Source organism: Peromyscus eremicus, chromosome 22 (genome assembly GCF_949786415.1).
Source record: "Peromyscus eremicus chromosome 22, PerEre_H2_v1, whole genome shotgun sequence".
In the NCBI taxonomy this organism is placed as follows: domain Eukaryota; kingdom Metazoa; phylum Chordata; class Mammalia; order Rodentia; family Cricetidae; genus Peromyscus; species Peromyscus eremicus.
The window spans coordinates 24497009-24632853 of record NC_081437.1 but is presented as its reverse complement, the minus strand read 5'-3'; the positions used below and the strand labels follow the sequence as shown (position 1 = coordinate 24632853).

Sequence of the window (135845 nt, the reverse complement as noted above, 5' to 3'; positions counted from 1 at the left end):
AGCTGATCTTTGAATTCGAGGCCAGCCCGGTCTACAGGACAGCCAGGGCTACACAGAAGAAACCCTGTCTCAAAACAACAGCAAAAAAAGAAGTTAAGAGCACTTGCTGCTCTTTCAGAGATCCTGAGTTTGGTTCCTACCACCCATTGTCAAGTAGTTCACATCCACCTGGAACCCCAGCTCCACAGGACCTGATGTTCTCTTGTGGCCTCCCCAAGCACCTGTTACACATAGCATACATTCACATAGACACACACTCAAACAGCTAAATAAAAGTAAGGGACGTTTTATTCTTGTATAATATTAAAAGGACCAGTCTTAATATTATACTTCCCAGGGGCTCAGAAGAGAAAACTACGTACAGTGATAACTATTTTTCAGGAAATGAATCTAAGTACATCAAGCTCTTTGTCCATCCACTTTATTCCTCTGGGATGAAATCCTACCTACACTGCTTCAGTTCTGTACTCAAGCCTAGTTCCTTTCGGTTTAATTCTCTCTATATTTGTCTGCTGTCCCCGCTAAGTTCTATCTTAATTCTCTCATCTTAGTTCTTCCCCATCTAGGTTCTCATCCATCCAGTTCTTTCCCATCTTAGCTCCTCTCCCATCTCCTCCTTTTTCATCTTGTTCTTCCTCATCTTGCTCTTCCTCACCTGGCTCTTCTTCATCTTCCCTCTTGTCCCTCTAGTACTCTCTTCTAGCCCTTCAATCTAGTTCTTCCTACCTAGTCCATTCTTCTCCGGTTCTTACCCATTCAGTTCTTCCATTCTCTTTTTTTTTTCTCTCTCTTTCCTCCTCTCAGTCTCTTTATTCTCTCAGTTCTCTCTAAGTCTCTCAGGCATCCAGCTATAAACCCAAGCAATATCAATCCTCTCCACTGAGCAAGGTCACCAGGCTTGAATTCTTATGGGTTCATAAAGGCAGGTAAGAATTTTCCTTAGGCAGTGACTACCAGGCTTTCTTTTACAACCCAAAAGGGGAGTGGTAAAGGAGGAGGTCAATAGAGAGCTAACGATTGGTTAGTATATCAAGAAAGGAATTTATGTGCTCAATCTACATTCCCAGAAGTGGTTAGGTAAGAAATTAGGGGTCTATTAGTAAGGCTGTAAGGAAGGAGGGTCTCACCCTAAATTGCACAAGAAATAAAGCTATCCTCCTGACCTAGGAGACAGGTGTTGTTTCATTTGGCCTTGGATGCTTGATAGATATTTTAGATAAATACACTGTTAGGAGTTCTTGGAAGCACACATAGCATTACAAGAAAATCACTGTAGGAACCAGCTAATATGTATACAAAAGCTAGAATATCACCAAGACTTCTTAAGCCATGGCTTGACCTTTGGAGAAGTCCTAGACTTTTCCAAATAGTAGCTTTTGTGATAGTAGCTGAATTCCATTATGTTTTCCTATGACTTGCAATATTTTATTATTTTTTTCTTTTTGAGACAGGGTTTCTCTGTGAAGCCCTGGCTGTCCTGGAACTCATTCTGTAGACCAGGGTGGCCTCAAACTCACAGAAATTAGCCTGCTTCTGCCTCCTGAATGCTGGGATTAAAGGTGTGTGCCACTATGCCTGGCTCGATAAAGGACATTTTAATCATACACACACACACACACACACACACACACACACACACACACACATTGCTTTTTTTTTCAAGACAGGGTTTCTCCACGTAGTTTTGGTGCCAGTCCTGGAACTCACTCTGCAGACCAGGCTGGCCTCAAACTCACAGAGATCCACCTGGCTCTGTCTCCTGAGTGCTGGGATTAAAGACGTGTGCCACCACCGCCAGCAGTAATAAATATTTTTAAAAGACCAGTAAGATAACTCAGCTGCTGAAGGCACCTGTCTCGCAAGCCTGATGACCTGAATTCAACCCCTAGAACTTAGGGAAGACGAAGGAGAGAACCAGCTTCACAGACTTGCTTTTGACCTCCACACACACACTGCGATGCACACTCCTTTGCATACACAACAACCAATAATTATTAAGAATTTGATAAAGGAGACATCTTCTTGTGGTGATATAAAATGATGCAAACTGTTTTGTAGTTCCTACAAAAAAAATTATAAATAAACTGGCATGGCAGTGTACCTCTGAAAGCCCTGGGAGCGAGACAGGAAGATCCCTGAAGCTTATGGGCCAGCCAGCCTGCCGAATCAATGGGCTGCGGATGCAGTGAGAGACTTCATCTCAAAAAAATAAAATGAGATAAAGGTGGTGAGCAATTGAGGAAAGCTACTGAGTGTCAAACTCTGGACAAACACACATGCACAGACACCCTCCTACACACACACACACATGCATGCATACACACATACAAATTAAAGTTATCATAGGACCCAATAATTCCATTCTTGAATATATACTCAAAAACTTGTACAGAAAATTGTATTAAATATGTATGCTCTGTATATATTATGATTATATTATATATAATATAGTATGTATTTGTAACAGGTACATAGTAGCTAAAAGGTAGAAACCACATGAATTGTCATCTACTGCTGAGTGGATAAATAACATATGATATATCCATGCAATAGACAATAAAAGGACATGAACTGCATAGACACAGCACAGGTGAGCATGTAAAACATGCTGCTAACTGGAAGCAGACCTACACAAAGGCCTATACACATTTTAGCAGTTTCTTGATACAGGGTCTCATGTAGCCCCGTCTGGTCTTGAGTTCTATATGCAGGCAAGGGTGACTCTGGATTCCCGATCATCCTGCATTCACCTCCAGGTGTGGAGATGACAGATACGCATCACCATGCCCAGCATCACCATACCCAGCATCACCATACCCAGCCATATGGTTTTGATTCGAAGTACCCAGAACAGGCTAAACCATTCAGAAAGTCAACAAATGTGTGGTTGGAGGGCTTGCGAGTGTCGCTGGGAAAGAGTGACTGCTAACGGGTATTGAGTTTCTTTTGGGAGTGATGGAACATCTCTAACACAGACATTCCTAACGTAGACACTGACTGTGTCAAGCTGGGCAGAGTGTCACTCAACTCTAATGCCAGTGACTTGAGAAGCAGATGCGGGAGGAGAGAGGGTTTAAACCTAGGCTGGCACAGAGAGAACCCTCATCTCAAAGAAAAGCATGGAGTCCCAGCACCTGGGAGGTAGAGGCAGGAGGATCCAGGAGTTCAAGGTCATCCTTGGCTACATAGTGAGTCTGTGTCCAGCCTGAGATATATGAGATCCTATCTCTAAATAAATAAATAAATAAATAAATAAATAAATAAATAAATAAAAATAAAGTAATAATAATAATGATAAGCAAAACAAAGCGAACGGGCACAGATGTGTCAATGCTGTGTGTTCTAGTTGTCTGTCACTGCCTCCCAAACCACTCAAACTTGGTGGTACAAGCCAATAACCAATTGTTTCTGGAGATCGGGGGTTTGGCCAGAACACAGCCGACGCTGTGTGTCTTAGTCTCCAGAATCACAGAGCTCTGCCATGAATACCGTGTTTGAACGGCAGGGAATGATTTGAAATGTGTGAAGATTGGAATAAACTTGCACTTTTGTTAATGTCTAGGCTGGGTGATTGGAAGGTCTGATTTACCTAGGTCTCTTGTTCATTCTCTTATATACTCTGGACATCTGAGGTATCTTCATGGCATGATGGCCTCAGGTAACTGTATAGAACAGTGGTTCTCAATCTTCCTAATGTCGCGACTTTTTAATACAGTTCCTCATGTTGTGCTGACCCCCAACCATACAATTATTTTCTTTTTTTTCTTTTTTTTTTTTGGTTTGGTTTTTCAAGACAGGGTTTCTCTGTGTAGCTTTGTGCCTTTCCTGGATCTCAGTAGACCAGGCTGGCCTCGAACTCACAGAGATCCGCCTGGCTCTGCCTCCCAAGTGCTGGGATTAAAGGCGTGCGCCACCACCGCCCGGCCATAAAATTATTTTCATTGCATCTTCACCACTGTAGTTTTGCTACTGTTAAGAATCATAATGTAAATATCTGTGTTTTCCTATGGTTTTAGGTGACCCCTGTGAAAGGGTCATTCGAATCCCCGAGGGGTGGAGACCCCACAGGTTGAGAACCACTAGTATAGAGGCTCCAGCTTTCCAAGAACAATGTTTCAGAAAGGTTGTAGACATTTGCATGGAAAACTGGCCTGGCCACTGAGGTCACCCAGCATCTCCTCTGTCATGAAACAGTCATCAAATTTCTGTATTTGTTACCTTTTCATCATGGGGACAAAAATATTCGATAGAAGCAACTTAAGGAAAGAAAGATTGACTTTGGCTCACAGTTTCTGAGGATTTCAGGTCACCCTGGCAGGGTTGCCCTGGCAACAGAAACAGGTTATCTTTTTTTAGTAGGAGCATAGGGATGCTGGTCACATCATGGCAGCCAACCAGGAAACAGAGAGCTCAAGCTGACACTAGCAGCAGATATAACCTACAAGAGCCACCTCCGGTGACCCATTTCTGATAATGACACCCCACTTCCCACAAGTTCTACAACCTCTACTCATCAGCTGGGAACCACGTATTTCAAACATAGCCTATGGGGAACATTCTACATTCCAACCACGATGCTCTCTACTCCCAGCCCCCATTAGCTCATGGGTATCTCATACTGGGAAATGCTTTCAGTCCAACCTCAAAAGTCCCCCTAGTCCTCACAGTCCAAACGCTTTTCTGAAGCCTTAAAATCTTCTCTGAGACTCATGGCGGTCTTTTAACTGTGGGGCCCTATAAAATTAAAAAAAAATTTTTGAAGTTCATACTACTGGTATACGGTGGCATAAACCTTCCTACTCTAAGAGGAATTGGGATATAGATTGACAGTCAGCAGTGAGACTCTCAAGTCTTCTAACACCATGTCCAGATGTCCATGGTGGCATCATCTAGGCTCCCACGGGCTGAGTACACTGTCCTGACCCCGACCCCGCCCCCTTGCTCCCCCCCCCCCCGCTCCCCCCTCCTCCCGATGCAGCCTGTAGGCCATCTGGCCTCTCTGATGGGAACCTGTAGCTTTCCTCAGTAGAATGACCCACATACCTAGTATCTTCAGTATCTTGGGGGTTCTCATGAACCTTAGGTTTCACCTTCACGGACTGGCCTCACTACAGACACTTCCACCCTGTTGTACACAGCCTGACCTCATAGCCTCGTCTCCACAACCTTAGCACAAGCCTTCCCGCTACCCTTGCATTTCGCATGTCTGCAAAAGCAGCACCCAACTAAACGATGCCATGTTCTGCCGTCAGCCTTCCGTAACGGCTTCTGGGGGTGACTGGTCCCCAAGGCAGCTTAGTGGCTTGCCCCTTTGGCCTTGGGGATACTCTGGCCCTTTGACAATCAAAGAGAGAAAGCAATTCCGTCAAGGGGCCTTGCCTTCAGCTGGACCCCAGAAGGAAGTTGCTGGGGCGGGGCCGGGGGTGGGGGGCGGAGGCGGGGACGGAGGGGGGCGCGCATCACATCTCCAGCTTCTACCCTTCTTTCGGAAAGCTTGGGGCTGTCAGAGGGGAAGTGGTTTGCTAAAAGGCAGATTTCTCTGATGGAGCTGGAGGGGAGCAGGACTGGAGAGGGCCTCCGCTCTCAGGAAAGCACCTGCCCTGAGCCTCAGCGGGCAGGAGAGCCATTTACCATTGTGTCCGTGACCTTCAGCTCACTGTGCTCCTGGAGAAGTGGATGGGAACAAAGGCCCTGGAGCCCGGTGACTCAAGGCCTCGTGGATGATTTAGACACTAATGACAGCCACCACAGGGTAATGGATGCAAAGGGATTGGGGGCTGGAGGGGAAATGGGGGAGGCCAAGGTCGGGGGCACTTCCACAAGTTCTCAGAGGGTCTGGGAGCCTTGTCTACAACCAGCCTCCCATGCGGCCCACTCAGGACCCAGCTGGGCCATCTGAAAGGATTAACTTCAGGCACCAAGACACACATGTACCCTCCATAGTCAGAGAAGAGACAAGGGCACACAGGTGTAGCCCTACTCCTGAGCCTACCTGGAGCATGTGTCCACAGGGGTCAGCCAGGGGCATCCATATGCAGCACGTACCTCAAGGACACATCAAGGAGAAGGGGCTGCCCATGTGAGCCCCCAAAGGCTCTTCCTCCAACTGATGGAATTTGGCACCTTCAGGTCATAGGAAATCCTGTGATGGCAGGTGAAGATGTTCACACTACATATGTTGTTATCCAAAACAGATGGAAAATAGCTGCATATACCATCACCCCACACTTACCATTTAAAAGGACATACACAAGAGTATCAGGAACTTTGGAAAACATGCGTCTCGTGTGAATAATGCCCATTCAGGGACTGCATGATGCTCTTGTGTTTTCCTTTGTCTCTATTTTCCAAATTTTCTAAAATAAACATATGGTGCTTTTTTTTAAAAAAAATGCCTTTATTAATAATAAAAATGTGAGGGCTGAGGCCACAGCTCATTCTCCCACGGTGGAAGAATGCTTGTCCAGCTCACACAGCTCCAGGTTTGATTCCCAACCCATAAGATGAAATTAACTTAGAAATACATGTCAGACAAGGATGGTTCAGGGCCATAATCTCTGCATTTGGAAGGCTGAGGCAGGAAGCAAGGGGATCCCAAGTTCAAAGCCATCCCATGCTACATCGTAAGACCCTGTCTCAAAAAACAGTTAATATAGTGCCTGCCTCGTGTCTTAGTTACTTCCCCACTGCTGTGATAAAACATGCTAACAAAATCAACTTAAGGAGCTGACAGGATGGCTCAGTAGTCGAAGACAATTGCCACAAAGCCTGATGACCTGAGTTCAATCCCTAAGACCCACATGGTGGGAGGAGAGAACTGACTTCCATATACACTCCTGCACACACACACACACACACACACACACACACACACACACACTCACGCACTCACGCACACACGCACGCACACGCACACGCACACACACCAAATACATACATACATATACATAAATGTAAAAAAAAAAAAAAAACAACTAAAGCAGCTTAAGGAAGAAAGGTCTATTGTGGCTCCAAGTTCAAGAGAAGACAGCAGGACCTTGAACTAACCAGCCACCTGCATCTGCAGTCAGGAAGCTGAGAGCAATAAATGCACGCTGTTGCTCAGCTCCCTTCCTCCACTTGATACAGTCCGGTATCCCGTCCAGCAAATGGTGCAACCTAGAGTCCACCACCTACAGGTCTTTCCACCTCAGTTAATGACACCAAGATAATCCCCACAGGTACGCTGTGGTGGCTTGCATACATATGGTCTCCATAGGCTCATATATTTCAACACTTGGTCCCAAGTTGGTGGAACTGTTTGGGAAGGATTAGGAGGTGTGGCTTTGTTGCAGGAGGTGTGTCATGGGGTTTTGAGGTTTCCAAAGCCCACAGTATTCCAGTTGAGTCTCTCTCTGCCTCATATTTGTGGACCAGATGCAAATTCTTATCCACTGCCGCAGCGCCATGCCTGCCTGTGGCGATGATCCCCACCGTGATGGTCATGGACACTGTCATCCTCTGGAACCATGAGCCCAGTCAAATGCTTTCTTTTATAAGTTCCCTTGATTGTGGTGTTTTGTACGGCAATAGGAAAGGAAGTAGGGCACGTGCCCGGAGGCCGAACTCCCAGGTGACTCTAGATTTCTCAAGTTGATGGTAAACACCAGCCATGCTACCTAGCCAGCACACATCCTTGGGCTTCTTCCCAGCACCATGTAAACAGAGTACAGGGGTGGGGTGGGGCATACCCACAATCCTAGCACCCGGGAAGTAGTTGTGTAAAGAGTTCATAGCCAGCACGGGCTGTGTCAGAGCACTGACTCACGAACAAAGAGAGCCTGCTAGACGGCTGAGTGGGTAAAGCACATACAAGCCTGATGACCTGAATTTGATTCCCGGAACCCACACAAACAGCCAAATGTGGGAGGGTGAGAGAGAGAGAGAGAGAGAGAGAGAGAGAGAGAGAGAGAGAGAGACAGAGACAGAGAGAGAGAGACAGAGAGAGAGAGACAGAGAGAGAGAGACAGAGACACAGAGAGACAGAGAGAGAGACAGAGACAGAGAGAGATAGAGAGAGAGAGACAGAGAGAGAGAGAGACAGAGACACAGAGAGACAGAGACACAGAGAGACAGAGAGAGAGACAGAGACAGAGAGAGATAGAGAGACAGAGAGACAGAGAGAGAGAGACAGAGAGAGAGACAGAGAGAGAGAGAGAGAGACAGAGAGAGAGAGAGAGAGCTCAGCAGTTAAGAGCACTTACTGCTCTGGCAGAGGCCCCGGGGTTACTTCCCAGCACCCACACAATGGCTACCAATCATCTATGACTCCAGTTCCAGAGGATCTAATGCCCTTTTCTGGCCACCCGAGGTTCTACATCCAGCTCATGCACATTCACACATGCAGGCAAAACCCCCAAACATATAAAATAAATCTTTAAAACATATTCTTAAGGGGCTGGAGAGATGGCTCAGTGGTTAAGAGCACTGGCTGCTCTTCCAGAGGTCCTGAATTCAATTCCCAGCAACCATATGGTGGCTCACAACCATCTATAATGAGATCTGATGCCCTCTTCTGGCATGCAGGCATATATGTAGGCAGAACACTATATACAATAAATAAATAAATCTTTAAAAAAATATTCTTAAGATGGGTGTGGTGCGTACGACAGACTTCTGGGGAGATGCAACACACACATCTACTCATCCCAGAAAGGGAGCCCACAACAGACCTAAGTAATGCCTGCAAAGTCCAACACAGTGACAAGGTGGATACTAACAGGAGTATATGGGTCAGGGATGACTCAAAAGAGCAGCCACATCACCAAAAAGCCCACCTTGGGTGACAATTTTGTTTTGTTTTATTTTTATTTTTTTAAAGACAGGGTTTCTTGGTGTAGCCCTGGCTGTCCCGCAATTTACTCTGTAGACCAGGCTGGCCTTGAACTCAGAGATCCGCCTGAGTGCTGGGATTGAAGGTGTGTGCCACCACACTTGGCTTGGGTGACAGCTCTTGAAACACGATGCTCTGCACAGCTTACGGGCAGCTCAGCAGTGAGAGATTCTCTTCTCTGCAACCCAGCTGCTCAGACTCCTCCCCAGCAGCTGTTTGCTCCTGCTTTAAAGCCGGAGAGGGGCCTTCAAGAGTCTTCCAAGTCTATTTTCTCAGACACGTGACCTTTCTTATACCTCCTCAGTCTTATGGGTCTCCAACTCCCTCCTGAAGGAGCAGTTCTGGTTCAGAGGATGCGGCTATCCAGTATGGTGGCACACCTCTAGAACCCCAGCACTCCTCCGGGGCTATGGGAGGCAGAGATGGGAAGACTGCCAGGAAGCTGGTGAGATGCTTAGCAGAAACGAGGGAGGCATTGCTTTAATGAGGTGATGAGTGGACCCAATCCCCGGAAGTTGAGAGTGCATGTGTGCACATGTATGGACCAATTATGTAGTGATAGGAGAATCAGGAGTTCAAGGTCATCCTCAGATACCTAGGCAATCCAGGTTATGAGAGACTGTTTCAAAACAACAAACCAGGCGGTGGTGGCGCACACCTTTAATCCCAGCACTCAGGAGGCAGAGCCAGGTGGATCTCTGTGAGTTCGAGGCCAGCCTGGGCTACAGAGCGAGTTCCAGGAAAGGCGCCAAAGCTACACAGAGAAACCCTGTCTCGAAAAACCAAACCAAACCAAACAAAAAACAAAACGACAACAACCGAAGACACGAGGGAAACTAAGTCAGCATCTAGGAAATCATTTCCCATCACTAAGATGTGCAGAGTGCTAAATATGCCATGTCTCTTAGTTGTCTTCCCAACTAATGGTTAAGACCTTATTGCTGAAGACATCAGAGGCAGGACTTAGAGAAAGCATGTTGGAACTGACCTGGAAATTTTCTTCTCGGGAACTGGCTCTCATAGTGCTTTGCAGGCTGCTGGGGGAGAAAAGCCATCAGTATGGTGGACTGCTTACCGCTCTAGAGGCGGTGGGACCTGGGAGAACGGAGCTGATAAATGAGTCAGACCAAAGTCTCACGCAGTAACCAACTTTATTCAGAGCACCATACAATTTATACTCTGTGGGCTAAGCAGAGTCACATGAGTAAAGTGTCCAACCACAAGGGTAAGCCTCACATACTAAAAACATGCTTTCCCATAGAGGCATACAAACAAATAACAATGGCCAGTTGTAATGAATAATCTGAAGTAAACTCATTCCTATCTGCTATACTTGGGAGGGGCAGGAAAGCATAATCCAACAATTCCGTGTTTTGAAGAAACTGAGGTGACAAGACTCTTGTTTCCTTGGAGTTTTCTCACAAGCATTTAGAATCTCCCTTATGTTGAAATTCCTGGCCACTCCCCTAGCTGCATGACCGCACATGCGCAGTTCAGTAGCCAAGCACAATTTGTGCACAGCGCGATCACCCAATCTATGCGCATGTGTGGCGTAGCTCCGTAAACCCATATGCGCATGTGCAGGGGAATCCATAAGACGCGGGACACAGATTCCTCCCCCCTACTTCTCCTCCTCCTCGCTTCTCTCTCTGCACGTGTGGTCCACAGGCCTGGTCACTCTCTCTTCTGTCCCTCTCTTCTCCTAATAGAGCTCTGATAGTGGGTTTTGTCGTGCCTCATGGCCTTTCTCGCACGGTAACAACGCTTAATGAATAACACAGCGCCGCCGCATTGAAACCAGCACCTTACACAACTCCGTTTTTGGACGGTGTTCTGACAGTGGACCCTGAATGCAACTGAACTGCTAGGCAACATGTGGCCACTGGTGAACCAGCGGCATGACTGTTGTGGAGGTAACCCATCAATTTCTGATTGAATCTGAGGCCTGCTCCACAGGAGGTAATTCGTGCCTGGTACTGTAGCTCTTCTAAAGCCACGGCTGGTGAGGTCCCAGGGGAGGATCTGATACTACTGTTTAGCTAAGTGAACATGTTGTCAAAATGCCTTCTAAATATTTGTTTCTCTCTATGAAATAGTGTGCACTCAGCCTTGGCCAGAAGAAGCCTCTTTTTGAAGTGGACAGTGGTTAACAAAGAGATTCATAACGCATCCAAGAGCGGAGAATAAGGGATCGTAAGCGCTCAGCTCTACGTGGGACATCTGTATTAACTGCCCTAAGGCTCAGGGGACATCGCAGAAGGAGTGGAAAGTAAACAAGAGCTGGAGAGTGGGGAGGAATGTTGTGAACACTGTCTTTGGAAAGGGCATGCCCATTGCACTCGTGAACGCCCAGTGGCTGTGGTTGCCTGCACTAGATCACGCCTGTCAACGTTCTAGCGTGGGTGGGGGAGGAGCTCCCAAGGCCCCACCCTTAGCAAAGGAGTTATTTACACTTGATGGCTGTTGGGGGAGGGAGGCTGTTTGTTTTTGACGGTGTAGGCTTGCCAGGTTATGGTGGATTGGACTTGATGGATCATTAAAAGAAAAGAAAAAAAAAAAGGCTGGAGAGATGCTCAGTGGTTAAGAGTATTTGCTGTTCTTGCACAGGACCCAAGTTCAGGTCCCAGCTTACTTAGAATCATTCTTTTTTGTTTGTTTGTTTGTTTATTATACATACAGTGCTCTGCCCGCATGTATCCCTGCAGGCCAGAAGAGGGCACCAGATCTCATTATAGATGGTTGTGAGCCACTATGTGGTTGCTGAGAATTGAACTCAGGACCTCTGAGTCAGCCAGTGCTCTTAACCTCTGAGCTCTCTCTCCAGCCCCACTTACAATCATTCTTAACTCTAGTTCTAAGGAATCTGATTCCCTCTTTTGGCCTCTGTAGGTAGCAAATGTGTGCACACACACACTCACACTCATATGCATACATACAGACAAAGCACTCATACCCATAAAATTAAAATAATCTTAAAAAAAAAAAAATAAAGCCAGGCAGTGGTAGTGCACACCTTTAATCCCAGCACTTGGGAGGCAGACACAGATGGATCTCAATGAGTTCGAGACTAGCCTGGTCTACAAAGAGAGTTTCGGTACAACCAGGACTGTTACATAGAGAAACTCTGACTCGAAAAACCAAAAATAAATGAATAAATAAATAAATTAATTAATTAATTGATTTAAAAAAATAAAATAAAAAGTTGCTGTAGTATGGTGTCTTTTTACAGTAATAAATCCTCATGGTGTCTGAGGTATCCACTAGAGAAGACTGCTTGGACATGGGTCTAAGCCAACAGAAAGTCTTTATTAGCCAGCCAGCCACTACTCTGGGCATTTAGGATCTCAGTGTAGCCCCGAGCCTTTCCCAGGGTGAGCTTTTAAACACACAGAACCATATTCTGTGTTGAAACACTTCAGTTAACAAGAGCAGTTAGCCAAAAGCAGAACTACAGAAGCCAAAAAGCAGAGTTAGTACATTTAGAGACTCCCAGAACTATGTATGGACTTCTATAGATTAGGTCTTTGTTTTCATTTTGGCAAATGGTACCATCTATGTGCTGAGTTTTATGGCCTGAATAGCACTCCCATCATGGAGCCAATTGGGCTAAGGTCTGGGGGTGCCTACTAAGGCTCTGTTAAAATCACCATAAATTTGAGGTCAAATTGGTCTATATCAGTGGTTCTCAACTTTCCTAATGTGGTGACCCTTTAATACAGTTCCTCATGTTGTGGGGACCCCCAACCATAAGAATATTTTGTTGCTACTTCATAACTGTAATTTTGCTACTTTTGTGAATTCTCATGTAAATATCTGATATGGAGGATATCTGATATGTGATTCCCAAAGGGATCTTGACCCAAAGGTTGAGAATACTGGTCTACATAGTGAATTCCAAGCCAGCTAGAGTTAAACAAGATAAACAAAATCCACAGAAAGCTGGGTGTGGAGATACATGCCTTTGATCTTGGCACTCAGAGTGGAGACGGGAAGGTCAGGGGTTCAAGGCCAACCTTAGCTACATAGTGAAGTCTCAAACACAAAGAGTCAGGGGCTGAGACAACAGCTCAGTCAGTAAAGTGCTTGTCACATGGGCATGAGGACCTAAGTTCAGTCCCTAGTACCCAGGTAAAAAGCTGGGTACAGTGGTACATGCCACATCCCAACACTGGGGAGGCAGAAACAGGAGGAAATCTGTATTAGTCATGGTTCTCTACTGTAACAGAAGTTATAGAATGAATCTCTCTATATAGAAAGGGGTTTATTAGAATGATTTGCAGGCTATGGTCCAGCTAATCCACCAATGGCTGCCTATGAATGGAAGGTCCAAGAATCTAGTAATTGTTCAGTCCATGAGGCTGGAAGTCTCAGCTGGTCTTCAGTATATGCTGGAATGTACAAGAATTAGGTTCTAATGCCAGTGAAGGAATGGACTTGCTAGCAAGTCGAGAACAAGCAGGGTAAGAGCAAAACTTCCTTCTTCCACATCCTTACATAGGCTTTCCAGCAGAAGGCATGGCCCAGATTTAGAGGCAGGTCTTCCCACCTCAGAAGATCTGGGTAAAAGGTGTGTCTTCCCACCTCAAAGGTCCAAATTAGAAGTGGATCTTCTCACCTCAAATTTAGCAAAAATCCCTCACAGGTGTACCCCAGTTTGGGGTTTATTTAATTCCAGATGTAGTCAAGTTGACAACCAAAAATATCCATCCCAATCCCTTGGACCACTGCCCAGCAGTATAGCCTAATTGTCAAGCTCCAGGTCCCATGTGTCAGACAAGGAGCAGGTGTCAGGTGCTGGGAATGTTCTGGAAACAACAGGCTTTGCCTCTAGAAGCTTCTGTTTCAATGAGTGAATAAGACAGACAAGAAAATAAATAACGAAATAAATGCACAGTTGCAATGTCTGATAAGTACCATGGGAGAAAAAAAAAGAAAACTCCCAAGAATCTCTAACATGGTGTAATACTGGAAAATTATCAGGATTATGATAATAATAATAAACATTTCAGGGAATGAAACAGGCAATTAGGTGCTCTGGGAAGAGCAAAAGCTGTGTGGAAAGAAATATAATCAGTGTGGGAATTTGTCTTTGCTGTGAACAGTATTTACATAGTCATAATGATTTAACTAAATGTAAAATGTCAGTTTGGAGGTAACAGATTACCCATTACCTAATTGAAGAGTTCTAGAAAAGTCAGTAGAGGGGTAAAACGCATCAAATAAATTTTTAAAAATTGCAAACGAAGTGTTGTGATGCATGCCTATAGTCCCAGCACTGGGGAGGCAGAGGCAGAGCAATGGTACACCAGTCTGTGCCGCTTAGCAGTTAGTGAGCCCCTAACTCAAAATAAAACAAAATAACAACAGAAAACAAAAGTTTGCAACAGTAGCACGTTATTTAGAGAAACTGAGCTAGAGACTAGGAGATACCATGAGAAATGATTCCCTCCAATAAAGAACACTGAGGTGGGGGGCAGGGGTGGAGGTGGGGGGTGGAGGGCAAGGCAGGGAATAGTGAAACTTGCTTTTCACTCGTTGTTTCTGCGTGTGTACTGCTACTTTGTTGCCAGGCCCTATCCCAGGCACTAGAAACTCAGAAGTAAATGTAACAGCCCCAAACAACCAACTCTGAAATCCAGTGTCGTAGAGTGGTAAATACCATGTACAAAAGCAGGCGAGCAGAGCCGGCACAGAGCCGAGAGACCAGATTGGTGGAGAAAGATGCGTTCCACTAAACCCAACAACTTGAGTTCAACCCCAGAACTCACTTTGGGGAAGGGGAGAGCTGATGCCTGCAAGTTGTCCTCTGTCTCAACGCACATGCCATGGCACATGTTCCCTCACTGCATGCATGCATGCATGCATGCACACATACACATACACACATACATAAATGTAATTGTTTGAAAAAGAAAGATAGGATGGGGAAATTTTTTTCAGTTTTTTTTTAATTTTTATTTATTTATTTTTTATGCATATGAGTGCTCTATCTGCATGTATGCCTTTATGCCAGAAGAAGGCATCAGATCCCATTATAGATGGTTGTAAGCCACCATGTAGTTGCTGGGAATTGAACTGAGGACTTCTAGAAGAGCATCCAGTGCTCTTAACCACTGAGCCATCTCTCCAGCCCCCAGGGTTTTTTTTGTTTTTGTTTTTTAAGATTTGTTTATTTTACATGTATGGATGTTTTGCCTGCTTGTATGTCTATGCACCTGGTGCCCTCTGAGATCAGAAGAGGGTGTCGGATCCCCTGGGACTGGAGATACAGATGGTTGTCAGCTACCATGTGAGTGCTGGGGACTGGACCTGTCCTCTTGTGAGAGCAGCAAGTACTTTACCACTGCAGTCCATGCTAGCCTTGCACACCGTAAGTAACCAAACATAGCCTTGAACCTCTGACTTTCCTGTCTTCATCTCCCAAGTGCTAGGATTACATGGCTGCCCCACAATGATGGGTTTACACTGTGCTGGGTATGAACCCAGGGTCCACCATGATGAGTTTACACTGTGCTGGGCACGAACCCTTGGTCTACCATGATGGGTTTACACTGTTGTGGTGGTATTGTGTTCCCCAAAATATTGTGCATGCTAATAAACTTATCTGGGGTCAGAGAACAGAACAGCCACAATATTAAACACAGAGGGTAGGCAGTGGTAGCACACACCTTTAATCCTATCATTCCAGAGGCAGAAATCCATGTGTTCAAGGATACAGCCAAGCATGGTGACTCACGCCTTTAATCCCAGAAAGCGAGCCTTTAATCCCAGGGAGTGATGGAAGAAAGCAGAAAGGTATATAAGGCGTGAGGACCAGAAACTAGAAGCATTTGGCTGGTTAAGCTTTCAGGCTTCTAGCAGCAGTTCAGCTGAGATTCATTCTGGATAAGGACTCAGAGGCTTCCAGTCAGAGGAAACAGGACCAGCTGAGGAACTGGCGAGGTGAGATAGCTGTGGCTTGTTCTGCTTTTCTGATCTTCCAGCATTCACCCTAATAACTGGTCTCAGGTTTGATTTTATTAATAAGACCTTCTAAGATTCCTGCTACACACACTGTGCTGGGCATGAACCCTTGATCTACCATGATGGGTTTTTTTGTTTTGTTTTGTTTTGTTTTGGTTTTGGTTTTTCAAGACAGGGTTTGTCTGTAGCTTTGGAGCCTGTCCTGTTCTAGCTCTGTAGACCAGACTGGCCTCGAACTCACAGAGATCCACCTGCCTCTGCCTCCTGAGTGCTGGGATTACAGGCATGTGCCACCACTGCCCGGACCATGACGGGTTTACACTGTGCTGGGTATGAACCCAGGGTCCATCCACCATGACGGGTTTACACTGTGCTGGGCATAAACCCTTGGTCCACCAGGATGGGTTTACATTGTGCTGGGTATGAACACAGGGTCCACCAGGATGGGTTTACATTGTGCTGGGTATGAACACAGGGTCCACCAGGATGGGTTTACATTGTGCTGGGTATGAACACAGGATTTGGGGCATGCTAAACACCCTAGCAACTAAGCTACGCCCCAGCCCCTTCATCCTTTTTCATATCTGAAGAAAACTCCATTGCACGGCATATTTTATTTATGTATCTGAGCTGTTCTTCATTTAGCTGTTACGAGGAGCGCTGCTCTGAGCGTTCATGCTGAGTTTTCGTGTAAATGTTAATTGGTTCTCTGGGGTTTATGCCCAGAAGTGCAATAGCTCATGTGATAACTCTAAGCTTTACTTTTTCCCCTCTGAAGATTTTTAAACATTTAAAATTTTATTCTTAATTATTGTGTGCATGAAGTGTCAAGGCCCTTAGAAACCAGAAGGAGTCATCAGATACTCAGGAGCAGGAATTAGAGGCATTTGGGAGCCTCCTGGCCTGAGAACTGAACGCAGGTCCTAAGTGTGCTGCTCGACCTGACCTGTGGAACCCTCTCTTCAACTTCCTCACCTCCTTCTCTTTTTTGGAGACACATTCTTACTCTGTAGCCCTGCCTGACCTCGAACTCACAGAGATCAACCTGCCTCTGCCTCCCAAAAGTTAGGACTAGAGGTGTATGCAACTGTGCCTGATGCTGATTGGTGATGGTGTTCTCCTTCTCTAGATTTTATTGAAGGTAGGCCGGCAGTGGTGGCGCACACCTTTAATCCCAGCACTCGGGAGGCAGAGGCAGGCGGATCTCTGAGTTTGAGGCCAGCCTGGACTACAGGACAGCCAGGGCTACACAGAGAAACTCTGTCTTGAAAAATAAAACAAAACAAAATTATAGTAGCTAATACTCGCATGTACACACACACACACACACACACACACACACACACGTGCAAATTTCCCTTAAAGCCGGGCAGTGGTGTTGCACGCCTTCAATCCCAGCACAGAGTTCTAGGAGAGCCAGGACTGTTACACAGAGAAACCCTGTGTGGGGGTGGGGTGGGGGTGGGTGGGTGGGTGGGGGGGAATTCCCTTAAAGCCTATTGCTCAGTGTTGGAGAGATGACTCAGTGGTTAAGGGCACTTACTGCTCTTGCACAGGACCTGGGTTTGGTTCCCAGCACTTGTATCAGGTGGCTCACACAACCATCTGTGTAACTCCAGTTCCAGAGGATCCAACACCCTCTGGCCTCCCCAGTCACCTGCACGTACATGGTGCATACAAACTCATCCAGGCACACACATACACATAAACAAGCCTTCTGTTCTTTGTTGTGATCCCGGTGCATAAATCTACACGCAATGCTGTGGGCTGCATCCTGGAGCAGGAAGCACTGGACCACACAGTGCATGGACACTTAGGATCTTGACAGGCATTCTGACTTCACATCCGCATCGCACACCAGCCTGGGTCTCAGCCAGCATCTATTTCTGATCTGGGTGGTGAGTGAGAGGGTCGAGGAGCTGCCAAGCACTGAGAAGCCAGAGCTGCCTCAGGTCTGGGCAAGCAAGGCAGAGTATGGGTTGGGAGTGTGGCATTGCCAAGCTGGCGTGCTGGCTGGCATGGCCTGTGGCCAGAGGCATATCTGCGCTGCAACCCAGGGACACCATCGGGACGGTGGGAACAGAGTGGGTACAGGAGGCTAGAGACAGAACACAGCAGCCAGAGTCAGGAGCATGAGCTGAGCAAGCCCTCGTTCTAGAATCCACGGAGTTGCCGCCATGTGGCCTGGGATGAGTCACATCACTGCCTACCTTCAGATCTGGAATTCAGCATCCTGTGGGCATTTCTGGCTTCGAACTCCACGGTTCCTGGCAGAAAACAGGATTCTCTGTGAATCCCAACCTCCCTGATCCAGATGGCTTTTCCTGTGGAGGTTTTTGTTTCTAATGGAGGGGGGGTCTCCTTCATGCTCCGGAAGGGTCTGGGAGGTCCTGATTTCAACAGGTTTGAAACAAAACAGCTCAATTCAACCATGCAAGCACTTCCTGAGTATCCTGAGTACAAAGCCACCTTCCTCTTTCACATGGATAATTGCAGGAGATTCCTGGTCAGGCTTCCAACCTCTGTGAGCAGATTCTCCATACAGTAATTCACTGAGCAAAAAGACCAAGAAGCACCATCCCCAGTGGCCCACAGGGACCCCTGGAGTCTTACACCTCTGCAGGTTCTGTACCCTCACCCCTGAATACACAATCCACAGAACACTCAGCGGCCACATGGCCTTAGCATAGTCTGGCCTAACTCCTCCAGTGTTATCACTGTTGTTTTGTGGGGCTTTTGTTTTGTTTTGCTTTGCTTTTAATTTTATGTGCATTAGTGTTTTGTCATGGATGTCCGGTCCCCTGGAACTGAAGTTACAGACCGTTGTGAGCTGCCATATGGGTGCTGGGAATTGAACCCGGGTCCTTTGGAAGAACAGTCAGTGCTCTTAACCGCTGAGCCATCTCTCCAGCCCCCTTGTTGTCTTGTTTTAATGAGCTCTGCATTTTATTTCAGAGTTCTGGGGATCTAGCCCAGGCTTTGTGCATGCTAGCCAAGCGCTCTACTCTGTGGTCATAACTGTAGCCTTCCCCTTAGTCTTGCTTGGGTAACTTCCTTGAAGTCTCTGTTCAAAGTTAACCTCATCAGAGATTTCCCTGACCTTTGTATAAAATAGCACTCCCCGGGGCTGGGGAGACAGTTCAGAGAAGGGCTTGCCATGCAAGTGTGAGTTTAGAGACCACGTAAAAGCTGTACGTGGCAGATAGTGGGTGCCTGTGTCCCCTCATTCTGGTGAGACAGAGACAAGTTGATTCCTGGAGGTTACTGGTCAGGCAACCTAGCCAAATTGCTGGGTTCCAGTTTCAGTGAGAGACCCTATCTCCATCAATCAAGTGGAGAATGATGGAGAGAGACTCCTGGCTTCTGGACTCTGGCCTCCCCATGTATGTTCATACATGTCTGGGGGCAAGCACACAAACACACATACACACACACACACACACACACACACACACACACACACGCACACACAAAGGCACTAAGAATAGAACTCCCAGCCTTTGTCTCTCAGGCCCCTTGTCCTAATTTATTTTCTTCACAGTACTTATCACAGCCCTCATTGTATGTTTATTTATCTTTCATCCATTCATCCATACACACGCACAAGCACGCACATACACCAAACTGTGAGCTTCACGGCAGCAAGGACTGTTCAGATCCTGTATTCAAGGCCTGCTGGGGACATACTCCTCTGCATCAGTCTGGAGGTTAGCAGAGCCTAATGCGTGCCCTAGAGAGAAGATATGGCTTTCCTACCGAAGGTCTCCTGTAAAGTCTTTAAATAGGGCTTAGTGCTCAGGGGAGGTATGTAGCCCAGTGTCGGGCTGTGATCCTCACACAAGAAGCAGAAAGGCCAGGAGCTGTGGTTTGAGTGAGGAGAAACAGGTTGATTCTTATCTCCTTTGAAGGTCCCAGGAAGGTGGTTCCACAGGGCTTCAAAGCTCTGTTTAGAGCTTGATCAGGTGATCGCAATCCCCCCACAGTAGAACAACCCTGCCCCCTGGTGGTCATATAGGGCAGCGCCTCCTTGGGACTCGGGCCAAAAGGAAGGAGGCATGGATTCTCTTCTGCTTAACCTAGCTTCCATATGGACATTTTAGAGGACATAACATATGGGACTTGGAAAAAAAAATTACATTAACTAGGTGTTGGAATGAACGCCTGTAACTCCAACACTAGGGAGGCTGTGGCAGGATGATCAGGAGTTCAAGACCAGCTTGCCCAGGCTACATAGTGAGTTCAAGGCTAGCTTGCCTAGGCTACATAGCAATTTCAAGGCCCTGTCTTAAAAGAGAGAGAACAATAGTTATAGTGATCTCATATCTAGGTGTGATGTGCACAAAGCCCAGAACTCGAGGCAGAAGCAGGTCTGCAGCAGGCTTAATGCCAGCCTGTTTTATATATGAGTTCCAGGTCATACAAGGCTATATAGCAAGACCCCATCTCACAATATGATAGGGCCATTATGGAGCACACCTTTAATCCCAGCACTTGGGAGGCAGAGGCAGGTGGGTCTCTGTGAATTTGAGGATAGCCTGGTCTACATAGTGAGTTCCAGAATAGCCAGAGCTGCATAATAGAAAAACCCTGTCTTAAAAAAACTAACAAACAAAACAAAACAAAACATAAGGGCTGGAGAGATGGTTTAGCGGTTAAGAGTGCTTGCTGCTCTTTCAGAGGACCCGAGTTCAGTTCCAAGCACCCCAATGGGATGGCATGTGCCTATAACTCCAGCTCCTGGGGACTGAACATCTTCTCCTGGCCTCCTGCACACACACATACACACACACACAAACAACAACCACACATACACAAATTAAAAACAATTACACACATACAAAAAAAAATCAAATCATCTTTTGAAGATTTGTTTACTTGAGGACAAGCACTCTCGAGCATGAATGTGCCCCCACGCTTGTGTGGTCAGAGAACATGAACTTCCACAGTCTCAGGTCTCCCCCTCCCATCTCAGTGTAGGAGCTGGGATAACAGGCTCCAGGCACCACATCAACACATTTTCACATGGGTTTCAGGGACAGAGAGGAAACTTGGACGTATCAGGCTCATGAGGACATGTTGATCCTCTGAGCCATCTCCATTTGTCCTTTGGTGGAGACTGGAGGTTCTATTTATTTAGTGGATTTTTTGGTGGTTTTTGTTGTTGTTGTTTTATGAGACAGGGTTTCTCTGTGTAACAGTTCTGGGTATCCTGAACTCACTTTGTAGACCAGGCTGCCCTCGAACTCACAGAGATCCTATCTATCTCTGCCTCCCAAGTGCTGGGATTAAAGGTATGCGCCACTACACTTGGCCCTGTTTAGATCATTGTTATAATACTCATGCTCCTGGAGTTTCCACCGAATTTTGTTACCAGGTCCTCTGCTCCATGAAGTATATACAGAGCACCTACCACCTTGCAGGCACCGGCTAGGAGCAGAATGGATAAAACTTAATATGCAGCTCCTTTCTGCCCTGGTTGTAATCACCCTGGGCTTTTCTGCCCTGAAATCTTTATTCCATGTCATAAACTATATTATCACATACTTGGCAGGAAAATCATTGCTTAATGGCCACAGGCAGCCACTGAGCGAATGCCCTCAGCCATTTGTCTAGTAAACAGCCTCCATAAGTGGCTGTTTCTTCAGATCAGAATGAGGCCGAATGATGAGTGTTTAGTCTCTGCAGGAGAGAGCTCAAGACGCTCATTACTGCCTCCATAGCCTCCGCCCCATGCCCGAGAGTTCCAACGGCAAAGTCACAGCACCCAATACCAGAGTCCTCTCAACAACAGCCACCTGCCCCACACCTGAGGGTTCCAGCAACCAAGTCACAGCACCAGAGTCCTCTCAACACAGACACCTGCCAGGGCCCTTGCTAGGAACAGAGCAGTAACCGGCATGAAGGTATTCGGAGCCTGACTTAACCAAGGATCCACGTCCCTGGCAGAAGCTGCTGGGGCAATCTCAGCAACTCAGGAGGCAGAGGCAGGAAGATCAAGAGTTCAAGGCTAGCCTCAGTACATAGCTTGGGCTACCTGACACCTGAACAATTTTTTTTCTTTTTCTTTGTTTTCTTTTCTTCTTCTTCTTCTTCTTCTTCTTCTTCTTCTTCTTCTTCTTCTTCTTCTTCTTTTTTTTAGAAAGATCCCTGTAATAACCAGTTAGGAAGCACACTGGATGAAAACAGCTGATTCATAATGCCAACACAAAGAAGAGCTATTTAGAAATGCAATAACAAGAATCCTATCAATCCTCTCTAAATGAAAGATGTGAGCTTGAGGACCATGACGAGCTTGAATGAACGGAAAGACACACTTTGTATCGAACAAAACTGTGCTGTGCCCAATTCGGTAGGGCAAGTGTGTGATCCTAGTATTTTGGAGGTAGGTGGAGGATTGGAGTTCACGGTCATCTTTGGCCACATAGAATACTGGAGGCCAGCCGGGGCTACACGAGATTCTATCTTAAATAAAGGGCATGGGGGGCTGGAGAGATGGCTCAGAGGTTAAGAGCACTGCTTGCTCTTCCAAAGGTCCTGAGTTCAATTCCCAGCAACCACATGGTGGCTCACAACCATCTGTAATGAGATCTGGTGCCCTCTTCTGGCCTGCAGATATATATGCAGGCAGAACACTGTATACATACTAAATAAATAAATCTTTAAAAAAAATAATAAAGGGCATGGTGGTGTATGCATTTAATCCCAGAGCTTGGGAGACAGAGGCAGGTGGATCTCTTTGGGCTAGCTGGAGGTCAGCCTGGTCTACACAGTGAGGACACTGTTAAAGGAGAATGGTGTGTGTGAGAAGATGTAATTTCCCTAAATTAACCTATATTTTTGCCAGATATGTATTGTTGTGGATACTACTTTAACTGGGCAAAGCTGTGTTACAGTTGTTTATGCTGTGGACTATTACTTTAACTGGGCAAAGCTGTGTTACATTTGTTTATGCTGCATTTGTTTAAGGACTTAAGGCTGTGTGTTTAATTATGTAAAGATGTGTTGCATCTGTTTCACCTTGCCTGCCTAAGGCACCCGATTGGTCTAATAAAAAGCCGAAAGGCCGATAGCTAGGCAGAGAAAGGACAGGAGGGGCTGATGGGCAGAGAGAATAAATTAGGAGAGACCAAGACAGAGAGAGACACCCCTAGGGCAAGAAGCCAGGCAGCTGCCAGCCAGACACGAGAAGTCATGGACGTAAGACGTGCCGGAGGAAAGAAAAGAAAACGCTGAGGCAAAAGGTAAATAAAGAGAAACAGGTTAAGCCGGGCGGTGGTGGCGCACGCCTTTAATCCCAGCACTTGGGAGGCAGAGCCAGGCGGATCTCTGTGAGTTCGAGGCCAGCCTGGTCTACAGTGTGAGTTCCAGGAAAGGCACCAAAACTACACAGAGAAACTCTGTCTCAAAAAACCAAAAAACAAAAAAAAAAAGAAAGAAAGAAAGAAACAGGTCAATGTAAGTTAAAAGAGCTAGCCAGAAATGAGCCCAAGCTAGGCCAAGCATTCATAAGTAATAATAAGTTTCTGTGTCGTGATTTGGGAGCTGGTTGGTGTCTTCCCATTTCCCACCCCAGGACTCACTCTCTCTCTGCAGAGCACATGCCAATGTGATTATTTTGTGTTTTATGTTGTTCTCCCGTGAGGCTAAGAAAACACCACTAAGAGTCATCTGGAAAATAAATGACAGGAGACAATAAACCTCCTAACAGGTCATCTTTACTAAGTATAGTGTAAAGCTGGGGTAAATGAGGCGACTTGGCCCAAGCTCCTAAGTAGGCAGAAAACTCCGTAAGACACACCGGACCAGAAAGGGACCCGCTGTATGCGGACGTTTCAAATACTCTCAAAATGGTCTAGTCAGTAAATAGCGCAGGAGAAAGGTAGCCATTCAGAGAGCAATTAAATAGAGATCCAAACCTTTTCCTTTACATCAGAATTGATTGCAGGTGGGTTCAAAACGGAACCTTCAAAATGGAACCATAGAGCTTATGGTGTGTATGTGGGGGTGAGATATACATGTATTAATCTGAGTTTTTAAAACGTAAAGCTCCCTTGTGGCAAAAATACGGCTAGACAATACATAAATGGGGGGGGGGGAGGAATATTTGCACCGGGACTCGAGACAATATACTAATATCCTTAACGAAGAAGAAGGATTAGAAATCCATGAAGCGCCCTGAGTGACCCCAGTAGAGAGGCTGAGTGAAAAGAGATCAATGCAGGATAGACGTGTGGAAAGCCCACCTCAACTCTTGACTGTTAAAATACAAATTAAGACGAGAGGCAAGTGCCGAATGATTAGCAAAGACACCGGGAAGTGCTCTTGAGGGCAAGAGTATTTGTGGAAATGGAAATTGCGGGAGCCTTTAAGGGCGGTGATTTTAACAAAAGCCATCAACAGTTTAACTGCACATGCCGGTCAAGCCGCCGCGGGCCGGTCCACTTCCAAGGATTGATGGCTCTGCAGCATTTTCTCGACCAGGGGAAAAAAAGCTAGGAAGGAGGGCGGCTAGGACAGAGGGTGACAGCCTGCATTGTGGGTGATTTGGAAAAACTCTGGCACCTGCTTGCAAGAGAACAAGGCGCTGAGAGCTGGGTTGGTCTTGCTAAAGCTACATACACATACATTAGTGTTAACTATCCATGTACATGCAATGGTTACACAGAGATGAACGTCTGTGTATCTTTGTGCTTGAAAAATATTGGATGGGGATAATAAAGTGAGTTGGCTCCAGGCAGTAGGCTAGAGCCTGGAGGTGAATGAGAAAATACTGCTACTGTACTTTCACCTAATATGCTATGGGGATTTCATATATATATATATATATATATATATATATATATATATATATATATATATATATATATATTAACTTTAATTTGGGTGTGTGGTGTTTGTGAGTATATACCCATGAAGGCTAAAAGAAGGCATTGCGTCCCCGAGAACTGGAGTTACATGTGGTTATAAGATGCTCAACTCTGGTATTGGGATCTGAACTCAGGTCCCCTGAAAGCACACTTGGGTGCTCTTAACCACGGAGCTCTCTGCAGCTCCCTTGAACCTTTTTTAAAATAAAGATTTTTTTTTTATTTTATGCATATGAGTATTTTGCCTGCATGCATGTGTTAGAAATAAGTTTAAGATCAAAGAGAAAGAGACCACCACTTCAACAGAAGTGTCTGAACAAGGCAAAAGTTTACTCCCGATCCAGAGGGTGTGTGCTCAAGCCAGGAGTGGCAGTGGGGAGCCTTAAATTCCAGCATCGGGAGGCAGAGGCAGGTAGATCTCTGAGTTGGAGGCCAGCCTGGTCTACGTAATGAATTCCAGGACAGCCAGGACGAACTACATAGTGAGACTGTGTCTCAAAAAAAAAACAAAAACAAAAACCAGCACAAACAAAGGTGGTGTGCTCTGAAGAGTGATCTCAGAGCCAGGAGCGGCGGCTGGCTTTTATTCTGACCCAGGTGACTGTCTTTTCCCCAATGGCTGCCGTCTGCCCTCACAGTCTTATGGACTGGCTAATCCTGAAAGAATGGCGGCCCAGGAAAGGAAGGAGGACAGGGGACGGGGCCACTGCTCAGGCCATCAAATTCCTGGAATGCTGTGGCCCTTACTGCAAACAAAGGTTTGGCTGGAGGTGGAGGGGGGTAAAACATTTGCATAAAAGTCTCCAAAGGTGGGGGAGATAAAAAGGTTTGATTTCCTGTCCTGAACACAAGTTTTATAGTATTTGATAGAAGACTCATATTTAATATTTCTTTTATATGTAAGCGCACTGCGTATATGCCTGGCACCCCCAAGGAGGCTCAAAGAGGGAGTCAGGTCCCCTGGATGTTTGGGAGCTGTCCTGTCCCTCGCCTTCTAAAAATAAAACAAAACACATTTCTTTATTGATCCAGATGGGATCGTGTGTGCCTTTAATGGCCAGACTGTTCTACACAGCTCCAGTGAGACCTTGTCTTTAAAAAAAAAAATTAGTGTGTATCTATGGAGGGTATACCTGTGCCATGGCAGGCATGGGGAAGGCAGAGGACAATTACAGGAGTCGGTTTTCTCCCACTCTGTGAGTTCCGGGGGTTGAACTTGGGCTGTCAACCTTGGTGGCAAGCACCTTTACCAGCTGAGCCATCTTGCCGGCCCGCTCTGCGTTAGCAGAGTGTTGTGGCTGCTGCTATGGGCGTTTAAAGAGCTCTCAGAAGCCAGGCAGAGTGGCACACATCATCTCGACCCTTGGGAGATGGAGGTAGGTGAGACGAGAGTCCAGCCCAGGGGAGCTGGAGAGATGTCTCCTTGGCAGTTAAGAGGGTGTTCTGCATCATCCCAAGGGCCAGAGTTTAGATCCCCGCAGCCACCTAACAAGCCAACACACCCTATAGTCCTAGTTTTGAGGATTGCTGGGTTTTGCTGGGGGGGGGGGAAGAGAGCCCCTGCCTCAAAGAAATAGGTGAAAAGTGATAGAAGAGAACACCTGATACTTTCTTCTGGCCTTCGAGTTCACACACACACACACACACACACACACACGCACAAATAAATAAATAAACAGATAAACTTTTTTTGTTTTGTTTTTTTTCCGAGACAAGATTTCTCTGTGTAGTTTTGCACCTTTCCTGGAACTTGCTTTGGAGACCAGGCTGGCCTTGAACTCATAGAGATCCACCTGCCTCTGCCTCCTGAGTGCTGGGATCAAAGGCTTGCGCCACCACTGCCCAGCCAGATAAACCTTTTTTTAAAAAGCAAATTCAGTCGGGCAGTGGTGATGCATGCCTTTAATCCCAGTACCCCAGAAGGCAGAATCAGTCAGGTCTCTGAGTTAGAGGCCAGCCTGGTCTACAGAGCAAGTTCCGGGTCAGTCAGAGCTACACAGAGAAAACCCTGTCTCAAAAAAAAAAACAAAAACAAAAACAGAGCAAATTCAGTTGGGGCTTGGTGGTGAATTTCTTTAATCCAGCACTCAGGAGGCAGAGGCACACAGATCTGAGTTCGAGGCCAGCCTGGTCTACAAAGTGAGTTCCAGGACAGCCAGGGCTATACAGAGAAACAAACCCTGTCCTTGGGAAAAAAAAAAAAAAAAAAAAAAAAAAAAACAGAACAAAACAAGAATCAGGCTGGAGAGGTGACAGCTGAACAGGAAACTGTGCTTGTTCCCAAATCTGAGGACCTGAGTTTGATCTCCAGGACCCACATAACGGAAAGAGAACTGACTCCTGCAAGTTTCCTCTGCCCACCACCCACGTATCACGGCACTTGAGTTCATTCTGGAGCACGTGTACACACACACACACACACACACACACACACACACACACAAATAAGTACACAAATGCAATAAAGTAATAAAAACTAAGAACAGAACCTCCGGGCTGGAATGCGGTTCCTTGGGTAGACCTAACATTCACGAAGGCCTGGTTTCTTTGGGCACATAAACAGAGTGGTGGTTCAGGCCTACAAGCCCGCTCTCAGGAGGCAGAGGCTGGAGAATCAGGAGTTCAAGGTCACTCTCAGGTTATTTTGGATTAGATAACAATTTGGAGATACTGTCTCGCTAAGCAAAAACAAAAGTAAACTATGAAACAAAACGTAAGCATTAAATTAATAAAATAGTAGCTAAAATAATTTTTTTTTTCAAGACAGGGTTTCTCCGGGTAGCCTTGGCTGTCCTTGAGGTCTTAATTTTTAAAATAAAAATTGAAAATTTTTAGTGACTAAAATGAAAATGTAAAAACTAACTGAAACCCGAGTGAAACAGGAGGCGATTTCTCTCCGCTGGTCCTGGGTCAGGGTCCTCCTGTCTTCGGTCCATCCCTGTCCCTGCCCCCCAGACTTGCAGCGCTCACCCTGGACCAGCCGCAGAGGCCTCCGATGCCATGGAGGCTGCAGACACTCCAGTGCCAGCCATCACCAGCAGGAAGCCCGGCCTGTGCCCTGGGCCTGCAGGGACACAGAGCACCGCCCTGTTCTGCAGGTCCCTTCCCGTCCCTGCTACGTGGTGGCTTTGCAGAGGAGCCAGAGGCGATAGAAATCTTCACCTGGTGTGTCCCGGGAGGCCCCGAGGAAGGTGAAGCCGTGACAGCCCCTCCAGCTGCTTCGGGCTCCTGGCTGCCTGTCATTCTGCCACTCAGATCCCAGGCGTGACACTGTGTGGGTAGGAGCAGGTGGGGGCTTCCATCTTCTTCCCTGCAGAAGTGAGTGCTAAGAGGCGGGCAGGGAACGTTTGGTGGCTGCGAGGAAAGCCAGCCTGTGCGTGCGTGCGGGAAAGGTGGGGGCACTCTGACATCAGGTGAAAAATGCGGAATCCGAAACACAAAAAGGCCCTAAGCGGATGCCCAGCAACCCCACTTCGGGCATTTTACCCTAACTCAAGCGCTCTTAGGAACACATGTAGTGTGCGCATGCGCACTCAGAGGCTAGAAACCTAGAAGCAAGAGTTAATTGTGAGCTGTTACAGAGCTGTAGAAGGACCAGCCATGGCTGGTCTAACCTGGTGAATGCTCTAAGTGGTAGTGGAGTCGACCAGGGCTCCTGCGGAGAGCTGCAGTCCCCTCCCTCCCTTCCTCTTTTTTTTTTTTTTTTTTTTTTTTTTTTGGTTATTTCCGAGACAGAGTTTCTCTGTGTAGCTTTGGAGCCTGTTCTGGAGCTCACTCTGTAGACCAGGCTGGCCTCGAACTCGCAGAGATCCGTCTGGCTCTGCCTCCTGAGTGCTGGGATTAAAGGTGTGCGCCATCACTGCCCGGCTCCTCCCTTCCTCTTTTAAAATTTAAAGTGTGTAGGAGTGTGTGCGCGTGCCTCTGTGTGCACACTGAGCCATCTCCTAGCCTTGCTTTTTCTCTTAATGGAAAAAAGATATTTATGGGTTAGGGCTTGGGGGTTTTTGTTTTGTCTCTTGGGGGAATTTTTGTGGCAAGGTCTCATGTCACCCAGCGTGGCCTCAAACTAGATATGTAACCAAGACTGGGCTTGAACTACCAATCTTCATGTCTCCACCTCCTCCATGACTCTCCCAAGTATCCACAACGGAGACATTTGCCTAAAAGCTCCCGCAACCAAGATACAGGCAGTAGCCTTAGCCCATCCCCTGCAGACATCTCCAATCTCCAAGCATGGGTCAGCGTGATTCTACATTTATCATGGTGGAATTGTCTGTCTTTCTTTTTCTTTTCTTTTTTTTTTTTTTTTTTTTTTTTTACATTTACTTATCATGTGTTTGTGTGCACATGGACACATGGATGCACAACATGTGGATGTCAGAGGACAACCAGCAGGACTCAGTTCTCCCTTTCTACCATGTGGCTTCTGGCAATTGAACCCTGGTCACCAGGATTGGCAGCAAATGCCTTTACCCACGGAGCCATTTCACAGGCCCTAAGGAATCGTCTCTCCCCCACCCCCTCTGGAGCTGAGGATCGAACCCAGGGCCTTGTGCTTGCTAGGCAAGCGCTCTACCACTGAGCTAAATCCCCAACCCCAGGAATCGTCTTTTAATGAACGTAGTTGTATGTAGAGGGAGATGGTGGGCCTGAGAGATTTGAAAAGCCTCCTCTTCCATGTCTCAATGTTTTGTTTTGTTTTTCCTGTGGGGGTTAGGGTGGAGTTTTGTTTATTGTTGTTGGTGTTTTTTTTTTTTTTGTGTGTGGGTCTTTGAAATGGCATAATGTAGCCCAGGCTACAGCTCACCAGAGAGCCTAGGTTGGATGGCCCCCAGTGTGGCATTTCCTAGGGGACCAAGCCAGCCCCTCTTGGAAGAAAAACCCAGCTACCACTGGAAAAGGCAGGTGTCTGAATTTCAAGAGACACACACACCTTTGTCACAGCTCACTGGACCAGGGTGACCCTGCGGTTGGCTCTGAGCAGCCAGAGGCCAGAGGTCACAGGAACCTGGTGAGGAGCCAGAGGCGAGCAAGCCAGTGTGGAACTGACAGGTGCTATGAGTCGGACCTGGGGCTGGGAAGTCAGGGGGGGAAAAACGAGCTAGTGAAAGGAAGTGGTGGGACACAGCCCAGAAGGGCCGAGAGCTGCGTTCTAGAACCTTCTTCCTGGCTGCCTGCCCTGGTTCCTGCAGCTGGGCTCCAGGCCATTCTATGGATAGTCTAAATCCCTATAATGTGGGGATGACACAGGGAAGTCATCAGGGAAGGTGTGAAGCAAGCCCTCAAAATGACGGAGGCCTACCTGCCTTCTTGTATGGCTGGGGTTCCTTCCTGGCTGCCCAGGGCTGAGTTCAAGCGCTGGGAGAAACAACAGCTCAATGCTAATACCAGAAGGTGGTGCCCATTTTTCAGAACTCAACACAACCCGCGTGGGGGGATGGGGAGCATGGTGGTTATTCATTGTGCCCATTTCACAGATAGTGAAACCTAGCCAGGCTTTGAACTGGTCTGATTTCTTCTGCATAGATTCACTGAATTCCCACCCACACCTGGGTCTCTGCTCCTCCGAGTCTGGTCCCCACACTCGGCCTGAGCCAATCTGCAGAGCAGTGAGGGCAATGTTGAGTTGGCACCGGGGTGCAGTCCCGGGCAGCCAACCACTAGAGTTCTGTAGACCTGCAGCCTTGGCCTTCTGCCATCCGCACGGTCACATGGCCTGGGCAGGGTGGCACCGTCTCACCAAGAAGTCGCTAAGGGTCTCGGGCCCTATGACCCTCGGTGGCTGCTAACTGCACCCAATTGCAGCCCCAGAGTCTGGGTCTCAGGGTGACCTTGGCTGCCCAGAGTGAGGATGTGCGCCGGGTGGGCATACAGGACCCTTCGTGAAGGGAAGGGGTAGCCCTGTGACCCGGAAGTCTGGGTAGGCTGTCTGGGGGGGAGGGGGGAACGGGGAAACCCGTGGAAGGTGGCACACACATGCGCAAGGATGGCCCTCTGAGACCCTGCCGCAGTAAGTCAAATATCATAGTCAAAGGCAAAATGTCACGTTATGGTGAGTTGTTTTGGTTTTCGAGACAGGGTTTCTCTGTGTAGTTTTTGCTGCCTGTCCTGGATCTCGCTCGGGTAGCCCAGGCTGTCCTTGAACTCACAGAGATCCACCTGCCTCTGCCTCCCGACTCCTGGGATTAAAGGCGTGCGCCATTGCTGCCCGGATCGGTGATTAATTTTTGAAGCCCTGCCCCTGATGGAGTGGTACCCTGGGCAAGTTTACCTGCGGAAGCATCTTGTTAACTCCACATCTAGCTTTTTTTTTTTTTTTAATGCGGGTTCTGAGGATCAAACTTGGGTTGTCTGGCAACCTGCTAACCAGTGTTTCTCAACCTGTGGGCAGCGACCCCTTTGGGCCCTTTCACGGGGGGTTGCATTTCAGTTATTTACTTCATACTTCATAACAGTAGCAGAATTGCAATCATGAAGTAACAACAAGAATAATTTCATGGTCGGGGGTCCCAACATGAAGAACTGTATTAAAGGGTCACTAATTAGGACTCAGGTTAGGGTCCCAGCACTCCTGGTGGCTCCCTCACTGCCACCTGTAATTTTAGTTCTAGAGGATTTAATGCCCTCTTCTGACCTCTCTCCAGGCACTTGCATGCACATGGTGAGCATAAACTCATGGAGGCACCCAACATACTAATTAATTAGTCACTTGATAAATTAAATCTTTTAAAAAGTGGGGAGACCAGGGAGATGGCTCAGTGGTTAAGAGCACTTGCTGCTCTTCCAGAGGACCAGAGTTCAATTCCCACCCACATGGCGGCTCACAACTGCCTGTAACTCCAGCTCCGGGGAATCTGATGCCTCTTCTGGCCTCCCAGGGCATCTGCACGCACATAGCATCCACATGAATAGAAATAAATACATCTCTTTGTTTAAATGTTATTCTGGCTACTATCCCACAGATGTCTCCACCTTCAACTTCCCAAGGTGACTTTCCTTCCAACCCTGTGGCCCCTGTCACAGAGTCCCAGTCAAGAGGGGGGTGCCAGGCCACCGAGAGGAAGGGTTTACCCGTTCACTATGCCCTGAAGCCAAGGCAAAATGGATCCTTGAAGGTGATGCCTGGTGACTTGTGCTCCCCTGCAACCCCCATTTTCTTACATCACTGCGGGCCTGCATCTAACACCCCCCCCCCGAGATTACACCAGAGGCCACACCAGCTCTGCTGTATGCATTCGCCCTCTCTCCTGGCCAGCTGTGGTCGCCCCTCGTGCCACTTCTTCTGTTCTGGAGACCCACCACCAGTCCCCTTAGCAGAAGCTGAAATTCAGCCTAGGTAGCAGAGTGTATGCACCACACCCCACCTACACCACCTAGGTATGGGGGTATCACTTAACTCTGTGGCTTGTTTCACAAATATATAGCTTGATTCTGTCAGCCCTGGCTCTGTGCCTCCATCCCTGTTCCTCTAAACCCTGAATTATCAAGGGACACCAGGACCTTCACCAATAGGTTTTGGGTTTTTTTTTTTTGTTGTTTTTGTGTGTGTGGTTTTTCGAGACAGGGTTTCTCTGTGTAGCTTTGGTGCCTGTCCTGGATCTCTCTCTGTAGACCAGGCTGGCCCCGAACTCACAGAGATCCACCTGGCTCTACCTCCCGAGTGCTGGGATTAAAGGCATGCACCATCATCCGGCTTTTTTTTGGGGGGTGGGAGGTGGGTTGGTTTTGTGTGTGTGTGTGTGTGTGTGTGCATGTGTTTCTTTTTCTTTGTTTTTTTTGAGACAGGGTTTCTCTGTGCAGCCCTGGCTGTCCTGGAACTCTGTAGACCAGGCTGGCCTCAAATTCACAGAGATCCTGTTGACCGGTTCTTACTAACCAAATGGCGGGCAGTACCTTTCCTTGAGTGAGCTCTCCTAATCCTGGCTAGGATGGCCATTAGACATTTAAGCATGGCTTTCAGAACCAAGGATGTCTCCACCTATCTCTCCCCCACCTCCCCTTGTCTTCCCCTCTCTCCTGAGCCTTGGAGTCAGTCTTGGAGACTGAGGCTGCACTGTCGATGCCTGGATTCAACCAGGAAAGAGGACTTGTAACACGTCCCGCCCTTCTTCTCCTTAGTGTGTAGCCTCACAAGAATTATAATAGTCTTGGGCTGGGGAGATGGCTCGGTGGGTAAGCCTGCTTGCTGTGTAAGTGTAAGGACCTCAATTCAACCCCAAGAACCTATGTAGAAAGCCAGGTGTGGTTGCACATCTGCAATCCCAGCGCTAGGAATGGGTACACTAGGGGGTAGTGGGTAGAGGCAGGTCGAGGCTTTTATCACACCCAACGTTGGGCTGGTGACTTCTAGTCATGTGTTTGCGCATGTGCAAACACAAACACACACGCACACACTTCCCTACTGGGATTCACATGTGTGCTACAGATTTCCTGTGGCTTGTCTTCTCTCTACAGCTCTGGGGCAGCATTGGAGGACCTTTGGGAAGTGAGTTCCATATGAAGGGAGTCTAAACTCTGTTCTGCACTGTCTGTCAGGACAGCACGAGGTCCCCGATCCTGGACCCAGCCTGTAGAACAGCGAGCTAAATTAGCATCTTCCTTGCTCACTAAGGGCCCAGTCTGTTTCTTGCCCGACAGAATCTCAGAGCTGAAACCCACAGCCTGTCTGCTGACCTCTTGGAAGGAATCAGGCACCAACCAAAATGTCCACTGTCACTTTCTCCAATTGGTCTCATTTCTGGGAATCTATTTCAAGGGGGGAAAAAAATAATACAAAAAGGGGGAAGCCAAAACATAAAGATGTTTATTGAAGCTCTATTTATAGCGAAAATAAAATATATATAAACAAACATTCAACAAGAAAATGCCATGCAGCCATTTGAAAGTAAGATTCCACATCAACATTGAAAAACATCAAGAAAAAAGTATAGTAAAAGTCAAATATACATTTACAACCTTGTCAAAGAAAAAAAAACAAAAAAAACAAAAACAAAAACCAAGCAAGAAAAAGTGCCCATGAGAAACCCTGTTCAGCAGGGCTTTTCCCATCTGCTCAAGTGCCCCCACACAATGTTTTTGCCATTCTAACCTCCCCAAAGCCTGGTGGAAGAAACGGCCTGAACAACCCTTAGGAGCGACGCCTGGGTCAAGCCTGCTGGGGACTCCTGGAGATACACGTAGGACACAGACCTTGCATTCACACTGCCCCTCTTGACAGGTATGGCAGGGATGCTGGGCGACTCCGCAGACCGCGAAGGCCCTGCCAGGTAGCCTGTAAGCAACCCAGCAATAGCTCTATTTATCGGTCACTTGTCCCGGCCCCTGGGTCACCTGTCAAGTGTTTGCAAATATCTCCTTTAAACCCCAGGTTCTTCCAGGATTCCCCCAGCCCCAGGCCCAGCTGTCCACCTCCCAGGCTGCTTCCCTTCGGACCCTGGAGTAGGTAAGGTACATCTCCACTGGGTCCTCCCACTGCTACTTAACCAGGATGCTGGTCTATTTCCTGCTCTGGTCTCAAGACATCTGTTGTTTCCGGAAGTCAAGCTGCCTTTCTGGACAACCTCATCTCAGTCTAACTCTAAACTCCCCGTCCTTGGGTCCCCAGCTCCTAGTGACCACCCACACGGGCGGGCAATACTTTAGAAATCCACTCCCCGCCTGCAACCCCCCCCCCCCCCCCCCCGCGTTATCTGCACCCACTTGGGTACTTCAGCCCTCTGGAGGACTGTGAGCTGTCACATCAGGGGAAAAGGAGACGCAGGACAAAAGGACATTATGACGGTGCTTTTTTTTTTTTTTCCGTTTTTCTTTTTGCACAAAAACAGTCCATTTATTCAAGTGTTCTCCAGCACAAGTACATTAGAAAGGAGCTTTATTATATTCTTCTGGGCACCAAAAAAAAAAAAAGAAAAAGAAAAAAAAAATGTGATGAAAGCGGACCTGACAGACTTTCTACATCTGCTGTACGCATTGACCTTTTTTAATTATTTCATCAACAGCTATGTCACAAGCATCACGTACACAGAGATACAACGGGACGCCGGGCAGTGCAGCAGGCTGTGTGCGGCCCCCCCCGCGCCGCTCCTGGCTGTCCCAGAACCAGACTGTGAAATGTACATTATTATTGTCAATAAATAGAGAAGCAACCCTAACAAAAAAAATACAGTGGTAGAAAGGAGGATGCTGGGACCAGAAAAAAAAAAAAAACAAAAAAAAAAAACAACAATTAAAAAATAGGAAAAGAGAGAGAGGAAGAGGAACCGAAAAGAGGGCCGAGGGAGGAAAGATTCTGGAAGGTCCTGCATGTAGCTGCGTGGAATGTGGAGTAAAAGTGCTCTGCCACCGGGGTCAAAGCGAAGTCGCCTGTAACAGTAAACGTTATTACCAAATCAGCTACGGAGTTTATTTTGCAGTATGAATACATGATTTCCCACAAGTAAGCACCCGCTACTTCGATGCCTCAGCTAAAACACGTGAAATCGCTCACTTAAGTTTTCAAGTACAAAGTTAAAATGCCTTTTTTTAATAATAATATATCAGAGTAAAATAATAGTCTCTTTTAAACTCCACTACAAGAAAACAAAACAAAACATCATTGTCCAGACAGCAGACTTAATTTAACAATATATATTTTTAATAAAATGTGTTTAGCACCTTGTGGAGTCACCTCTCCCTCCCCTCTGCATATTCTGAAGAATTTCAGCTTTTTTGTTGTTGTTTCTAGAGAATTCTAGGGCTGGGCAATCAAATTAGTCTGTAAAATGGGACTAGGCGAGACTTTAGACCACTGCTCATGTCCTCAGGTTCAGGTGCTGGGCAGGGTTTAGGGGGACCACTCTATGAGCCCACAGATAGAGCGTACCCCAATAGGGGAGCCAGTTACTGGAGTTTCTGGGGTCCCCTAGAGAAGCTGCCAAGTCCCCACCAGCTAAGGGCCTTCCATATTTCTCCCTTTGGGCCTGCTTCTTGGTCTCAGTGCCAAAACTCCAGTGCCTGGGGCTGGAGACTTGCCTCCCACCTTAGCTGGGTCTTGGAAGCCTGCGAACAAGATCCTCACTCCCCAAAGATCTCCGCTTTCTTACCAGACACATGCACGAGCTCACAATGACCCCTCCCCTCAACCCTTTCCTTAGGGGTCCCCCGACCCAGCACTGCTGCTCTTGTGTGTTGACACTGACTGGATGGGAAAGGGTCAAAAGGGCCATTCTAACTCCACCTCATCACTCAGCAACACCACCTTTGCCGTTATAGCGGAGTGAGAGGCTGCAGCTGTTCCTCGCCGCGCGGGGCACCTCAGTGCCGCCACCTCATCACAAGCATCGTGAGCAGTCAAGGGCCAAACTCAGATCTGAACATGGGCCTGCTTGCAAACTCAGCTGGGCTAGCCACACGGCCCAGTCCCCTACAGTGACAGTTCCTGAAGACCGTGTAGTGCCATAAAAGCTCAGCACCCATCTCAACAGGGCTGGGAACTCATTTCTACTCTCCGGACACACTGCGTACTAAAAAAAAAAAAAAAAATATGGAAACCAACAATCTATAGTTTTTCTGTAAGCATATTCTTTCAAAGTGGCTCAGCTTAACTCTCCCCAACTCCTAAACCAGATGCTTTACCCTGGACGCAGCACGTGATGGATGACCAGAGCATCTCCATAACAGAGACGCTACCGGGCTGGTAGGCCCTTTCAATGTTGGCCTGCCTTACTACCAATCCACACTCGTCATTTGCCAAAAGCTACAGCAATCTTTACCTGCAGTCTCCCTACCTGCCACCACACACAGCCCTGCTGCCAAAGTGAAGAGGTCCAGGAGGCTCTTTAGGGGTATTCAACAGCAGAAAAACAGCCTACTACAGGCCCCCAGGCTTACTGGGTCCTATGGGGAGGGATTAGCACCAGCTTGGGACCCCGCTGGCATGTGTGCCTCCGCAGGAGGCCTTGGTTCCGTGACCCTGGCGCTAGCACCGGCTACCTCCCCTGGGCAAGGGCCACAGATCTTTGGCACAAGGCTTCACATGGCACCTGCAGAAGGCAGGCTGTTACTCGGTCCCTAGCACCTTAGTTTCCAGGGGAAACAAGCCTTTTCTTTGGAAAGGAAACCCCACAGGGAACCCCTCTGGGGATCTTCCCAGGACCTGACGCTAGCCTCAGCTCCATCGACAGTGAGCTCCTAGGTGTCCTGCATAAACTTCCCACAACGCCACCCCAACTACCATAGCATCCTAGCTCTCCATTTGGGATAGAGGTGGATGAAGGGCATCACAACTTTGCCAAGCTGGCACATTCCCAAAGACCCCTAGAGAGAGAGAGAGAGAGAGAGAGAGAGAGAGAGAGAGAGAGAGAGAGAGAGAGAGAGAGAGAGATGGAGGTGGTGGTCAATGGCTAACTGGTCAACCTACACGCTACAGCAAGACCAAGCCCACAGACTGGGCTAGAAGGAAAGCTGGTGAAAACCACCAGATGCCCCATGAGGAATCCGTTCTAGGGAACTTGTCAGGTCAGGATTGGTCAGCCACCTGGAAGCCTGCACTCAGTTCTTTGAGAAGGCCACATCCTTCGCCACTGAGGCTCCTCTGGAACCCTCACACTAAGCCCAGGGGTTGGGGAGCACCAGGCCCAGCTGAGGTGGTGCCGGGCTACTGGGAAAGGCTAGCTTCTTCATGTGAGCAGTAGGCAGAAGCGGAAGATGAAGGCCCTTGAAGACCATCCTGACAGGAAGAGCTGGGAAGACCTTGGCATTGGCTAGAGGGGGAGGGAGCACCTTGGACTGCCTAAGGCAGCCCCCCTCCCCCCCCAAGTCCTCCTGCATGGTGCTGGTGGACTCCAGATTGAGAATGGAGGCCTGCTGGAGCAAAGGAGGACATCACATTTAGCACAGGGACTCCAAGGGGGCAAGCATCCCCCTCTCAGATGCTCCGGCCCCGCAGTCACTACCTGCCACAGCAAGAACAAGCTGTCATCTTAAAAATCTATCCAGAGAAAATGAGCAGAGGTGGGCAGGACCACACAGCCCAAGAGGTCTAACAAGCCACCGGCTGGGTTCACTCCTGAGGAGTGAGCAAGGGAGCCAAAGCCTTTGTTTGGTTTTATTACTAATTACTAATTCACTTTACTCCAAAGGTGAGGTCCCCTGTCCCATTTTAATTTCAATTTTTTTTTAATTTTTTTTTTTTTCCTTTTCCCAATGAAAGCCCAGTGGCCAAGACAGATTTCAATTTGATTTTGGTTGGGGAGAATAGGTAGGGGGAGTTGAGGGCTCACTTGACTGGTGCCTAGAGTTCCGGGTCAGTAACCACAGGCTGCTAACAGAAGAATCTTTGACATCACCAGGGGCAAAAGGTATACAAAAGACCTGCTAGAGGAAGCACCTGCTTGGATCGAACCTCCCTCCTTTTCCTGACTTCAGCACCTAGCAACTTCGGGATTGAGTCTACCTGTCATCAGGGCCACAGAGGTGTAAGAGCGGCACGGGCCGACTCCAGCCTCCTGATCCTGGGGAGAAGCATGCCAGGGGCTCCCTGGTGTGCATCCAGACAGAAATAGGTTCCTGTGCATGTGTTGGACTGACTGACTGACTGACTGACTGGCGTGGGGCTGTCTGTGGAAGGGACCCGGGCTCAACACAGAGCCCATTCCCTCCAACCCCCACGGCGTATACTTCTTATACATGACCCTATCTATTTATACGGGGCCTACCATAGGCCCCATCTTTCTAGGGATGCGGTCTTGGGACCATGTGCTTGACAGCACACCTCCCAGCCCCTGCTGGTCCCAGGAGGTGCCGTCCCCCCTCCCATTATAAAATATATATCTCTATATGCCACATATATCTACACTCCATCCATCCAGGCAAGCTCTGCCCATCGGGCCCTCACCCTGGGGCCAACATCACCTTCTCTTCCCACTGCCAACACCAGGCTGCCTGCCCTGGGTCGGGAACGGGACAAAGTGCGAGCACGTGGGCCCCAGGTGACGCTGCCCCAAGGTGAGAGCGCGGCTATCAGACCAAACACTAGAAAAGAAACACACGCCATTCCAACCACACACACGAGGAGAGAGGCTGCCCCGGCCTCCCTCCGGCCCTGACGCACCGGACTCAGGAGGAAGGGAAGAAGAAGAAGAGGAGAGTGACTGGCCCGGAGGGTGGGCCTCAGAACTCCCTGGCCATCTAGCTTGTTGCTGTACTGCCCAGTGGCCCACCTGGCCCGAGGGGTGGGAGCCAGGGCACCAGGGCCACCGGTCCTTAGAAGCACCTGCCACCCCCACCCCCCTGCACCTTGGTTTGAAACCTAAAGGGAAGGGTGTTGGGTTTCTGTTTTCTCAAAGAAAATCTCAAAACAAACAATTATAACCAGAACCATAAGAATAATTATAATAATAAAGGTGTCATCAGCCTTCCAAGTATGAAACTGCAGTCTGTAGAGATGAGCAAAAACATCCCATTCCAGGACCAGAGCTGCCTTTGTGCAGAGGGGATGGTGGGGGATGGAGGGGGCTCATAAAAGAACACACAAAAGGCAACTTAGACAAAAAGCACCAGTACATTTTGTATGTTTTTTTATTTGCTCCAGGTGGGGTTCATGGCAGATCGCTTTCCCTCACTCTGGATTATTTCTGATCCCATGAGGAGCCTTCAATGTGGCTGACAAATTCAAAATCGGGGGAAAGTTTTTCTCATGCTACCTTACCAAGGCAGTCATAGTAGATGATATTCAAGGGTTATTATTGCACGAGTCTGGAGACATTCCACACTCAGCTTTCCCAGGTACCGACCACCTCCGCTTGACCCCCTTTCGGGCAGGGAGAAGCTGGGCATGGGTCAGGGGGGATACGGTTCCTCCTCTGGGTTGTTAACAACCAAGAGGGAAAATGACACCCCCTCTCTCAGAGGCGAGCCCTCCAGCTGCACCCCCCCCCCAATCCTGGGCTGAAACCCCTTGCACAGAAGGCCAGGTGGAAGATGATGTTCTCGCTCATCTCGCTGTTGTGAAAGCACCATTATGAAGTCAGGTTGTACAGTAGTTAACAGTACCTTTTATATATATATCTCATATCTATCATATATATATAAACTGTAAACAAGAGGTAACAGCGGCTTCTAGAAACTGGTTTTCTTCAAGGTTTCCTGTATGGTAGGCACCTGAAATACTGTAGAAAAGTGTCTGGTGTGTTCTCAGCGCCCTGCTGCTAGTTGGGTTCTGTTCGGCGTGACCAGGAATGGTGCTCTTGAGACTGCTCAGGGGCTGGGAGGGGACTCTGCCTCCCTCCCGAGGGTCTCTATTCTGTTCCTGTTTGTGCTCCTATCTGATCAGGCTAGAGACAACCAAAGAGATATATATATAGAAAAAAAAAAAAAAACAATATATAAATTTTTATAGAATTTTCCCTCTCCCTTTCCTGTCCAAGGTATCACTACTTTCTGTTGTTACTGATTTTGCTGTAATAATAACCCTCTTGTTTAAGTCACAGCAAGAAACAAAAACCCAAACAAACAGAAAACCCCTCTGAAAAGAGTAGAAACAAAAGGTTCGCCTCCTCGGAAAAGGAGGGGAAGAAGGGGAGGGGCCTATTTTGCTTTTTAAATAGGACTGAAGATTAACATTGAAAACTCAGGAGATGATGTCCAACCCTTTTGCAAGGCCAAGCCCTCCGGCATTTCCTCCTCTGTGTTTGTTGGAAATTCCTTTTTCTCTTCTGGGTGCTGATACACTTCTCTCCGTCCTCTGTTCTTGGTGTTTTGTGTTTTGTTTTTTTTTGTTTGTTTGTTTTAACTTTGTTATCATCATCATCATCACTACTTCAGTTTGCCCCCACGTCCCTTACACACAAGCAAAATATTCCTTCAGCGGAGCGAAGAGATGGCGGATGACTGGCACGCTCCACGACCGGCCCAGCAGTCTCTGCCTCGCCAAGCGGCTCATGTTGGAGACGTCTGTGTAGTGGACAGGGAAGCCGAACACCCTGTGGGAGGAGGAAGACAGAAAGTGCTGAGTGAGTGTGGGTGCCAGGGCAGTCAAGCTCACTCTGCATGCCTGAGGCAGGCTGCCCTCTCCTTTATGGCCAATTCAGCCACGTGCCAGGAACTCTGTGGATTTAAAGATGGGTAATGAAATCCCGGCCTTAAGGTTCACATCCACCAAAAACAAACAAACAAAAAAAAACCCCCACACCTCTGAAATGCCTCTTGGACATGCTCTATAGATCCCCTGCACGTGAGATCCCCTGCACATGAGATCCCCTGCACATGAAATCTGGAGGGCCGCAGATCGCTTGTGTCTGAATACACTCAGATTCATCCCTAAATGCCCCTTCTGGGAAGAGAGGGGCCCTGAGAGTGGGACTCTGACTTGGCAAGTTCCAGGGACAGGGATGCCTGTTGCTTAGAGTGTCTGTGTGAACGGCCTTTTTGTCTGGCTAAATCTGACTCAGACCCAAGAAGGAGCCCACCCTGGCGGGAGCAATCTGGTGTGGTCCACAGGCATCTACACTGACTTTCAAAACCCATACAGAATACCTATGACGTAAGTCCAGGAGGCCCATGGACTGTGTTCCGGGGTTCCAGTGGGCTCTTTGGGTGATTCCAAGACCCCTCTGAGCAGGGACCAGCCATGGAATGTGCAGGTCCTCCCCAGGAGCCTGGCCTGCCGGGCAATGTTTGTTAAAATTCACTTACAGGGAATCTGGGGAAATGAGAATGTGGCAGCCAAGGCAGAGCCTTCCTTCAAACCCAGCCCTAGCCAGACACAGGTACCCCAACACAGCTACCTTTCCATTTCAGTGCACCAGAGGATGTCTTCCTTCTCATTCATGAAGACGGGGAAATGCTGGTCTTTGCCCTGCTTTATAGAGTTTGACCTGGTGGTAATGGTCCTCACTTTGCTGAACTAGAAGACGAAGAGGAAGAGGAATGAGCAGACATCACTTGCGGATAACTGGCTGGCTGGTCCAGCCCATTCAGGTCACTGAGTATAAGCCTCCTTCCTTCCTGGTCCCTGTTTCCCTTCCCATTCTGAGGTCACTTGGGCATTCTCGCTCTAATCAGGCCTGAGAGGGAGCGGCTATGGTGACCTCACTCCTCAAGTCTTCCAGAGCCCTGGCTCTCTCAGGGGTGGGCAACTTGCAGGCAGAAGAAGGATGTCAACGAGTCAGCAGCTCAAAGGCACGCGCTGTGGGGGTCTGCAGCCCAGAATGCTAGACCGTATGGACAGAGCCTAACGTCTGAGGCACTCGCGTGAGAGTTCTCCAGAGAGAAATTACATTACAAGAGGCTGCTCTCCACGCGGCAGGCTTTTCGGTCCCGGCAAAACACGGACAAAACAAAAACCGTTCTTTCCTTTTGAAGCAAAGCACAATTTTATTAGCGTTTAAAAAAAAAAAAAAAAACACTCCAGAAAAGGCAAGCTGGAAACGTTCAGCAGCTGCCTGGAGGAGAGAAGGAGAAATGCCATGCTGTTTAAGCAAGCATGTAGATCAGACACATGGCGGACAAGCAGCCCCGTGTCGAGGAGGGAGGCTTTAGAGACAGAGTAAGGAAACCCAAAGAATCAGAAAAAAGCATACTTAAGTCCTAGTCAGCATTCAAAAAAGGAAGGGGTGGGGGGACTGGAAAAGTTGCACCTTCTGAGTCAGAAGGGGGTGGACCCAGCCAAAGCCAAACCTCACAGGGACTGATCTAGGTAGTAGGGAGACACCCGACTTAAAAAGCTAGGAGACTGGAAGATGGCTCAGAGCTTAAGAGCACGGGCTCCTTTGCCAGAGGGCCTAGGTCCAATTCCCAGCACCTACGGGGAGGGCTCACAACTGGTTTTTAACTCTGGTCCCAGGGCATTCGACACCCTTTCCTGGCCTTTATAAGCATACATGTGGTGGCACCGAGAATATGCAGGCAAAATGTCCATGTACCTATACTAACAAATACTAACACAAGCACTTCCCAGAACCCTGTTAAAGACCCTTCAGTGGCAGCAGGAGGGGTTGGTTAAGGGTCAGCGGGCTTGGCCCATTCCCCGGCCAACTGGTTATGTGATCCCACGGCATCCCAAGAGGGCAAATGGCGCACAGCTCTGCCATGCGTTACCTTATCCTGACGTCAACTACCACCCCACCCTTGTCCTGGGTGCTGAGGCTGACCTTGGCTATTCTGCCGTGTTCCAGACACTCTTGCAGCTCCAGCTTATCATTCACAGTGGATGCCAATGGCCTAGGAAGCAAGAGGCACCATGGCAGCACAGAGCAAGAAAAGCCCTATCCAGGTGCCAACCCCCAGCAGCCACAGGACTCACGGGAAGGTCTAAAACCCTCTACCCCCAAAAGACACACACAACATAACCGTCTGTGTACATGTCTACCCACAAGCAACCAAACAAGCCTTAATCCTTACGGGCAAATTTAAAAGGAGTTTCAAAGCACACACTAGGCAGCTAATGCCTACCTAGGGGGAAAAGCACATTTTAAAAATCCATTATACTGAGCTTTGAGTGCCCTGCCACAAATCAACCTGTACCTTGATCTGTGGCAATTGATTTCATGGGTGGCTATGGTGGCTGGAGCCGATTGGAATATAAACCTTAAAGGCACACTTTAAAATTCAGTGCCGCTGTGTTGTTATCTCAGGGGCAGCCCGGGGAAGTGAAGGCCCTTCCTAGGTTAAGAGTTAGCTGAGTGCCGTAACACAGTCTATCACCCAACACTCAAGAGGGGAAAGAAGCAAGGATTCCCGAGTTCGAGGCCCAACCAGACTACAGAGGGACACCCGGTCCCAGACACCAGGGCTGGGTTGTAGCTCAGTGTTAAAACATCTGCCTACTGTGTTCAACGAAGACCAGATTTAATCTGCCATATCCACTTTCTCAAGAAAGTATTTAAACACACACGCACACGTACTCGCGCGCACACACGTACTCTCGCGCACACACACATGTACACGCACACAGAGCAGCAGCCACTCAGCAAAGGCAGTCTAGGCCGCACCCTCAGTGTCGTCCCCCCCACCCCCCCCCCTTGGGCTTCCTGCCTGCAGCCAGCCACTCCTCTCTTCTCCCCCATGCCGAGAGCGCTCACCAACCTGTTCATGCCAGGAAGGTTACCCCAGAAGTAACGGGCCCTGTGTGCAGCGGACACTTCTTTGGCGTCAATCATCACGGGGTTGGACTATAAAACAGGATGTTTCAAGATGAGCAAAGAAGGAATAGTAATTAAAATACTGCTGCTGGGTGATTGGGCTGGCTGAAGGCCCCCAGTGCCTCTGAGGCACTTCTTTCTGGGATAACCCTGAAGGACCAACAAAAAAGTCAGAAGTAAACCTAAATACATCCCACATGTGCTGGCTAGAACATTCCAGATAGACCAGTACAATCCAACTGAACTTTCTGTAATGACAGGAACGATTATTATTCCAGTAGCCACTGTGTACTATGGGTGTCTACCTGTGCTTAATGTAAGGCTCATTCTTCTCAGAACAGCCACAAGGTCGGTGGCTACATCAGACCACTCAAGAGGCTCAGGAGAGCAAGCTCTGACATGCCTGAGTGTTTACTATGCCCGAGGTATTACTGAGCTGGTTAGACATAATGGGAGCATAGGCTGACAGCCCACCCCAAGAATGCCTTGGGCAGCAGCAATTGCCTGTGTAAGGCTTATACTTGGCTCAGTGCTGAACTGGGGCTCACATCACAGGAAATAAAAGCAGAGAGAGCCATGATTTCATCTCAGGTGTCATGAAGCACCCATGGGGGTTCAAGGGAGTGAGCACAGACAGGCCACTCTGGTCAGAGACAAAACAAAAAACAAAACCGAATCTGAGTTCTCTCCAGACCCCAAGCCTCAGGAGTCTGGCCTTAGCCTACTCTTTTGACCTACGATCATGCCACCTCTTGGCATTAAATGAGCACTCTTTCTTTCTAGGGGAGCCATGGGAGTCTTTCCCAAGCTGCCCCTTGCAAACTGAAGCCCCCAGCCCCCAGCCCCAGGACGCAGACAAGACAAGGTGGAAGCCATGAGTGAGCTGGCCAAACCAGAGTTGCTGGCTGTACCTCAAGAAATCGTGAGATGTCCCTCTTGTCGCTCACGCCCATGGCCACCACGTTCTCAAAGAGCCAGAAGAAGGGGCGGTCATCTCCCTCCTTGGGCCGTGCATCATGGAGGAGGCGGTAGAACTCAAAGAAGAGCCGGCCGGTACCCTCTGAGAGGTTGGAAGAAAGACAAAGCCATCAGCCGGGGGCCCTGTGTGCACCAGACAGTGGTGAGGCCTGGGCCCGGGGAGGGTGAGGGAAAAGGATCACTGGAGGAGCTGCCAGGGCAGAAATGTCCAAAGAGGACAATACCTAAGACCCAGGTGAAGAAGAACCAGCTCAGAAAGCAGAGGAGCAAAATGGGCACCTACCATAAAGTCCCTTTCGGGCAGGGTTGACGATGGAGAGGTCATTGCAGGGACTGCCCCCAATCACCAGATCGAATGGGCCCCACTCCTGGATCTGGGAGGACAAAGGTAACATGATGGGTCCGCTCTCGGAAAGTTCTGTGAGTCTTACAACATTCATTGAGGCTTGTCTTCTCGGTGAGCAAACAGATACATCAAGGAGCCCAGGAGAGGCCAAGCAAAAAAAAAGGGCAGCCTTCCCCAAGGTGGGGAAGAATTGCCAGTGTCATGTGAAAATGAGATTGCAGAGATGAATCTATACGTAGGCACCAGGCTCTAAGGGGAAGACTGCCAGCCTTCCCTTAACCCCCTGAAATGGACACCAGTAAAAGAATTTGCCAGAAACACCTAGATGACAGAAACCTTTTCTCCCAGTCCAGAACACACGACCACAAAGAGCCCCCAAACCACCAGAGAACAGCTGGAGCCCCAGACAGCAAGCACCCCATTTTACACAGGCTGGGGACTGAACCAGGGCTGCAGGCCCTCCTCTGGACAAGAGTCCTACAATTCTACCTCTGGCTCCCAACTTCCCGTTTCCAATCTGCTCACCCCCCTCACAAGCCATGGAAGTGAGAAATGGAAAACAAAGAAGGAAGGCTGGAGGAGAGGGCCAGAAGGAAACAGGGACACAGTGAAAGGAGAGGGTGGCGGCACCCCCCTCTGGGGCACTGGGGGAAAACAGACATCCCCGAGAACGGACATACATGCTTCTGTGTGACGCTGCGGACGTCCCCGACGTACATGATCTTTCCTTGGTGCCGCACCATGCCCACAGTGATGGAGTCCTCACACACCTCTGAAGCAATGTAGCGGTCCACTTGGATGCCCAGGTCCTTTAGCACCAGGAGCCCTGTGCCAGCCAGCAGAGAGCAAGTGTTGTCACCCAGGGCCCTCAACCTGATACTCGGGTCTTAAGGCTGATCTTGCCAATGGCACACAGGGGATCACCTGTAAGGCCCCAAGGTTCACCTTGCCCATGTGAATGAAGCTCCCTGGTATCAATCAAAGCAGTTCAGCACAGACAAGCAACATGGCTGTGCATCAGTTCTGCCTAAGTGGAAGGTGGCCAGAGCCAGGAAAGACTAACCAGGACAGCAGATGGTTTCAGATCCAGAGAGAACAGCCACAGCTGCTCTTTTGGTGGCCTTCTCATAGTTTCCATGGCCACTCTGTGGTCCTGACTGACTACCTATTACTTCCTGTTGAAATTCTATGCCGTCACGTGGCACAATAGAACGTATCTGCTCTAAGAATGGGGGTCCTAAGTAGTGAACACCGTTGGTCAGGTCCATGCCTGGGACCATCCCAGATCGCGATCCTGTGTTGACCCCCCCAGCTGAGAAAGACATTGGCCCAGCTCCCCAGCAGTGGTTTCTCCAGAAGCACTCTCCACGGCCAGGCGTTCAAGCACTTCGCATTTCTCGGCCTCACTTTATTTTCCCAATCTTGGATTGCCCATGTCAGGGTCCCTTCATTGCTCTTTCTCTTAACTAGCTATGGTGACTTCTTCTTTTTTTTTTTTTTTCCCCCAGAGCTGAGGCCCGAACCCAGGGCTTGTGCTTGCTAGGCAAGTGCTCTACCACTGAGCTAAATCCCCAACCCGCTATAGTGACTTCTTTACCAGCCCCCCCCCCCAGGGCTGCCTATTGATGCAGGAAAGCAGTAATGCATCCAGGGAGGGGACACAAAAAAATGACAGACAGTGGTACCATTTCTACAGCTCCACCCGGTCTCCCCGGCGAGCTTCTTAGGTGGAACATGATTCATTGCTTTATTTTTTTTTTTAAGATTTATTTATTTTATGCATATGGTGTTCTATCTGCATGTACACCTGCATGCCAGAAGAGGGCATCAGATCTCATTACAGATGGTTATGAGCCACCATGTGGGTGCTGGGAATTGAACTCGGGACCTCTAGAAGAACAGCCAGTGCTCTTAACTGCTGAGCCATCTCTCCAGCCGGAGTGATTGTTTAAATTTTTTAGACAAGGCCTCACTATGTAGCCTCAGCTGGCTGGATAGAACTCTCTCTGTAGACCAGGCTGGCCTCGAACTCTCTTGCTCTACTTGCCTCTGCCTCCTGAGTGCTGAGATTAAAGGTGTGCACACCAGGCCCAGCTCTAACAAACAATAATCATTGTTGAGACATAACCCAAGGCAGCCTTGAACTAGCTGGGCAGCCTAGGGTGAATTAAATCCTTATCCCCTTGCCTCTGTCTAAGTACTGGAATGGTGTGTGCACTATCGTACCTAAGTCACTGAGTTTTATCAGCTACACAAACATACTACTCTACTCTCCAAAGGAAAGCAGGCCAATTCCTCAGAACCCATGCCACTCACCTGTAGCAATTCCATCAAAGAGAGATAGCACCCGGATAGGCTTCCTCTTCTCAGCCGGAACTGGTGGGTAAACCTTTGGGGGATCCTGAGTAGTGAAGACCACTGGTCAGGTCCATGCCTGGGACTGTCCCAGCTCCCCATCCTGTGTTGCTGACCCCCCCCCCCAGCTGAGAACTATATACCTTCTAGATAGATCTGCACAACTCACACACACACACATCTCACTCCCCTTCTGCTGCCCGCCCAGACCCCACAGCCCACCGAAGCACCCTCACGGAGGACCAGTGGGAGACCACAGCCAGGGCCCGGCACTCACAAATTCCTGGTCGTGGTTATTGGCAAAGAACATCTGGAGCCTGGAGGGCCAGTCTTCCCGTCTCCGCAGCAGTCCATAGGTGCCCTTGTGCCCACACATATAGCAGTTCCAGGGGTCTTCCTTAATGGCCGCTTGGGCAGCTCCTGGCCCCACCAAAAGATCCACACACTCGACACAAAAGCACCTGGAAGACAGCCCAGTGAAGAGGGCGGAGTCTCGGACCCAGTCTGAAGCGACAGGCGTAAGTGCTATTGGGGACAGTCGTGACCGGTGGGCAGTGAGGACCCAGGATGGAGCTCTGCGGGGAGGGGGCAGGAGCCTCACCTGCAGCAGTTATTGTTCCCACACATGAGCACTTCACGCCCCCCACAGCAGATGGTGCAGTAGGACTGGTACCCGTCATCGTCATACTGGTAGGCGCACTCCAAGAAGCAGTTCTAGGGAGAATGCGGAGGGTCAGAAGCACCAGTAAGGGGCCCGGCACAGTCAAGTGTAGACAGGCCCTGAACCGAACAGCGAGGCTGGGAAGGGATCTGCCCACCAACAGTTCTGTCCTATCGCCTTCTACAGGGGCTCCCGAGGGAATGGCAACCCACCTATCAGTCAGCCCCCCTGCCCCTGCCCCCACCCTTCACCCATTGCTAAGTCTCATTCCTGCCCACACGGGGCCAAGATGCCAGCATGCAAGGATCTTTCATGACGTAACCAGAACAAGCCTCAATCTTTGGAGCCTGAGTGCACACAAGGGTCCACACCACATCCAGTCGGTTGTTGGTTCCCAACACCAAGGAAGAGTGAAGAGGTCATCTCTTGAGGTGGGTTGTGTCCCTACCTTACAGTTCTGGCACATTCCACCAATGAAGAGTGGGTGCTCCAGGGTGACATTGAGGCTTCCACATGAGATACAAATGTCTGTAAGATAACAAGATGCCATGAGCATCCATCCCCTGGAGTTCCTGTCCACCTGGGGCTAGAGCCCAGCTAAGACAACATCCACCAAAGTGCCTGTCAGAACAGCAGTCAACACTGGTAGCTCACGTCCATAATCTCAGCGCTTGAGAGGCTGAGAAAAATCAAAGACCAGCCCGGACGACAAAGTGAGTTCAAGGCGAGCCTGAGCGACAGGCGATTCTGTCCCAAGACAAAGCAAAACCCAGCAAAGGTCTGTGGAGACGGGCGGTTCAAGGAAGCACGAGGGTCCGAGTTCAGATTCCCGGCACCCACATCAAAAAGCCGGGCATGCGGCACCAATGGGGGGTTGGCGCAGGGGAGCAGACAAAGAAAGGACCACTGTTGTAGCAAGACCAGTGGGAGTTGGGGGAGGTTGGGGGTAAACGTCATCAAGATACATTGTATGCACATACAAAATTTTCCAAGTTAAAAAAGAAGAAAAAGCCAGGTATGACCGTGGGATGGATCCCAGTGCTGGGAAGATGGCTAGATTCTTGGGGGGGTTCACTGGCCAACCAGTTGAGGAAAAATTTATGAGCTCCAGGTTTAGTGAGAGACACCCTGTCTCATGAAATAAAGTGGAGAGCAATTGAGGAAGACACCTGGCGTCGGTCTATGCCCTCCACAAACACACGCATACACACATGCATGTGTGCTCGTTCACAGATATCCCACATAGCCCTATGTAAAGGCAGACGTTAATCTCAGACGCTCACTCATCTCTTTCAGCTACACCACCGCCCAGGAATAGGGTGACATGGGGACAGAAAAACATCCACGAGAACAGGGTCCGGGTCCAAGTTGCCCTGGAGGGATTCCTCGGGCAGTCCCCCAGTCCAATTCCTAATGTTTCTAGACCCAAGATCCTGTGGTCAGATCATTACCACGGGACCAGGGGAGGTGGATACTGGCTTTGAGAAGGTAAAGATTGAAAATGGCAAGGTTGAGGCCGGGCGGTGGTGGCGCACGCCTTTAATCCCAGCACTCGGGAGGCAGAGCCAGGCGGATCTCTGTGAGTTCAAGTCCAGCTTGGTCTACAGAGTGAGATCCAGGACAGGCACCAAAACTACATAGAGAAACCCTGTCTTGAAAAACAACAACAACAAAAAACCCAAAACAAAAGAAAGAAAATGGCAACGTCAACTTCAGTCAAGTTCCATTGTGGCCACAAGGACCACCTTCTCTGAAATCATTGGGGTGTTCCCATACCCTAAAGGAATAGGAGCATCCAACGGATGGAGGTGATGGGGTGTGCAGGTAGGCCCCTGGGCCCACATTACCCCAGCCTTCCTAAGAACCCATGCCACTCCACAACTATGACCACACTCTGTGTGAGGGGCAAGCCCAGCCCCCTCCCAGGCAACACTCACCCTCGATGTTCCGACACTTCTGCCGCACCTCGTACACCAGCCGCTCTGCAGAGGACGAAGAGCCCACATTAGGAGGCTGTCCAGACAGCTCAGCTCGGGCACCCAGATAGATGCCTTCTGCCCCCTCAGGGCTCCCGATCCTCTCTCCAGGGCCCGGCTCCTACCTCTTGTGCGTTCGTCAATGATCTCCTTGACCTTAGGCTTTTCTGCTGTGCTCTTTCTGGGTTTCTTGGCTGGTGGGGGCGGGGCATACGCAGCCGCCTCGGGCTCAACCCACATGTCCGTGTAGACTTCCTTGTATGGATTCTTCTCCTCTGCACCAAGGAGGCAGGCAGGCGGACCACACCAGTTACAGGCTGATCCTAGCGCGGTGCCCACAGTGGGGCACCACACCATCCCCAGCGGCTTCCCACCTCCCAGTTTCTGGGGTGCCAATGGATGACAGGCTACTTTGGAATCGCAGAGCAGCATGCCCGGTGGGGTGACAGAAGCCTGGAAGGCCCATTTCTATCTGCCCCACTGTGGGGGCCTCTGCAGCGCCCCAAGTGCGGCTCTCCCAGTCCAAGCCGCACTGGATGGACCAGCCCCATTGCCCACATTTACCTTCTGGCGGCTCTAGGCCCTTGGGACCAGAGGGCTGGAAGCCCCCAAGGGCCCATTCGATCATCTGCTTGTTCTGCACCTCCACGGCCTTCCCAGTGTCACTTTCGTCACTGTCATGGCAGGCTGGAAACAGCTTCCCGGCACGGCTGCTGGCCACCTACGAGGAAGGGGACAAAGGTGGGGACAGATGAGATGACAGGTGACGCCCAACTCCGAGCAGCCGAGACAGGCAGGCAGCAGGCAGGAGAACGGCCGGGAAGAAGAGTGAAGGTCACCACCCCGGGGCCTCCGTCCTGGCTGACCAGGCTCCAACTTCCAGGCATCCTGGCAGCCCCACCAGCTAAAACTCCCCGGAGCTGCTGGGGACACGCCCCCCCCTGGAGGACTGCGCTCACCTGGAGGACTTCGTAGATGGCTTTGCGGTACATGGGCTGCTTGTTGTAGGTGGCCTGGTGGAACGCGCTGCAGAAGGAGCTCAATGGCATGAGCTTCTCGACACACACCTAGGGACCAAGCCACCCTCGGTTTGTTCCGCCCGCTCGTGAGGCGTGGTCTTAACTCTACAGCCTGCGTGGCCTGGCACTCACTATGTGAGTCAGGTTGGTCTCGAACTTGTGATTCTCCCGTTCCAGAAGGTTAACCACACCCAGCTGTTCCCCATACAGTTAAGCCACCTGCCTTGTAACTGTTAAGCATGAGGAACATTAAGAGTCTAGGGGCTTGCCCGGCGGCGGCGGTGGTGCACACCTTTAATCCCAGCACTCGGGAGGCAGAGGCAGGTGGATCTCTGTGAGTTCGAGGCCGGCCTGGTCTACAGTGGGAGATCCAGGACAGGCACCAAAGCTACACAGAGAAATCCTATCTCGAAAAACCAAGAATCTGGGTTTTTAGATAGTAAGAGAGGAGCCCAGATTGTGAGTGGGAAAATATCTGAAGGGCCCCTGGCAGCTGGTGGGCCAGCAGCCTTTCTATTCAGCTCAATGATTGCCAAGGCTTCTTCCACTGACCCCACATAGGAGGGCAAACAGAGTGTATTTTTAATGCCCTGATTCCAGACTGCACCCAGAAGAATCTAGGCCACCGGACCAAGACCCCTTACTCTCTCCCCCTATCTCCTGACCACCAAGCCCAACTCACCACTGAGAACTTGCCATCTCCGAACCACATGACCCAGCGAGTGCCTTCAGCGGCTCGGCTCCGGCCTGTCATCCACCAAGACACGATCCGGCCTGGCCACCAGGAGAAGCCCCGGAGTTTCCCCCACACCAGCTCTCCGATGCCAAAGCCACGGCCGTCCTGGAGCCCCAAGGAGCAAAAGTCATATCAACAGTAGTCACGCCGGGCGGTGGTGGCGCACGCCTTTAATACCAGCACTCGGGAGGCAGAGGCAGGCGGATCTCTGTGAGTTCGAGGCCAGCCTGGGCTACAGAGTGAGATCCAGGACAGGCGCCAAAACTACAGCCACCCTGAAACCTCCCAGAGCACAACCCCAGCCCTGGGCATGTGGGAAGGAGAAAGCCCCCAGGAGAATGCAGTGGACAAAGATGAAGGCCTGGAAGCAGCAGGAGATGGCCTGAGGAGAGAGGGAGGGAGGAGCTAGCAGTGACAGACCCCAGGAGAGAGCTAACCAAGGCTACCAGAGAAGCAACCTGCTCACCTCATACTCAGGCTCATCGTCAGCTGCTTTGGTGGCATTCTTGTCCCCAGCATCAGCCCCCACTGGCTCAGGGGTGGTGGCCACAGTAGGGGACGCAGGGTCGGTGGGCTGCTGCACAGCAGGAGGGCTAGCCTCCTCTACCTTCTGAGGCTCTCCAGAGGCCTGGTTTTCTTCCACAGCATTCATTACTGCAATGACCTTGGCTTTCTTCTCAGCCTGGGGAAATGGGGACAGGAAGTCACCTTGACCCCTCCGGGAATGAGCAAAGCCACGTGACACACAGAGCCTCTTCAACCCATCGGGGGTCTGGAGAGAGCAGCTCTTCTCTCATCTGCCCAAGCAGCTCACCATATAAAGATGAACGGCTGAAGTTGGAAGGCCTACACGACTCTCCCTCCTGCCTCTAGGAGACCCCCCTCCTCGCCATGTGTCTACCCTCTCGCCTTTTTCGACACAGGATCTCACGTAGCCCAGGCTAGCTTCAAACATGCTTGTAGCTTAGGATGACCCTGAACTCTTGATCCTCCTGCCTCTACCTCTTAAATGCTAGGGTTACAGGCTTACACCACAAAGGGCTAGCGTCTCGAATATTAATTGCGCATCACTGTTCAGGCAAGGATCTCGGCTCCAGCTCCTCCTGTCTTACTTCCCAACTGAGAAGTCAGCTTTCTATGCTCCTCTTTTTGGCAATCAAATCCTTCCCACCTAGTTTCCAGACCACAACTGTGTGACGCCTCTATTAAAGAGTACAACCCCATGTTTGTCCTCCGACATTGTAACAGAAAGCTCTATAAATGCCTGTCCCCATGCAGATGACGCTAACGTTCACCCATCACACAGCCAGCGTACTGTGTGCTGTTACAGGTGCACCTTCTGACCATCCATAGGTGTGCTCATTCGGTTATTTGCTCAGCACACCGATCAGGACCCGTCTCTGCCACGTGGCCAACAGACCAGCCACCCTCACTGAACCTCTAACTGAACAGTCCGCATCCTCTCTGCCTATCACACTTTCGACACTGAGGACACCTCGAGCCCAATTCCTTCTCAAAACCTCCTCAGAGGCAGGCACGCTGGTGTGCACCTTCAATCCCAGCACTCGGGAGGCAGAGGCAGGTGGATTTCTGAGAGTCTGAAGCCAGCCTGGTCTACACAGTGAGCTCCAGGATGGCCAGAGTCACACATAATAGACAGACCTTGTCTCACAACAAAAACAAAACAAAACAAACTATTGCCCAAAGATTCCTATGAAGGTAGGCTTAATACCAAGTTCTGAGGACCTTTCAGCTCGCCTCCATCAGTAAATCTAGAGCACACATCCACAAAATTCAAGGATCTGTACCTATTTTCACCTTATCAGCTGGGAACAGAGAGAGCAGGGAGAGGGACCATGAACTTTCCTCTGCTTTTTTGTTTATTTTGTTGTTGCTGTTGAGACAGAGTTCATCTGTGTAGCCGCGGCTGAACTCACTCTGTAGACCAGGCTAGCCTCACCGGAACTCAGAGATCTGCCTGCCTCTGCTTCCCAGTGCTAAGATCAAAGGCATGTCGGGGGCCCAACCTTGTGCACAGCTCTGCACGTGCTCTACCAAAGCCCCCTCCCCCCACACCATTTTCTACACATAGCTTTCCCCAAGAACCTGGAGCTATGACAGCTAAGCCACTCTTAGGGATTAAAAAGGGAAGGGGGGGGGGCGCTGGCTGAGCAGGTGAAGGTGCTCACTGACTTGAACTGAACTTGGGCATCAGGACTCACTTGGTAGGAGAACCCACTCCAGCAAGCTGCCCCTCTCGTCTCCACGTTCATGCCATGAGGGTGGAAGGAGGAAGCACAATCAAGGCAGTGTTATTTTTTTTAAAAGATCGGAAAACTTGGGAGCCAGGTGTAGCGTGCACACCTATAATCTGAGCACGAGCAGGACAGCGGCTCACTGGGAGGCCGGCCTGGGATACCTTGAAATCTCTCTTTAAAAAAAAAAAAAAAAGCCAGCCAGGCAGTGGTGGCGCACGCCTTTAATCCCAGCACTCGGGAGGCAGAGCCAGGTGGATCTCTGTGAGTTCGAGGCCAGCCTGGGCTACCAAGTGAGTTCCAGGAAAGGCACAAAGCTACACAGAGAAACCCTGTCTCAAAAAACCAAAAAAAAAAAAAAAAAAAAAAAGCCAGGTGGGAGCTTAAGTGCCTATGTACCCTCTGCTGGCATGGAAACTCAGTAGCAGCTGCTGACTGGCCCAGTCTTTCCCTGTGGGTTGTTCCAACCTAAACCTTCCGACTTCAAGGTTTCTGGTCACTTTTCTTGACCCGATGACCGCCTGAAAGGGGTATACATCAAAGACTCCAAGGATGCTCCCCAAAACTGTCAACTCACGGCGCACGCAAAGCTGCTCACAGGGTCACCTTTCAGGTGAGCCATCGAGCATTATTTTGTTCCAATCTCCATGTTTTTGCCTCAGGGTAACAACCCAACCCCTTTTCTTTCGGCGAACCCTAAAACACAGAGGTAGGTAATTTTGAGTGCTTGCCCTTGGTTCAACAAACCCCAAGAGGAATGATAGGGCTGCGAGAGCCAGCTCCAGGCTGGGGAGGAAAGACTGCCGGGCAATTGCTTACTTTCCCCGGCCTCACCCTCACCTGGCCAGGGCTGCTTTCCCCTCCTTCCACCAATTAGCTATCACCTCCCCTCTGGGGTGAGTCTTCCCGGGAAGCCACCTCTTCTTCTGGAATCACTATCTGCAAAAGTTGACACACACGAGGTACACACACACTCACACCCCTGCTGGGATGTTGCCTCTCTCTTCCCACCACGCCTTCTAGAACTTCTGACAGTCATGACAGACCCAGCTTGGGTGGCGGCTGCCTCCAATGATCCACAGACCAGGTGGGCAGGCCTGGTGAGGCTCCTCAGCCCGCACGAGGCATGCATGCAGCTTGCAGAGGAAAGAGGTCGGCGGCGACCATTTCCCACAGCAAGGAAGAGCTGGTAGGCAAGGCTCCTCCCCAGGCTGCCAGGTCTCTAAGGGAGTAGTCATGCCTGCCACCACCCTTATTATTCCCCCCATAGCGCCTTTGTCTTTCTCCTCACCCCCCTTCACCACAGTTCGTGAAAAATCCGTCTCCCACAACTCCCCCCGGTTAGTCAGATGCCGCTGCTGCTGAGCACCCCCAATCCACCAGCACAGAACATGTGCCCAGCACAGCTTGGGCTGGCACAGGAGGAAAAGGGCCTCCCCCAGGACCCGCAGAGCAGAGGGGGTTAGCAGCAGGAGGCCAGAGGGAAGGAAAGGGGAAGAGGGGGTAGCGTGGCCGGTGGGGGAGGGGCTCATTAGAATAGTGAGCCGGGTGGTAGATACACCCTCCCTTCCCACGTTCACTACTACCCCTACTCCCCAAGCAGACAATAGGGAAGGGAAGGGTTAACTAGGGGCTCTAGCATTTGGTCTCGAAGCCCCGAGACTGGGCAGGGTCCAAGAGGGGACACACCACCAACCCCTAATACCCATGGCTCAAGAAAGCCAGTTGGCCTAGAGTTCCTCCGGCCCAGGAAAGCCGCTGGTGACTCCACTGCCTACAGCTTCCCTGTCCGGTCCCACCTCCTCAGGCAGCTGTACCGGCTCCACCTCCCTCGGCGACTCCCATTCCAAAGGTCAGAGGTCTAACTGCCTCTTCCCCCAAGCCCATGCGGCTTTGGGCTATCCCAGTGTCACAAGACACCAGGCTACCCTTCTCGACTCGGTGGCTCTACTCTCTGCCATTACCCACCACTTCTTTCTGGATGCTGGCCTAGTGATACAGGACCATTGGGGGTGTATTCTGGGAAGAAACTGTCCCTCTCCAGAGTCCTAGAGTTAGTTAGGGCCTGGAGGCCAACATGGTACCCCAAGAAGGCACACACAGGTCATCAAGAACTGCCGGGCACCCATCTGCCAACTGCTACAGCCCAGACTGCTTCCAACCCAACTCTTTCCAGCCTTTCAGCAGGGCCGTCCGCTCCCAGCTCGCAGTTACCACTGCCGGGGCCGATCTTCCAGTCCCCTGAGCGTGCCCGGTGACACATGAGACCAGTCAAGAGTAGGGCCTTGAAGCTCCTCAACACGAAGAGTGAGTGGGACGACCCCAGTGAGCAACCCCCGGAGCTCAGGTGGGCCGGGGAGGCTGACTTGACTCTTTGCAACACTGAAGGCGGCGGGGGACCCTCCCACCGGCCCTGCCACCTCCCCGCCCCCGGTATCCCCAGGGCTCCGTCCAGGAACCTACCCATAAGGCCAGGTGCAGCCCCTCTGCGGTCCGGCTCAGGTGTGAGCCGCGGCCCGAAGCTCTGTAAATAGCTGCCCGTCGGGGGGGAGGGGCAGGGGGCGCTGGGGCTGGGGGCGGAGGGGGCCAGAGGGAGGGGGAGGGGGCGCTGGGGGGGAGGGAGGGAACATTTTCTTTGTCTAGAACTCCAGGTCACGTGGGCCCCGCTGGAGTTCCTGGTTGGCTACGCGCGGGCCGGGGGAGGGGGCCGGCCTCCTACGCTGGCGCTGGGCCAGCCCCTCACCCCGGCCCGAGGGGCGCAGGGGGCCTGGGGGCGAGGCTGGCCAGTCCGTTCCCAGGGCCCCGCCCCGCCTGCCAGCTCCTGCGGGCGGCTTGCCCTGCCCCCTCTCCCCCCCCAACTCTGGGGATTGGGGGGCTATGGGGAAGGATGGGGGCCCTAGGGGAGGCGGGCTGTGTGCCGGCCGCGGAGGGGGGGGACCCCGAGCAGCCGCGGTGGGACAGGAGCCCTGGCTTCAGACAGCCTGAGAGTGCCGGGAGAAAGTTGTAGAAAGTGAGTTAGTTTCACAGAAGCACGAGCATAGGAAAAAAAAAAGAGAGAGAGAGAGCGAGCGAGCGCGCACGCGAGCAAGTTTACGGATTAGAGATGAGGCCTGGAGCTGCAGGAAACTGCAGTTTAAGGAAAGTGAGAATATAGACACCAGGGGACAGAAGGGATCGCACGCAGGTTGGGGCGCCCCAGCACAGAACTGCTGTGGGGCACAACCCCCCCCCCCCCACACACACACACTCAGTGCCACGCTACAGGTGAATGGAGTTGGGTGTTTTAAAAGCATGGCTGACAAGTCAAGACTTTGAAAACTTCTTCCCGGCCCAGTCCCGGGGGTCCCCCAGGTCTACGGGTTTTAAGAAGCAGTGCCTTCATTCCCAGCCAAGACATCTGGAGCTCAATGAGCCATTTAAAACCTGTGTTGGTGAAGTATGCCTGTAATCCTAGCACTTGGGAGACAGGAGGATCGGGAGTTCAAGGTCATCCTTGACTAACCCAAGTTCAAGACCAGACTGAATATTATGAAACTCTGTCTCAACAAGGATGGGGTGGAGACACAGGCGCACACACACACACACACACACACACACACACACACACACACACACACGATACCTCCTGGAACCACCAGGTGCAGTCTAGGCCATTTCAAGTCACTCCTAAGCAAAAGCACCATACCCCAAGGCAGACACTCCCAGCCCCATTAGGGGGATTGAAGCATCAGGTACAGGGGTGGACACTTGTTCCTGCTCCCAAGTTAATAGATTCCACTAGACTTGGGGAGCTGGGGGCGGGGAATCACTGCCCAAACCACCAAGCAGATGGCAGACTTCAGCATGAAATAAAGGGTGTGGGGGATAGATGAGGCAGAGGAGATGAGAAGATGGACAGGAATTGGAGGAGAGCAGGTAGGCCGGGGTAAGTCAGATATTAGATGGCAAGGAAGAAGAATCTCTCCCACCCTCTCAATTTTGACTGAAGCTAAACGGCACAGGAAAAGGTGAGGTTGGACAGTGGGAACGGGGTCGAGCATGGGAATGGAGATAGACACTGTCACACGGCAGATGTTCTGGAAAAACAAGGTGAATGCGTGTTTTACAAAGATTAGTCAAGATTCAGTCTGCAAGATGAATCAGAACAAAGAAATGAAGGGGAATGCTCTCAGCCGGAGACCGCTGTGTGGCTGGTACACTTGCACAAAGATCTGGACTTGAGTTCTGATCCCACTACCGTAACCTTGACACAAACCACCGAACCCCAAGTCTGTTTTTCTCATCTGCAAAACAGGCGTGATGACGTCAGCCGTCTGTAGCCCTGGAAAACCAGCCCCCTAAAGACAATGAGGTAACTAACTCCCCAGGTGCCTGGCTCCTAGTTAGTGAGCTAGCACATACCAGCTGGAACAGGTAAGGGTATAATGAGGTGGAGGGATGAACTACGAAGGAGACCCCTCCAGCGCACCATCAGAGCAAGTGGGCATCTGAAAGAGCTTTCTCCATGTAAAGCCTCATGGGGACAGGGTCAGGCCTGTAGAGCACACTTGTAACCCCAGCACTGAGGAAGCAGGGAGATTGGAAGATCACTTCAAGCTGGAGGCCAGCCCAGGCCACAGAGTGAGACTCTGTGTCAAAAAAGGACAAAACCCTTAGGAGTACAAACTTCCGCTACAAGAAAAAAAGGGAGCCATTCCCTCCTGTCTCAGGAAACTCTCGAGGTCCTCTGCTGCCCAGCACACCTTTCAACACCATCACAGTATTCGGGCCGGCTCTTCAGGCCAGCCAAGCTGTGAGGAGAAGCCATGAGTGTGGGGCTGGGGTGTAGCTCCATGGTAGACCACATGTTCAAGCCCTGGTTTGCTCCCTAGCACACACCCCCTCTCCCAAGGAAGGAAGCCCCGAATTGACTGCTCTTGCTGCCCCCTGACCTTTAAGACATGAAGGACTGTGAAAGACTTGCTCTGCACCCTCTCCAGGCACAATAACACCCCAGACCTCTCCCAAAGAAGTTCTTGCTTTCTGGCTTGGCTGCTCTTTTCAGATGCAAACCATGCTGGGCTTCCCACTCAGTGTGTAGCCAAGGCTAGCCTTGAACTCATCTCCCTCCAGGTGTGCACCCCTGGCTTTCAGAGAGTCTTCATGGCTCACCTTCCCTCATAATGTGGCTGGCTACCTTAGGTCTACCCTGTGGGCATCTTCAGCTTCTTCAGACAGATACCTTTTCGTGCAGCTGGCCAGGCCTCAGAACGGAACTGAGCCCTTCTTCTTGGCCCACATACAAGGCCGATTCTCTTGGACGTCCCAAAGTTAGGTGGTGCCTGTGAGGAGGTCTTTTGACTGAGATTGTAGGGCCCTGGCTACTCAACCTACAATAGCATCAGGCAAGACAAGCCACGTCCCTGAAACTGCTTTCAGAGTATGCTCCTGGAGAGAAGGTGTGGTGGATGTCAAGAACACGGAAGAGGCTATGGGGGGGCGGGTGAGCGGGGGTGGGGGTGGGGTGGATCTGCCATCAGAGAAGGTGACCTCAACACAGGGCATGTTCTGTCTTCAACACAGACAGTTGGAAGCCAACTGAAGCTGGTAAAGAAGCCACCGGAGCTGATAAAACACCTCTTAAAGGACATCTGCCTCTCAGCCCTCATCCTGCAGTCATCAGTCAAACTTTGTTTTAATTACATTTTCCCAGGGCTACTCATACCAGGAATCTGCCAGAAAACACCGGGACAGGTGGTGTGCCCTGAATGGCAAGCCCATGTTCCGCTGTGCATCACTTTCCTGGGTCATTGGAACATAATATGAGAAGTGTTTATGAACTTGGTTTTCCAGTGGCACAGAAATAAGATGGGCCTCCAGGCCAGGCCACCACGCAGAGAGAGAGAGAGAGAGAGAGAGAGAGAGAGAGAGAGAGAGAGAGAGAGAGAGAGAGAGAGAGAGAGAGAGAGAGAGAGAGAGAGAGCGAGAGCAGTGCAGTGTGGGGGTCAATGGTAAGATCCACACCTGTTTGACAAGCTGGGGCCCTGGGTTCAGCACCTGCAGCATGCGATGCGATGCCCCAGGGACGGAGGGATTGTTGCCACCTTCACACACAGGACAGGAGCCACCTACGGCTCCTGTAAAGCCACACCAAGGAAGTCACTACATCTTTTCTTCCATACACCTGTCTACACTGATCCCAGACAGGGAGACCTTACCTAGGACAAAGGCTATGAGGTCAGGATGGATGTTGGCTCTGAACTTGCCCTTCAGTCCACAGAAGCCTCCATGTGAAGCAGCCAACACTCCAAATGGCATTCAAGGGCCCCACCACTCCGGAAGTCTCCCTAAGAACAACATACATCTCCACAATCTCTTCTTTTTTTCACAGTGTCCTTCCCTTTCAGCTTCCACCAGAACCCTAGCTAGTCTTCTAAGCCAGTTTACCAGTTCACTCCCTCTACCGACATAGTTCCTCTAACCCTGGGCTGTTAGCTGTATGTAGCTCGTTAAATTAATCAAAATGAAGTAAAAATTAAACCGCAGTTCCTCCGTTACCTTAGCCACGTTCTACATGTCCAAGAACTACCATTTTGGGTGCATGGTGCAGAAAATCCCATTATCACAGAAAGTTCTAGATAGGGCTGCTCTGACCCCCTCACCCTTATCTCCCTCTACTGTTCTTTACCTCCCAGTCCTTTCCTGCGCCCAGCCATTCCACTGTAAAATCTCACAGACCATCAGCTTTGCCTCTTAGGAAGAGGACTGGACTCATCTCCATGAGATTACAGCTCCCTAGAGGGCAGGCATGGGATGGATCTTCCTCAGCTTCCTGTGGAAACTATGGACGGAACACCTTGCTAACAATGGCGGAATAATGCAGTGTTGGCCAAACAGAATGCAACACTGCCTCAGGAGCATCATCTACCGCCATCCCCAATTCCAGGCTACAGGCAGATCCTGTCCATAGCAGACATTCTAATGACTGCCAGGAGGGTCCTGGTTTAGGGCTCTCCCAAGCTGCCAGGAAATGTCCATTTCCTATTCCCCTGCAACCCATATGGAGGCTGCAAGCAAATGACCAGGACCTGGCTGCTGGCAGTGGAGCTAAAAATAGCCTCAGAGCCAACAGCATGGAGTTAGCAGGACTTGTTGCTAAGGAGACAGCCACCGAGAGAGCAACCAAGCAGGAGAAGGTGTCAGACATTCACCGGGAGAGCAAAAGGCTGGGCTGGGGGACTCGAAGTTGACAGGGGTCCAATGCTCCCACCCAGAGATGGTCTGCCTTCTGGCAGCCCCTGACTACTGTTCAAATCGGGGATAAATATTCCCCCTGTCCCTCAGTACCTCATCTCCATGGCAACCACCAGGACTGGGGTAAAGTACCAGCCCCTGGAAGGGAGGCCTCTGCCTGGAGCTGGTTGTTATAGCAACATTCCCCCTTTCCTGTCATTCTCTCCCTCCTGGCTTCTCCTGAGGATGAGGTGGGGGTCAAGACTTAGATTAACCACCGGGACCAGGAAACACTGGCTTCCCGACAAGACTAGGCAGCCAGCAGCTCCAGAGGCTCCTGGGAGCCCAGGAAGGCCAGTGGGTCCTTCCCAGGTGACCCTGCAGGAAGAGGCCTGGAGGGAGATTTAAAAATACAGATGTCTAGGCCCTGCTGATGTGGATCAGCAGGCATGGATGGGAGCCAGGACTCTTAAAACCACTGTATGTAATTCTAATATCAGCCAAGTGTGTGGATCTCGGAAAGCTCAGACTGTGGGTTACATGTGAGTGACTGAGTCCTTAAGAAGCCCACCAGAAGAGTCAGAGCCACCACATAAGAAGGAAGTGGTCACCAGGCGGTGATGGCACTCAGCACTCGGGAGGCAGAGCCAGGCAGATCTCTGTGAGTTCGAGGCCAGCCTGGTCTACAGAGTGAGATCCAGGACAGCCACCAAAACTACACAGAGAAACCCTGTCTCAGGAAAAAAAAAAAAAAAAGGAAGTGATCTAGAAAGGAAGGGCACTCCCTCACCTCAATGAGGTGTCCCAGGAGGGCCACCACACCTCCTGGGCCTTTTCCTCTGGTCACTGTCTGACTAGGTCCTGAGCTGAAATCAAAGCAATGGACAAGCTGTTCCCTGTGGCAGAGAGCAGAGGGTGAGGGCTGGGAAGCCTGCTTCCCAGAGAGTGCAGAAAGGTGGCAGCCCAGGCAGCTGATTCAGGCTAAAGGAGAAATCCATCCTCCAAAGTAAAGCAAAAGGGTCACCATGGCAACCATGGGTGCCAGCCTGATTGATTCTAACATAGCCAGCCCCAACCTGGGCCCTGCAACAGAACCTTGTCCCCAGCTCAGAACAACAACAGCATTTGGCCCGAATGCCACACAGCCTGCCCCCATTAACCAGATCCATTTCCTGGAGCCAACTGTGAGCCTGCCTGAAACACACCTACACCAGGAGTTGAGTCTGGAGCACCTGTAATAGCCAGGCAGTGGGAGGGACCCTGAGGAGGAGCAAGAAGGTGGAAGAGATGAGCTGCCATGCGTCTGTTACTCACAGCCTAATTGTGTGCCCAGGACCCACCACACGTAAACCACAGCCCTCATTCAAGACAGCATGCAATTAGATGGTAAATTATGTGGTAGTGATGCTTCCTACATGTGCTGAGGGAAATCAGAGGCGGCCAGAACCAGCACAGGCAAGGGAGATTCCAGGGATGTATACCAGGAATAGACAGAACCTCTAAGCTTTTAGGGCAGGACGGGCAGGTCCGGAGGTCACCTGCAATGGTATTATCTTCCTGGTAGGGATGGAGGAAAGATGCGAGAAGCATGGGGTTAGCCATATACATTTCTCCTGGGAGAGGAACAGCGGCCTAGGGCTGCTGTACTTGAGGGAATTCTCATTAGCAGCGTTTAACACCGAGGCTAGAAAGCTAGGAAGCCAGTCCTTCCTTCTCCCTCACTCCCTACCTCGCACATCCTGGTTTAGCCCAAGCATCCATCCCTGAGCCCTCCCTAGCTCCCGATCATCTCAGACATCCCTACACTCGCCTGTGGGTCCCCGCGCCTCCCTGGCCAGACATCTGCCTACTTTCCCTGCAGCTCCGGAGCCAGTCCCCAAACCAGCCTCCTTTCCTGGCACTGTCACCTGACGTCGCCAGGCTCCTAGGTCTGCGGTTCCACTTCTGTCTACGTCCAAGGACCTGGGCAAGAGACTGCAGGGGCGAGGGGAGGATGAGCTACACGGACCCCGGCGTCCCTTCCCCCTAACCGGAGAAAATCAACAGGAGGTGCGTGGGGTCTGAGACTGGACGGGGTGTGACAGTGATGACAGGCTCCTAAGTGGCCGCCTAGCTTCTTCTCTAACCCGTCTTAGGGGACTACAGGGCATCATCCGCTCAATGTAGATGGGATCAAAGGAAGCCCGAGGGGCTGAAAGACTCGGGACAAGTTTGCTCCAGTGGTGGATGTTGTCACCTTGGAGAAACCTGAGGCCGCAGGGAGGTGTTAATCACACTCAGCAGGGAGACTGGGTCAAGAGGAACCCCGTTACACTACCCTCCCCCCACCCCTTCCTCCAGGAAGTTCAGCAAAAGGGGCAGAGGGACCACCATTCTGATTCAGGCATGCAGAGTTTCAGGGTCCAAAGAAGAGAGGAGGAGCCTGAGCAGACGGCTGAAAACAATAGGCAGGCCTCCATCTCCATCCGAAAGAGAACATTTAAATCAAAGCCTTCAGTCCTTTCCGGTCTTCCTACCCCCAGGGTTGGAAAGTGAGAGCCGCAGCCGCAGTGAACCTTCCCAATCACCGGGAAGACCCGAGCTGTCACTCAATTCCCCAACGCCATTCATCCGCCCCAGGCAGTGTTTAAACAAACAGCTCCAGGTGACCCTAGCGCTCGGTCAGGCCGGCTGGTGCAAGTGATACAGCACTAGGAAGGGCCTCTGGGCTAGCTTTAGTCCTGTGCGTACCAGAGGCTGAGTGCTTCTCAAACATTAGTGAGCCCGTCCCCCGGGGTCTGGGGTTGATACCCAGCCTGCTGAGCCACGGCCCCAGAGACTAGAGTGTCAGTGACTCAGAAAAGGTCCAGAAGCCTGGCTCTGGATGCCTGCGAGGTGACTGAGGGCAGCACACACTTTAACACACCGGCTGTTAGAACATCACTCCCGTCCCAGCTGACCTCACCTTCTGGGCTCAGGTAATCCTCCCACCTCAGGCTGGCACTGGGCCTGTGGGATGGACAGCACACATAGCTGAGCTCTGCCTTTGGCCAGCACCCTCAAGATGTATAAAGTAAGTTTATTAACTGCTTGTTCGCTGTCTGAAATCCTCACCCCCAAATTTCCTTGCAAACCGCAGCGAGATTTAAATATACAGAGGACTGAATTGTTCTTTTCGGTCCAGCCCATCTGAGCTGGCATGCGGATAGACAGGTGCTGCCTACTGGCTAATACAGGCGGGGAAAGGTGGCGGTCACATGGTGACGTGGAGCGCCGGAGCAGTGTAAACAACAAAACTCCACTCCTTGCAGCCTACGGGAGGTGTGGAACCTGGAAGGTCCCGGTGAGGGGCTGAAGTTAGGGAGAGCTCTAAGGACAGCCGAGAAGGGGACTCAGGCGGGGTGAGTGGTGGCTCACACAGGTAAGCCTGGCACTTTAGAGGCGGAGGCGGGAAGACCAAGAGTTCGAAGTCACCCGCATCTATATAATGAGTTCAAGGCCAGCCTGAACTGCCAAGAGACCCTGCCTCAGAATAAACAAAAACAAATGAAGGAATGCTCTCCGGCTGGCCCAGGCAGTTCTCAGGGAAGCCGACATGTTGGCGATGATCTGCTTCCAGCAGCTGAACATTCCTGTTTCTCCCTGTCTTGGTCTTGCTTTGAGTCTGTCTGTCTGTCTATTTCTGTTGTTCCCCCATGGTCACTCACGGGCTTATGTTAGCTGCTCAACAACAGCTTGCCCCAGGCCAAGCAAAAAGCACAGCTTCCAGAGGTAAACCCCCCACCCATCACAGGAACCAAAGGGAAAAAATGAGTTGGACTTTCCTTAAATAAAGCCTCCCGCGTCAGGCCCTGAACCTGCCCTTCCTCCAGGACTCTGATCTCACCTCCCTACATATCATCATTTCTCCTTCTCACCTTTTTGTGGGTGGTTTATTTTGTTGTACCTGGGCATCATTCTGTAGCCCAGGCTGGCCTGGAACTCACTCTGCAGCCCAGGCTGGTAGTTCTCTCAACTCTGCCTTTCCTACCCAACCCTCGGTAAAGGTCACACATGGTGCCCTCCTACTGGCCCTGCCCCTGAACACCATCTCATGGAGCCCCCCTTACACCACACCAAGGGTTGGCATGTTAAAACGCATGCCGGGTTCTCTGAGCCCCCAGCTGCAGACTGAGCCTAATCTCTCACCGTGGCAGGAAGGTCCCTGTGAGCTAACCAGCAGCATCTCTGTTGCATCTCTTCTCACATACCCTCCCTAACCCTGTACTGCCTGTTTCTTGATGTCTTCCTCTCTTTGCCCATGGTGGTTCCTTTTCTGAATCGCCTTAAATTAGACTTGGGGATATTCTCCACGGAAGCCTTCTCCAGGAAGTTTTCCTCACATCCCCCAGGAAGCTGTGGTCGTCCTCCTCTGAGCTCTGCTGCGTACAGAGCACCGGTCAGATCTGGTCTACCTAACACAGCCTTGCTCAGAGCCTTCCAGCCTCCTCCACCAAACAGTGTGTCTCTGGGACAGGGACTGAGTCAATTTGTCTCTCTGGCCACCAGCACAATAAGCTGTATCTTTAGTCAATACTGAGTTAAGGTCCCTTAACTCCCCCTACTAGAACCTGAGTCCCTTGGGGAGCTACAGTGTCCAAGCTACAGATGTCTCCCCCCAGGAGCAGACATCACTGGGACCTCTCTGGCCAGTGGGCAAAAACTTGTGGTTTTGGTTTTGTTGTTTTTTTTGTTTTGTTTTGTTTTTTGTTGCTTTTCCCCCCCCTGGTTGTTCATTTTGTTTTTCTGTTTTTGAAACAGTCTCACTTGGCCTAGAACTCAAGGTAGACCAGGCTAGCCTAGAACTCAAGGTAGATCAGGCTGGCCTAGAACTTGCAATGCTCCTCTTGCCTCTGCTGGGATTGCAGGGCAGTGTGCATCACCATGCCCAGGTGTTTGAGACAGTCTCAAACTGTAGCTCAGGCTGCCTTTACCTCCCAAGTGATAGAATTAAAAGTGAGCACCATCATTCTTGGTTTGTGCATTGCTGGGGATAAACCCCAGGGCTTCCTGTATAATAGGCATTCTACCCACTGAGCCACACCACCTCCCCTCCCCCACCCACTTTCTTTTCTGGGTGTTTTACTATGCATCTATCTGTGCACCACATGCGTGCAGTGCCCATGGGAGCCAGAGAGGGTGCCAGATCCCTTGGGACTGGAGTTACAGACTGTTGTGAGCTATCATGTGGGTGCTGAGAATCGAACTTGGGTCCTCTTGGAAGAGAAGCCAGTGCTTCTTCCCCTGGCCTTCTTTTGGGATTTTAGTTATTTTTATTTTTCAATTATGTGTGTGAATGTGCAGGTGGATGTAATAATAAATGTCTAGAATTCCTGGAGTTGGGCAATCTACTTCTATCACGTTATAAATCAGGAAACCGATCGACTAATCTGGAGCAGAAAAGACTGGAAACCAGGCTTCCAGAATTTCATTCCAACATTATCTTAATCCGGTTTAACAACCTCAGACACAGTCCTGAGGACACAGCAAGTCAAGGGCGGGGCAGGGCACTGGGGAGTGGTGCTGAGGGACGGGTCTGAGTCCACAAAGACGGCCCTGAGGGTCAGCCCAGATAACAGGACCTAGGGAGAGCAGCAAGCTAGAGGCCTCCCTCCTGGATTCAGGCCTGGACTTGAAGACAATGCACCAGAGAAAACTAGGAGAACCAGGCCAGAAGTAGCCTGAGAAAGGGAGTTGGTTTTGGCCAGGGGACCGTCCTAAGGCCATTTATGGCTCTGTTCTAACTAACCTGGGACATCTTTTCACTCTCTCTCTGTAGGTCTGTGGAGGTCAGAGGACAACTCAAAGGACATCTCTCTCTTCACCGGGAGTTCTAGTGACCAAACTGAGGTCATCAGGCTTGGTGGCAAGTCCGTCACCCGGAACTATCTTGCTGTCCTGATAAAGAAATTTCTTACAGAACTGGGGGTTCAGTTGAGTGGTAGAGCATGTGCTTAGAGTGCACACATAGGGGACACTGGGCTCCGCCCCAAGTATCAAGCCAAACATAACGCATGTCAGGATATGCTTCAGGTCTGTGGTGAAGTTAATGCTCTGGGCACAGGCTGGAGGTCAGTGAGGCTCACCCCCTTCCCCGAGGTCGTTCTTAGCTGGAGCCAGCCGCTGTACCCTGGATACATTCACTACCCCTCACCTATTTTCTCGTACCTAAAAAGTGGGGGCTCTTCAGAAAGCTACTCCTTCTGTGCCCAGAAGGGAATGAATTCTCCAGCGTGCAATCTCATACCTTGAGCTGGAGTCCAGCTTGGGCTGCCTAGTGAGTTCCAGGACAGTCTGGGCTACCGTGGGAGACCCTGGCCCAAAACAAACAAACAACCCGGCCCAGACCAAAGCTAAGTCTTTTGCACCTGTAATCCCAGCATTTCAGAGATTGTAACAGAAGGATCAAGCGTTCACAGCTCCAAGAGTCGTTTCAAGGCCACCCTGGGTTAACTGAAACCCTGTCTCAAGACAAATACCAAACACCACCCCGGCCCATCCACTTATCACAGTGGCAGTCCCTTTTTGACGTTTTCCACAGCCCAGGTGCGAGGGCCAACCTAGGAGGCTACTTCTGATTATGGCCTTCACGGGCGCCCCTTTAAAATGCCCTCAGCCTTTTGGTAATGTTTTGGTAAAGCTGTCACAGCTGCAAATGTTCCTATGCTCTCCAGGGTGGTCAGGCACTGCCCCAAAGCAAAAGTTGGGTGTGGCAAGCGTGACAACATCCGGTCAAGTAGCACCCACGCCACCACGGGGCTGCTCCTCTGCACTTCACTTTATTGGTCTCCGTTGGAAACCGCTCAGGAGATCACAGCTTGCTCACCTCATCTTCCACAGCCTCTCACACAAGGTCCCCCCAACTCAGGGGGTGCAAAGCGATTGCTTATTAAATGGCATATGGCCCAGCAAGAGGTGACCCTCTAGACACTCACAGGCTGTTCTTCCGGGACACACAGATAGCAGTCTGTCACAACCTTTGTAAAGCCAACGGAAGCCACACTTGTTAAAACTCCCAGAAACAACAGCAGCAGCACCACCACCACCACAAATGGTCAATAAACACATGAAAAGATAACTTAGCCTCACTTGTTATTTGGGAAATGACAATTAGAATCATAACAAGACACCGCTTTCCTACCCAGTCTATTAGCAGGGTACAGCAGCTTAGCTAGCTGCGATGTAAGTTGGAACCGATGTAGCCCTTTTCTAGCAATTTGACAGATTTTGTGAAATGCAAAATGCACACTCCTTCCACTTGGATTTCTCTTTCTATGGGTTTGTCTTGCGGAAACACAGGAGCACAAAGACGCAAGCTAAGCCTAGCATGCATGCAGACCTTGCTTCAGTCCCCAGCACCGCATAAACTGGTCTGGAGACGTACAGCTATAATCCAGGCACCTAGGAAGTGAAGGCAGACAGGGCTGAAGCTTGCTAAACTCATCTTCAACTACACACCAGGGTTGAGGCCAGCCTGGGCTACCCGAGACCATCCTCACACATACCAAGGATGTTTCACGGCCACAGTATGCCTGGATAGCAAAATACGGTGGCATAAATGGCCAGCAGTAAGAGCCTGGTTAAATAAAATTATGGCAATCCATACAGTGGAAATATAATAGTAATTATGTGGCTAAACTGGCCACCTTATTGTAAGTGAAAAAAACCAAACTGTAAAATGAAACTACAGAATGCTTCCACTCATAACAACACAAAATTGTGAGTCAGTGTTACATGCTTAGACATACAAACAGGAAAAACTGGCATGTATACACCAGACAGTATCAAAGACCTCTCAAAGTATTTTGTTATCTGTGCGTGCGTGTGTGTGTGTGTGTGTGTGTGTGTGTGTGTGTGTGTGATTTCTGAGGCAGTACCTTACACTGTAGCCCAAGCTAGCCTGGAGCTCACTAGGCAACGCATTCTGGCTTTGAACCTGTAGTCATCCTCCTGCCTCTGCCTTCTGAGTACTGCTCTGATCTCAGGCTGCACTATTATGTCCAGCTCTAGAGCATATTCAAAGAATTAAAATGGTATGGGGGAGACTGTTTGAAAATAAGAATGTGCTTGTGTGATACTTACATAATTTATATAATAATAATTTGTATCGAATCATCTGAGCATGGAGGCTCATACCTAGAATCCTAACCCCGGGGAAGTAGGCAGGAGACTGAAAATGTTCCAAGACCAGCCTGGCCTGTTTTACAGAGTTCTCTCAGAAACTAATAAAAACAGGAGCCAGCAAGATGGCTCAGCTGGATGGAGCATCCGCTTGCTAAGCCTGATTAGCTGAACCTGGGGCTTGTGGGAGGGTGGGTGGGTGATCAGATCCACAAGGTTGTTCAAGCTCTACATGCACTCCGTAGCACACACATATACATATAAACTCATTTGCCTGGGGAGGTGGTGCCTGCCTTTAATCTGAGCACCTGGGAGGCAGAAGCAGGAGGATCTCTGTGAGTTCAAGGCTAACCTTGTCTAGAGAGACCATGTCTCAAAATAACAAACAGCAAACAAGTTCCTGTCCATGCCAGCTCTAAGAAGAGCTTTAAAGGCTGTATTTCTTTATTAATCCATATACTTCTGTGTTTAGGAGTCTTTTCCTCATGCAGCCCACTTCAGGAAAGTCTGTCCAAGGGGAGGGCTTGGTGTTGAAGTCTAAAACTCCAGCATTTGCACAATGCCTCCTGAGGCCTAGGGACAAAGCCCTCCCCCCACTTCAGGAATGTAATGGTTTTATTCCTAGCTGGACAGCCTAGGGTGGGGGCAGGGTGCACCTAAGGGCTGGGGAGGGAGGGGAGACTGGGATTCTTTGGCCAGACCACAGATTGTTACAATCACAATGCAATATTATCTGATAAGCATAAGGATACAGGAGCCAGGGCCCAACCTTCAAGCTGGGAGCCAGAGAAGATAGCAGATACCCTAGAGCCTGGAAAATGGGAGGCCTGCCTGGAAGTGATTTAGGATCGCCAGGGTGAGTCCTAACATCCACCACCGAGTCCAATCCTGGGCTGATGTTGGAGGTCACAGGGTTGAAACATTGGGAAACAGCCAAAATTTGTCTATGTGTTGCGGACACTAGGAAGCCGCCATGGGTTCTGTAGCAGAACTCAGTCATTTACTACATACAGCAGGGCTGGCACACAGAAGACAACAGCCTTCCCCTTTCCAGCAGGAAGTCCCATTCAGAGACGAAGGAAATGGCCAGTTTTCCTCATCACCTATTTGAAGTTTATTTCATTTGTACAATTTAAGTTATTTATTTTTTTAAAAGACAGGTCTCACTTGCTATGTAGACCAGGGCTGGCCTTTGAATTCAGAGACCCACCAGCCTTGACCTCCGGAATGCTGGGATTAAAGGCACAGGCCACTTTCCGGAGTTAATGTTGGGCAGGTGAAACGTATGGATCTTACACACGAGCTGAGATGTGATTGATGAAGGCGGCGAAGGGAGCTTCTGACTTGTGTATGGCACTGGGACCCAAGCCAAGGCAAGTGCTCTCCCACTGGGCTACACCCCTAGCCCTAGGAAAGGGACTTTTAGGGTGGGGAGCCTCCTAGGTGGGGCAGACGCAGGGTGGGGAGCCAATGGAAGCTTCCAGCAGGCCACACAAGCCCTTCAGGGGCTTCCATTCCTGAAAGATCCTGGGAACTTCACACATGAAGTCATCTCTTTCGAAATGCTTCCCTCTCTTCCCCCAAAATTCCAGTTCGTCCTCTAAAAGCCCAACTCGGCCTCTTGCTGATGAACTTAGTCTGAGGCCTGCTCAGAGCCGTGTACTTTCTGTAGGTCACTGAGCCCACAGGCCTTCTGGCAGAGGGGGCTCAAAACGTGCCTGAAGGAAGTTTCAAAGCAGGAGTGACTATTGCATCCCATCCATGTAGCAAATGCCGGCTGGTGGCATTGCCTGGGATGCAGGTGCCCTTGTGGCGGTGGAGGCATGGAGGGTGGAGGGTGGGGGTGGGGAGGTGTGGTTAGGAGTGGGAGTTAGATCTACGAAAGCCTTTCTAGTCAATCTGCTATATTCGGGAAATGAAGGTGGGTTCAGAGGCACAAATGTGATCCTAGTACTCTGGAGGTGGATGCCGGAAGATCAGGAGTTCAATGTCAGCTTTTAGCTACATAGCAAAGAACAAAAACAAATAACCCCTCCCCCAACCAACACCCCAAACCAAGAAATGCAGGTAAGCAGGTCAAGAAGAGGGGACCCGAGGATACCTGAGTCAAGGGGGACAAAATATGCTGCTGAGAAATGCAGGAAGTATAAAATTCAGGGGCACCAGGAAGGCCCAGGGAAACAATGTCAGAAGCAAAGGTCAAAGGCTAAGGAGCTAAGGTGAGCCTTAGAAGCAGATGTGTGTGTTTTGGGGTGGTGGTGCTGCTGGAGAGCTAGCTTAGCAGTCATGAGCACTGGTTCTCGAAGGCCCAGGTTCGGTTCCCAGCACCCACATGGTGGCTTATAACTCTTATAACCATCCATAACTCTAGTTCCAGGGGATCCCACACGCTCCTCTGACCTCTGTGGGCACCAGGCACACATAGGAGGCACAGACATGTATGTAGGCAAAACAGTCATACACATTAACTAAATCTAAAAGAAAAGAAAACAAAAAGAAATCCAGCCCAATCACATCATTTTCTGCTTCGTAGTCTGGAAAGCAACTGTGGTTTCCCAGCAGTTAATCCTACCCTGTCCCCTGTCGGGGTGTGGCGTTTGGAGCTAAACTCTTTAAGAAACCCAAACTCTAACTGCATTCTGGCCCCCCCATTACCCACCTGTCCTAGGGGGTCTGTGGCCAGTCAAGGATCGAGGGATGTGTAGTTATAACTTAAAAAGACCCGTGGACCTAGCTACACTAGAAGTCACAGAGTTCATTTCATTGCTAGGAGGAAGCAGATTTTGTTCTGACGTCACAGGCATCTCTAAACTGAATCAATGTTTTCCACTTTTCTGTTAACACTTAGCGACCAGTGGAGCCTGTGTTGGTTGGGGTAAGAAAGCAAATGCCCAGATGTAGCTGAGTCACTAGAAAAGCTTTTGATAATTGCTGAAGCAGGTAACAGGAACATGTATATAGAGAGATACTGGTATAGACAGATGTAGATATAGAGATATATATGTATGTATAGATATATGCATATATTATATAATGAATTTCTCATTCTACTTTTGTGTATATTAGCAAATGTTCCTATTTTTTTTTTTTTTTTTTTTTTTTTCTGAGACAGAGTCTCACTATGTAGCTCTGGCTGGCCTGGAACACCCTAGGTAGATGAGGCGGGCCTTGAACTCAGAGAAACCCATTGTACTCTGCCTCTTGATTGCTGGATTAAAGACATGAGCCACCACACTTGGCCAATGTTCCTAACTTTTGTTTTGTTTTGTTTTGTTCTTTTTCAAGACAGAGTTTGTTGCAGAATATTAGTTTGAGATGTGTTACATTTGTTTATGCTGTGGAATATCTGTTTAATGATGCAACAATGTGTTGCATTCTTTTATGTTGCATTTGTTTAACTCTGTGAAGCTGTGTTACTGTGCCTGTCTAAAACACCTGATTGGTCTAATAAAGAGCTGAATGGCCAATAGCAAGGCAGGAGAAAGGATAGGCGGGGCTGGCATGCAGAGAGAATAAACAGAAGGAGAAATCTGGGGAAAGAGGATTGAGGAGCAAGAGAAGGAAGAAGACTCCAGGGGCCAGCCACCCAGCTACACAGCAAGCCCTGGAGTAAGAAGTAAAGAAAGGTATACAGGATAAAGATAAAAGCCCAGAGGCAAAAGGTAGAAGGGATAAATAAAGAAAAGCTGGCAAGAAACAAGCCAAGCTAAGGCCAGGCATTTATAATTAAGAATAAGCCTCCATGTGTGATCTATTTGGGAGCTGGGTGGTGGGCCCCCCAAAAGAGCAAAGAGTAAAGAGCCAAAGAGTAAAATACCAACAACAACAAGGGTTTCACTGTGTAAAAGCCTTGGCTGTCCTGGATCTCGCTCTGTAGACCAGGCTGGCCTCAAACTCACAGAGATCCGCCTGGCTCTGCCTCCCAAGTGATGGGATTAAAAGCATGAGTCACCACCGTCTGGCTCCTAACTTATTACTATTTTTGTTTTGGGGGGATCAGGGCTTGCTGCATGTCTGTGTGTGTGTGTGTGTGTGTGTGTGTGTGTGTGTGTGTATTGGGGGGGTGGTGCTTGAACTATGTGGTGACATACAGACCAAGCTGGCTTCAAACTTGTATCTTCCTTCTTCAATCTCTCAAATACTGAAATTATAGGTGTTATAGGTGTATAACATCACACCTATCTTACATGCTCTGAAGTTAAATTTTAAAACTCTTACCTACACTTGTCTGTGTGTGTGTGTGTGTGTGTGTGTGTATACACAGAACCTGTGTGGAGGATGGAGGAGTTGGTTCTTTTCTGTGTGAGTCCTGGAGACTAAACTCAAGTGACAAGTTCCCTTAGTGGCTAGGCCCAACTTGACCACTCAAGTCTTGTAAAAATTTTAGCTGAAACTTACAATTGATAAAAAACGGACCTTCATTTTCTAGGAGTGGGAAAAACCCTTCTTCCTGTGACCTCCATGCACTGCTTGAGGAAGGAGATCAGACCCAGGTCACCACCTCAGCACCTTCAACTCATGGCTCAGGAGCATGGCACATAGAGCCTGAGTCCCAGGGCCCCAGGAGAAGAGAGGGAACAGCTCACTTCCTGAAGGTGCACCCCGGTCTCAGCACTCAGGGCTAAAGGTGCCCCTCTCAGACCTTGGCCACGCAACCCTTTCTCCACTCTCCCAGAAGGATGATTTCTGCCTTCCTGGATCCCAAAGGAACTAGAAAACAATAAAGCAGCCAGAATCATGTCCCCTCCCACTTGTTGGGAACTTTCTCTGGGGCCTCCGGCACACACTGTCAGATAGCCTGGGGTCAAGACCCTGCTTCCTCTCCCTCTGGGTGGAAGTGGTACCCACAACCCTCCTTCCCACAGCTGATCTTAGAGGACTGATGGCTGCCTAGGTCTTTATCTGACTTCCCACCTCCTTTCCCTTGGCAACCCTGGGCTGCTTCCAGCTCCCTTCTAGATCCCCCAGAGGTTCCTCAGGAAAAGTACCAGCTCCCTCAGGCTTGCCCAGTGTGGGGCACGCCCCCACCCAGTGCAGCCACTGTCTGGAGAAACCAGCTCCCCCAGACACACTTTCTCTCCAGGTCTCCGGTGGCTCCCCAAACCTCGCCATTTCTGCAGAGGAAATTCTGAGACCCTGCCTCTCTGCCCTCTGCTGCGCAGGCTCTGCAGACCTTGTTTCGTTTGCACCTTGGTACCTGTAGCCCGATGTCCAGCTTGCAGCTCCTTGGCATTGAGCTCTTGATCCCAACAACTAGTCCTCCCACCAGAGCAAACACAGTCATCACCTTGTGTCCAGGCCACACCTGACAGTGTCTCTCTAGCCTTCCCGTCAACATGCCCTCGATCCTATCACCAAAATGCAGCCAAAGCTGCCCTGTCTCCACCGCTGCCCCCTGCACCCAAGTCAATTCTCTCCATGGACGCTGTCCACATCTGGACACTCTGAGAATGGAGATGCCACCTGGGCATCACCGAGCCTTCAATCCCCTTCAGTTCTGTCCTTCTTGCCCATCAGAGCATCATCTCCACATGGGCAGGAGCGCCGCCATAGGCACACGCTACCTCATCCACAGCTAGCACCCCCCAAACACGAGAGGACAAATGAACTCCCACACCCCCCCCCCACACACACACACACTGCCTAGTAACAGGTTTCTGGGAATTCTCGGGTTGATCCTCGGATGAAACAGCCTCAGCTCCAGCCTGACAGGAGCGGCTAGAACCGAATTCTGGTTTGCCGCTCTTACACTGGGCACCGGGGACAGAAGGCATCTCACCTCCCTCTTCCAACGTGCCAGCCACTCGTCCCGTTTCCGTTTGCTGATGTAGTAGGGGTCCCCTGCCTGGAAGGTGAGTCTTGGCATGGGCCGCTGACGGAGGCTGGACTCCCAGCCCAGACCACCCCGCAGCCGTCCCCGGGATCCCTAGGACAGAAGACAGACAGACAGACATTAAGGTAGGCATAGGTACCCGTGCAGGGTTTGCCCCTCCTCGAGGGGAAACGGAGAGGGGTCACTCATCCCAAACAGAATACAGAAATTCTGGCTCCTGGCCAGAGGGGGTTGACCCCAGAATACTGAGGAGGGATTCGAAGTTGGTAGCCACACGTGAACCCCGGCAGTGAGGGGAAGTGCTTGATCTCCGGAGGGGGATGAGCTGGCTGCCTGGCTAGGGGACTTCCAACCTCCACCCCCACTTCCTCTCCTTCTCACAAAGGGACAGCAAAGAAGAGGCAGGGACCCACCCTCGGGCCCCCCTCACACACACTCGCCACAGTCGGTCAGAGAGGTGGCTTTCTTCTAGAATCAGGATCCAGAGCCCCTGGGGGGTGAGGAAAACACTTGCCTCCATTTTCATGGATTCGATGTTGGTCTGCTTCTGTTCTTTGCCTGTGGAAAGGGAAGCACAAGGAGGCTGTCGACCAACTCACGCGTGGCTCAGAGGAGCCTGGGGGAGGGGGAGGGGAGGGGCTCCTAGCATGCGTCGTCCATGCTGGCCTACCAGGTGCCAGGCTGGCTCCAAGGACCCAGCACGATGTCTGGAGCAGAGAGGTCCTGGCCCAGGTTCCAGGCCCAAGAACATAGGAATAAGAAAAAAGTCGGGGGCCTGGTTTCTGGCCCACGGACCCTGGTCCCAAGTACATAAAAAGGGACTTCGAAGCAGCCACCCTCCGCTGCTGGCCTCAGGCCCTCCTTCAAAGCAAGGAGCAGGAGGGGGGAGGGGCAGAGGGGGGTTGGACTGAAGAAGCCGGGCTGTTCACTTCTTTGCGTGAGGTAGGAAAAGGTGCCCAGCCGTGGGCAATGGGCCAGCTGGCCCAGACCCAAGTGAAGCATCTCCGTCTTTCGAGAGTCTCTCTTCACTATAAACAGTTCTAAATAGTATGGCTCCATTATTAACATGTCAACTGTCCTCCATTCCTGGCCCACTCTCAGGTCATCAAGATCAGTCTGACTGCCCCGGGATGACCTCCCTAACCTCCGCTGTTTCCTCTCAGGTCATCAAGATCAGTCTGGATTCTAACTGCCCCGGGATGACCTCCCTAACCTCCGCTGTTTCCTCACCAACCAAGAGATACATGATCTAAAGACTGGTGTGAACAACTAGAGCATGGAGCAGGGCTTGGCATACAGTAGGCGCTCAATATGTGTCGGCATGCCTCCGCCCCAAGGGACTCCTCCTTCCCTGTTTTTCTGGCTTTCCTCAAAGTTCCTGGACTGGGCACTGATTCCAGTTCCAGGGAGGGACATCTGGGCTGGGAGCAGCAGTCCCCACAGCGCCATCTTTAGGGAGGACTCTGGGCTTCTCTAGGCCCGACATGCGGGCAGCTACAATCTTCCTTTCCGCTCTGGCCTGCCTGCCCAGCTTCTCTCCCAGCCAGCCCCGCTGCAGCCAGCTGGATGGCTTCTCCCAGCAAGTGGGGGAGACTTCGGCCCGGCCACCTTTCACCTGGGTGCCTGAATGCCTTTTTCTGAGGCTGAGAAAATACAGGGCTTGGGCCCCGCAGCAGGAAGGTCACTAAGGCTGTCTCACTCACGTCGCTTGGTGGGTAAGGGGAGGGGTGGGGGGTACGGGAGACAAAAGAGCCCCAAACGGAAAAAACAGCCCCTGCTGCATCGCCTAGCTCAGGAGCGGAAACCACCCGCAGCATTCACGGCTCTGAATTTTCAGCCTGGACGTTTCCCTCTTGTTACCAGACGCGACCTGGGGTCCCTCTCTGCACCTGCCCAGAGCGCCCCACAGCCACGTGTGCCTTGCTCCCATCCACAGGGGTGGGGAGGAGGCAGGGAGAGCAGAGCCCCTGCGGGACACCCCGTGGGCTGTGGACCCTGTGGGTGGGAGGCGTGTCGCTGCTGGGCCCCCGTGGAGGCGGTGCGTGGGAGGAGCGTGGTGGCTGTCACCCGTGTGTGGGTGGGGGCGTGCGCCCCTCCCAGCTCAAGGGCTGTGGTTGGCCTTTTAAGGCATGTCTCACCCGTCACACACATCTCCCTCTCTTCCTCCACGGCCTCTCTCCCACCGCAGTCAGCTCCCCACTTTCCACGGGGTTCCCCCTCACGCCTGCCCCCGGGGGCCTCCCACCTCTGCGACCGGCCCCTCCCTCAGACCTCGGTGCTCGGCCCAGGACCCAGGCTGCCAGGAGGGGGCGCCCGCCCTGGCTCGCCCTGGCTCGCATTCTACGCTCCTGCTGAAGCTGCAACAAACAGCTTGCAGCACCCATGCAGCAAGCTGAGGGTGGCGAGTGAGGCCCCCAAGCTGGCCCACGGGATTTTGGACTGTCTACTGGACCTAGGAGTTTCCTGAATACCCCCCACCCACCCACCCAAAAAATCCAACCCAGTGGCTTTGGATTATGTTTACCAGGAGTGATTGATTAGAATGCAAGAAAAGCTGAGCTGAAAAGAAGATGTGGTTGAGTTTGCTCAATGTTTCACACGAGGAAACTGAGGCCGGGTGAGCAGAGCTGTAATCCGATTTCGGGGCTCCTGACTCCCAAGTGCGCTATCACCACTACTGCATGTTTTGTTTGCCAGGTCTCCGGCCCCCAAGGTCTCCCAAATGGAAACTTCCCGAAACAGTTTCCAACTGGCTTCTTTCTGGAATTTTCTCCCCGACAGACTGCGCATGCCCATGTGAGCGATTGCTGGTTTTCTCAGTCGCACACAGGCACGCATGCACTCTCTTTCTCTCTCCAGCCTGGCCAGCACATTAGCCTGGCCGTCACAGAATGCTGGGCGGTCACTGGCTCTCTGCTCTCTGAGGGCTCCCTCTGCAGACCCAGGGTCCCAGGGCCAGGTGTGCCTTCCAAAGTGGCCCTGGAGGATAGGAACATGACCCCAAGACACCTCGGGTCCTGGGGACAGGAGAGGTCAGGGGCCTCAAGTATATCCAGCAAGGACCATCCTCAAGTTCTCTTCACAATGAGACAATATCCCAGTGACAGGGCAGATCTAGACTTAATATAGGCACTGCTACTGGACCATATCTGTCCCCATGCTCAGCCTGGGCAGAGGAGCCTTATGCTGACCCTCAGCCATTCCTCTGTCTGTTACCAGGCTTCCTGTGTCCCAGTCTGGACGCCGGTGCTTTAAGTAGCTGAGGAGGACCTTGAACTTCTGATCCTTTGGGGTCCACCTACCAAGTTCTGAGACTACAAGTGTGTGCTTGTACACCTGGCTTCCTGAGACAATAAGGTCGTCCTCACATGGCACGAGACCGAAGTGAGCGGTTTCTCAGACAGCATGAGGACCTACAGAGCAGAGCCTTCACCTTGGCTTCCCAGGGACTATTGACACAGCTAGCCCATGGACCACTGGGCAGTGAGGGTACAGCGCGTAGTCGTCGTGCGGTATTGGCAGGCGCGATGGGTTTCCGGGAAGGACAGATGGAACTCTGTTGTGAGACATTGGATTACACTGTATAAAGATACGTCACTGTGACTGGTTTTAGTAGAAGACTAAATGGCCAGCAGCTAGGCAGGAGGTGTAGCAGGGACTTCCGGACAGAGAGAGCTCTGGGAAGAAGAAAGGCAGAGTCGCCAGCCGGACTCAGAGGGAACAAGACATGCAGGAGGAGAGGTAAAAGCCACAAGCCACGTGGCAGCACGTAGAGGAATAGAAATAGGTTGATTTAAGCTATAAGAGCTAGTTAGAAACAAGCCTAAGCTACAGGCCGAGTTTTCACAATTAATAATAAGTCTCCGTGTCATTTTTTTTTTGTGAGCTGGAGGTCCAAAGACAAATCCATCCACAACTCTCTGACAAGAGTCTTGGAAGGTGGGGGACTGTGGCTGAGTCTCTTCCTTTCTGATTTGAAGTCCCTGGCTGGCCATGCACTGTCAGCCCACTGCTGGAGCAGGGATCAGCCTCCACACACCAACGCACAGGCCAGAGCTGCCAGGAGGCCGCTGCACACCTCTCTTGGGTATCTAGGGTCACTCAGGAGTGCCCCCAAGGTCAGATGGAAGCTGAGACTCGGGGTGTTTGTGCCTATCATGTTCGGACTTGTCTGAAAGTTCCCGACCCAGCTTATCAACGCTGCCATTTCTTTACCTCTTAGACAGCAGCATTTGCTCATCTCTCTCCATCCATTTTGCTTCTCAGGGCAGACTGCTCCCTCCCCACACCTGCAGCAGCCCCCTGACTTCTCACCCCACTTCCCAGCCCCTTTGAACCGCTGGGGAATCTACATGGAAGGTCATCTTTTCCAATCACAGCCTGTCAGCTCGGTCCCGAGAAGACAGCTAGGAAAGCCTGGTTTGGCCACCTGCCACCCACTCCCTGCCCACATCCTTCCTCCTGGTGGCTTCTGTCAGGTCCCTGTGCCCCATTCTCTCACCTTGGAATCAGTCTGTTCTCACTGTCTCCTCCCCACAGCCCTCACGTGACAGGCTCCAGTACATCCCTCCATGAAGACAGAATAACTGGGGACAGCTTAGGTCCTGAGGTCCTAGTTCCTCACAGCCCTGTATTCCCTGACCCCAGGAGCACGGTCCTCTGTACACAACCGCACATCTGATTTTGTTATTAATTTGTTTTGCTTTTGAGAGAGGAGGCTGGCCTAAAAAATGATGGGCAGAGAATGACCTTGAACTCCTGACTTTCTGTCCTTTTCCCAAATCCTGAGATTTGGACACTGGACCAGTTAATGCAGGGATGGGAGTTAAGCCCTGGGCTACATGTCTAGTTCTAATAACACATTTGAAAGGGCAGAGTCTCTACCAACTGTGAGGTCCTGGAGGACAAGAGCCAGGTTTCTGTTCAGGACGGTCGGCACAGGACCTGGCACACACCAGACATGTTTAGTGAACACTCGTTGGCTGACTGTGTGCCTAAGAACCAGAATACAGGCAGGGAAAGCCTTAAACAAACCCTCAAGGTCAAAGAGCAAGCAGCCTTGGCACTCTGGCTCCATCTTGCCTAGCAGGAGGGACTGCCCTGGCCCTGGCTCTGGGCACCTGCCTTGGTGTGATCCAGCACTCCGGAGGTGAGTCACAGGAGCACACTGTCTGGCTAGGAAGGGTACTGAGCTGGCTGAGGTCTCCTGCATATCTGCCATTGTGAACTGCAGGAAGTGGGGGCTCTCCTCCTCTCTCCTCTCTCCTCTCAAGTTCTCCCAACACTCCTCTGAGAGCCGGGATAGCTTGAGAGCCACCCAGCACAGGGCACCAGAGCAGAGCAGAAGCTCAGGAGCAGAAGCTGACCAGTCCTGGGTTGGAGGGTTAGTTCAGCTGGTACAACGCTGGGCCAGCACGTGTGAAGTCCAGTGCCCTGGGCCCAGTCCCCAGAACTACATAAAAACAGGTATGGGCAGCCAAGATTGCTCATCAGATAAAGGGGCCCGTGGCCAAATCTAACAATCTGAGTTTGAGCTCCAGCCCAGGGATTTACATGCTGGAAGGAGAGAACAGAATCAAGGTGTCCTCTGACCTCCATATGTGTGCTATGGCACGCTCAAGTCACACACACACACACACACACACACACACACACACACACACACAAGTAATTAATTAAAATAGGCATGGGGTGCATGGTTGTGTGATCCCAGGAGGTGCTGGAAGCAGGATCAAGTTCAAGGTTGAGGCCAGACAATGATGGCCCACACCTTTAAGCCCAGCACTCAGGAAGCAGAGGGAGGCAATATCTGAGTTGGAAGCCAGTCTGGTCTACATAGTGAGTTCCAGGCTAGCCAGCGTTACATAGTGAGACCCTTTGAAAGAATAATAATAATAATAATAATAGTAATAATAATAATAATAATAAGTGCCAGAGGCCAGGTTTGGAGGCATGAACAGGGCCACTTTCTAAGCTGTACTTTCTTCCTGGACTTAGGACGGGCTTGTAACACCTCTTGAACAAGACCATTTGGAAGAGTAAACAGAACAAAACGTAGAGCGTGCTTTGCACATGGTGGAGCATCACAAATATTTGCTGAATAATGAATGAAAGAAATTCCAAAATAAGTTTGGAAACCTCTTTTTCTGGAAATATTCCCTCTTCTGCATAAATATTAGGTTTGGAGTCATACAAAATAAGTTATGCCAATTAATCAATTTGCTCATGCCATCATACACACTTGGAAGGGGAGACGTTCTGAAATTAAAATGTACATATGCAAAACAACCTGGCAGGGCCCCTGGGTATCAATGTGATAATGGAGGAGGAGGCGCTGTGTAAACTGTGAAGCCCGGGACAAATGCTAGCTGTCCTCATTACTCACTTGTTTACAGCTTGCCTGGCCCTGAAATCTCTGGCTTAACCTGAAAGAGAAAAGTGGGCAACTTTCCAAAATTCCAGGGCCCGGGCCACCGAGTCCCCCAGATGGAGAGGTCTGAGCAGGGCAGCGCGCAGACGGCCTCCTTCGGCCCGCCCCCTCGGTGTGTCCGCTGTCACAACTGACATGGCGGCAGTTCACCCCGGAGTCATCCAAACCACAGTGTGCCAGGCAGGCTTCTCTGCACTGGGACAGGGAAACATGGCCTGGGTGGTCCTCATGGGCCTAGGCAGGTCATGTGTAAGAGTAAGCCAGCAGGCCAGCTGGCAGTGGAGGGAAACTGAGGCATACAACCAGCATAGAAAGAAGGGGGGGCACTTATTACCCCAGCTTAGCATCCCTTGGCATTATGCAAACCCACTGTTGCCCGGTGCAAGAGCCAGCTTTTCTTCTTCCCTACGAAGAGCCAAAACTCCAGATTTTCATGTGGAATTTCTTGATTTTTTTTTTTTTTTTAAAGACTGGCAACTAATGTTTAACTGTTTAGCACCCTGGGTGGGCCAAGTGAACATGGACACAGGCTGTATTCATCCAGTAGCTTCTAGACCATTGCCTTGGCAAGCAGATGGTCAGCTTCCACTTTTGCCCATCTTCCTGAAACCTGCCACAGACCCGAGCCTGAGACGCTCAGGGGCTCAGAGGGCCCAGAAGAGGTTTCCCTCAGGCTGGGACTCACCCTCTTCTGCAGAGGCTCCGCGGCCTTCCTTGGTGGTACAGCAGCCATTCTCCACAGCTCGGGAGGATTCTGGCGGGGTCTCAGTGCCCTCTCCTTCAGCTGGGGTCCCACCCTTCTGCCCTGCAGCCGGGCTCCCCTCCTCAGGTTGGGGTTCACTCCGCTTTTCCAAGTCTCCATTGGGTAACAGATCTGAGGAGCCAGAGTCCTGGGCCATGGGCTGAGACTTGCTGGTCACGGCGGGGTCCTTGGGGGTGTCACTGCTTTCCACCTGGACAGGTGAAAACAGACAAATGTAAGGGTTAGGTCCTGAGTTTCTAATGACAGGCGTGAGTGCCGGGCGGTTACGCGTGTCTCCACGCCAGCAGATGGAGTCACAGGTTTGCTGGCACGATCAGAGGCTTCAGGGAACTGTGGAAATCAAGCAGGTGGGCCTGGTCCCACCACCCCAGGGATACCGCACTGCAGCCCAACTCACTCCTCAGGCTTCCCACTTCTAAACCAACGATCCTGCAGCTAGGGATGTGGCCCAGCTGATAGAGCGCTTGTCTAGGATGCACGAAGCCCTGGGTTCGATACCCAGCACTGTGTAAACCAGACAGAGCAGTGCACGCCTGTAATCCCAGCACTCAGCTACATACTGGGTTTGAGAGCAGCCAGGGCTACATGAGACTCTCTCTGCCTTAAGACTAAAAGCTGGCAAGATGGCTCCGTAGATAAAGATGTTTGCCATAGGGGAGAGAACACACTCTGCAAAGTTGTCTTCTGACCTCCACACACACTGTGTGTGTTTGTGTGTGTGTGTGTGTGTATGTGTGTGTGCGTGCACGCGTGCCCTATACAGATGAACATAATAAGTAAAAATATAACAAGAGGCTGGAGAGAAGGCTCAGCGGTTAAAAGCACTGACTGTTCTTCTAAAGGACCAGGGTTCAATTCCCAGCACCCATATGGCAGCTCACAACTGTCTGTAACTCCAGTTCCAGGGGATCTGACACCTCATACAAACATATATGCAGCCAAAACCCCAATGTACATAAAATAAAAATTAAAAAAATATATATAACAAAAACCAAAAAACAAAACAAAAATTTTCCTCATGCTCCATCATTGAAACTGGACCCTTCCTCGGAAAATTCCAATGAATGCCACTAGATCAACTTCAGAGGCCCCGAGGCTGGCCTGGCTTCAGCTCTCAGAGACTTCCTCCTATGCCCTCACGGTGGGGGGAGGGGCAGGGGTGTCAAAGAAGTCCCCACTAAGAAGCATTCTCTGGACCTGAGCTAGCCTCACAGCGGCTCTGTCCCCAAATCAGGCCCCCATAGGGTCTGAGACCCAGGCTCTCCAAGGCCCTAAGCAGGCTCCAGCCTGAGCTGCAACTGCCCTGGGCATAGGTCTGCCAGGAAAGACAACAGACTGCTTCATCCCCTGGGGCCTGAGGTCAGAACCTGCTAAGGCTCCAACTGGTGGAAATCAAATCAGGATTCACTCACTTGGGCTGTCCTCACATGTCCCTGTAGGAGGGTTGTGTGTGTGTGTGTGTGTGTGTGTGTGTGTGTGTGTGTGTGTCCGAGTGCTCTCTGTTCTTGCCCATCAGGAGGCAAGGGGTCAGGAGATCTTGGCAGACTGGAGGTGCTTGGCTCAGGGTCCCTGCCTCAGGCAGACACTGCTACCTTCACAGGCTAAGGTGCGCTCAGCAACCCCGCAGTTAGAAAATGCTCAGGGCCAGGATGCGCAGAGCAGGGGCAGAATTGGCTCAGCAAGCCCCAGGTGAGACCTGAGCCAAGCATGGTGGCCATGCCAGGAAGCCCAGCATCTGGAAGGTAGAGACAAAAGGGTCAGGAGTTCGAGGTCACCCTTAGCTACAGAGTGAGTTTGAGGCCAACCTCGGCACAGGAGACTCAGTCTCAAAAACCCAAAGCAATCAAACCAAAAGAAGGCTCCCGTCCCCTCCTGTCAGGTAAGGTGATTGCAGTTGATCAATGAATGCTTCGCCCGAGTCTTTGCTGTTCTTGGCTTCACATGGTCCAGGCTGGCCTTGAACTCATTATAGAGGTAAGGCTGGCCCTGCACTCCTGACCCTGCTGTCTTTGCCTCCTGTGTGGTGCGCTTGACAGGCATGCATCACCTTGCTTGGATTTTTTTTTCTATTATAAAAGTAATGGGTCAGGCACAGAGACAGAGGCAAGCAGATTTGTTGGTTCGTTTGTTTGTTTGTTTTTCGAGACAGGGTTTCTCTGTGTAGTTTTGGTGCCTGTCCTGGATCTTGCTCTGTAGACCAGGCTGGCCTCGAACTCACAGAGATCCGCCTGCCTCTGCCTCCAAGTGCTGGGATTAAAGGCGTGCGCCACCACCGCCTGGCTACAAGCAGAACTTTTGAGTGCTAGGCCAGCCAGGACAACATAATGAGAGTCTCTCAACAAAACAAAAATAAATTTATAAATTTAATTAGAAATAAAAATCAGACATACATCACACAGTTGTGTGTGTGTGTGTGTGAGAGAGAGAGAGAGACAGAGACAGAGACACAAAGAGAGACAGAGAGAGACAGACAGACAGACAGATAGGGTCACATTTATCCCAGGCTGGCCTCAAACTTGCTATGTAGGTAAGGATCACCTTGAACTCCGGATCTTCCTGCCCCCACCTGAGGAATGGAGGGTTCTAGGCATGTGCCAACACACCCAGTTTACGTGGTGTTGGAAAGTGAGCCCAGGGCCTTGTACTTCTAGACAAGTGTTCTACCCATTAATCCAAAATCCCAGCCCCATAAAAATTTGAATTGCACAGACCAAAATGTCAAAAGAGAAAAACTGAGCTGGCAAGATGGCTCAGCAGATAAAGACATTTGCTGCCAGGCCTAATGGCCCGAGTTTGATGCCCAGGACCCACAAGATAGAAGGGAAGAACCAACTCCTGCAAGTTGTCCTCTGACCTCCACACAAGTCAGTCAGTTTCTCTCTTCCTCTGTCCCTCTCTCCGTATCTCATGGATACACGCACACATGCACGCACAAACCAAATAAATATAAACAAAAAATTTCAAAGAAAATAGTTTTTTTAAGGTTAAAACTCCAGCCAGGTGGTGGTGGCGGCGGCGGCGGCGCACGCCTTTAGTTCCAGCACTTGAAGGCAGAGGCAGGTGGATCTCTGTGAGTTCGAGGCCAGCCTGGTCTACAAATCGAGTTCCAGGACAGCCAGAGAGCTTCACAGTCTCGAAAAACAAAAAAAACAAGCAAAAAGTTAGAACTCCGATATTAACACCCCAAGTTACTTCCTCCCTGAGAATCATTATTAGCAGCTTGACAGATGTCCTTTTCAGTCCTCATCCCCACCCTCCAGAAAACAGGGTCTCACCATGGAGCTCTGGACGACCTGGAACTCAGAGATCCATGTGCCTTCACCTCCTGAGTGCTAGGTGTCGTGTATGGGAGCCTGCTCGGTCTTTTTAGGTTTTCTGTTTCATTCATAGGCTGGAGAGACAGCTCAGTGGCTAACGGTTCTTGCAGAGGACCTAGGTTCTATTGCTAACAACCACATGGTGGCTTACCCCCAGGGGGTTTAGTCTCTTTTCTGGCATCCACAAGCACCAGGCATTACATGATGATCATGCACACAGGCCAGCAAAGCACTCATATACATAAAATAATTTTAAGAATGAAATATAACAAGGTTTCATATAGCCTAGGCTGGCTTCAAACAAACTATGTATCTGAGGCTGGCCTTGAACTGATCTTCTTGCTTTGCATGCCAAGTGCTGGGATTACAGGCATGTGCCAAAGGGCTGGACTTCCTTTTTAGACTTTTCGCAGTCACATGTAAGTTACGCATTTATCCACATAGCCCCACACATAACGAGATCCAAGACCGTGTTTTATCATGCTACCCATAATGTTCCACAGCTCACTTCTCCCCTGATAAGTACAGTGGCATCTCTCCACAGCCGTGCATATGGCTCTGCCTCCTGCTTGGCGGATGCTCTGCGACTCACGCCAGCCGCCGTCGGTACTGGGGCTGATCCGTTTCCTGCTGTAGTGAGCTACAATGAGTTACTTCCAGTTCTCTATAGCCAAGCCTATCTGCAGGGCAGTCCCAGGAGGATTGGCTGGGCTAAGTGTAGAGAGAAATGCCAAACTCCCTTCCAAAAGGCTACAGCACCAGCATATAGCCCAAGAGGCACCAACTGCTAGTCCCTTACCTCACAGCCTCCACTTGGGGTCTAGGATGGGGACTGTGAGTCCACTGCTATCTGGTGAGAAGTCTGAGGTGACAAACAGGGACCAAAGCCTTGGGAGAGAACAGCAAACCCAGTGTCCCCTGACTATGCCACCCCCCTGAGGAGCCCAGCAGCTGGCCTCTTGGCTTTTCCCCTGGTCTCCCAGGCTATGCTGAGGGCTCTTCGTCTGGGAAAGAGAAAGCGGTGAGGAGCTTCATTACTGCATGCCTCAGCAGCTGGGGGTTCCGGAAGGCTGCTGCTCGGAAGAGGAAGTGCCTGGTGGGAAGGAGAAGGCCTCCACTGGCCTTGCCAGACTGCTGCAGCTGCTGGGCAGCTATAGGAAGGAAAGGGGAGCGAGCAAACAGATGACCACTCACTTACTTAAGCTCCCATGCCATGTGTCCAACCCACCCCAGGGCTGAGACTGCACTTTGCACTCTCCTTGTGTCAGTCTGTCCCCCTGCAAGGCTGAGTCATGCATGAGAGAAGGCCATGCCTCGCTGCCCCGTAGACACTTTCTAGGAACCAGTGGTGCCAGGTACCACAAGGCCAGCACGTGCTACAGGGAGGTGGGCACAGGGCACACTTGAATAGAGCCAATCTCTCAGGGTTGCTCTCTCTTTTAGCTCCTTGCTGCCCTACAGAGTTGTGTGAGATCATCCCACAGAGGCTTACTTCCTGCCTGGGGACCACGTGGCCTCCTCACCCCAGGACTCACTTCTGTTGCTGCCAGCTCCACAGCCCAGGAAGCCAGGAGTGCTAGCTCTGGGACCCAGCCTAGCCCAAGGGTTCTCTGCCTGGCCACACAATCTTTCAGTCACACCACATAGGTACTTCTCCACCAGCCCTGCCCTAAGGACCCCCCTTCAGAAGTAGTATCAGATATACCCAGAAGTGGGAACCTACCACACAGCTGTAAGCCTAGGATCAGCTCGGTGGCTGAAGGATCTACTCCTTCCTATTGGTCCACACCCCTCCACCTCCTTTTGGTGCCCAGGATTAAACCCAGAGCCTTCCTTGCATGTATTAGGCAAATGCTACCAATGAGCCATATCTCCAGCCCCATTCCTGCTCCCAAAGCTCTCTTCCTAACCACTCTACCCTTTATGGTTCGACTCTTTGGTTCCTATCTTGGTTTTGTTTTTTGAGATTGGTTTCACCTAGTCCAGGCTAGTTTTGAACTCCTGATCCTTACCTCCCCGCCACCCACCCTATTGAGTGCTGAGATTACAAGTGTGCTTAGTTTATACAACGCTGGGGGTGGGACCCAGGGCTTCGGGCGCGTTCGGCCAACACTACCCACTGAGCTACGTCCCCAGACCACTTCTTTTCCTTTTCTGGTTCTGATAAGTGATCACTCAGCCACTGACCTGGATTCAAGTGAACTCATGACTCCTACACACCGTGGCAAACCCCTGCTTCCCCTTACCCACTGGAACCCTGGGCTAAGTATGGCCGCTCCCAAGAGCTCTTGGGACCTGGGTAACCGGGCAGGGAAATCCACCTACAGGAACTACCCAGAGGAAGGAATCGGGTCTGCAGTCAATGAACTGAAGTGGGTTTCCAGTTTCTGGGAGGAGCCAGGGGCTCACTAAAAGGGACATTTTAAGAGCCAGACCTGCTTATCTAGCCTGAGCTTCCTCTCTTCCTCTGTCCCTATCAGCTCCCGGACTCTTGGGACTCTTGGGACGTGGGGACTTGGTTTGAGCCAGTTGGACACAGAGCAGGACCCCAACAGCGCTCCATAAATATTCCCAATCGCTTCATGAATGGCAAAGACTAGGTTAAAAGGGCAAATGCGCAGCTCCTTGTGAGCCCAGAGGGAGCTCTGGCCCCGGGCTGCCACGTCAGATGCAAATGTCACACCAGCTGTTTCTGTTTGCTTTCCTTCGACAGTGCCTCTGAAGAAGACAGCGGCCCTGAGACGGACATTCCACCGGTCACTGCTGGCCACCTCAGGAGGCACTGACCAGAGCGGTAGTGCCAGCATCAGAGAGGCAACAGCAGCATCGAGTACCCCTTCTCCTGCCCTGCAGAACTGGGGAGGGAGCACTCTGGAAATTGTGACACTGAGACCCCAGATTTCAGTCAAACTGGGTCCCTTTGCCATTGTCTGTCTCCTCCACCCAGCATGCCCCATTCTGGGTCTGTAAGCCCCGCCCACAGCCTAGGCGCAGCTCCCAAAGCCCTCATCACATAGATGGCAGATGTGGGCAGCTGCTGGGCCCAACTTCACCCTGAGGACCGGTGGAGTCCACTAAGGCATTCACCTCTAGAAGTTCTCAGAGTTTGCTGCCCTTTGTCCCGCTGCCAAACAAGACCCTATCTATCCCTGTCTCAAGATAACTTTCCCCTGCTTCCTCGACACCCAGCACCCCCCTCAGCCTCTGCTTGGAGCAACACATTCTGAGCAGAGTCCACCAGTGGTTTCTGGCTAGGGAAACACTACTGCTCCCCTCAGGACATTTGGCAATGTGGCTGGAGTTCATTTTGGTGTCACATGTCACACGCTGGCAGCTGGTGGATACAGGTCAAGGATGCTTCACCATCAACCAGGTCTGGCCTTAAGGGATACATTAAAATATATATATATATCTCAACAAAAAAATTCTGTGGTAGCTGGGGCTGTGGTGATCCATACCCTGTAATCCTAGCACTTGAGAAATGGACACAAGAGGACTGATACACATTCAAGGCTGGTCTGGGCTATACAGGGAGACCCTGTCTCAAAAATAAATAAAGTAATCCCCCCCAATCTATGATAAAGTATATACAAAATTTGCCATTTTAACCATTTTCAAGTATACATCAACTATGTTCATGTTCTGTGACCATCACCATCATCCCACACAGAAGCTCTGTACCCCTGAAACAGTAACTCCCTCCGCCCAATAATCATTGTTCAACTTCCCATCATCTAAGGAACAGCGCAGATGCCCCCGGAGGTCTTGGGATAGGCTGTGATCTGTGATCTTCGGAACCCTCAGCCTATGCACAGCTCCACAGTCCTCCCCACACAGATGGCAGATGTGGACAGCTGCTGGGCCCAGCCTCGCCCTGAGGACCGGTGGAGTTCACTGTGCCCTTCCCTCCTCCAACCCATGGCAGGCCACACTGTTTACAGAGATCCCACTCTCTCATTACAGGACTCCCCATGCTGGGCCTAATGGCTTGTTCATTGTGTGCCTCCCTTCTGGACTGTGCCTTAGTGATCTTTTCCTTTCTCTCTACCCCAGCTCCCGAGCACCCAGCAAAAGACCTGGCATCCATTCACTTATAAAACCAATAAACTTAATTATCCTGAGGATCCTGAGGCAGTATGTGGCGTTCGAGCTTGTCTGGGGAAGCCAGCTCCAAGGCTGGCCCCGGCTCGCACACATCCCTGGTACTCCTCAGCAAAGCTCCGGGGATAACTCAAATACAGGAGGGGCTTCTGAAGGGCAGCTGCCTACCTGGCTGAGTCTCCCGTACGGGAAAATAGGTTTACAGGGAAAAAGGGCAGCTTCCCGCTCAAGGAGGAACCAGGGGTCAATCGAGGAGCCTTCCGCAGGGGCCTGGCCAGTTTGGAGACCCCTGTCCCCCACCCTTACTCTCTGGCTAACTCTGCTACGGCGTCACTCTGACCGGCCCTGCCCCAGGTAAGGGCCACGGCTCTCAAACAGAAAGTGACGTGTCACAATCCCCACGGGGGATACAGTTTATTAAAATTCTTTGTTATAACTATGTTTATAGTTAAAAGCCCCAAACCAGGTTTACAAGAGGAGTGGGCGAAGACATGGGAGAAATGGAGCCCAAGCGCCCACGGTGTTCACCGGGGTGGGGAGGTGGAGGGAGAGGCAAGGCAGCTCCCTTCCATTTCCTCCCTAGCCCCTTCCTCTGCAAGCCACCAAGACTCCTTTGCATTCTTAGGGCCTGCTGTTGTGCCTTGAAGGCCTTTAAGGCCTTGGCAGTGCCGGGCCATCTAGGAACCCTGGTCCGTCATGGGCCCCTGACAGTTACGGACGTACGCACAGACACGGGTTCACCCCAGCAAGGCAGAGCAGTCGCTGGCCAACTGCCTCAGCGGTGGCTGGATCACTCGGATGCAAGGGGTCATGGGAAAAGTGTGTCAGCTCGGCCCGGCCCCTTTCCTAACTCCTACCGACAGTGTAGACCTAGCCTGGGCTTTCCCAGGTTGACTCTAGTTTTAGGAATCAGTTGGATGTCTGCATAGGAGGGCAGCTGCCCGGGGAAGGGCTGGCCCTGGGCCATGACGCCCCCCACCCCAGCCCTTTCCCTGACAGCCCCTACTGTTTGCAGCTCCTAAGAAGCCTATGGTAGCAGGAGGGCCAGGGGGGCCCACCCCATGCTCTTCCATAAGAGGCTCCCAAGGTCCCCTTGCTCAGCCTTCCTGGAACAGTCACATGCCATGGCTTTAGAACCAGGTGTCCAACTCCTCCGACTGTCTCCTCTCCAGTAGACTAGCTAAAAGCGTCATCAGTGTGGACAGGGCCAGCAGGACGGTGAACAAGGAGGGTCATTCTAGAATCCCCAGCCCAGGCCTGGCTACTGCCCGCCTCAAGGCCTTCCAGGTTCTCCTCATGACTTCTGCTGGGCTCTGCCGCTTGCCCACCAGAGACCTTTCCTTGTGTGGACTCAGCCGAGAAGGAACTACTAGGCTATCACAAGACATGCCAATGGGGTCTGAGGACAGGCATGTCCAGTGAGTGGCCAATCCAGTGACATACAAGTCCAGCAGGGATACCTGTCCACCTGCATGAGGGCCTAGCTGGGCTCTTTGAAGACAGCTGCAAAGGGTCTGGGGTGGGGCTGGAGACGTGGCAAAGTGGTTACGAACACTTGTTGCTCTTGCAAAGGATCCGGGTTCAGTTCCCATATGGTGGGGTTCACAACCATCTATAACTCCAGTCCCAGGGTATCCAATGTCCTTTTCTGGTACCTCTGGGCACTAGGCACACATGTGGTACACAGATATATATGCAGGCAAAACACCACACACACACACACACACACCAAACCCCCCCACCCCCCCACCCCGCCCCAAGACAGGGTTTCTCTGTGTAACAGTCATGGCTGTCTTGGAACTCACTCTGTAGACCAGACCTCAAACTCACAGAGATCCTCCTGGCTCTGCCTCCCAAGTGCTGCGATTAAAGGCGTGTGCCACCGCCGCTTGGCTATAGGCAAATTTTTTAAAAGGTTCCAGGGGAACTGGAAGGTCCTTTGAAGGAAGCATTGTATTTAGGACAGCCACATAAGACAGGAAGTCCCCTTAAAGCCACTTCTGAGGGATGGAAAGATGGCTCAGCCGTTAAGAACATTAGCTGTTCTTCCACAGGACCCAGTTCAATTCCCAGACTCACATGGTAGTTCACAACCATCTTAACTCTAGTCCGAGGGGATCTGACATCCTCTCCTGGTATCCGAAGGCACCAGGAACACACGTGATGCAGACACACATGCAGGTAAAAACACCCATGCACCTAAAATCAATAACACTGAGAAATCACAGCATCGAGTCTCCCACCTCTGCTAGCCCACCGGTGGTGAGCTGGGAAAGGCACTGCCACCCTAGGAAGTGGCGTCTCGGGTCCCCCTCAACCTTAGCGCTGTGTTCATCCTACCGCACCTAGTATGACTCCACAGCCTTCATCACACCCCAGCTCACAGAGTCTCTGTCACTCTCTGGAAAGCCATAACCAGCTTAGTACTGTCACCTCCCCCTGGTCACTCAATGCCCTTCCCAGGCGTCCCAGCTTGCTGATGTCTTTCCTGGGGTGGAAAGAGCTGCCATCTGTTGCTTTTCTTACTAAAAAATAAAAATTAAAAAAAAAAAATACCCGACAGAGCCAACTTGAGAGAGGAAAGTTCCGTTCCAGGATGTCGTCCATCATGGCAGTGGGAGGGGCAGGCAGCTGCTCACACTGCACCACGGTCAGGAAGCAGCAATGAACCCTGCTGCTCAGCTGGCTTTCTCCTTTTCACCGAGGTCAGGATCTCAGCCCATGGAATTGCACCTCCTACATTCAGTGAACCCAAACTAGCGCCTCTCCCCACAGACGTACCCAGAGGTTTGTCTCTTGGGTGAGTCTCGATCTCGTCAAGCTGGCAGTCAATGTGAAGCATCACATGCACACAACACTCCCGGTGACGTGGAGGAAAGGAAACAGGTCCTCGGCTCCCCCAGGGTCCATGCGCTGGCCATTGCGGCATGGTGGGAGAGAGGCTGGTGTGACTGGACCTCGGGGAGGGCCCAGCAACTGAGACCAATGCATGTGAGATGCTTATCGGAAGTGGCCCTAAAAACGTGTGATTCTGGGGAGGAGTCAAGACGGGGCACGAAGGGAGGTGGGTTTTTGTTATTCTTTTAAATTCACTGGAAAGTCCCCCAATAATACCGGATAGCCTCCCACCATTTTTTTTAATGTCCCCCAATGTTGGTGTGGAACCCAGCATGCTTGACAAGTGCTTACCACTGAACTACACCCCCAATGCTATGACCAGCTATTGACAGCAATCTCTACTGACTCTATTTCAGAAGCCTTGGTCTCCGACAACAGCCTTGACATTGTCCCTGTTGTGCCATTGTGGGGCCTGTGGCATCTCCTGACATTGTCCCACTGTACCATTGTGGGGCCTGTGAAATCTCCTGACATTGTCCCACTGTACCATTGTGGGGCCTGTGAAATCTCCTGACATTGTCCCACTGTACCATTGTGGGGCCTGTGAAATCTCCTGACATTGTCCCACTGTACCATTGTGGGGCCTGTGGCATCTCCTTTTGCCCCCTTCATCTGCTCAGTGACAAGCACTGTTTTTCTCCACTCTCACCAGGCCCTGGACTTGCTTCTTGCCCCATGTTCCCTCTCTCCCCATGTCTCAAAGGACACAGAGTGAAAACACCAGCTGTGATTGTGCATACCTATAAACCCAGCACTTTGGAGGCTGAGGCAGGAGGACTGCCAGTTGGAGACAAGTCTGGGATACACAATATGACCCTGTCTCAAAAATAAAAGAAGCTGGGTGTAGTGGCGCACGCCTTTCATCCTTATATTTGGGAGGCAGAGGCAGGCAGATCTTTGTGAGTTTGAGGCTAGCCTGGTCTACAGAGTAAATTTCAGGACACCCTGACTCAAAAATAAAAAAGAATAAAACCCCTCAGACCACCTGCACGCTACCTTTCCAGCCAGGTAAGACCCATTTTTAATGAAACCCTAGTCCACAGACAGGCTGGTAGGCTCAGGACCTGCCTCTTTGTCTCTACACAACACACCTGCTCACAAGGCCTCAGCAGGGCCTGCCACTTTTCCCTTGGCTGGTCCCTCCCCCCTTTAAGGGCCAGGCAAGGCCCACATGTCCCAGCAAGTTTTCCCTAGCTTCCAAGACCCTCGAGGTCCCTACAACTGACCAGGCCCCTCCACAGCGGACTCCCTCAGTGTTTACATGAGTGCTCAGGAGGGCAAATCTTCAGGGAAGAGTTAAATGCCTGGAGCTGAGCATCCCCCAACACAGCTCTATCTTCCTCCTGTTTGCTGAAGACCACTGCTGGGGTTAAGAGCTAGCAAAGAGCCGTTCTGGTCCGGAGACAAGGAAGGTATTCTGTTGGAGAAGAATCAACACTTCGAAGCCCTCGGAGCTGAGTAAAACTGCCCAGCCTGCTGAGGCTCAGCCCCGAAGCTCCCTGGCTTCCCCCTAGCCTCTGCCCTTCCGCCCTGTAGTGCTGCCCTCTGGAACCCACTGCCTCCTGGCTGTGCAGGAGGCTGCTATGGAGTAAGGAGCCCAGCCCGGCTCGGCTGAGCTCAGCGCCAGCTCCCACCCACTCCTCCTCCTCCCGCCCTTGCTGGGTTATTCTTAGCAAGAGTGACCTCAGAATGCTCCCTCCAAGCAAAAATAACCCCGGAGGAAGTTGGTGGGTATAAATCCCCACTGATATGCATGCAGCTAGCACACGGTGCTGTAGAACCTTGCAGGACAGGTCGCCACCCCCTCACCCCAACCCCAGGGTCTGGTGGACTGAGGCAGAAACTGTTCCTCGGATGCCCCGGCTGGAACCACCCACAAAGAACAAAGACCTTTGCAGAACGGTCTGGGCTTGTGACCAGGCAGGAACCAGCCTTACACAGCCCCACTTGTCACACTGCAATGTCTTCAGGGGCTGGTGGACAGGGAAACGGCCTTTTCTTTCAACCCCGGGGATACACACACAGGCCTGATTTCCCATGCTGGTCTCCTCCCCTGCACGGGCACTGGACAGCCCACAGGCCCTGGCCCAGGTGCCAGCTCCCTTCCTAAGCCCCTCCTAGCCCCGCAGCTGGCTTCCTGTTTCCTGTTGCCGGCACTATCTTGGCTCTCACCGATGCAAAGCTGCCAGCGAAGCAGGCCAATGCCTGCTCGGAAGCGGGCTCGCTTCCCAGTCCGTGGACCACTCCGGCTCCCCCAGTGATACCTGCATCCCCGAGACCTGCGTCAAACCCCTCCCTCAATTATAGTTCCTTCCTTTTTAGTTTTCATTATTATTATTTTTTGAGACAGGGTCTCATACGGCCCAGGCTAGCTTTGAATTTGATTCTAGCTAAGGATGACCTTGAACTTCCGATCCTCCATATCCCAGGTGCTGCCATTACAGGCATGCTTATGCAGGGCTGAGACTCAAACCCAGTGCTGGTGCATGCACGGCAGGCACTCTACCCACTGAACCACACCCCCAGACCTCAGTTTTCTTCGTATGTTTTCTGGGACAGTTTGCACACGTTTTCAAACAGCCCTGCATTCGTATATTAACTTAAATAAGAGCCTTTGGGGACCCAGGCTCCCAGGTCTAGTATACATTAGCGAGGAGGGATGCACAGGGTTTTACAGGAAGGGGTGGGGGAATCCAAGTGGTGAAGCTTCTAATTAGTTACTGTGATTGGGGTACGTGCGCGTGCAATGTGGGGTGTGTGTGTGTGTGTGTGTGTGTGTGTGTGTGTGTGTGTTCATGGCACCCTTGTCAAGGTCAGAGGACAACTCTTGGGAGCTGGTTGTTTCCATTCCCCGTGGATTCTTCAGGCTTTTACCTACGCCATCTCCCTAGCCTGAGGTAAGCCTTTAAAGGGGCCTTTCTAGGCAACAAAGTCCGTGCTCCTGGTTGTTACTCTTGGCCTCGGTCCTTGGTGGTGGGGAATGAAATGAGCTCCACTTGGAAGTCATGCAAAGGAGATGGTACCAAGGGTCAAACTAACGGAGTCAAGAGGCAGGGGGATTGTGGCAAGTTCAAGGACAGCCAGGGCTACAAAGTGAGACTGTCACAAAAAACAATCAGTCAATACACACTCAAAAGCAGCTAGGTGTGGTGGGAATTCACGCCTCTCATCCCAGTACCTGAGACATGGTGGAGGCAGGAGAATTAGTAGACTAGGGTCCACCTCAGATGATTAGCAAGTTCCCTACCACCACAACCAAACAAAACTCCCAAACCCCCTAAACCAAAACTAAACCACTGGAGGGACAGGCTCTCCTCATCCGGGGTTAAAGGCCAATCCAAGATTTGGGGTGTGGATTGGGGGCGCTGAGATGGGGCTGGATTTTAAGTTCTCTATTTGCTAAGAAACCGTATCATTATAAAAACAAAAACAGGCACCTGGACGCAATAATATAACTCAATTAAAGAAGAGGTGGGAGGAGGGGATAGGGAGGAGGAGGAGGAAGGATGTTCCCAGGGCTGGGGGCGTGGCTCAGGCTGGGGCTGGGGGCGTGGCTCAGGGGCTGAGCACTTGAGTACCCCTGAGTAAGTATGTAAATAAGTAAATAAATTAAATTACAGTTTCGAAACCTCAAGCTCCTAGATACTGATTCTGGAGCTCTCTGAGGACAAGCAGCAACCATGTTTCTGGAAGTGAGGCCTGCAGTTCGTCTGGTTTTTGCTCTTTTTGAGACAGGGTTTCTCTGTGTAGTTTTTGGTGCCTGTCCTGGATCTCACTCTATAGACCAGGCTGGCCTCGAACTCACTGAGATCCGCCTGGCTCTGCCTCCTGAGTGCTGGGATTAATGGTATGCACCATGACCCCCCCAAGCTCGTCTGGTTTCTTAATTCTTCACCAGGATTGATTTTACAACCAGGTCAAGAAGGAACTTTACCATCTTGAGGGGCCAAACTGGTTTTTTTTTAAATTTTCTTTTTTTTTTTTTTTTTTTTTTTTTTTTTTAAGATTTATTTATTTATTATGTATACAGTGTTCTGCCTGCACACATCCCTGCAGGCCAGAAGAGGGCACCAGATCTCATTTCAGATGGTTGTGAGCCACCATGTGGTTGCTGGGAATTGAACTCAGGACCTTTGGAAGAGCAGCCAGTGCTCTTAACCTCTGAGCCATCTCTCCAGCCCGAATTTTCTTTTTCTTATTTTAATTTTTAGTTAAAATGTAACTGTGTGTGTGTGTGTGTGTGTGTGTGTATGTATGTGTTATATGGGGGAGTGCACACGCCACAGCGTGGGTGTGGAGGTCCCAGGACAACGTCGTCGTAGGGCCAGTTCTCTTGGTCTTCCTTTTCACGGGTTCTGGGGACTGAACGCAGGCTGCCAGCTTTGTGCAGTGAATTCAAGTGCCTTTGCTTGCTGAACCACCTCCCTGGCCCTAGGCTTCATCTTCAAGCAAGGCTTGATGGGGTGTGGCTCCAAGGGAGAAGGCAAATAGAGCTTTGAGAGAGCACAAGTGGAGAATGAGCCTGGGGTGTCTGTGGAGCAGCAGGAATAGGAGGTTCTTCTGTCCAACAGGGGTAAGTGGGGGGTCAAGGTGGGTGGGTGGGTGGAGGAAAATGATATGGTAAGGCGCTGGAAAGTCAGATATAATGTTCTGGATCTTGTCTTATAAGAAATGGAGTCCTAGGGCTGCAGAGATGCTTCAACCATTAAGACCACTTGCTGCTCTTCCAGAGGACCCAGGTCCCAGATTCCCAGAACCCACACAAGCAGCTCACACCCGCTGGGCTCCGTGGCACACACCACACACCTTTAATCCTAGGACTCCAGAAGGCCAACCTGGTTTATATAGTGAGTTCCAGGTCAGCCAGGGCTACATAGGGAGGCCCTGGGACAGAAAAGGGGGCCCCCGGGCGGTGCGTGGCACATGCCTTTAATCCCAGGCAGGGCCAGGTGGATCTCTGTGAGTTCAAGGCCAGCCTGGTCTACAGAGTGAGATCCAGGGCAGGCACCAAAACTACACAGAGAAACCCTGTCTCAAAAAAACAAACAAACAAAAAACAACAACAAAAAAAAAGGGGCGTGGGGTGGGGGAGAAAGGGAGATCCTCAAGCAGTGGTTCTCATCCTGTGGGTTGCGGCCCCTTTGGGGATCGACTGACCATTTCACAGGGATTTCCTACGACCACTGGAAAACACAGATATTTACATTAAGATTCACAACAGTAGCAAAATTACAATTATGAAGTGGCAATAAAAACACTTTTGGAGGCTGGAGAGATGGCTGCTCTTCCAAAGGACCTGGGTTCAATTCCCAGCACCCACATGGCAGCTCATAACTCTGTAACTCAAATCCAGGGGATCTGACGCTCTCACACAGACAAACATGTAAGCAAAACACCAACGTAGAATATATATATACACACACACACAATTTTATGGGGGGGGAGCAGTCACCACAGCATGAGGAACTGGATGAAAAGGTCGAAGTGGGAGGAAGGTTGGGAACCGCTGCCCTCAACAGTCTCAAGAACAGAGACCTGCCAAGCAGTATATTACTGTGACTTATGCCTCTCCTCTACAGTATACTAGACTGGAAGATAAATTTCTTCTTCCCATGTGAAGGGCCAGAGGGAATTGGGGGCGGGTTGTCTGCAAAGTGAGCTAGCCTGGGCATCCCTGGCTGGGGGGCTAACACGGCAGCACCCAAGGACAGATATCTGAGGATGACAAAGCAGGGCAGGCTTGGGGACAAACTGAGGAGGAAGCCACGGGGCTGGCGAGGAGGAGCACTTGGGGTACTTGAACCTCTCTGTGCAGTGAGTGCTGCAGAGTAAAACCTTCCTGAAGGAAGTCCCCAGCCTCCTCTCCTCTCCCTCCCCGGCCTCTACAAGCTTACCAGGAGACAAACTGGGTCTCTAGTGCTCCGAGGGAATCTAGCCCCAGGCACTGCAGAGCCCAGAGAAGCCTGCTGAGCTCCTGCTGAGGAGGAGATAGAGACCCCAGGAGAGAAGAGGAAGCCAGGCCCACACCTGCTCCACGAGAGCAAGAAACCTAGCCTGAGGCTGCCGGCTGCCCCTCAGTAACAACCGGAAGCATCCCCAGGCGGTCTCCCAGTAAAAACCGCATTTTCTGAGCTGATTTTCTTTATTTCCTCCAATGTATAAGGTGTCCCTTTAAAAAAAACAAATAGGGGCTGGAGAGATGGCTCAGCGGTTAAGAGCACTGGCTGTTCTTCCAAAGATCTTGAGTTCAATTCCCAGCACCCACATGGTGGCTCACAACCATCTGTAATGAGATCTGATGCCCTCTTCTGGCCTGCAGGCAAAACATGCAGACAGAACACTGTATACATAATAAATAAATAAATCTTTAAAAAAAAAAAAAAACAAATAAAAAAAAAACCCAATTTTTTTTTTTTTTTTAAATGTGTGAGTGTTTCACCCTGCTTGTGTGTCTGTGTTCCACGTTCATGCCTGGTGCCCTTGGAGGTCAGAAAGAGCGCATCAGATTTCCTGGAACTGGAGTTATGTATGGTTGTGAGCCATCAGGTGGTTACTGGGAGTCAAACTCCAGGTCCTCTGCAGGAGCAAGTGCTCCAAACTGCTAAACCAACTCTCTAGCCCCTTACCCAAAAAAAAAAAAAAAAAAAAAAAAAAAGTTTTTAATCTAATTTTCTAGACAGGGTCTCACTGGCTGGCTTCGAACTCACTATTTAGCTGAGGATGACCTTGAACTTCTAATCCTCCTGCTTCCACACTCAAGCGCTAAGAATACAGATGTGTGCTGCCATGCTCAGTATTATATGTTACTGGGATCAAACCCAGGGATTCATGCATGCTAGGCAAGTACTCTACCAACCAAGCCACATTCCCAGACCACAAGGCTTCCTTCTAACACCTCACGCCCCAGACTCCTCAGTCAGCGCCAGCTCTCCAAAGGTCCCTCCTCTGCGTCCAGGTGGCTGTAATGTTGTCACCCAGGACACAGCTGGACCATATCCACATGATGCTTTTTGCATGACGTCCACGGCCTCCCATGGGGGCTGCTCAGAGGTCAGGGTTGGACCCCACCCCAAAGGCCTGCACTCCGGTCTGTGGCCACTGGCCACCGAGATTATGCAAGTTTATAATCTGGCCAGCGCTGCCTATCTGGGCTTGCCAGTGCTGTTTGCAAGTACCCCAGGAGTCATACAGGACAGGTATTCACGGGGCTAAATAACTGCCCGAGGTCACACAGCTCGGGAGCATCAAACACAGGAATTTTCTCCCGTCAAACTGTGACTGCCTTGGTAGAGACCAAATCCACCCTGTCACAGCACTCTAGAGGGAAGCTGTGGTCGTCAGTGACTTGTTCAAGCTCAGAAAGGTGGTGAATTGTGAAGCCGGTATTTGAACCCAGGTCTGCTGGACTCCGAAGACAGGATTTTTCTTTCTGCCCCGAAGTGGGATCCAGGCAAGGGCTGAACGACTCCCTCCCAGTCCCCATTTCACAGGTTGTCTCCTTATACCCTCTGACCCCTGACTTTCACTCTCTCTCAGAGCTCGGCCTTCCTTTTGATTTCAGACCAACAAATTGGAGTCAAAGGGTCACTGACGCTTTATTTGTTACAGGTGGTGACTCTGGGTCCTTATCAACTGGAGTGGAGAAATTTGCTCTGCAGATTACAGGCCCAGGCGCCTCAGGGGGCAGGGATATACTGCAGGCAAACCGGGCCAGCTGCCCCTTTGCACACCTTCACCCCTCAAGGTGCTCTTAGGTGAACGTGGGGGCAGAAGCCCCCGGGGGAAATCTGCCAGTGCAGCCCGCTCCAAAGCGGAAATTCTTCTGAACTCTTATTTCATCCCTCCATTGTCAAGTCAATTTTTCATTACAGGCCATAAAATATCCATGTGCGCTTTATTATTAAAACGTCCTCCATGACTTACCAGCTAGTTAGCTGACTTCCGCTCTTCCCTCTACAGCAAGCGAATTGGACACGGTTAGCTCCCACCAGGTTCCCAGGCCTCTCTGAACCCACCTCCCTAGCCCGGCTGTGCAGAAGCTGCGGCTCCCTGCCCAGCTGCCATGCACGTCTGAGTTACCAATCCCGAGCTCCTGCTCCAAGTTTACCGTTCTCTTCTGGAAGGGGCTAAGAGAAAGGAACCAGCTGGCCCTCTGCTGGGAAATAATTACCCTCGCCGCCGCCGAGGTTAGGCAGGAGGGAGGCAGGCTCTTCCAGCCCACAGCTTCGCCACACCCCCAGCTCTCTCCATCTTGAGCAGACCCAGAGCTCCCCAAGACCTCAGCAGCATGGCTCCCTGGAGAAGGAGCTTGTGGGCCAGCTGCCCTGCCTGCCTCCACCTTGCAGGACCTGCACCTCTCTTGCAGAAGCTCGGCATGTCTTCCTTTCTCTGGAATCAGGCTCTGGCCTCAGGTCCTTTCCTAAAAGTTCCCCTCCTGGGAGCAGAGGCCCATGGCTAATGTAGGACTCTGTGGCAGGGGCCTGCATGGCCAGACTCAGAGGCTCTCAGTCCAGCTGGAGAGTCTGGCCGGCTCTCTTAGTGCTCTTCAGGAGGGAAGCCAGGGGTCAGAGCCTGGTTGAAATCTCGGCTCCCACACCCACCAGCCAAGTTCCCTGTCCTCTAGTTCAAAACTGGAGCGAACAGGGAAAGGGAAAGGGCTTAGGAGAGCTCAAAGAATGGAGAATCTAGCAAAGTCTTGCAGCTGGCCTTAATATCCCCAAAGCCTTAGACACACATCACTGCTGTCCACGGTACGGGCACAGGCACGGGTCCTGTGAGAGGGGACACTCACCGGTGGGTGCTTGCGCTTCCGGCCAGGCCTCCCCACCTTCCGGGCTGTGGGGCTGGGCTCCTGGCGCTCCTCCTTGCCACGATTCTCCTCCTGTTCCTCTCCTTCCTGTGGGCACAGAACACACCCTGTAAGCCAGAGCTGACCCAAGAGGCACTCACTGTGTTCCAGGCTAGCTGGACTGGCATTGGCCTCCTCCTGCCCTACTTCCACAAGTCACACGTCCAGGGCCGTGCCATGCTGTCCCCACCCTTCCTGTATGGTAAAGCTGAGCCCCATCTGAATACATCCGGAGGGCTGGGGTGCAGCTTCAGTGACAGCATTTGCCTGGCAGGCACAAGACCCTAGGCTCAACCCCCAGCATTGACCAAATAAAGTTGGCTACCTAAGTCCTAGAGGACCTTAAGGGACCCCACTCCTCCAGCAGAGACCCCACTCCCCCAGCAGGGACCCCAATTCCCCAGCAGAGACCCCACTCCTCCAGCAGGGACCCCAATTCCCCAGCAGGGACCCCACTCTCCCAGCAGGGACCCCAATTCCCCAGCAGGGACCCCACTCCCCCAGCAGAGACCCCACTCCCCCAGCAGGGACCCCACTCCTCCAGCAGGGACCCCACTCCCCCAGCAGGGACCCCACTACTCCAGCAGGAACCCCACTCCCCCAGGAGGTATTACACCCTCTAATGACTGCATTGAGTGTGCATTTTATTTATTTATTTTTAGATAGGTCTCACTCTATAACCCTAGATGACCTTGAACTTGCTATGTAGACCAGGCCTCCAAAGAAACCATCTACTTCTGCCTCCTGAGTGCCAGGATTAAAGGTGCTTGCCCCACACACAGCTTCTTTTTGATTTTTTTTTTTCTTCAACAGGGTTTCTCTGTGTAGCCCTGACTGGCCTGAACATACTCTGTAGACCAGGCTGGCCCCTCAAAATGCAGAGATCATCCTCCCTGTGCTTCCCAAGTGCTGGGATTAAAAGCGTGTGCCATTACCACCTGGCTTCTCTTTTGATTTTTAAGACAAGATCTCATTTAGCTCAGAGTAGGCTCAAACTCCAGAAGTAGCCAAGGATGACCTTGAACTATTACCTCCTTCTCTGGGTGCTGGGCATGAGCCACCATACTTGGCTTTAACCACACTCTTTCTTTCTGTGTGTATGGGTGCATGTGTACATGTATGTGCACGCATGTGGAGATCTTGAGTGTTTTCTCCAATTGCTCTCCACCTTTTAAAAAATAATTTAAGAGTTATTACATATAGGGCCAGGTGGTGGTGGTACATGCCTTTAATCCCAGCACTTGGGAGGCAGAGGTAAGTGGATCTCTGTGAGTTCAAGGCGAGCCTGGTCTACAGAGTGAGTTCCAGGACATCCAGGGCTACACAGAGAAGCCCTGTCTCGAAAAAAACAAAAACAAAAAGTTATTACATAGCTGGGAGGTGGTGGCACATGCATTTATTCCCAGCACTTGGGAGGCAGAGGCAGGCAGATCTCTGTGAGTTCAAGGCCAGCCTGGTCTACAGAGGGAGATCCAGGGAAGGAGCAAAGCTACACAGAGAAACCCTGTCTTGAAAAACAAACAAAAAAAAGTTATTACATATATTATTTGTGTGTATGTGCATGCACACACATGTACCACAGTACACACGAAAAGGTCAGAGACCTTTCGGTCAATTCTCTCTACCATGTGGGTCTTGGGAGTTGTACTCAGGTGCTGAGACAGGGTCTTCTCACTGAACTCAATGATTTAGCTAAAGTGGCTGGCAAGTCCCAGGGTCTTCCTGACTATGTCACCCCAGCACTGGTGTTCCAGAGATGCACCCCCTCACCCAGCAGTTACGTGGGTGCTGGGGAATCTGACCTTGGGTGTTCATGCTTGCATAGCAAGAACTTTACCCACCGAGTCATCTCTCCAGCCCCCATATTTTCCTAACTACCAGACTGTAACACAAGGCTCTGGTAACGGATCTCTTTCTGAGTCTCTTTGGTTTGGGTGTTAGGTCCTGAACCCAGGGTTTCCCACATGCTGTGGACATGCTCCACTACGGAGCCATAATTCCAGACCACAGTAAGTTTTATTTATGTGAAGAAAAAAAATCTATACAAAAAAAACATTCAAGGAATAAGTTATTTAATGAATCTTTATCGACAACAACATAACATGAAAAGAAATGGTCAGTTAGTGATGTTTAAAACGCATGCCATATTTGAAATGCAGGCCTCTGTGCAGAATGCAGGAATTTCATTCAGGCTGCAAACAATTCTACCCTGGAGCCTGGTCCATGTGGCCCTGGCACTAATGTGCCATGGCTCCATAGAAGTGTCTTGGGGACCATGGCACCCCTGGATCCTTCTCACTCCCGGAGTTCTGTTTGCTTTGTTCCTGTTCATCAAAACCCGCTCAGGACTGAGACCTCTGGGCTTTACTCCTGGGGCAGAGTCGCATGCCTAGAAAGTCCTGCCTCACTGCTCCAGCCTGGCCACAAACCACCCACAAGTCTCTTTTGACTCAGCAGACTCCAGCATGACTAACCAGTGGCAGAAACAATGTTGGGGAAGGGGAAAGTGCCCTGGACCCAGCTGAAGGGTGGCAGGCTGCCCCCCAATCCTCACATGATATTAGTAGCTGAAATTGGCTTCGCAGAGCTCACCGGAGGAGCCAAGCTGCAGAGACACCGGTACCATGGACAGAGAAGGCGAGGGTGCTCAGGTTTCCTGGAGATTTGAGATGGTCCCCCACATCCCACTCAGCTTTCATTTTCTGTGATTTCAAAATAGTCTGTGGTTCACCACATTAATTTTCAGGTACTGGTAGGGCATGCGATGAAGACCTACTGTGACCAATCACAGACATCCGACAGACAGTCAGAGCATCCTTGACCTTTTTGTCCGTCTGCCCATCCATCCATCTACTCTGGCGTGTCTGGGCAGCAGACAATCACAGCTCCAGTTCTAACAGGCCTCTGAAGAGACGTGAGTGGAGGTGACACCCACAGGTGGGTACAGTCCAGCTTGCAAAGGAGAGAGAACAGACAGAGGTACAGACGAGGTCTCCGGTGCATTGCAGGATTAAGGAAGGACGGTTGCTAGGCAAGAGAGCAGATGCAGTGAGGTCAAGGAGACTTGGCCAGGGGTCATCAGAGCTGGCTTCGGAGGGCACTGCCACTGGGCAGTGCACAATGGCCTGAGGACAAGGGGCTGGAGAAGGGCTGGAGGGGACCGTGTAAGGAGCCCAGCCATAAAGGTTCTCTGGGGGAGCCATCGAGCGGAGGAGGCTCCGGTGTGGAGTAGAGGGAATGGCTCCAGACCACTGTTCTCTGGGGGCTCCTTTTAGGGGAGGCTGACGAAGAAGAGGTAACAGAAGGCTCCGGGGAGACAGGCATCAGGAGGGGGACTCGGGGGGAACCTCAAAGGACCTGCCATGAGTAGCCCAAGGACACATGCCCAAGGGAGCCAGGCTGTTGGCTCAGAGCTGTTTCCCAAGGTTCTAAGGATGCCCCTTGCAAGAAAGGACTACTGGGGACATACAGACCAAATCTGGCCCACGCAGCTCAGAGTGTGAAGGTCGTTATAGGATAGCAACTTTGGGAGTGAGGTATTGCTGTTGGCTTGATTCTACCACATTCATAAAACTATGAAGAGGTCGTAGAGATGGCACAGGATCTGTAGTCGACGAAAGCACATCCAGAGCTCCTGTTTCTCATCATGGGAGCCTACTCTCTGAGCCTCAGGTTCCTTCATTCACAAGATGAGGTAAAAACATGGCCACTCCGCCTGCCTCTGTGGTTTCTTTGTGGGGTGGGGGCAGTTGAGACAGAGTTTCTCTGTGTAACAGCTCTGGCTATCATGGAACTCACAATGTAGAGCGGGCTGGCCTCGAACTCACAGAGATCTGCCTACCTCTGCCTCCCAAGTGCTGGGATTAAAGGTGTGCGCCACCACTGCCTTTCAGGTTTCTAAAGTAAGCAAATGGCGGGTCTGTTGTCTGTTTTGTTAGCTGTTTCTACCTCAGAGCCTAGGGTGGATCCTGTAAGAACTACACTACCTGGGATTTGAACTATTTCTTTGGCAAACTATATTGATTAGTTACTTGTTTGGGGTTTGACCTTCTAGATTTCATTTGGAAAAATCAAGGGTGAAAGCCAATCTGGTCTTTAATCAGGAAGAAGAAAAGATGGCCACCACATATCAACGACAGAAAAACAAAGCCTCTTGTGCTAGATTGGTAGAAGTCCTGCCTAGCGTGCTTGAAACTGCACTAGACCCCCAGCCCAGCACAAACCAGGCATGGTGGCCCATAATCCGGGCACTCGGAGGGCAGAACTGGAAGATCTTAAGTTTAAGGTTATTCATGGCTAAATGGAGGGTTCAAAACCACCGGAGGCCTTGACCAAAACAAAAAAGGATGGCCCAAACCAAAGACACTGGGCCTTTCGGTACAGACAAGCCCCCGCTCTCATGAATCCCATGGGAGAGAGTCTCTGACCGTAAAACACTATGCCATATGGTTGTGGCCCCTTGCTTTACCCCCATACAAGCTGTCCAGGCATGGACACACACTCAACACACTTCTGTCCCTGCTAGATTCAATTCAAGGCAACCCAGCCCAGGAAGAAGGGGCCACCTCTCCAGAACCTGGAAAGTACCAGGCAGGCAGCTTTGTGCCAGACCCAAACCCTATGCCCAGCATGAAGCAAGGTGTGCGCAGACCTCCCAGTCTTCAGGTAGGTTTGGCTCCCACCTTCCCATGTGGCTCAGAAGGACAGCTTTGTGGAAAGCAAGTTGGCAACATACCATTCTAAAATGGAGGGCATGCATTCCGTTCTGGGCCCGCCCGTGGTTTATGCTGCCGGGCAGGGGGCTGATACACTGAGTCGGGTGAACAGATGGTCCGGGCCATGCCCTCAGTGACTCCAGGGAAGTGTATCAAGTGGCTTATTCTTACATCTGTCAGGGGCCTGTTTTACGCTGTGTCTGTGCTGATGGGTTATGCAAAGGAATGTGGGCTATGCTTCTCAAGTCTGCAAGCAGCACTGAATGAAGGGGCATCTGAAATGCAAGGATCTGAGCTGCAGTAACCTGAGCATGTGGAAACAGCAACACATTTAATGGGAACAGATTAGACTCCAGGCTGGCCTCTTTAACTGTCAAGTCAGGAGACTCAGTCAGTCACTTCCACAGCTGTGGGGCAGATCCAGGGAGGCTCCCTAGCAGGGAGGACCCTAGGATGACTGTGGCTTATAATAAGTTTTGGTTTTGCTCAATCACTGGGCAAGCTTTAGTGAAACATTTCACTAGTAGAGTAAGAATTTGTACTGTATCAAGCTGATGAAAGGATATGCTGGCTGTACTTTCAGGAGGGGAGGCTAAAATCTTTTTAGATTATGGATTAGCCTATAGAAAAATGTCTGCCATAAATCAAACAGTGAAGGGGAAGATGAATAGGAATCTCACTTACACAACTTAAGTAAAACATAGCTCTCTGAAGAGATGAAAATAGGTTTCTTCTGTATCCCAGAATCTAATCAATATTTATATGTATAATTCAGCTATTATTTGGCTTAAAAGGGCTTATTGGGAAATGTTATCATTTTTACTACTTTCTACAGAGAAAATATTTTCCAGTTTCAAATAACTCTGGACTTACTTTGGAATTATAACCTGTTTTTAATGTTTTAAAAAAAAGATCGGGGGGGGCAGACATTATAGACAGGGGGTTAGAAAGAGCAGGGCTGGGGTGAGCACGAACTTCCGCTGTGCTCTGTATTTACTAGTCACTTCAAACTTACTATATCTTCTCTGCAGCTTGCTTCCCTCATCCATAACATGGGGATCATGCTTACTTCACAGTGACAGCATGAGAAATAAGTAAGGGGACAGACGAACACTGGCATGTGACAGTCACTGGGGAACTGCTCACTTCCTCCTGCCTCCATACAGCTTGACTAGAATGTTTCACACGGGCCAGCATCCCCAGCACCCCGCCCCCACCCCTCCTGGCCTCCAGCAAATCCCAGCTCTCTCCCTTCCATGTGCAGCCATCACTCACAAGCAGACAGATCCCAACATCTGGCTGCTGCCGCTGCCGTTGCTATGGTGAGCTACGCGGATGCTGGGGCTCCCCGACTCTTCCAAATCGCCCGGCGGCCTGCAGGATGCGACCCAGCTCCTGGTTCATGCAAAGGTTCCCTGGCCTCTTGCTGGAACGCCTGTGTCTCCTTTGCATCCCAGGGCCCTGACATAGGCATGCAGCAGGTGCAGGAGCACCTGCTTCCCAGGCATCTAGGCACAGCCATTCATTCCTCTGCCTAACCCACCTCTCCTGAAGGCTTCCCAGCCTCGAGCCCTGGGCTTGCTTCCCGGGTCCTCCTTTTCTTGTCTTCTACCTAGACTGAATAGGTAGATCCTGATAGACACCCTCCCCTGTGATGCCTACTACCCAGGAGTCCAGCCTTGGGCATCATGCTGACTAGGCTATGAGCTTCCTGAAGGAAGCGACCAGGGCTGGTGTTTATTTTTGGTTTTGGAGGCAAAGGCTCACTAGGAATTTCAGGCTGGTCTCAAACTTGCAATCCTCCTGCCTCAGCCTCCCAGTGCTAGGATTACGGACATGTACTACTGTGCTTGGCCAATAGGGACTTCTTGGGAGGTGGAGGCAGGAGGATCAGAAGTTCTAGGCTAGCTTAGAGTACTTGAGAGCCTTCAAAACCCCAAAACACAAAAGAATAAAAGCCTGGACTGATGTACCCGGCACAAGACAGACACTGGAAAACCCTTAAATGAGTGACTATCACACAGTGGACACTCAGTAAAGAATAGAGGCCACATACACAAATGAGACACACTTACAAACCTGTGCAAATACACAGTGCACAGGGCTCCGGAGTCACACAGATCATTATGTCTCCACAGTCACAAACAGAAGTATGATGGTTGTAGCCCAGCCTGGTCTAAAACTCGTTATGTAGCCCGGGCTGGCTCCAACTTACAATAATCCTCCTGCCTTGCCTTCTCGTGTGCTGATAATGGACATGAGCCACCACACCTGCGTTCTTTTTCGCCCGTTATTGTTTGTTGAGGGAGGCCCTCACTGTGTGACTCAGGCTGGCCATGAGTTCATGGTGGGCCCGCCTTCATCTCCCAAGTGTCAGGATTACAGGTATGCGCCACAACCCCCAACCTAAAATTTATCTCCTACACCTTAAACATCATTGCCACTTTCCACTTCTGGAAGTCTTTCCAGCTCCGTGGGCACCTTCAGCTGGGGGGCCTGCTAGATTAAGTGGTCCCCATCAGCCTCTCTCTAAACTTCGGAGGCTATGAGTTGACCTACATTTCAGCACAGCTCACTGGATGGATTATTTTAAGCCACACACAACGTTGCCTTCTGACAAGCTTGGCTACGCCAACAATAACCGCTCGCATTTGTACAGCACAGCAGAATCAACAAAGCATTTCCATAGACTCCTTTTGGTGGTTGGGTTTTGAAACAGGCTCTCAAGAACCCGAGGCTGGCCTTGAACTTCTGATCCCCTTTCCTCTACCCCGAGCGCTGGGATTACAGGCCTGCACTACCATGTCAGGCTCTATTTCATTTTCTTCTTCGGATTTACAGAAACCAGAGTAGTGTCATGTTTTCCCACGACACAGGCAGCAGACTGAAGTTCAAAGAGACTATGAAACTCTTGGAAGGCGGAGGCAGGCGAGGAGGCCTTCAAAACAGCTCCACCTTCTCATTCCCAGCCTGTGGTCTTTCCAATGCAGCTGCCTCTTATTCTCAACACCCCCATGCCATGTTCTACACACACGTGTGCAAGCACACACAGTGGGAACACAAGCAATGCACACTGAGAGCACACCTGACATTCACTGGCACACATACACACTTACTCACGCTTGCCTCTCCATCCCTAGACGTAGGCATCCTTGCCCCACGAACATATTTTGCCTGAAGCCCTTTCTCAAAACAGAAAGACATCCACGTTCCTGTCAGTGCTTAGACCAGCAGCCACTGACCCAGAATCAGTGATCAGACGCCTCAAGATGGTGTTTGAGTCAAGGGGATGAACTTGCCAGATCCAGCCGACTACCTGCCCAGGCCTCCCAGGACAATAAGCATGTACAGCCTTTGCCAGCTGGTTGGCCTCCCAGGGGCTGTCTGTGGCCGGGGAATTTGATGAAAGAATTGTCCTCTGCAGGAGGCGAAGCCCTGCCCTGGGCTGTCAGAGTGCCCTATCACAGGGCATCACAGACCGGTACAAAACACGCATAGCTCCCACATGCAGACATGCCTCGTCCCCCTACAGAGGTAGTTCTTGCCACACAGCAAGGGACAAAGGCTGAGGACCAAGAATTGCTGGGGATACTTCCACAGTCATCTCTGAAAGTTCAATGGCCCTTCATTTCAGTAATTCAACAGAAGTGGGCAAACATTTGGTGGCTTCGTAGGGTAATTATTGATGGAAATCATCCCTCCTAGCCAAAGGCCACATCCCCGGAGACAGAAGCCATGTCTTAGGGTCCCTTTGGGGTCCCCTGCAGATCATGGTATTTGTACATAACAGGTGCTTCATACATGTTAAGGGTTAGAAATAGTTCGGCCTGCCAGGGCATCCATGCTGCCTCCACAAGCTGCCTGCCTCGCCCACTTCTGGAACAAACACAAGCCCAGTGTGCTGGACCTCACCCTCCACCAGCAGGCCAGGCAACAGGGATATGATGAAAATATCCGAGCCGGGCGGTGGTGGCACATGCCTTTAATCCCAGCACTCAGGAGGCAGAGCCAGGAGGATCTCTGTGAGTTCGAGGCCAGCTTGGGCTACAGAGTGAGTTCCAGGAAAGGTGCAAAGCTACACAGAGAAACCCTGTCTCGGAAAAAAAACAAAAAAAACAAGCCCATGGCTGATGCTATGCTGAGGGCCAGAGTGGAATGTTCCCAGTGCTCTGCTGGCGGCCAACCCCGTGGGCACCAAGCCCACCCACTCACGCTGCTCCTTCAGCAGCCCACCATGGCTCTGGACTTGCCCTGATTTACAGAAGGAGTGAGGCTAGATGAAACCACTTTGTAGCCACCTGACCTTTGCCAAGGTCCCTAGCCTCCTTTGGTTCCCACCTGTGGAATGGGGATAAAGGGAGTGGGCGTCTCCCAGGTTACCAGGAACAACTGTGCATCGAGAGATGCCTGAATAACTTGCCACACAATACAGCCTATGGCTGATGCCTTAACTGTCCTGTGGTTCTGCAAAGGTAGCCACAGGCACAACCAGGCCTCCTGGGCCCAGGCCAGGTACCAGGGCAGAAGGGGTCATTTCCTGTCCTGGGATGCTTGCTAAACTCAGCTCTCCATGTCTCCTCTACATTGTTGAGTCCAGTCTTCCCTACACTTACCCTAGCTAAGGAACCTGCTTTCCTAACAGGGCTCAGCTCCAATCCTCACCTTATCACTTACAGCAGGAAGGACCCAAGCAGCCGTAGTCCTGGCTTTAGGCCCTGCACAGGCTCCTGGAGCTAGCCACAGCAGGCAGTAGATCTCACTGCCACCTGATTTGGTTTCCCTTCTGTCCCATGGATACAGGGACCTCAGGCCTTTTGGGCCTGCAGACCTGGAGAAGAGCTTCTCTTCACAGGCCTGGCTCAGAGAGGACTCAGGGCTACATTCAACACACTCCATCCTGGCTCCCTTCCCTCACAGCCCCTAGTGGCTCACCCCCAGAGAGGGGCATGCAGACTGGTAGGTATGGGAGGCAGGCAGGCAAATAAACAGAGGGATAAGTGATAGTTATCCAAAATCTAGATTAAACTGAGTGGCGGTGGCACAAGCCTTTGATTCCAGCACTCAGGAGGCAGAAGCAAGTGGATCTCTGTGAGTTCGAGGCCAGCCTGGTCTACAAAGTGAGTTCCAGGACAGTTGAGACTGTTACACAAAGAAACCCTGTCTCAGAAAACAAAACCAAACCAAACCAAATCTAGATTAATTAGGCTAGCTTACTATGTAGCAGGTCCCTAAGTTAATCAATCACTCACACCCACCATTCCACCGAAGCATCCCGGGCAGACAGGGTGCTGGCTGCCGCTGAGTCATGCAGAAAAGCCCTGATGCAAATCCAGGTCTGTCTCTAGGGCCTGGTCGACCCCACCCAAAGCTGTTCTGACAGCATGGCTAAACTTGACGGTTCACAGCATCTAACTTTAAAGAATTTTAGACAACATAAGCCCAAGCCTGGGTCCTGGTCAGCTCTCGTGGGCCATGTACATCAGAAGCCTGCCGCCAGCGCCGAGCATTCAGTTACTCCACTAAGTAGAAACGTACATGTCATTACCATGTGGAAAGGGGAAAAAAAAAATCAGCTTTTCTCTATTTTAAAATCCTATAGGGATGGGGGCGAGGGGCTGGAGAGAGATGGCTCAGTGGTTAAGAGTGTGCACTGCTTTTTCAGAGGATCTGAGTTTGTTTTTTTTGTGTGTGTGTGTGTGGTTTTTCGAGACAGGGTTTCTCTGTGTAGCTTTGCGCCTTTCCTGGAACTCGCTTTGGAGACCAGGCTGGCCTTGAACTCACAGAGATCCGCCTGGCTCTGCCTCCCGAGTGCTGGGATTAAAGGCGTGCGCCACCACCGCCCGGCAGGATCTGAGTTTTATTCCCAGCACCCACATCGGCCACTCACACCCAGCTGTAACTACAGCTCCAGAGCACCTGGCACCTCTAGCCTACACACACACACACACACACACACACACACACACACACACACACACAGGTTTAAAATAAATGATTTTTAAAACTTTTAAATAAATGGGGCTGGAGAGATGGCTCAGTGGTTAAGAACACTAGCTGCTCTCCCAGAGGACCCGGGTTCAATTCCCAGCACCCATATGGCAGCTCACGGCTGTCTGTAACTCCAGTTCCAAGGGATCCAACGCTCTCACAAAGACATACATGCAAGCAAAACACCATAAACAAACAAACAAACAAACAAATAAATGAAGTTCCTCTGGGGATGTTCTTCAGAGGAGCCCCTAATGACCTGCCAGCCCTAAGTGAGCATGGAGAGAAATCTGAGTATAATAAAGGCAGAGTCCTCAGAAGGCTCCGTGCTCCTGCAGACCTGCAGACCTTCAAACGAAGCACCGGGACTTGAGGCTGGCGGGGCTCACCCAAGGATGCCCTTGAACTGTGTGCCACACCGAGGAAGAGCTCAGTGCCAAGGGAAACCTGTACTTGCCAGGCCTCTGGGCTGGACCTGAAGGAGGGAGGAAAGGAAAGAGCCCCAATCTTAGTCTACAGATACACACACACACACACACACACACACACACACACACACACACACACCATGCACGCACATACTTTGGAGCTCTCCAGCACAAATCTCCACTCCGGCAGTCTCCTCTACCCCACAACAGGAAGGGCAGGAGGGGTAAGCTGCCCGAGGACCAGCCCGACCGACATGGCATGGCCTTACCCTTCTACCCGAGTCCTTCACTAGCCCTCCAGGACCATTTGGTTCATCCTGCAGACTGTGGGACTGAGCTGTGTGAGAGGCCCCCCAAGAAAGGTGGGAAGTCTGGAGAAAGACAGGGTTAGAAAAAGAACAGTGCTTCCAAAGAGTGAGGGGTGGAGAGAAGTGAGATGCCCACAGTAGTGTCTTCAATGAGGAAGATTTAACTCTGTGTGCATGCACACACACACACACACACACACACACACACACACACACACACAAGGGAAGAGCTCCACAAACCCCCACTTTCATTTTAAATAAACAACCCTTGAATCTGCAGCAGGAGAAACCCTGGGCAACACTTCAGGGCGGCGCAGCTGGAAGCCACTGTTCACCCCACCCCCTTCACCTGGGAGGACCCCAACAACACCCTGGGAGACTTCAGACCAGTGACTTAGCATCTCCAAGCTTCAATTTAGTCCTCAATAAGAGAGCATCGTAAGAATATCAGTGCCTTTGGGACAACGATAAGAAATAAAATAATGCACTGTAGAGTGTCTAGCAGTCAACGCTCAACGCATCTTGGCCACAAAGTATCTGAAGCCAGAGGAAAGGGCGGCATGGAGGTCATGGATATAGCCTGGGGCCCCCGGCTGGCTCCAATTCATATGTGGGGGTCTGAGGAAGCCCCTGAATGTTCCTACTCCCTTCCCCTCCATAGGGATGGCACATACTTACATTTCCCAGAGTTCCTTGTCTCTCTGAGCCTCAACCCTGTGCTGTAGACTCACTTACCAAAGCACTGCCCCCAATCCCCCCACCAGCCATCTGCGTTCAGCCTCCCCAAGCAGCAACCCCCGCCCAGCTCATGGAGGGCGGGACGCAAGAATGGGGCTCAGTTCCATAGACCCCTCTGTGTACTCTCAGAGGCGAGCACAGCCCCTCTGGAGTGTCGCTCTAACTCTGCACGCCACACCTGCCTGGCCCCCGGGCTCCCTGGTGGAGTTTGATGCCTTTTGGCTCCTCTCCATGGCATTCTTCTTACTTCATGCCACTGCAGACCCCGGGGAAGTATGTGCAAGAGAGGGGTTATAGACCCCACCCTCCTGGGCTGTGGGTGACGGACCCCCAGGGTCCCTTCCCCAGAGCTCTCAACTCTGTAGGTCAGGCAGGGCCTTGCACCTCGCAGTTCCCACACGTCGGCAGGGGGATGCTGATGTGGTTGGTTTGGGAGTCACAGCCGAGAGTCACACTGGTCTCCTGCACACTGGAACCCACGAGCGAGCGAGCGTGCGGCCAGGGCTTTCCCAGAGTGGAGGGTGATCAAGGACGTAGCCAGCAGGACAGGGGAGGCCGAAACAAGGCCTATAAACCCAGGCAGGGCTGAAATGGTATCTGGAGGCGGCAGGGATAAGGCTAGACAGGCAGGCGGGGCTGGTGAATGAAAGGGGCCAGCAGGAACCTCGCCCCTTCCCTCAGGCTCAGCAGATGGCTCCATTGTGCCAGATGTCTGTGGCACCTCTGCAGGCTCTTCGACTAGAAGGCAAAGTCCACGTCCCTCACTGGCAGCTCCACAATGTCTGGGCCCCAGGCTAGCTTTGAAGGACCATGATGGCAACTGTCAATGTCCCTACCTGCCTTTACCAGGTGGCTCTGGGGTGCTGCTGGAGCCAGTCCATGGGTGCTAGGGAAGGGTGCCAGGTGAGCCAGCCTGTGTGCTGCGGGAGCAGGTGGTTAGAAAGGCCAGGCCCCAGCCTTTGTCTCTCCAGATCGCTGTCATCTTTTGGTATAATGGTCCCTGCCAGCATGTGAGTATGCTCGCTCTATCAGTCCCGGGATCTAGGGCTGGGTGTGTGTGTGTGTTTGTTACCATCCGAGCCAGCGGAGTTACTATGGGTAGATAATAATAGCAATCGTAATCCCTCATAATTGGACCAGACTTTGCTGTCTGCAGGGCACTTCCCTGCCCGTGACCTCATCTGACTTCCACACAGACCTGCCCTGTAATAGGACAGGCATGGCGAGAATCACTATGCCCACTTTCCAGCTGAGCAAACACAAGCCCCGATGGCCCGAAGTCACATCTCCCGTACGTGGCAGCCCCAGGGCTGGGGCCTGGGACTTCTGACGCCTTGTACAGCGTTTCTTCCTCTGCTCCACACAGAACTATCACGATACAGAGATCACCTGCCTTGCTGCTGTGCAGGAGCCTGGCCCACCTGTGGGGGTGTCTGAAGTGTATGTGCAGGGGGGTCAGCATCCGTCAGAGCATGGAGCCAGGGCAGAGGAGGCTCAGGGTCACCCAGTCTAGCAGAGAAACAGAGCCAGGCCCAGGGAAAGGAAGGCATTAGCCATAGTACGGCTGCCTTGGCGGAATTCAGGAGACCGTGAGCATCCTCAGCCACTACGGCCAGGGTCTGTGCACTACTGGAGTTCAGAGCAAGAGAATTCAGAGGCCTACAGGGAACTTAGGCTGTCTAGTCATTTCCCATGGATCAGAAGGTTGAGGCTGGAGGGCCGGGGATGTAGCCCAGTGAGCAGTGTTTGCCGAGCACACACTAGGCTGGGTTCGAACACTGCATAAGCCAGTCGGGGCGGCACAAGCCGGGCCCAGCACTCAGGAGGTGGAGGTGGGAGGATCAGAAGTTCAAGGTTATCCTTGGCTACAGAGGGCATTTAAGGCCAGCCTGGGCTACAGGAGACCATATCCAAAAGGGGAAAGGGGTGAACTGAGAGCTTAAGAACCCAGTCCAGGGGCACGCATGACTCCCACCTTGTCAGTACACACGACCACACACACACACACACACACACACACACACACACACACACACACACAGCACTGTGCAGGGTTGCAGGCCAGGCCCCTGGACTTTCTGTATGTACACCTATGTATCCTGGGGGTGGGACCCTTGTCTACATCAAGACTGGGGGTGGTTATGGGAAGGTAAGATCCAGGAGGCGAGAGACCAGACCCCCGATCTGGGCTTACCACCGAGCTCAGGATCCCCTTCTGTAAACCAGGGCCACCTGCCTTAACCTCACGTGTTTCAAGGGTTGTGACATCGGTCGGAACACACCGAGTACACAGAAACGCACATTAAGGATGGATGAGGCAGGAAGGAACCACGTGTGGGTGAGGAGGGTTCCCAGCTGCTGCCCTTGCTCAGCGGACTCAAGGGCCCCACACCTGAGCCACGTGGCCGTCCCTTGTCAGAAGAACAGACTTCGCACCTCTCCCAGTGGCTGAGAAAGGCAGGGCAGTGACGTTCACATACCGGCAGTGTGGACACAGAGGCCAGCATTGGCGTGTGTGGCCACAAGTCCAAGGTGACCTTTTGGGATTCCCACCCATCTGATGAAATCCCCTTTTACTAACTTAATCCGGACTTGGAGTTCAGTAAAAGGGGGCGGGGGGGGGGTTGTCACCTCTCACGGGACTCTGAAAACACAGCAGTCACTGGTTCCATGGCCTTAGAGCCACATCAAAAGTTACCCAGTGACACTCACTCTTGGAGCCTGGGTGGGTGGTGACATCATTATCTCCAAAGGTCGATGATGTCACCTGAACATCTGAACACAGCCACGTGTGTGAATGTCTGTGTGGGCTCCTCACCTCATGTCTAGCTCCAGAAAGCTACCGAAAACAAGGGAGAAGCAGAAGCAGGCTCCAACAGAGACACAGTGGCTCACCCGACGTCTCACAGAGAGCACAGGACAGATCCAAAAAGAAATCCAGGTTTTGGGGACTCCCCTGCAAGCAGGACCCTTCAAAGCTACAGGGCCTAGAGTTTGAGCCTGTGCTCGAAGACCCAGAGGTTAGAACGAAGGTCCTGGAACCAGACGACCTGGGTTCAGAGTCCTATATCACCTCAGAATTTACCCTCTGGTGGCGACAGGCCCCTCTCCCTCCCTGGATACCAGCCACAGGGTCTCCTGAAGAGCCAAGCGGGCCGCTTACCTTCCGATCATCCTCCCGCTCCAGAGCGGAGCTGCTGGTGTCCCCGGGGCCGCTGGAGGGCATAGCTGGCAGCTGGGCAGTAGGAGGCAGTCTGGGGCTTCGAGGGCTCTGGGTGGGGGGCTGCTGGCCTTCAGAGACGGAGTTACTGCGGTCCTCGTGAGCAAGAGTTAAAACTTACACATAGATCTTGATGTCAGGCCCTCGGAATGGTGCTGCTGCCTCAGTGCTGGCCCTCGGGTGGCTCTGCCTGTGGGGAAGAGAAGTTGGTCAGCAGGGCACAGTCCACTCCCTCCCAGGACTAGTCTCCAGCCCAGGGCCAGCCTGGCCTCTGACCTCTCTTCTCCCGGTCTCACCAGCACACCAGAGTGGGAGAAACTGAGGCAGCCTCCACCTCCTCTGAGAGCCCGGAGCCCTTTCAGGAACTCAAAGGTGTAGTATAGCGTGTGCCACTTTTGGGGCTTCCAGAGGCCTCCTGCTCCCCCCTCCTCTGCTTTTCTTCCCTCGGAACACACTTCCGCAACCCTCCCTCCCACCCGAGCCAGGCCCTGGGAAACCCCAGCCACCACCAGAGGCCCCCAGCACAGCTACATTTTCCTTCTAATCTGTCCTCACCCGACCCCCACCCCCACCCCCACACCGCTCCTCCAGCGGAGGAGGAAGTGAGCAGCAGCCGCAGGATGTAGTGAAATGAATGTCACTTTGCTGGGCCTGCCCGGGACGGCACCCCACTATCAACGATGCGGCCCTAACCCAGGCTGTGCTGGGATGCGGGTGTGCTGGACTCTCTGGGTACCAGGGGCCGAGGCCATGGCCTCACTGAACAGGCATGCATGCAAGGCACTCTCTGCAAGCCTGGCCCCATTTGCCGTCAGAACTGGTGGGCTTGAGCCCTTCCGAACGAACGCACACGCAGCTGTAAGTCTAGGGTTTTTCTTCCTCCTCCAGGTGTGGGCCGCGAGCCAGTGAAATAACAAAGCCTGAGCCTCAGGCCACAGCTCAGGGTGGGTGTGTTACTGCCACAGATCAACCCCCTTCGCTCCCCGACAGAGACACACAGCGGTCCCTGCTCCCCCCCACCCAGAGACAGCGCCAAGCCCCTGCCTTGAGTGTGTGCCTGCCCGGGAGGGGATTGGCAGCAGAGGGCGAGTAGGAGGTAGGCTGGATCGGAGCCCACCCACACCCTTCCCCTTCCAGTTCCCTGTTCGGCTTCCCAGCTCCCCTCCCGGTTGGGCCTTTCCTCCCAGCCCCCTCTGCCAGGGCTCCCTGGAAAACCAGGAGCGGGAGACTGCCTAGCTTGGGTTGCCCATGGGCCCCGGTCCTTCCCCAGGGAGGTGACAGCCTGGGAGGTGGGTGCCCCAGTTTGGGATCTGGTACTGGCAGCGGCGGGGAGGAAGCTGGAGCTGGAGGGGGCCACTGCAGAGTCAGGAGAGAAAAGGCCTCCGAGGTTAAACCAAGGCCTGTTGAGGAGGCTCTGCCCAACAGGGGCACCCAGGTAGGAGGCACCTTACTCCCTACAGCCCCAAGCTTGGCTAGGTGCTGGGTTCTGTGAAGGCTGGCCGCCCAAATACCTGAGGCAGTGGCTCCACGGCTCCACACAGGGACCCCGCACCTCATCTGGAAAGCTCAAACACTTTCTCAGTTTACCGTGTAAGGCTAGGGCTCAAACAGTTGGGACATGTCTGAGGTGTGAGCCAGATCTCATGACTGAACTCTGAGGGGCCCCCGAGTGCTCTTGGAAGCTAAGTCCTCCTTATCCCCAAGCCCACAGAAACTGCTCTCCACAGCACAAGAGGAAAACTGATCCAACCCAGTCCTCCAAGAGGCTCCCCCGCTGCCATCGGCCGATGATTCCTCCCAAATCCCAGCTCTCCCTTCGTGACCACAGTCGTTTCCAATCACCCCACATCAAAGAATGAAAAGCGGGTGATAGCACCGAGGCGAAGCTGGTAGGGAAAAAAATGTTGGACCCAGAGCCAACAGATAAGGTCCTGACTGGGTCAGCTGATTCCCAGGATGTCACCTGGCTCCACCTGCCCCACAGTTGGGGTCTCACAGGCAACAGGAGGGGGCTGCCAGCAGGCTAGAGAGGTACCTTCAAGTGTCCGCCAAGGGACACAGACCAGGCACAGAGCAAGCAATGGGAATTCGTCTGCACCACGGTCCAGAGAGACCCAGGGGAACCTGTATTGGGGTTCTGGGAGAGGAGCCTCTGACCTGAGTGGGCAGGAAAAACAGGATGGCAGAGGGCACCCAGGACATGGAAATGAAGGAATGTGTCTCGGGCCACCCACGTCCCTGACACGTGAGCTTCATGAAAGGTCGTCACGGAAAACAGCGGTCCTGGGTCAAACCTAGGTCCCTTTGTGTTTGTCCAGAGACCTCAAAACTGCTCAGCATTACCCAAAATCATCAGTATGTGACCAGACAAGGTTCCACTCAGTGGCCAAGGTCCCAAGCCTGGGCATAGCATTGCCCACCTGCTCTGGAGAGCCACATTCTTCTCTCAAGCTACCCTGGCTACAGGGAGCAGTGAGCTCCTGGAGCGCTCTCCCAAGCTGGCAGCAGGCACAGAGCCCACCCCAGGATCCAGCAGACCCCAGCACCTACAGCATCCTCCTCACCGAGGCCAAGGCTGCATAACGGGAATCCAGGCCACGAGCCCAGCCATGTTTTTATCTTCTCCTCAATAATTCTTCATGTCCATAGTGACCCTGAATAATGTGCGTAAGAACAGCATAAAAATGTTCATCCTTGAGCTGGGCAGTGGTGGCGCATGCCTTTAATCCCAGTACTCAGGAGATGGAGGTGGAGGCAGAGGCAGGCGGATCTCTGTGAGTTCGAGGCCAGCCTGGTCTACAGAGCAAGTTCCAGGAAAGGCGCAAAGCTACACAGAGAAACCCTGTCTCAAAAACAAACAAAAAAATAGTTCATCCTTAGGCTGGAGAGATGGCTCAGTGGTTAAGAGTGCTTGCTGCTCTTCCAGAGGGCCCTGGCTCCTAACTGCCACAAAACACCCTGCAACTCTAGCTCCCGATGTGACATCCTCTTCTGGCCTCCACAGGCACTGGCACACACATGGTACATGCTCTCTCTCTCTCTCTCTCTCTCTCTCTCTCTCTCTCTCTCTCTCTCTCTCTCTCTCTCTCTCTCTTTTGTGCGCGCACAAATAAAAGTCATCTTTAGTGAGGAAATGCTCATCCTTGAACTCCTGATCCTCCTGCCTCTGCCTTCCACGGGCTGGGATTTATCATGGTGTCCACCGTGCCTGACCTCTGTGGTGCTTGGGATGGATCCCAGGGCCTTGTGCATGCCAAGAACCCCACTAACTGAACCACCCCGCCAGCCGCTTTGGTTGACTTTTGTTTCCTGGGAGGGTCTCACAGACCAGGGCTGCCCACACACTTGCTCTACAGCTGAGAACTTGAACTCCTGATCCCCCTGCCTCCACCTGCCACGAGCAGAGATTACAGGCCTGTGGCCACCATGCCTCGTGAGAGCTGCAATACCAACTAGTCTCCACATTGTACCACCTTCAACCTCCAGACAGATTTATTTATTTTTTTTTAAGAAGATGTGGATTGACAAGAATAGGCTGAACAAGGGAAAAGACATTACCAACAACATTTCAAGACTGGGAAAGCAACGTAACAGCCAAATTAGAGACCGGATACTTGTCTCCACGGCACCAGGCACCTGTGGGACTAGACTGAAGAGGACACATGTGTGAGGATAAAGAGGCTGGCTCGAGAACCCTCCCTACACCTGCTTCTCCTCAAGTCACAACTTCAGGTTCTCTGGAGGGCAAGATGGCTGAGGGAGAGGTGCCACAGCCCAGCCAGGCAGTCCGTTTAAGTGCTGATGTGAGTTCTCAGGCTCTTCCCCCACTGGACTGGGAAATCGTGGCAGCCAGGCCCAGATTTCCTCTAGAGCAAAGGCCTAAGGATGCAGCACTGCCATCAGCACCACGACGGGGCCAGGACTGCCTGTCTGGTCCACCAGTGTGGATCTGAGGGTTGACAAACCTTCAGGCTCAGAGCTTCCAAACAACTTCTCTGGGTTAGTTGGTTTCAGTCGTTTGTTTTGGTTTTTTGTTTGTTTTATTTTCTGAGACAGGATCTTATTATAGCACCCAGGATGGCCTGGAACTTTCTGTGTAGCCTAGGATGGCCTCAAACTAAAGATTTTCCTGCTTCTACCACGTGAACGGTGATTTCAGGCATGAACCATCACACCTGGCCAGTCCCCCATTCACTGCTTATTTATTTATTTATTTATTTATTTATTTATTTATTTATTTATTTATTTATTTATTTAAAGGATCTCACTATGTAGCCCTGGCTGGCCTGGAACTTGCTACATAGACAAGGCTGGCTTATCACTCAGAGCTCTGCCTGCTTCTGCCTCCTGCAGTCCCACTCTTAATCTAGAAAGGTCAACCAAGGGCCCAATAGATGTTTTATAGGAAAGCGTCTGACTTGGAAGATAGGGACCAGAATAAATAACATCAAACCAACTGGGACAAAACACAACAATGGTAACAGGAAGTTGGTGAAACAAACGTTAGATACAGAGAAGATGTTTTTATAGCCACAAAACAAGAATGTGATGCTACTGAAAAAGAAAAGTTAGAGAACAGGAAAGGACTTCTGGGGGCTGTAGAGATGCACAGCTGTTAAGAGTACACACCACTCTTAAGGACAGAATCCAGCTCCCAGCATGCTGTGGAACAACCTTTTTGTACACTGTGAATATTTGTTGCTCTCATTGGTTTTTTTTTTCCTTTTTAAATTTATTTATTATAAATTTCCTGTCTGCATGTATCCCTGCCTGCCAGAAGAGGGCACCAGATCTCATTATAGATGGTTGTGAACCACCATGTGGTTGCTGGGAATTGAACTCAGGACCTCTGGAAGAGCAGCCAGTGCTCTTAACCTCTGAGCCATCTCTCCAGCCCTGCTCTCATTGTTTAATAAAAGGCTAAATGGCTAATAGCTAGGCAGGCAGAGGTTAGGCGGAACTTGCGGACAAAAAGAGAGGCTGGGAAGAAGAAGGGCGGAGTCACCAGCCAGATGCAGAGGAAACAGGAGATGAACATGCCGTGCTGAAAAAGGTACCACCCTGCGGTAGAGTGTAGATAAGAAATACGGTTGATTTAAGTTGAAAGAGCTAGTTAGTAACAAACCTAAGCTATTGGCCGAGCATTTATAATTAATAATAAGTCCCTGTGTGATTATTTGGGAGCAGGCTGGCAGGACAGAAAACCCCACCTACACAGCACTCACATCAACTGGCTTATAATCACCTGTAACTCTAGTTTCTGGGGATGTGACACCTCTGGCTTCTTGTGTATCTACATTCACATACACAGACAGGCAGGCACACACATCGCTAAAACATAAATGCATCTTTTTAAAAAAAAGGAACTTGTAGAAATACAAAATCATGGTAGTAGAAATATAAAACTCGGTGGCTGACTAGAAATAAAGTGATTTCCAGGATCTCGCTAGGCCACTATCATATCAACACATATCCAAAAGAGTTGAAAGATGTCAAAGAGACATCTGTACTTATTTACTGAGGTGCTGTTTGCGAAAGGGAATCCACTAACGGACGACCAAATAAAGAGAAGATGGGATGTATGCCCAATCAAGTATTGCTCAGTTACAAAACAACGAAACTGCCATTTGCAGCCACAGGGAAGGGCTGGGAGCACCTTAGATTAAGAAATAAATCACCGGGCAGTGGTGGCACACATCTTTAATCCTAGCATTTGGGAGGCAGAGACAGGTGGATCTCTGTGAGTTCAAGGCCAGCCTGGTCTACAGAGCTAGATCCAGGAGAGCCAGAGCTGTTATATGGAGAAACCCTGTATCAAAAATAAACAAAAACAAAACAAAACAAAACAAAAAAACAAAGAAAGAAAAAGAAAGCAGGCATGGGAAGACAAATATCACATGACTTTATTTACATGTAAAAGTTTGGCCAGGCATGGTGGCGCACGCCTTTTATCCCAGCATTTGGGAGGCAGAGACAGGCAGATCTGTGAGTTTAAGGACAGCCTGGTCTATTGGGCAAGTTCCAAGCCTGCCAGAGCTACAGAGTGAGACTCTGCCTCAGGGAAGAGGAGGGGGAGAAAGCTGTTTTACACGTTGGTCTCACAGAAAAAAAAAGTATAGACTGGCAGTTACCAGAGGAAGGGAAGAGATGTGAGAGGGTGAGAAAAGATGGTTAATGGGTACAGGGGTACAGCTAGGTACAAGAAATAATGGTACGGGGGTACAGCTAGGTACACATAATAACTTTTTTAAAAAGTTCTTTTTTTTTTTAATGTGTATTGTATGTGCGTGACTATGTGTGTCACATGTGTGGGTTCCCTCAGAGGCCAGAGGGGGGGCGCTGTATCCCCAGGAAATGGATCCCAGGGCACCTATGGGTGCCGGGAACAGAACTCAGGCCCTCTGCAACTGCTGAGCCATCTCTCCAACTTCCTGAAGGAGTAACTTTCATGCTCTGTAGCCCAGGAGCGCAGCGAAGAGGAGTTTGTTCCTAACACAAAGAAATGATTGACGTTTGAGTGAGGGTTCCCCTAATACCCTGATGAGCATGTTACACAGAAGTACTGAAGTACCAAGTGCAGGCAGGAGAGGGGCTCTGTGTGTGTGTGTGTGTGTGTGTGTGTGTGTGTGTGTGTGTCTACTTGTACAGGCACAGCCGAGAGTTCAGATCCCAAGAATCCACAAAAAAGCTGGGCAGGTGCAGGAGTACAAAGGTCTGTAATCCCCACTCACTCACATCCTAGAAGATGCAGATGGAGACCAGAGAACCACCAGAAGCCTGCTGGTCAGACAGAATAGTGTTCCACACACACGCACATGTGCACCTATGTATACTCAAACATATACACACACAACCATGCACCCACGTGCACCCACTTGCAAAAATACCTGACGATGTGTACCAAAACCTGCATATGGTAGAAAAATTAATATTTGTCATTTAATAGAAGTGGTTCATTTAAAAGGAAAAAAAAGATGGACATGATTATGCATGAAACTGTCATCCCAGCTACTTGGGAGGCTGAGACAGGAGGCTTGCTATAAGTTTAAGGGCAGCCTGGTCTATACAGCAAATTTCAGGTCAGTCAAGACTATGTGGTAAGATACTGCCTGGGGGCAAAAGGAAACAGACCTCACCGCTCCTGGTAGAGTGCTTTACCCCGTCACGTCGTCACGTAAATGTGAGACTAGAATAAAGACACTTTCAACCACACGAGGTCTCACACTCTATTGGAAGGAAGCTTGGGAAAATACCTATAATCCAGCACATCTATCATCTATTACAATATCTATAATACAGCACATGAGACGAGGGAAAGGGATCTTTGTTGTGAGGCTGAAAAGCGTCTATGCAGTGACGCCCTGACTCATGGTTCAGGCCTGCCAGGCCCTGCCATCTGCTGCTGGACCTGACAAGTGGCGGGGACATCTTCTGGTCCCAGTCTACAACCAGAACCCAGGTGCTGCCTGGATTTGGATACTCAGTCACCTGTCCTAGAGGACATGCTCCAACCAGGGGGGTGAACCGAGCAAGAGGAGGGCACAAAAGCAGTCACAACCCACAGGTAGAGAGAACGAGATCCAACCAAGGATCACCACAAAGGAACATCAGGAATGTCAACCATCACAGCCCCATGCCGAGTGGACCCAGCGTGAGTGAGTACAGACCCCCAAAAGTGGACAGAGATATTTTCAACCCACCGTGACTGTCTCGATACAAAGCCATTCTGAAGGTTATCAGGAGAGTAGAAGGAATTAGCAACAGGCACAAAGAAAACAAGGCAAGCCCGGCGGTGGTGGTGGTGCACGCCTTTAATCCCAGCACCGGGAGGCAGAGGCAGGGGGATCTCTGAGTTTGAGGCCAACTTAGTCTACAGAGACAGTTTCAGGATAGCCAAGGCTACACAAAGAAACTCCGTCTCTTAAAACCAGAGAGAGAGCTGGGCGGTGGTGGCGCACGCCTTTAATCCCAGCACTCGGGAGGCAGAGCCAGGTGGATCTCTGTGAGTTCGAGGCCAGCCTGGGCTACCAAGTGAGTTCCAGGAAAAGGCGCAAAGCTGCACAGAGAAACCCTGTCTCGAAAAACCAAAAAAAAAAAAAAAAAAAAAAAACAGAGAGAGAGCGAGAGCGAGAGCGAGAGAGAGAGAGAGAGAGAGAGAGAGAGAGAGAAGGAAAGAAAAAAGACAAGGCAAGCGAAACACAAGGCAACCACTAACTACAGGGGAAATAAAAAGGAAACTCATTAGGCTCAGCTGTGAATAAGTTACATTGACACAATAATGCAAATGTTATGTTGGTTTAACAAAGGTGCTTACACACACACACACACACACATCTACACACATGGCACGAGCATTTTATGTAACACAAAATTAGTGGCCTACAAGAACAGATTTCTTACCTGGCAGCCCTGCACATTAGAAGTCACAGTGGTTCCCCCCTAAAGCTAAGGGGTCAAGGTGCTGGCAGGGCTGCATTCTTTCCTACAGAGTCTAGGGAATCTTCTTCCCCACTTGTCCCAGCCTCTAGAGGTTGACTCCTTTCCTGGGCTCACAGCCCCTTCCATCTCCAGAGCTATCTGTGGTCATCGGTCCCTCTCATCATGTTGTGACACTCTGCTCCTGCCTTTGTGGTTCATTTCTAAGGGCCCCCATGGTTACAATGATGGATTCAGATAATCCAGGATAATCTCTCCATTTCAAGGTCTTTAATTTAATCACATCTGCCAAGTCCCTTTGATCATGTGAGGTAATGTATCCATAGGTTCAGGGAATTAGAACATGGCTGTTTTTATTATGCCTGTTCGAAGCAGACATCTACATATGTGAACATGAGCACAGACATTTCTGAGTGACTACTGGAAGGGTATTGTTAATAGTAAGCCTACTACAAACTATTTAGGGTGACTCAGTGGATAAAGGGGCTTGCCACCAAGCCTGATGACCCGAGTTTAATACCATTGAGGGGGGGAAAAGTGACTCCTGCAAGATGACCTCTACACACATGCCAGGGTGTGTGTACCCCCTCAACACACACACACACACACACACACACACAAATAAGATGTAATAATGTTTCAAGAGAATCTATTGAACAGAAAATCAATGGAAAATATCTACATAGAGAGATTATTATGTGCAGAAGTAAATAAAGATTGCTGGCGGACACATCCAAAGGATCAATAGTAGCTGCCTCTCAGAAGGCAGAGGAACAGGCAAAGGCCACTGGCCTCATCGTTGGTATTCCGCTTCCTAGACCTTCTGTATGTACTACTGTTAGGAGAGATGATTTACCAGGAGGGACCCGGCCTGGGGAAAAGGCCTTCAACTCCACCTCGGCCACTGATGGTATGTGGCCTCGGGTCTCTCCTCCAGAAATAGGAGAGGAGCTATAGCCATCCCCCTTCTGCTGTTCGGTGAAATCATCACGTCCCACAGAGCAACCAACCTCAGCTTGTCACACCTACAGTTCCATCACCAGCTACCTCCCTCCCAGCGTGCACCCTGTCCTTCATGAAGTATCCAGTCCTCCAGCCCATGATATCACCTCGTTTTTGTCACTCCCAAACTGGGGGTGTCAGTGCTGAACACATCCCAACCACGGTCACGCGTCAGATCAAAGCCCCACAATCCAGCCTTCTTCTAGGGCCTCAAGTTGGGTCCCACCCACTGTCCCCAACACCATCTCCACCTTCCTGTCCAGGCTCAACCTCCTCAACAGCTCAGGATGCCTTAGGTCTCAGCTCCCTTGTGTGCTCCCACTTACCAAAACAACCCCATCAGCACCCACAGACTGGAATCCTTGTTCTACGTAACCCCAAAGTCCCTCCTGCCTCACCTCCAGTCTTCTGAGGATTTCTTTTTTTTTTTTTTTTTCCAGTTTTTTCGAGACAGGGTTTCTCTGTGTAGCTTTGCGCCTTTCCTGGAACTCGCTTTGGAGACCAGGCTGGACTCGAACTCACAGAGATCCACCTGGCTCTGCCTCCCGAGTGCTGGGATTAAAGGCATGCGCCACCACTGCCCGATGTTTCTGAGGATTTCTGAAGGTTTGGATTGTGCTTGCATTCTGCCCCCACCCACCCACCTACCCTGGTGCAGTGACCATGTGACCTGAAAGAGCCAATCAGAAGCGTTACCTGAAACTTTTTTTTTTTTTTTTTAACTGATACTACAGAAAGATGAGAAAAGCCAAAAATGAGTTGGGGGTTACTAGCCACTGTCTCGAGGCCACATGGGATGAGCAGGGCCCAGAACAAAGAGCCAATGGATGTAGAGAAGGAATCAAAGGTAACAGTTGTCTGGCCAGGGCACTGGCCCACCTGAGGTGAGGGACTTCCTGTACTGTGTGAGTGAGTCTGAGGAGCCGATAGGAGGCAGCCTGACTCAGGAGTTGGTCTCCAGCTCTGGGAAGCCCTCCAGGAAGCCAGGCTGGTCCACACCTTGACCTTTTTCCTTTGAATCAGGTTGGCCCCGGGTTCCTCAGCTGTAAATAGAGGGAATAACAGAACTTGCCTCACACAACTAGGGAGAGACTGAAAAAGTAATGAATTAAAAATGTTTCCTAGAGTGCCTGGCACTGAGAAAAACATCGATAAATCTTCACAATTATTAGTCTGACTCATCCACCCACAGATTCTCTCCTTTCTCAAAATCCCTGGAGTGCCCACAAGTGGACGTCGCTCAACCAGAAGCTGTGTGTATTAAGCTCCTACGCCACGCCACGCCACGCCACGCTTGTGAACAGAGCTTTACGATGTCAACATCTCATTAACTCTCACACAGCACCCCCACCATCTGGAGTGAGTACTATTTTTATCCCCATTTCCCAGATGAGGAAAATGAAGTCTGGGAAGGTTCCCAAACTGCCCTAAGGTCATAGTCAGAGGACCATGGCTCAAAGGCCGTCCTGTCCATCACCATCTCTTGGAATTAGCTTAGGACTTCTGCAGCTATATTCACTTAGGGCACAGACAGGCCAGGAAACAGTTTCCAGCCCCTCTTACTCCTGGTTCAGTTTGGGGGCTGGTGGCGGTGGGACACACCACAATCTTCTATTGTAGTGCTTCGCCCGATGGAGGAGTTCATTTATTCATTCAGCTCTTTGCTGAGCGCCTGTCACATGACAAGCACTGTGCTGTGTAAACTGCTGAACTCAGTCCCTTCTAACAAACCTAAGCAGGTTCAGTTGCTCTCCATGTTTTGGAAGAACAGAGGGATCCTAAGGAGCTGTGACAGTCCGGTGCAGGATCATGGATCCAGGTCCAGCCCACTCCACAGCCCTGGAAACAGGGAGGCACCCAGCAGGGCATGCTAAGCCTAGACCCCAGTGTCAAAGCCAGTGACCCGGGGGTCCCTAGCTCCTGCACAATGGCCACATGGCTGAGTTTCCTATCTGAGGTGGGAAAGAGGTAGAGGGGACTCCTGTGGAGGGTGGGCCTGTCCCCCACTCACATCACCTCATCATCCACGAAAGTGGTCCAAGCAGAAAGCTGAGTGGGACATCAGGGGTTCCCCCGCCTCCTACCAAAGCCTCCCTGGGTCAAAAGGCTGAGGCTGGGTAGAAGGGACCGGAGGAGGTCTCGGTTCCACTTTTGGGTAAGGTGACATCATCGTCCCACTTGCTCCCACCTTCCGAAGAGTCACTTCCACCCAGCCCACCAGCTGCCCACAGAAGACCAACAGTCCTACCATCCTGTCCTCACTTCCGAGCCCAGCTGACTCAGGAGTCATCATGGGAGGATCTCAGACTCCCCAGAAACCATAGCTCCACCATCAGAAGCATCCACGAGCATGCTACACCTCCCGCCACCATGGCAGCCACAGGGGAGGGGATGAGTCTGAATCATACACTCCTTTGCTTGCGCTAATGGTTACCATGACACAGCCCCTAAAGCAGAGAGAATAAAAGGTCTATGCCCAAAATAGATGCCGTGAAAGAGCTGGAATTGTTCTCAGGAGTCAACAGGAGCCACCACTGACTCCCATAAAGGAGCTCCCGTTGCGGAGTATGGGGCACAAAAGACCATCTCCTCGGGCTGTGTGTTGTGGCAACCAAAATAGGCTTGCCATGGTCTGAGTAAGGACTACGGGGTGACCAAGCTTGAAGGTCCCTGATGAGTTCTGTGGCAGCTCCTACCCTCTTCAGGAGGTGGCCCCTGAACCAGAGCTGGGTATTTCTCTCAAGAACGGGCCACATTTGCCAATTGCAAAGACTCTTTAGTCCCTTCTCTACCCAATTCATCTGGCTCCTGCTCCCCTCCCCACACATACCTTTCTACTCACTGGAGACACACTTAATCCCCGAAAGAAAGCTTTCACCAGCAGACCTCAAAATGGGTCTGTAAGGAGGTGAGACATCTGCCTGGCTTTTTTGGGCCCCTGGGGCCATTGACTCAACTGTCTGCAAACAGTTACTACAATGTCTGGAATGACTGGTGCTAACAGTAAGCACTGCTGGTGTGCAGGACCCCAGGAAGACCAGACTAGAAGGGAGAGAAATCCCTCCAGGGGATCCTAGAATTTCCATGCTCCCAAGTGAGGGTAGTGGAAGATTTGGCTCCTTCGGGGTCACTAGTGAAGTAGGACCTGCTGAGGCTCTCCAGGCTGTGAGCAGGGTTAAAACAGAACTGTTTAACAAGAGGAAACCGGATCAAAAAATGTGAACAAACGCAGAAACCAGGACTTTTGTGGGGTTTCCATAACTTGGGTTATAGACAATTGTGAGCCAGCTGATGAACCAAACTCGGGTCTTCTGGAAGAGCAGCAAGTGCTCTCAACTGCTGAGCCATCTCTCCGGGCCCTGACCTTGAATTCTTGATCTCTAGCCTCTACCTCTCAAATGCTGAGGTTACAGATCCGTGCCACCATGATTAGCCAGGATTAGAACTTTGCAAGGATAAGTCTGGACAGGTAGACAGGTGCCCAGTTATTCTGCTGCTGCGTGGGAGGTCAGATGGGTCGGAAAGGCTCACACGGAAGCCATGTAATCGAAGGACTAAACCGTACCAGGTGCTAGCGCCCTTTATCGCCGCCTTCTGTGAAAGTACAGATGGGCCCTTTATTTCTCCTTTGCTGGCTGGCACAATACACTTAGGAGAAGGCACTGGCGAGCCAGGCAGCCTTTATGCCAACACTCGGGAAGCAGGGTGGATCTCCAAGTTCGAGGCCAGCCTGGTCTACAGAGCGAGTTCTAGGATAGCCAGCGCTACACCGAGAAACCCTGTCTCAAAAAAAACAATAGCGGGAGGAGGAAGAAGCTGCGGCAGCTCTGGAGAGACACTCAAGGGGAAGCTGACCTTCCTGGACCAGTGTGCTGTCTTGAAGGTTCCTTTATCACACAGAACTTCTTCAGCCTCCGGCTCTCAGAATGGACGCTTTCTAGCATCAAGCTCTCCTAGGAGCCCAGACTTCCCGGCACTCAGTTCTGTTACAGCTTCTCTGGCTCCAGCAGGGCATGAGGGCAGCAGCCAGCAGCTTCCCAGCACTCCCCTGGGGAGCTGAGCGGCGCACGAACCTCGAGGAAGACGCCTCCTTTAGACCCAGGTAGTCCAGGACGCAGACTTCTGCTAAGATTCATCCACACGGCACTAGTGACTCCTCTGCCATCTGGGGAGCCATGGCCACACCCTCTCCATCAAGGGCAGCGTCTTCCCTGGTACTCTGGCAACTACAGGGGCATTAGCTGTTCTCATAGCCCCTACTTCTGTATTCACGGGAGGTGTTTTGTTTTGTTTTGTTTTTCTGGCTGACCAACCCTATTATCCCAATCCCCTGTTATAGTTCATAGTTCTTCATATTAAACTTTCCTTGTTCAAAAACACCATGTGGCTTCTGTCTCCTGATGGACCCGGTCTGACAGGGCCACTGGTCCTCAAGGGCTTTGTCCTTCCTTAGGTCTTGGAGCTTATTAGCAACCCTGCCAGCTAGCCACTCCTTGGTCCCAGCACACTTCCTCAACAGTCGCCTATGGAACACCACGGTCGAGTTGAGCTACAGGGCGAACAAGAGTCCCTGCTTCTGGCAGTTCACAAACCCAAGGATCATCTGTGCTCTGGGTCTGCCACCCTGGCCTCTGCCCTGTGTCCAGGGCTAGTGAGGGGCCAGCTCCGCCTTCACTGTGGTACTGCCGCGGTTCTCCCCCCCCCAACACCCCTAGGCTCAATGCACACAGACCTCCCCCTGCATGGCTGGCTGTCTCTATCTGCTCTGCCTGCCCACCTGGATGCACAGGTTGAAATTCTGCTCTTGAGAACCAGGCCCCTGGAGCGGGCCCTATTTCCTAGCTTCTCGGCAGAATTGTCCACACAGGCTTCCCTCGAGCCAAACCTGATGCCTACGAGAAGACTGCGGTGATGGACGCAGTCCTGGGGGGGGGGGTATTTAAGACAATCCCACTGTACACTTTACAAGGGTGGATTGAACAGAATGCAAATTCCATCTTGCTAAGGCGGACTCCCCCAGCTGTGAGGTGCCCACGGATTTCACACGTGATAAAACCTCACTGATCCGATCTCACCCTGACAGCTGGCTACACACCACTTGGATGCTCGCTCTGACCTCCCCTCCCCTCTCCCAGCTGACCCCCATCACTCCATGTCCGGTCATGTCCTCAGCTAATATGCTGTCTCCACAGTCTGTTCACACCAATCTCCACTGAAAGGGGAGCCCCTCCCAAGCCCCGTGACATCCCCTCACCCCATCCTTCAGGCTGACATATCTCCTTCCTTCATCCTCCCCTGGCCTCCTACCCAGGGGCTTTAACAGTGTCTGTGGGTGGTCATGTAACACTGCACATGTATATACATGTGTCTAGTTTCCCCAAACATAGGAGGTCAAGGTTCACGTCTTGTTCTTTCCCATCCGGGCTGCACAGCCCACAGTTGGGGCTGGCTTCTGCCCTGTTCTAGGTGACCCTTGAGTAGAGAGGACTGTGGGAAGTCACTCCCAGGCAGCTGCAGCATCCCCAGCACAGTGTGGCAGTGCCTAGTGACCCCCCACAATCCTCGTTCTAGGGGTCGCTTGGGAGACATGGAAAGGTCACATGGAGCTGAGGCTCTAACCCACCATCCCCAGGCCAAAAGTGACACCTGCCATGGGTCCTGCAGCTCTTCCTGTCCCCTGATGGCCAGGTGAGGGGATCACAGGAATCCAGAAAGGGGCAGGCCTCCCACCCCTTGGGACCCTTGGAAACTGGCTGCAACTACTCCTGACCACAGTGTCCACAGCCAAGCTTCCCCCAGGCCTGCTCTACCCGCCTCTTTCTCCACCAAGCATGCCAGTAACTACGGAGCTGACCACTCCTAGAGCAGAACTGGGAAGTCCGCTAGGGTCTCCAGGACCTGGGAGGTATGGGGGGAGTCAACTTCTCCTCAGACCACAAGGCAGGAAAGGGGCAGTTCTAACACCTGGTGCATCTGCTCTGTCTCCCTACCCTCTTCATTGGTGGAAAGGGTTGAGGAGAGCAGGAGGAAGCCCACGTCCCAGAACCCCCAGCCCCTCCACAGAAGCCCAGCTTCAGCGGCTCACCAGACCATATCTCAGACCCCGTAGAGGTGTGGGGCACAGCTCCCTAATCGGTCAAGTGGGATGAATGAGCAACCCCAGCTTGTATCGCGAGCTATGAGAACATCTGAGTCAGATGCTCAGCGCGATGCCCGGCGTGTATGGGAGAAGCTCAGCAGATGGTCATTTTAAAAACCATTCTGTGACTCAGGATAAAGGGCCAGGTCACCTCGGGGACTGTGTGCCGAGTCCCACTCAGAAGCGCGACCTCACACTCCCAGGTGTCTGCTGCAGCCTGACTCAGGGTCACAACTTCCCCCTTCCAGGGTGGCCTTAGAAATATCTGTTAGTCACACAGGCCCAGATGTATACACACCAACAAATGCACACACAAAAGCCAAACGCACACAAAAACTCAGATGCGCGTGCGCGACACACACACACACACACACACACACACACAGGCACGTACACACAGAGAGAAACACAAAGCACAAATACACAGACACCATCACAAGCATGCACAGAGCCACATAGAAACGTGGATGTATACACGCAGATTCACACACAGGCTCACAAACACATCCCTACTAACACAGATACACATACAGAGGCACCCAGACATAGAGGTAATGACACCCACATGAAAGATACAGCCACATGCACACAGAGACACCCAGATGGATGCACAGAGTCACATCAACAGTCACAGATGAGCACACAGAACCAGACACAGGAAGGCTCTAATGGTGACCCACAGGCATGGGCCCTCCAGGAGCTGTAGACCCCGGGGGACACCTGGAACAGGGGACCCGAAGCCACCCCCACACAGATGGCAGTTTGCACATTTCACCTACTGTGTGGGCCAAAGAGGCATTTGGAAACCAGCTTGGGAAGCTCATAACCATTCACAACATTGTTCTGCAAGAAAATATAAACCATTGCCCTAGAAACAAACACTTGCAACAGAACCCTCCAAAAGCTGGGGATTGTCTGTACCAGAAAACTAACAGAGCAAGAAGGGGGGGAAAAAACCACATAAACTTGGTTTGCCTCTGCAAAATTAATACCAATTACAAAAACATTTATGTGAACTGCTTACCATTTACACCTAATTACCATGCAGCACAATTATGCATATCATTAAGAGCATACAGGATTAATTATGCTGTATGTTTCATGTGATTACACCTCCACACCCTGAGTTCACAGAGGCCCAGCCTCCCCAGGGCCAGGCCAGGGTCAAGGCCCTTCCTTGCAAGGTTTCGTAGCAGATCCATAGCAAGCCACACCCAGTCTCACTGCTGCTGGCCAGGGACAGCCTAAGGCTTGCCTGGCCCTTCTGGCCAACATCATCAGCATACATCCCAGATGAGAAGCCATCTTTGGCCCAAACCAAAGGGATACAAAGGATCTTCAAATGTCTACCAGAAGCCACAGGCGAGGGTCCCAGGCTCACAACACAGTCAAACGCCCCCATGGGAACCTGGACCCACTTGTCTCCAGAGCTCTGGCTCTGCAAGAAGGGCAGCCCACCCAGGTCTAGACCTCATCACACCCATGATTGTCACCTCCCCTCTCCCTCTCTGATCCCCTCAGTTCCCACACTCAGTAGCCTCTCAAGTGTACTGGGGTGACCCAGGCTGGTGGCAAAGACCTAAGCACAAGGACGTCTCTGGCACCTGGATCGAGACCGTCACAGCTACAGAGGGCGGGAGGTGCGGAGTCGGCTGCTCAGCTCACAAGACGGAAGGGGAAGCAGGCATGTGCGGACACGCTTTCCCTGTGCCAAACTGGGAACACACATGGCTGGATTTAAATCCTCAAACACCTGTGAAGCCAACTGCCTAAGGAGTCTTTGAAGAGATGAGTGCAAGAATAGCCAGGCTTGGAGCAAGAGGCACACACAAGGCAGACAAACACACACACACACACAGTGTGAGAGAGCCTGACAGTATAGATCCACTCTGCAGATGGTAACACCAAGGTGGACAGAGGCTGGGTGACCCGCTCAAGGACACACGCCAAGGAAGCAGCAGAGCCAAGGTCAAATCCCCATCTGCCGGTGCCAAGTCTGGTGGCCGTGGCACGCTGCCACACCGCCTCTGCCTGAGTTCAGCAAGACCAACATGGTTCATGTCCTTATCCCAGAATTCCCTGGGAAGAGCCTTCTGAGTCTACCTCGTGAAACACGGAAGACTCCTTTCTGTCTGATAGTTTGGGTCTTGTTCCTTTTCCGTTCTCTTACCAAAAAGGCTGGTCCCGGCTTGCTCCCTCCTACTTGGGCAGACCTGGCCCCCCCAATAGAGAAGACAGCTTCACTCAAGTCCAAGGACATTCTCAATGACACTTACCCAAATGGAGCAGCCTGGGAGTGGAGGGCTAGGCCTGGCAGCTCATCTCTGGGGCGGGTAGGGGAGAGTTACCAAGAAGCAGACATCCCAGTTCAAATCCCAAACACCAGCATCACGGATGCCTGTGACACACGCCTGGTGAAGTCACTAACTCCCTCACACATCTGCAGGGCCGCCTAGGACTGATGAAATCGATGGCCATGCTTTTTCACCCATCCCACGGACGCCCCCTTCAGGCCCTCTGACGCATGCTCTCGCCTCCTTCTGCGAGCCTGGCCCAGGCCCAGGCTCTCCCAAGGAAATCAACTTGAACCACAGCTCCAGTGCCTCCCAGGAAGCAACACTCCACAGCCCTCATGGGCTCTCCTGCTCATGTAGAGAGGAGAGGGTCACCACTGCCGCCCCTCGCTCCCTTCAGCACACAGCCCCTTGGTACAGACCCTCCTCCGCTGCACGGCTGTCCCCTACATTTCTACACTGGCTTTCTATCTGCATTTCTCTTCTTTGGTGCCCCAGAATGAACTTTCTTGGATGTCATTGGGGGCCTCGGACTCCAAGTCTAACTAACACTCACTCTCATCTGGGGATAACATCACAGCTCTCCACAGCCTGGCCAGGCTCCGCCCTCTACCCCCATTGAGTTGAAAATGCCCTTGACACCCTAGCTAACTGCTCTGTGCCCTTCCACTCAGCTTAGGCGTCACATCCGGCAGAAATCCCTTCAGGACATTCCCTCCTAGTGACTAGGTTTCCCTTATCTAACCCCAGTAAAGACATGAGCCCCCTTCCTGGTTTTTGTAGTCTTTGTTTTTTCAGCTGCCCACATTGGGCAATTTGTTACCCAGCTCCACCTGAAGCTGCAGGGTCCTTGGGTCTCATCTGAGTCACCAACACGTGACACCCTGGAG

The 135845-nt window shown here is 51.1% G+C and overlaps 2 protein-coding genes across 3 annotated transcripts; both read right to left on the bottom strand.

Annotated features, from left to right (window-relative positions):
* Positions 1 to 39045: 39045 nt before the first annotated feature.
* On the bottom strand, positions 39046 to 60993 carry LOC131897366 (DNA (cytosine-5)-methyltransferase 3A). Of its 2 annotated transcripts, none has more exons than XM_059248255.1 (18): positions 60864 to 60993; positions 52358 to 52573; positions 51838 to 51996; positions 51096 to 51203; positions 50701 to 50857; positions 50262 to 50411; positions 50098 to 50142; positions 48609 to 48688; positions 48101 to 48213; positions 47777 to 47960; positions 47461 to 47545; positions 45825 to 45970; positions 45082 to 45172; positions 44732 to 44880; positions 43765 to 43850; positions 42831 to 42900; positions 41466 to 41584; positions 39046 to 40661 (listed from the first exon to the last, which is right to left on the bottom strand). In XM_059248255.1, the coding sequence occupies exons 1-18, from the start codon at positions 60864 to 60866 to the stop codon at positions 40520 to 40522; spliced, it is 2103 nt and encodes a 700-aa protein (XP_059104238.1). In that variant the 5' UTR covers positions 60867 to 60993; the 3' UTR covers positions 39046 to 40519. The 2 variants fall into 2 exon arrangements, with proteins under 2 accessions (XP_059104238.1, XP_059104239.1); XM_059248256.1 differs by lacking the exon at positions 60864 to 60993 and adding an exon at positions 56610 to 56704.
* A 13855-nt stretch (positions 60994 to 74848) lies between these two features.
* LOC131897318 (DNA (cytosine-5)-methyltransferase 3A-like) lies at positions 74849 to 117330 on the bottom strand. Its single transcript, XM_059248186.1, has 6 exons — positions 117028 to 117330; positions 101631 to 101735; positions 82446 to 82713; positions 75845 to 75888; positions 75277 to 75423; positions 74849 to 74941 (listed from the first exon to the last, which is right to left on the bottom strand). The coding sequence occupies exons 1-6, from the start codon at positions 117088 to 117090 to the stop codon at positions 74849 to 74851; spliced, it is 720 nt and encodes a 239-aa protein (XP_059104169.1). The 5' UTR covers positions 117091 to 117330.
* Positions 117331 to 135845: the final 18515 nt, after the last annotated feature.

Bases quoted from the DNA above. Each gene is read 5' to 3' on its own strand.
- LOC131897318 (XM_059248186.1), bottom strand. From the start codon at position 117,090: ATGCCCTCCAGCGGCCCCGGGGACACCAGCAGCTCCGCTCTGGAGCGG. The intron at 75,424-75,844 runs GCAAGTGTTTTC...CTTCTGTCCTAG, and splicing joins TCGAATCCATGAAAATGGAG to GGATCCCGGGGACGGCTGCG. The intron at 74,942-75,276 runs GTGAGATGCCTT...CTCCATTCTCAG, and splicing joins TGGCACGTTGGAAGAGGGAG to AGTGTCCAGATGTGGACAGC.
- LOC131897366 (XM_059248255.1), bottom strand. The intron at 48,689-50,097 runs GTGAGTGTTGCC...GTTATCTTACAG, and splicing joins GAAGTGTCGGAACATCGAGG to ACATTTGTATCTCATGTGGA. The intron at 47,961-48,100 runs GTGAGGCTCCTG...GCTGTCTTCCAG, and splicing joins GGGAACAATAACTGCTGCAG to GTGCTTTTGTGTCGAGTGTG.